Source organism: Chaetodon auriga, chromosome 1 (genome assembly GCF_051107435.1).
Source record: "Chaetodon auriga isolate fChaAug3 chromosome 1, fChaAug3.hap1, whole genome shotgun sequence".
NCBI classification, from domain to species: domain Eukaryota; kingdom Metazoa; phylum Chordata; class Actinopteri; order Chaetodontiformes; family Chaetodontidae; genus Chaetodon; species Chaetodon auriga.
In genome coordinates this window covers 24,649,712-24,782,029 of record NC_135074.1, presented here as the reverse complement: position 1 = coordinate 24,782,029, position 132,318 = coordinate 24,649,712, and the positions used below count along the sequence as shown (strand labels likewise).

The following is a 132,318-nucleotide window of genomic DNA, read 5'->3' as shown; positions in this document are numbered from 1 at the left end:
TTCATTAGGGTGTACAGTCCCATCGTCATTGTACTGCTTCAGTCTTGTAAAGCAGAACGCTCCGAGGGGCTGCTCAGAGTTTACAGCCACTTGACGTTTTGTTATCAACAGGACGGGCCAAAACAGCTGGACGGAGACATGTGAGGCCTGTCCAAAACGGAGGTCGTACACAGAGGAAATGTGAGTGCAGAGAGCATGATGGAAATGGAACTTGAGGGGTGTATCGTACTGTGTGTGTGTGTGTGTGTGTGTGTGTGTGTGTGTTTGAGAGAATAATTGAGACATTGCACATACTGTGACCTACTCATCACACAAACACTGACCCACATTTATCCTTTCGATCGGGCAACACAACTCAGATTCCCCCTCGTCGTCTCTCTTTGTGTCTCTCTCTGTGTCCCACACATACCAAACATTCACGAATGCCATCGAACTACTCATTAAATAATTATGTAGCGCATAAACGTGCATCAACATTTTGCCCAAACAAACTTTCGCACTGTTGATTCGTGGGATTGGTCACAACCATGACTCTTGGCAATAATCACAAGGCCTGTTTACTTGGGCGAAAAATGCTTATTTCACAACAAAAAAAAACACTCGTTTCACATCCTCCAGCTGTGATTTCTCTCTCTGAAATATGCCATTTACGTTCAAAAGCCAACTCACTGCTGTTGTGACTGTTTCTCGTGAGGAATTAGTTCAGTGGGCGGACTGTGGCTCTGATGCCACTGCTGGAAGTTTGGTTTCCACTTGACGCACCCATGCTGAAAATGTGCAAACTGTTGGTAGAAATTATGCCATGTAATGATTTCATTAGGCTCGACCGCCACCAGAAAGACAGGGGGAAAGGAAGAAAGAACAAGAGGGGTGGGGGTGGTGAGGGGGGACTCATGCATGGCTGAACAGTTAGCCAACCTCCACCCATCTGTCCTGCAGCAAGTTGCTGATATGTGGACTAATGAAAAACTTGCAGAATATACATGCAGCTGATTTTTTTTTTTTTTTTTTTTAATTGCAAATAGGTTGACATTTTGGGAAATACATTTTGTGGCTCTCCGGCAAAGAGTTAGTTGAGAAGATTAACACCAGAAACAGGAAACTGCTGGCTTGGCTCTGCCCAAAGGTAACAACGTCCACCTACCAGCACCTCTAATGCTCACTAATTAACACATTATTAATATACTGATAGTGCATTCACATGCCCCTCAGATGGTCCCATTTCCAGAGCTGGGAAGTAGTTCCTCTGATTTTGGTGCGTGTGTGAGCTTTTAGGTCTTAAGGTGGAAACAACATGGATGCTGCAAAGATGATGTGTTGTATTTAAACTTTTTTAAGTCATTTCTGTCGCTCTAGGTGGACAGCATCAGTTACAACCTAGTACCATAGTACAAATTACATGGGAGCAATCCACTGTGTGAATTAAATGCTCAGGAGGTACCTTTTAGAAAAATATTGTGGTTTTTGCTGAAACTGTCACTATATTCTGACATTAGCTCATGAGACCAATAATCTGTCAATAAATCAGGCTCCTCTGGCTCCTCCTAGTGTTCCTCATGGCATTTGCAAGATCCACCCTGCCTGAGTGACCCAACCCAAAGCACCCAAAGCACGAATATTTGACGACCTAGAAGGTAGGTATGACCTAGAAGTAGACTCAACAATCGAGTATGTTTCTCCAGAATTGCCTATTGCACCTTTTTAGTAAAAAGTTTTTAATTATCAGCCAAACATTTGCATTCATCTGCCATGTTTATATGTACACCGACTCTCTGAGTTATTGTTCTGACCTGAAGGGGCATTCAGTTCAGTACTTCCAGTCAGGAACTCGTTTTTCCAATTATTCTGACACCACATGAATGCACTTTAAGTCTTGTCATCACTGTGAGGTAGCCAGGCAACCGTGGGTGAAAAGTGGTGAATAGTTATTTTTACAGGTTTTATGAGAAGATGTTAATTAGGGATCTTAAAATGCTTTTTTTTTTTTTTTTTTTTTTTTTCGGCAAATCCAGATGGTTTTCCCAGTCTCTATGCTAAACTATGCTAAGCTAAACAGCAGCTGGCCTTAGCTTTATAATTACCGTACAAAGATGATGATTACCATCAGTCTTCTCATGTCGCAAAATCAAATAAAATGTTGAACTATTGCTTTAAAAAGATTCAAATCCTGTTCAAGGTCTCCTGCAACTGATTATAGATCCGCACCTTTGCCAGGACACAGGGTGGACCTGCTGGCTCATCAAATGCTGCTCTGAACAACCCACCCATCCCTCAACACAAATTTACAATTAACACACACACACACACACACACACACACCTCTCTTTGGAGCACTTATCTGGGGCAGGAGGTTCTGCCAGCGTCTTGTCCTCCTCTCATCCTCCTCCACAGCTCTGTTGTTTTCCTCACATTTTCACATGAACCCAGAGTTACCTGAGGTTTTATAACCAGACTCTACATAGATGTGTTCTTACCTTCCCAACAGATCGTTTTCTGCCGTCTGATAATAGTCAGTTTTATCTGTGCAAGTCCACATTTGGACGCACTTGAATTGTGGAGCACAGAAGCTAAAATGAATGCAAAAGAACAAAAAAATGTTTCTTTGCCTCCTTGAGGACATCAGGGTGGGATGGCCCTTTTCACCAATGCCTGGGTGCTAATAAGGGAGACATTTCTGTTTGTTTTGAATTGTTATGAAAGGGCCCGTTTGTTTGGCTATGCCTGCTGTAGTCAAGGAAACGCACATTCCCGGAGTGCTGTTCATGTTGATTGTTTTATTCTTCCCACTCTCGTCCTCTCGCTTCTGGCCACAGACACAATTAAGCAAGTGTGGACACTCTGACAAGTTTGAATCTTCTCTCTTTACATCCGTCCGTCTGTCTGTCTGTCTGTGTTCCCCCTTTGTATTTTCCCGTCTCTGTGCCTCTCGGTCTCTTGTTTGGACCGTCTCTCCCATCCTGGACCGCTTCACTCGCTCGTCCCTAGAGGCCATGAAACAGCTGTTTGGCAGAATGAGATAACCACAGAGCTCTTTTGAGAAGTTAGTCGCTGTGAAATCTTAAAGGGAACTTCAGCCAAGTTTAAAGCTCACAGCAAAGCCAAAAGGAAGATAGTATGACTGTTGGCAAGCACATTTGATATATAACCTTTAATGCCTCGTGTAAGAGATGGTAAACGCTGTCTCGTTCAGCTGCAGTTTAAGGAAATTTCCACTCAGTGCGTTCTAGTCGTGAGAGCATTTTCTGTCCTCCTCCCTGCGTGTTTACTCACAAAATAACATATAATCTTGCGTATATGTGATTGTGTGAATTTCTGTTACCCAGAATGCCCCTCAGAGGTCCCACATAGTACCAACAATAAAGCAATTTTATAATGAAATTGGTCGCAGTCAATATCCACTTTATGGTATACACTCTACATGTTAAATACAAACTATGTACACTAATCATCTGTTATTTGGGCCGTAATGTTGACGTGACGTGAGAGTTTTGGGGTCGTCTTTTTTTGTGGAGACAGATTTTAAAGGAACCTTCTGGACTTCTTTTACAACCCTGATTCTAAAAATGTTGGGATGCTGTGTGAAATGTGAATAAAAACACTGCCTATGTTTCTTGGTGCATAAATGCCACCAACTGTCAGTCAGTGGCATATTATGTAATTGTGCTCATTTGTATGCTAGCAGAGTACAAAAAAACCAATCATCAAGGTGTCCTCTCATCAAAAACATGGCCCCATAGAGCCACGAGTAGTCATGAACAACATAGGGAACCTTTAAAAAGGATCTCACAAAATTATACAGCAAAAAGAGGATTTAGTGTCTGTCAATCACAGCTGCGGTTAGCGTGCTGCTAACCACCGGCAGAGCGATGACGTCGTACACAAATACGATTTATTCCTCTTCAGCAGCCGTAAACGCAACACAACACATGGGCCTGCCGATCACTGTCTGCAGTCAGAGCTTAACAAGATATTTAACGCTGACCGGCAGTAAACACACAGTGGAGAGCCCTGCATAGTAGAGATGAGAGCCTGTAGCTGCAACACACATGCCCACACAGTTATCCTCTAATAGGGCCATAAATGTGCCTCCCATCATTGTCAAAGCACCACCAGATTCCCTGCCTTGCAGTGGTCAAACAATGTACCCCGTGTCTCTACAACCCCCGTATCCCATGCTATTAGCCACGAGCCTCCTACTGTCACTGCTTCCTCACTTCTGTTACATTTTTTAAATATGCTTCAACAGAGGGCACTAGCGTGAAGTTTCAAGCTCGTTTCACCTTTAACCACACTCTGCTGGTGTGGTTGGGTAAGGTCAGAGGTGTGCTTTGTTGCACCTGTAAGCACTCCTAACAGCAACGTCATAGAGCCCACCTGTACGTCACTGCAGCAAGATGAGAAGTTAAAGGACAGTCAGGGAAAGTTCTCTGATGAAAGTGTGTTTTGAGAAGAGATTTAAGTAAAGGTCACTGATTCTGATGAAGTGGTTTTGTCAGGAAGCTTTCCATAGCTGTGAATGCTCCGTCACCTCTCGTTTTCAGCGGCGCCTCAGATTAAAGACCTCCGCCCGAGGATCTCAGGCTACGAGCTTTTAAGGTTACGTTTGCAACAGACCGCAGTTCTGACCACACTCAACCACAGCCAGCAGTGACGCTTTCTGTGGCCAGAGGTGCCAGAGAGGACAGAGATCAGCGTGGTTGGATTTTCTTTAGAATTCACATTTTGACATGGAGTCATGCACACATCATACTGGATGCCAGTCAAATCAAATAGGGGAAGGAGAAGAAGAAATAGGGAATTTTAGGATGAGACAACACTCAAACAGCACATTGTTCAGTTTTGTCTCCAGTCAAAACATCTCTTTCCTCCCTCGGTGTCCGTCAGCATATGGCTCCTTTTGATGACTGAGATACTCTAAACAGTTCTTGCCTATGGGAAGGAGTTTTGCACCGTGACTATGGGTAAACCCCTTGACTTGGCAAGACATGTGATACTCTGCTGCACTGGAAAATGACTCACCTTTTTCTGAAAGATACGGCAAAACATTTATGACATCCAGCAGGAGTTGTGGTTTTCTGTTGCTGGTTTTTTAGTTTACATTTGAGGTAATTTGATGTCCTTACAAATGTAATTTTGTTTAATTTAAAGGCTAAAGATTATGTGAACTCGCCTCTTCTCTGAAGTCACTTTTCACTCCTAAGGCCAGTGCTTGTAATCAGATGAAAGGCTAATTTCATCAAAACATAGAGTCTTTCATTATACAAAGTTCTCTGGTATTTACCCTTCAGTCATAGGAATGCTGGTCATGAGTGCAGTTTATTTCAAATACACTCATGATCTGACAGCACAGATGAAGCAGGAATGATGAGAAGAAATATCTGCCGTTAAAAATATTTGCTCATTGTTTGGTAATTGGGTTCTTTCCCTCAACTCTGGCTCTACTTAAATTGCCTCTCCTGAGAGGTCTTCCATTTTCCTTCTCCTCTCTGACAGCCTTGGCTGGTGTGCACCTGTAACGTCCGTTGAGAGTCCTGTATGTAATGTTAGGTTATACAAATAAATGTGAAATGATGTGACTGGTGCAAACCTGGCTTTAGCTGTGTTTTTCTTTGTCCTGCATCATTCTTCCCAAGTGTGAAATATGTTCGGGTTGCTTCGTACCGGTCATGTTTTATTGGACAGCTGGGTGTTCCGACATAATTAGAAAACCTGGTTCCAACTAAATGAGGAATAATGTAGTTTGAGGGAAGAGAGCCCGGGTGTTAGTGGTGATTTTTGTGTTGCAGAATCAACAACCATGAACCAGCTAAGCCTGGAAATGTGATATTGACGTGTTTGAGTACGTCCTTGAATAAATTCTTCAGTATAAAGGCAGTGTTTAAGGTATGTGTGGTTGAATTCCTTAGATTGTAATGCAAAGACGCACTTCATGGGAACATTTGAATTCCACACAATCAAGAGGTTTGTTTGTGTGAACCCTCCCTACCACATTACACTGTACTGTAAGATAACAGCCAGCAGCCTGTTAGCTTAGCTTAGCACAATGACTTGAAATGGGGGTAAACAGCTAGTTTGGCTCTGTCCAAAGGTGACAAAATCCATCTACCGGCACTTGTAAAGCTCACTAATGAACACGTTACATCTTGCTTATTTAAACCATGCAAAAACTGAAGTTTAAAAACAACAATTCACCATTTTACCGCTGTATATGCTGGACTACTTCTTGGCTCTGTGCAGTGACTTCCTGGAATCTGTACTCGTTGCTTCCAGAAGTTCTGGTAAATGGAAAAGCTATTCTTCAAGGAGCATTTACAGAATGTAACTCCCTCTAAAACCACAAATTGTTGTTTAAACATCTCTGTTTGTGTACGGATTAGACAAAAGAGATACTTTGTGCCTTTAACTCAGCTTTAGAGATGCTGGTAGGTGAACTTTTGAACTTTAGAGACCCATGCTAGCTGTTTCTCCCGGCTTCCAGACTTTATGCTAAGTTAGGCTAACCCTGCTCTGACTCCAGCAACATTTAGCATCAAACTTGTCATCTCACTGTAGGAAAGAAAGCAAATAAGCATATTGGACGTTTTTTTTCCCGAAATGGTGAATTATTCTTTTAAATTACTGACTGTTCAAGCTGCCTGTCCCACATAAACAGAATCACACACAGACCATAGAAAGATCTGCTCTGAACTTTGATCTTGAATATGAACTTGAGCTCTGAACTTGATACCAAATGTGCTTCACAACAAAACACCACAGTAAATCTAGTCAAAAAGCATGTCTCAGTAATTATCATGAATTTTCATAGAATATCAGCAGCATGCTCTTGCAAGCCAACTGTGCGGCAGGCCAAAGGACGCTGTGACTCAGACAAGTACCCTATTTGCATGTGCTTGCTCCCATCCTGATCCAAGTTGAGTCACTGTAAGCATCCACCCATCCCTGAGAGAGCAACCACACACTGAGGAAAATGACAGTCTTGTCAGCTACAGAGAGACCCCAGATATCAGGAATCCCTGTGAATGTAATCCATCTTAAACCCGTGCAAGTCTTCACAAAGGACTTTTCAGGGCGGTGGTCCAGGGATTGTCTCATTCTCAGAGCAAAAGCTATTCATCCTTGAGTCTGTGGCGGTTATGTGTGACTGAGACACCGGCACATCTTGAGATAATATCTTGCCCCACAGCAATTCAATATGTGTGTGCGTTGAGGAGGTGCATGCTTTTTAGGGAGCAACAAGTGGTTCAGCGTGTGGTACAATTTCAGAAGAAAGATGAGCATCTGCTGCTCAGGAGACGCTGGATTAATCTCTCGAATGTTCCTTCCAGAGCTGCAGGGACAGCGCATGTTAATCTCATCGAGTTCACTGTGTGACTCAGATAACTCAAAACATCATCAGCACAATGATTGTTATTCAGCTGCAGGTTTCCTGTTATGCTTCCACTTCTGATTGTAGAACATATTATCTCTCTGTCAGCCCACCACTCTGTATTTCTGATGATATGACAGCTCGGAGGTCGGAGCTTAAACTCCTCCTGCCAAGCAGAGGTGGTCTGACCGCACAGCACAAGCTTGAACATGGAGTCTACCAGCATACCAGTAAGATCACTTCTGACCATAATAAGTAGCCAGCAGACCACAATCGTCCCATTATGCACTTTTGATGATGAAATGATCTCCATTTCTCTGGTCGGGACCCAATTATCTCCGCTGTGTAGCACAGGGTTTCTGTGTGTGTGTATGTGTGTGTGTCTGTGGGGGATGTTAATAATGGGTATTAGAATTTGGAACCTGTGAGTCACTTCCAGGCCAGGTTGCTTCAAACAGACTTTAGCGCTGATTGAAAAAACAAAGCCCTTTCATTCACTTGAATGCAGTCCGGTGGCGCGGTGGGGGTGCCAACACAGGCGGCCGAGACAAACACACGCAAAAAAAGTTGAACCTGATTCAACTTTTGCCACTAAGCAACATCATCCGGCAGGGCCCTGCTTTGGACAATTACGTACAGGCAAGTACACATTCCTGGTGGATGACTTTGTAGCGTGGATGGTGTATTTCTGTGGTCAACCTCACGGATGTAGCAACAATGTAGCAAAGGAAAATAAATGCTGATAACTTTCCAGAGGGGTAAAATCCTGTTTGTGAGTATTACAAAATTTTGTGCAGCGTCTTGGCTTCTTCAAACTCATGGATCTGTCTCCAAACTGGACTTCCTGGACTAAATTTTATTTTTCACAACAGTATCTTCAACATGTTCCCACTAAGACCAATGTCCCCTGCATTGTTTTTAATGGTCTGTCTGTTGTGAGTCCACAGCCTGACAAACATCTCTGTGTAGCCAAAGGCATAGCAATGCTGGAGCTAAATGCTAATGCCAGCATGCTAACATGCACGTCACAATACTAACTAACTACTAAATAACTGCTGATGTTTAACTTCTTAGTTTAGCGTGTTAGCATGCTAATATTTTCTGATTAGCACTAAACACGAAGCACAGTTCAGGCTGATGGGAATGCCATTACATTTATAGATTTTTAGTCATGATTCAAGTATTGGACAAAAATCAGGGGAGCACCAAAACTAAAAATAATTTTCATTTAAAGCTCAGTCTCACCCAGAACAACGCCTGTGCAGTGCAATGGTGGGATGAGCGCAAAATCTCACATTTCAAACATTAGTAGTAGGCCACTGCAGTAGAAGTTGTTTTAAAAGGTTGCTGTTTATAGTCCTCCTGAGGACATTGTTATTTCAATGATGTGTTTGTTGTAATCCTGTTTGAGAAGAAGCAGAAGTGCTTTGGTGCTTCCAGAGGTTGGGTGTCTCTGGAAGGATTGAGATGTTTGTCTCATGAATCAGAACGTGATAATGGCCATTCTCACAGTTATTAACTTAATTAACTCAGCTGGTGTTTGTCTGGCAGGAGGGAAACTTCACGGAGCTTAATGTTGAAATGTCACAGTTTAAGGGACGTAGACCAAATTTGAGACAAACATTAGGCTGAGGCCTTTTGCATGTGAACATCTGCTCCACGTGAGACATGTTCAACATGTCGGTGCATCGAAACTATCTGTATGACTCAGAGAACCCAAAACATTCATAGCACAATAACTGTTGTTGAGCAGGTTTCCTGTTATGTTCTCATGTATTACGTGTCGGAATATAATCTTTGTTTTCTGTCTCTAATTTTCTTTTCTGGCATATGCTATAGTGCATATACTGTAGTACAGCTGCGTAGAAATATAGTTAAAGCAGCATTTTGCACTTTTCATGTTTTAGCCAAAGGTGTTTATCCATCAGCAGTGCCAGAGGTCCACATTCTTCTGTCATTACTACTATAAAATCACTTTTTAGAGTTCTGCTGAGAATGAAAGTTCATGTTTGATGTTGGCTGACTCGGCTGGAGTTTTCAGCTGTATCCCACGATCTTCTTCAGCAAATGGAGTTGTGAGAGCAAACTGTTTTGGTGGGTCAGTAGATCGACCACTTTGAAATATCTCAACAACGTTTGGGTGAATTTAGATGAACTTTGGTACTGATATCCGTAGTCCCCAGACAATGAGTCCTAATGGTTTTGGTGACCCTCTGAGTTGTCCACTAGCGCTACCCGCAGGTCACTGGATTTAGAATTGACTTCCACGGCTCCCGTAGGATGAACCCCAATGAATTTGTTGGTCCTTTGGCTTTTCCTGTCGCACCACCATGTGTTTGAGATTCATGGGTTTGAATGAAATGTCTCAAATATTGGCTGGGTTGACCATTGTCATGGTAGATATTTTGACTTGTCAAGGCAGAGAAGCATAGATGTAATTCACAACATCACTGATGGCTGTGTTACGTTTAGGTGAACCAGTTCCAGTGTTCTGCTGTTGTGCATGCTGGCTCACAGACATGGGACACTTAAAAAAAAATGAAGCCACTGTTAATGTTAATATTTACACCTCTGGTTTTCCTGCATTGACAATTCAAAATGTTTTGTGAGATTTGGTTTGGACGGCTGGCTTTTCATCTCGCTCCATCGTTTGGTAAAAAGTTTCAAATTCCAAATTTATTATCTTAAATACCTAAGAAACTAAAGACCTTCCCATAGGCCTGAGCTTTACTTTAAACTAAGATAGTGATCAGCATGCTAGCATTGTCATTGTGAGCATGTTAGCATTTAGCTCAAAGCACCACTGTGACTGACAAAAGCCTCACAAGCAGTAAGCGTGGCTGCAGAAATATTTTTCACACAGTCTTTTGTTGCTCCTGTCCCAACTTGTTTGAAACATGTTGCCGTCAAATTCAGAATAAGCACATATTTACAAAAATCAATGAAGCTGATGAGGTCCAACATTCAATATATTGTCTTTCTGCTGTTTTCACCTCAGTGCACATCAAAAAGCAGCAGTCAAGCTGGACGATGCTTGCATGAGGTAACAGGCCGAGCTACAAACAAACACTTGTTCCTCTGCAGTTTGCCTCTGTGTCCACACCAGACAAACATTTCTCTGTAGCCATCATTTGACCTCTTTCTCTACCCAGACACCCTTGCTCCCACAAAACAACTGTTGCCATAGTAACCCCCTAACCAGGGCACAATCGCTGACCAGCAGGAAGTGTGGAGCATTTCGGGTTAATGAGAGCTTCCGCGTGGGAAGGGGTGTGTTCACAGCAGGAGGGAGACCACTGCGTCATTCTGACAAAGGGGTTTTCCATGTTTTTATGACAGTGGGAATATTGTTCCAGTGTTGTTCTGCTGGTACGTTCAGTACCACCGGGACATTTTTATGTCCAGGCTATTTTTTTTTTTCCTGTCTGGGCTATGTAAACTTTCTACGGCCTATTGTGTGTGATATCTGTACGCATACCAAAGTGTGTCTGAACAAGGTCTGAGAGTTTGCCTCTTTGACAGTTTTTATTTGATAAAGTAGGACAATCATACTTAATTGTGGGATAATCTCACTTGTTTGAACTAATTAACTCGATGACCTCGCTTCAGATTTTGCTTGTTTTTGCTCAGTTGACCTTTCTCCTCCTGCTTCATTTCAAGTTCTTGACACTTTCTGAGAATTTCTTGAGAATTTTCTTCTAAGTGTAGCTGCAGTGGACGCAGGATTTCTCCCACTGGCAAAAAAACTCACTTGAAAAAGCAGAATTAAGACAGATTTTCTGACTAAGATGGATGCAGATATTACAGTTTATCTCTCTGAAGGATACAGACGTAATCCAACAGTTCCTCCAAGGGTCCGTGCCTGAAATGTTTCTGATTGCAGTTTTCCACTGTAATCTATCAAGCTAAGGTTGAAGTGTTGTATTATTGAATACATACACTCTGGATCAGGGGAGGAAATGGCCTGCAGCCAGTTTGGCTCGACTTCAGGTCAGCGAGTAATTATGTTATGTTGCGTGCTGATCTTGGACCTGAGCTGCAGGCCAAAAAAACACACACACACACACACACACACACACACACACACACAGAGAGAGAGAGAGAGCCTGGCTTTGCTATGGTTGTGAGGACTTGGTGCAGTAAAATTTATTCCCTGTGGAAATGTGTAACTGTGACCTGTCAGACCCTTATCTTAAATGCAATTGCAAATGTGTTAAAGGTTACACATCCAGCAGACATTGAGCAACATTAGCATTCATTTGGAGTTGTATTTCTGGCCATATGGTGAATGTTAAGGCCTCAGGATGTATAGACCATTGTTATAAATCGAAATTTGAGCATGAAACAGTGACACCCCCCAACAACTTTCTGGGGTTCGAGGTGGGAGATAATTTCGGCAACCAGCCAATAGTGAAGATACAGTTGAACTTCTCTCTCAGGCTCTTTTTTCTTTCTTTACACAAAAATAAGAGCTGAGAGGAGCTGTGTCGGGTCATACTGTCACATAGACATTTGATCCAACCACAACAACAGGGATTAGTGCAGCTTTAATCAATCTTAACCAATTTTAATCTGAATACCAGATTAAAATTTTCATTCTGTGAGGAATGACCAAAATGTCCTCACAATCTTCAGCAGCCTGTCAAGAGAGAGTCCTTGCAAGTATAGGTATACACACTCACGCAAATACAGCCAGAAACACACACACACACACACACGTATTCACACAGTGGCCTTGCTTCTTGGTTTTGGCAGGTTGTCAACAATATTTCCATCTTTCTTTATTTTCCCTCTGTTCACAGCTGTTCACATCCATCAAGACTTCACTTATTAGCAGCAGGCAATTAAGGGGCCAGAATGGAGGTATTATACTGAATCCTGTTCAAACACAGATACACACACAAACAGACACTCTGACATCGAATGTGCGGTTTGTGTTCAGGCAGAGCAGTGCTGTCATCAGTCATGCTGTTCCAATACCTTTACCATGATCTGCCTGCAGCTGGATCATACTGAAACCTCTCGAGGCTCCTCCCTGTGCTGTCTGCCAAACTGTTGCGTAAAAAATATATCTCCACCTTGTGCTGTCAGACTCAACCTGAAACTGCAGCTCGCTGGGACCCGTTTCTTCGTAATATCAGGACACAGCCTTTGTCTCAGTTATTAAAGGACAGAACAAGTGCAGAGGGATCGGAGGGAATGACCTGTAGTTGATTACCAAGTGATGACACAGGGACTGGCCTGCATGCAATTTAGTATAGTCTGTGTGTGTGTGTGTGTGTGTGTGTGTGTGTGTGTGTGTGTACATGTGTACGTGTGTGTGTGTACGTGTGTGTGTGCTTTCTATGGGCTTTGCTTGTGAACCTTATTGTCTCTGTTTGACTGTTCCATAAACACTTGTTATGTCATTGTATTCAAAATGCAGTCATTCAATGTTTGACGGTGATGTATTACTTAGCAAAGTGTTGCACTAATGTGACGAGTAGTGTCAGGGTTTAAAAGGTAAAATTCAGCTATTAAATTACAGTTACTAACCGCAGTGGTGCAATATCATCGTTTTTGGCTTTATTTGCTGTCTTACTGGGAGTTTGATGGTGGGTGATATTCATTTTGTCTTTATGTGTGAACTGACTTGTTCTGTTAGCTTATTGTGAGGTCCAGAGGTGTGAGGAGATGGTTATTGTCTGCTGAAAGAGGAGAAATGGGACTCCTGGTAACTCCCAAGCTGTCTTATTTACATGCTGTGTGTCCTTGGCTGGCGAGGTAACTGATAAGCTTGCAGTACGGTGGCCCTGAGAGCTCAGTGCAGTACAGCTAATGAAAATACATGCTGACAAAACATAAATTAAGAAAGCATCTTCAATTTAATAACACATGCAAATACAGAAACACTGCATGTAGCACAGTGATGCACATGCCTGGATACGGCTGGGTCTTATTTGCTGTCCCACCAAAAAAAAAAACCCTCACATTTTTGTTCCTTTTCCAAAACCTCGAACAGAAAGCTGTCTTCGTTACTTCATGAGTCATAAACCACTGCAACAACAAGCGTGTCTCAGCCGCGCTCAGCACTTTCTGCAGTCCCTTTAGTGGCCTCTAAGAAAAAATCAGGGTCTGGCTGTGTCCAGTGCCCCTTGTTTTGTCCTGTTAAGATGTCTGTGAGTGGTAATTCCTCTTAAGACTCGTATTACCTCAAATGGTTTCATTTACATAACAAAGCCTGAAGAGGTGATCCAGAATCTCCCCCCAAAAAAACAAGATTAGAGAAAAGTCCAACAAATCAACTTCTTTTCTTCTTTATGATCCCTCAGAATTATCTGTCGACCCTCTGGACGGGGCCTGACCCACATTTTGGGAGTGACAGGGACTACCTGAGTGCATAAGTAGCTAAAACCACCTCCAACTTGAATATCTACAATGCAAACATGTAAACAATCTACTAATGTCACAGACAAGGAAATGTCAGTCACATGGGGCAACTTTCAAGAATGGGTGCTTTTTATTTTGATATTTGAAGTATATTTGGCTACTTTTACTTAGGTAAGATACCAACTGCAGGACTTGCAATTGAGTATTTTTACATTGCTGTATCAGGTACTTTAAGTTTTAGTGAAGGATCTCAGTACTTCCACCACTTAAACGTGCTGTTTTCTACTTTCACATCATCATACAAAGATGATACGACTTGTGGATGTGGAGGCTTTGACAGGCCGGTCATGTAAGGACTAATGTAACAAATTACTTCTTTGTAATTGGTGAAGTAATTACATTACTTTTTTCAATGTAATGAGTACTTGATTACATTTTTCAGGAACACACTGCTGCTTTTGTGTGTTTTGCATGTACACGTGTTACGAAATCAAATTCCCCTTGCGGGACAATGAAGCATGGAACTTATGCCAGGACATAAAGTACAAATGAGTGTGAAATAAATTAGTGCGAGTGTGAGCTTTGTATTTTATGGCTGCTTTTTGCTTATATTCGGTGGGGAAAGGTGACAAATCTGGAGGAACTATCATTAAGGGACATATAGCAACTGTACTGCATAGACGAGTTATACTTTCCCTCTTCCCCTCCATCACTCAGTCACTCTCTCATATCCACTGGCTGTGCTCTGAGAGACGCTGCCAGCATAGTTTGACCATAAACAGGCATGAAAGAGGCCTGAATTCTGAGCAACACACAAACATAACATGCAGTAGATGCGTGTGCGTGCACACAAAGGCACACGTCAGAAAAAAATGATTTCAGTTCAGAATAGTTGTAGCAAAAAAAAAAAAAAAAGTAAAACAACATTGCTACCCAGGCAGCTCAGACTCTGAGAAGCTTTAAAGCTAATTTATCTTCTGTTTAACATGGAAGTCATTATGCTAAGTGTAAATTCAGCTCACTGTCTGAGCAGTTTAAGCGCTGTGAAGCAACTGTCAGCTTGAAAAATAGCTTCTAATGACACATTGCACTATGCTGCTCAATTTAACGGCATTGCACCACAAACCACAGCACGCGGACCAACTTTGGCACATCCGTGCTGCCCTCTCTGTGCGCTGCCAAGATGGCTCCCTGCAGCAGCTGTGTGTCTCAATGCTCATAACTGAAGACATGTGTGTTAAGGTGGATGGGAACCACAGAGAATACACTGGAGACAGGCGAACAGGCTTTACTTACAGGGATAGATGAAAGTAAGATAGGATAAATATGTGGAGAGGTGATGGAGGAGGAAAGGAAGACATCTAGAGGGAAATTAATCAAAGTCAAGAAGTAGAAGTGAAGAGAATGAGAAGCAGAAGAGAGGAAAGGTTGATGTTAGAGCTGGTCGGAGAAAAAGCAAAATGTGGATAAAGGAGGATGGAGATTAGAATGAGAGAGGGGGGGAATGAGGAGGGGGCTCAGACGTCACCAGTGCTGCCCTCAGGAAGCACCACTAATCATTTTTAAGTGTGTCTCTGTGCGTATATGTGTTGAAGTTATTCGTGTGTGTGAACCATTAGGATGTACATACGTTACGATCGGAAGAGGAACAGGAAAGGAGGAGGCTTCAGTAAAACAGTCAAAGTATATTTTTGACAGGAAATTACATTTTTTGACATGCAGGGCGTGTGACATGAGATGCCCTCTGGTTGTGTGTGCACTTCTTGTGTGTGCGCACGTGCATGTGAGAGCGTGTGTGTGTGTGTGTGTGTGTGTGTGCACGCACTCGTGTTCATGTGTAAGACACGCTGTTAAGGGCTTGAGGGAGCAGGCGTGGTTGTTTCTGGGCTCTGGCCTGCACTGGTTTCATCACAGGAAACAGCTTTTGTTTCTCAGACATGCTGAAAATGACTCTAATCAATAACAGAAATGACTTTTGAAGACAAATCCAATTTTCTTCCCCAATCATCATCAATTTTCTCTAATGTCCAAGAGATTTTTTTTCTTTTTTAATTGATTGCAAACCTCTAGTCGTTGCCTTTCACTCAGTTTCACAAACATCACAGCAGACAGTTTCATCAATATACAGATGTAATCCTGCACATTCAGTTTTATAGAACTGCCAGCTTTATTGTTGCATTCAAGTCAAGATTTGTACACAACATTTTACTGATATTGCACAAAAAGATTACAGTTAATGAGTGAGTCGCTGTGCCTTAGCTTTCTGCTCTAGCTCCTACAGTGTCCTGCAGCACCCATGACATTTACAGTGATAACGCGAGCAAATTTACCTGTTAACATTTAGTAGTTTAGTCAAGTAAACTCCTAAATTTGCTAGTAGTTAAGACTAAAGCAGGCTTCTCATTTCTAGCATCAGACTTTGATTTTGTTTGCAGAAATAAAAACTGTCTGGTACATTTTATCAGCTGTAGCTAGATCCATGAATTGGAGCAGTCTACATTTTTTTTAATGTTTTTTTTTTTTCTGACTGACAGGAGAATCTTGTTTATGGCCGCTACATACATGACATGAGATTAAAGCTGCATGTCCGATAAAGCCGACATCCTCTTGTTTGAAATCAGACCTTTGTTTTGTTCCTGGCCCTGTTTGACTGCTAAACTTACACACGAGATTAGATTGTCAAACACATGTTTTCACCTACTGAAAGCCTCGTCTCTCAGTGATGAGGACTAACCCTTTAATGCTATCTCGGGTAATTTTGACTGGGTTTATTAAAGTGTAAATGTCCCCAAAACCTATATCAGCTAGATCAGGAGAGAGCTGCTGATGTTAGCCTTTATGCTCTAAAAGTATTGAGGACTAGCACAGTTAGAAAACATAACACAGTGGATGTGCTAGTCATGAACAAGGTTTTTTTTGTTTAACAGAACCTCTAACATCACCAACTTGTCTAGGTAGTTTTTTTTGGAGAAATCCATAGTTTGACATAACTGCATGTTCACTTTCATGCTAGTCGCTAACTTTGCTACTTGGTACCTGGTGTTTAGTGTACAGGGCATTTTACATCTTAACAACTTTAATTTTTAACAGCTGCTTTCTGCAATGGTGTTGACAGCAGTGAGAACCAAAACAGTAAAGTTTGGGCCCATAAAACCAAAACAATGAGCTGAAAAACATGCTGTTCTTGTTCGTCATTATGAGCAGCACCTTTCACGTTAAGTATTTGATCCATTGTTAATATGAAAGTAATAACTCCTTAAAGCATCTTGATTTTCTCACTTAACACTTTTTCCTCCATCTTTTTCCTCCAGCATGACAAAGAAATCAGGGTAATAGTGTCTCAGCTACATTAATATACAAGGGCCTTTTTGTTTCACTGCTGGTTTCACTGGACTTCTAACCATACTTCATACATAACAGGTTTTCTTGCAGTCGATATAAACACGTGTCGTTCCCCATTAGTTTCTCTTCAAGTGTAAACATCTGATCATGTGTTGGTTGTCGTTCAATGACACGGCCCACCCGCTCTCACGATGTGTTTGCTTTATGGGGACTGTACTTCAGTCATTGTGGGATGGCGTGTGGGCAGGGTGGGAACATCTGGATGTGAAATGAACACTAACTGTCATAAAGCCAGCCACAATCTGCCTGCCAGTAAAACTAGGATGGATATCCATTCGATCTACTAGCCCTGGGAATCTGGAAACCCAGAAACACACACACAAAGAAAGGCTGAGGGAAGAGAGAAACAAGGAAATGGAGGGTGTTCACTCTGCTTCACGAGTTTCCTTACTTTCACACATTTCGCAGATCTTATTCTAAGGAAACAAGTTCACTTTGAACAAAATGTTTCAGACATGTTTGTGCTGTTGCAGACCAAATTTGCTGCGCCTCATATAGCCCCCTCCACCGGTTATCAGTCACCACGTGCATGACAAACAGCATGAAGAATGTTGTCGTTGGTCTCCTGCTGTCTGCTTCTCACAGGGGAGCATATATACCCCATGAGGCAGTGCCCTCCACCCCTCTAATACCACAACACACTCCAATGGTCTCAAGCTTAGACATCACCTCACTGTGCCTAATCAAAGACAATGATGGCTCCATAAACAACTGAGGTTGTAGTTTAGTCACCAAACCATGACTCCAAGTCCTCAGCATTTAGTTCAAGATTGAAACCACCCCGAAAGGAAGTAATCTGTGCAAGAAATAGGATTAGAAAAAGAGCATAAAAGGGCTTTTGTTACATTACAATTAATAGTCGTGGCCTGTTCACAGTTTATGGAAATACTTGAACTTAACCGTGCACACAAATGGCCTTGAGCACAAGCCCTAACATGAGCATGAATCAAGACTAATGGAGAAGTCAACAAGGGCTTGTTAATTCCCTACCAGAACACGCCACAAGACTTTGCAGGAGATGGGTGGGTCACACACAGACACATCCAAATGCTCGAGGAGAATCTGACAGTGGTGTCAATTTCTGAGGAATGTCCCGCTTATGCTTCAAATCTGCAGCTGGGCACAGATGTGACTGTTTGTCTGACTCTGAGATACAGATTTCCTCATGCATATCTCATCAGGTATTTTTTTTTTTACAAGCTTTTAAGAATATGTACAACTGTACACCTTAAGGTAAAGTTTTCAAAGGACTCCTGTGACCTCTGCAGCAGGAATTTATTATAACCAACTGGTTTAATGGAAGATCTGAGTCTGTGTAGAGTTCAGTGCCTGTTCAGCGACTCTATCTTTTTCCTGAGTTACTGTACCACCAAATAGTATATGCGCAAACCAAGCATGCATGCACACACACACGTCTCTTTGTTCATGCACACAATCTATCTGGCAGTTAGTGAATTAATCAGCCGGAGTGTGTGTGGTAGTTAACTGTGCATCTGTTTCAGCACAAAGACCTTCAAAATGCCTCCACGAGCTCATTAAGGGAGTTCAGGCTTCACAGAGAACTGGGATTTCAGCCAACACAATATTGTTATGATCCTGCAACGCATTTATCATCTATAGATACTCCCCACCGCGTGAACCCGTCCTCCCATGTCAAAGCCACGTACGTTCTTTCATCCTCATCTTGTTTTATTTTCCCCACTTTTCTCTTTGCTCCAATTTGTTTTCAGCCTATAATGATATATGAGGAATGCCATGATGATTTATACAGATTTGTGTTTTTCTCCTCCTGTCCTCAGTGTTCCACAAACTTGTGGCCCTGTTGGGAGCCTCTTGCTCTTCATCACTCCGTAAGTAATGTACTTCTCTGTATGTATTGTAGCATAGACAACTCCCCTCATCGCTCAGGGTCAAATATGGGACAGTCAACCTTCAAAGTAAGTAAGGCCCAAGGCCAAGGAGAGACACCACAGAGATTTACTGTTATTTTGCCTAAGAAGAAACATTTCTTACAGTCAACAAAGTTGATGTAATAAGACACTGCTTTATAGGGGACTGGACTCGATACAGATGAGGATTCTTCTTTGTTATGAACTCAGTGAAAGCCATGTTAACAAAGTACTTTTGTGCATTAACTTGTGCAGGTAGCATGCTAACTGCTATAGCTACTTATTACTTATACTCATATTAATACACTGGGCCACTTAACCAAACTGACTTGCTTGTTTATTTGCACAATGTAGAATGGATTGAATGTAGACAATGCAACTTTATTGTGCATATTTTGAATGCACAAACTGGAGGTCATCAGTACATTTAACACTGAATCTTCAAACTGACCTAGCATTGTCACTGACCAAAGCCATGACTTCTAGCTGTGGAGCTCCCCTCACCAGAGAGGCTGCATTCAGACTGACTTGACCTTTCGTGAATACATGCAGCTCTCTGATTATTTAAATGGGGCCAGTCTGTTGAGGTAGCAGGGGTGCCAGTGCAGGAGGCTCTGGCAAAACCACACAGGGTCAAGCTGCAATAAGTTGAACCTGCCTCAACATTTGCTGCCACGCAACACAGCAAAGCGCTGCGGTGGCCTATCAAATACAGACGCAGATTCCTGGTAGATTACTTTGCAATGTGGACACAGTATTTTCTTTGCAGTTGTTGCAACAAAAGATAAAATAGTTGCCACTGTGATTATTTTCCAGACTTGTAAAATCCTGTCTGAGGGTTACAAATCTTTGTGCAGTCTTTGGTATTTAGTTAGTATAATCCTTTAGGCTTCCTGGAATTGTGTTCATTGTCTCACTAGTACCAACATGCCCCCACCAACGCAGCCCCCTCCACTGCTTTAATGCAGGGGTGTTTTCAGTCTGAATCCCTGCTAAATGCACAGTTGTCAGCTCATGAGTTCCATTTTAATTCCTGGTTAGAAGCTTATTTAAAGATCGCAGCAGCTTCCGGAAAAACTGTGATGTGACAACTCTGTTGCAAATAAGTGGCTGCTGAGCTGTTAACCGAGTACACGGTGTTGATTTTGTTCTGGGTTCAAACTAGTGATCGTAACAGTCAGAATCACAGCATTATCAACAGCTTATTGATGAATGTACTGGAGAAAAAAAGTGAGCAAGCAATATAGTCAGTGACTACAAATCTGATCTGAACTGAACAAAACGATTTAATCAACAAAGACAGTCAAAGTCTCCACCTCTCATATAAACCTTTTGACAAGCTACCTGTCAGCTGATTGGGCTGACATACATCATTAACTGACTGAATATTCTATGGGTGAGTAACATGCAACCGTGGGGCACACAAACACTAAAAACATTAAAGAAAATAAAGGTACAACAAACATGAACTCCAAAGACTAATTCAGGAAAGGAGCAAGAATAAATCTCACACACCATAACATCCCAGTATGCTTCATATATGCTTAACTTATTGTTTCAATCTTTAGTGGCCATTACATGATGAGTTACGAGGGCTGAGGTCTTGCTTAGGCTGTGAGGTTTCGATGTCCAAATGCTGCTGTAGGCTACACTGTTCATCAGATCATGAACTGGGAGCCAGAGAGGTAATGAGAGTCTTTCCAGATGTTGGTCTCTCCACAGTTGGTGGTCCTCCTCTTACACTGGCAGCAGCGTCCGTACTGTGCGAGCTTATCTACCAGGAGCTGACCAGCAGACCTGGCCACATTGAGACAGAGTAAAGCATGGAAGGATGAATCAGTGACTAGAAAATGATGAACAGTACGCCACAATCAGATGACTGTTGTAGCAGTTCTGACCATCACACGATAAAATATTTCCTTTTGTTTATGGCAATGCTCTGAAATTCAACCTTCAATCACCAAAATCAGGACATTTAATGAACGTTGAACCAATGTGTACAGCATTTTATAGCCTTTTTAATCAATGATGCAACAACTTTAATACCAGTAAGACTAAGTGCTTAATTTTGAGAGTGTGAATAGATGTAAATGCTCGGATGAATGCTGAAGGAGGCTCAAGGTGATCCTACATCCACACACCTCAGGAAGCGCCTCTCCTCTTCCTCTCGTTGGTGTTTGAGCTTCGCACTGCGACTCCACTCGTCCGCTAGTGACTTACTGATGTCCCTCCTCTTCTCAAAGCGATTAATGCAGCTCAGTATTAACCTGGACAGGAAACATACGCGAGAGAGACAACCTACCAGTTTCCACATCCTCAATGCCATCCATTGCTTTCATCTCTCCCTTCCTTTACTCACTCTCTTTTGTTGTGTTTGAGAATTTCTCTCTCCCTCTCCAGCTGTTCTTGACGGCTGTGCAGTTCTTTTTTCTTCCTCTGAGTGGCAGTACTGAAATTTACCTGGAAGAGCTGCCAGTATGCAGAATAACATCACATCAGCGTAGGCCAGTAAAAAAAAGAGACTTAGAGAGCAGAAAATATTTTTGGGCCTAAAAAACTTAAGTGGACAATAACTAAGTACATTTACCCAAGTACTGCTACTTCATACTTAAATATTTTACTTTTTAGTCCACTGCATTCATCTGACAGCTGTAGGTAGTAGAACCTTGCATGAGATTCAATGCACTTTTAAAGTTGAAGCTTCCCTGCTGCATATAAAATACAAGCTACACATCAAACTGCTGCTTTCATGTTAATGCATCAATTATATTAATCGAGCGATATAATATCTAATAATATAACATCAGTGGTTATTCTGCGTAATTCAGTACTTCAGCTTGTTATTATGCTGATAAGAGTTATGTATTTTTAACTGAAATGAAACGCGAGGCTCGTGGAAGCAGTAAGAAACAGCAGTGACCTTCTGTGCCCTCTCTCGGCTCGCTGCATTGCTGGTTGCCGTCTCACAGCGGTTGAACCCAGAGTTGTCAAGCTGGTGCTCTGGAGGCTCTGTGCACCTCTTGTCTCCCACCTGAAGGACAGAACAGTTTCCTTTCAGTTGTAAGGTTAACAAAGAGGAGAACATGATATAAAACAACCCCTTAAAAATCACTGCAGCAGAACCGAGATATGTTTTTTGTTATTACATGCATTGTTCTTAAGAAGTGTTAAGAAGTGGGCTGCAGAAGTCTGATCTATTTATGCTAAATCTTATTTTTTGTGTAGAGTACTGCAAGCTCCCAGAACCGCTCTGTTTAACTGGACTTCCTCAACCTTGAGCAACACAGCACATTCAGATGTCCATAACCAACCATAATTGAAGCTGAGATTCTTCAGAAATCAACAGCATCAGAGAGTGCTACAATTCTCAATTCACCTAAAATGTATTTTTAAATCCTCTTAACACAAGAACCATCACATTAACCAAAAATATATAGATAGAAATACATATATGACCTTGTGAATATTCATTTTGTAACGTCATTGTTTCATTTTTTCATTAATGTCGTTAAAGTAATCAATCCAAAAAAAGTTAGTTGTGTCTCTGTTTCAAATTTATTCAAAAATTGATTATTTATAACTATTGTGAACAAATTCTCTGAGAAGTAAAACCTGAAATTAATCACTATTAGCCTAAAGTAACCTGATGTAACTCACTCCTCTCTCTGCTGTCACTGGTGATCACTGCTTGTGCTGCTTTGATTGTGTTTGTGTCAAATCTGAAAGTCAACTCTGTGGAGTATTTCCTTGCCTGAGTGTCCAGCGCCCTCTTGTAATGCTTGGTTCTCTCATGTTTCTGCTGGAGCTGCTGTGCCTTCTGTAAAGCTATCCTAAAACACACACATACACACCAGATGACAAACGAGTTATCACAACAGATGACGATTTGAAATGCTGGAGCTGTACCGCTGTCGTACTCACTCCTGGACCAGCTGGACCTGGTCTAGATGCTCCATGAGAAGACGGTTCTGCTGGTCTTGTGCATCATGTTGCCGCCGGCTCTCTATCTGGCTCTGAAGCTCCTTCATGTAATGATGCTGCTGAATCCTCCTGACAGGAGTGAGGGGCCGAGCTGGGAAGATGAATGAAGTCTAAACGCAAGCAGCCAAGAGAAGACACCGAATTTTAACAACTCCATCTGACACTAAGAATGTGCAGTGCGTGGCACGAGTTTTAAAATGTGATTTAGTGTTTTGAAAGTAATAGACTTTAAGATTTTCAGTGCTCCAGGGTGGAGTGCCGTCACACGCATTAAGGATTGACAGGAAGTTCATGGCATAAATTTATCTCATCAGCTCAGCTCACTGTTTGCTGATAACTCTCCACTGTCCTATCAGAGCTGTTTTAAAGGTCCAATGTTTGGGATATAGTGACATCTAGCAGTGAGGTGTGCAGTGCTTTGTTACAATTTGCAATTGTAACAAACCGCTGCACACTTAAACATTGTACTTGTGTGCAGTAGTAAATAAGAGTGCAGAAAACAACCAATTACGTCTTTATTAAAACCACTCTGGTTTGTTTGGCTGCACTGCAAACAGATACAACAGCTGCTCTTCTGTTGTATTTCTGACACACTAGCTGCTCACACGTTAGCTACCAGGACTAAAATGTTATGGGTTACAACTTTAAACTCCAGGTCGTACTCACGGGGAACAGAGGACAGTAAGTCTTCTCTTTCCTGTCTGACATGTGCAGGTTGAATGTGGCAACCTGCTTTGCACGTTCACGTTGCTCGTCCAGCTTTGCCTGCCAGGTGAGCACACAACAACACGTCTTTCATCGTCATATTGACTGATAAAGAAAAGACATTCAGAGCATAACATGTCCTCCCAGGGGTGAAAAAATGAACTTATTTGAGAGGGCAGTTCCCTTAATCGATTCTTAGGCACATTATGATCTGTTTTAGAGGCTGTTTTATTGAACCATGATATAATGTTGGCAAAAACAACATGTGAGACACTTACAATCATTTTGTGTTATAACATCCCACATGGTCCACACTTCTTTCCCAGTCCTATAAAAAAGAGTAAAGCTGTTTGCTCTGCTCTCTGGCCCCAACCAGTCTGGAACCACCCTTCACTCCTCACTTTCTTTTCCATTTTTATTTGTTTTATCAGTTTTTATCGCAGCTTTTGCTTTGGTTTTGGTCATTATGGTTTGAGTGTTATCTTACATCTGCCTCTGGCTGTGTGGAGCAAATAGTTTAGATATCCTCAGTCTGTGTGTTGTTTTCTGATCCAATTTTTTTTTTCTTGACTAGAAACCCCCCAAATCCCCACAGCACTCAGCTCAGCTGAGATGAACATTTAGAAAGTGGTCAAAATGAAACAAAAAATAGGGAACGTCTGTTTATTCAAGCATTTACTTTTAAGATAATTATGTTGCACTATTAAACAGGCAATATGTAAGAATTTTAGTTTAAAATGAATTTGTTTGATGATGAATGAATTTTTCTGAATTTGTTTCAAGTTAACCAACATTATCCACAGAATGTGAAGGGGTAACAGTAGTAAGCACATGCATGCACACTTGACAAACCAGCACACACCTGCTCCTCATCCATGTACTGCTTGTCTCTCTGTTGTTCTTTAAGCAGTAAGAGTTTCTCCTGAGCTTTCTCCTCCGCCTGCTGCTGCTCCCTCAGGTAGACTGGAACGTTCCTTTGAGCCCGCTGCATGCACAGGTAGCACAGCTCCTGCAAAGGCCACAGGAAACATGCACTGTAATTAATTAGTGTAGTGACGATAGAAATTGTAGAGAATATACTATATTCAGAGAGGAATATCCCCACAGCCCTCAATACCTGTGACCCCTTTACGTTGTACTCTAAACACTTACCTTGAATTTTAGAGACCGCTATAAAAGACAGATTAGATCTACACTTACCCACCTTCAGTACACAGATACATGGCCACACTCACTCACCTGTCCAGCACGGGTGTGGCCAGAGCAGGTAATATTCACAGCATGTTCCTCCTGTTTGGGAGCAACCACTGGAGGTGAGATGGAGGTGGTGGGCCTGTAAGAGGAAACAGACTCTTTAATTCTGTATATTCTACCTACATCCATGTATACATATACAATACATAGGGGCCTTTTTAAACTATGCGCATGTGTTTGAGGAGTGAAGGAGACTAAATGTTTCTGAGGATGTTGTAACAAAGTATAATGTTAGAAGGGGAAGTAACACTCTGAGTAAGCAGTTGCATGTCTGCTGCAGATCTGTAGAATATTGGTCATGTCTATGAAAAAAAAAAGAAGCCAAAACATAATGAGGTCATCAGTGATGCTATCGGTTGCATTATGGGAAGCGAGGGATCCTGTGACAGAAGAGGAATCTGAGCCGGAAGCTGCCTCGGGGCAGTAACAATATAAGACCACCGCTGAGCTCTCAGCTCTCAGTGACTCCTCTACCTGCAGCTCTGTGCACTGCAAACTGAACCTCTCCATAGAGCATGTGTGCACTCGTGTGTCTGTGTGCTTGTGTGTGTGTGTGTGTGTGTGTGTGTGTGTGTGTGTGTGTGTGTGTGTGTGTGTGTAGTACTTGTCAGCGGCCTCCATCAGGGGTTTTGGATTCGGTTCTTCAGACAGGCTGACAGCTTTCATCTTGGCGGGCTGCAGCGTCTGATGGGATTTAGATTCTCTCTGTTGGGGAACTTGTGTAGAGACACACGACACTTTGAGTAGGTTCACTGTTCCGAAATATACCTGCACTTATCTCGTGCTTCATATGTGCCAGAGCTATCATTATTGATTCTGTCATTCTGCACACAATAATGAGTCTTTCTTTGCTGCATCTCAGCCTCAGTTACACCCTGTTTTTAATCGAGATGGCTTTCAGTAGCCAATTCCAAGTTGGTACGATGCCCAGACTCATTAAGCTATAACAAATCTTTTATCCAGCTGTTTATTATTAGCTCTTTATAGAGCTGTCAATTCCTGGTGTGTCATATCGCAAATCTAAAGTAAGAGCTTGAGTCATTCTGTAAAACGTTAGAATGAGAGCTCCACCTCGACCTGCTTGTGCAACCAGTTCATCTTCAAGTGCAGTGCCACTGTTGAACACTGGATGATAAATATGAAGCTACAGCAAGGAAACAGTCAACTTAGCTAAGCATACTGGAAGCAGGGGAAAACAGCTAGCCTGCATGTACAAAAACCTCCTCAAGTCTTGTCTTTACCATAAGAGCGCCATGCAACCGTTCAAGGCTCCAGGAAGTCATTCCTCAAGGAAGTCATTCCTCCAGAAAGTCATTCCAAGAAATCAAATGAGCCTTATTTCCCCAACTGCTGATGATAACTAATAAAGCAATTTGTACACAATGCCTATATGATGAATCACAACTAACATCTTTTCTTTATCCTTATTACAGCTTCTACAGCGACTGCAGCTCCAGCTCGTCCACACAGTGAGGAACAAATGTCTTTTTTCTCTTTGCAGCAAGTTGACAAGAATTTTGAAAGAATTTGGATTTGATTCAGTTCTTAATTTAAACTCATTAAAGTGCTATCAAATACCAAATTGTCAGCCTTGTGCAAAAAGCTCTTTCACCTTCTGCATTCCTCTGGTCTGGAGCTGGTGACAAGCTCCATAGGTCTTTGTCACCCACTCTGTTGTCTGGCTGAGGCGAGCAGACAGTTGGCAGGGTGATGGGCTTGGCGGTCTGTGGCCTCTGAAGCCTGGACAGTCCAGACATTAAAGAGACACTGCTCCCAGGTCTCTGGAGGGACAAAAGTGGCAAAGTGGGAATACTAAAATATATCCTGTGCATTCTGTAACATGCAAACACACATGCGCTCCTCTGTACTCACATTGTTAAAGGCTAACAGCAGCCTACCACTTCCATCCATGGCATTAATGAAATCTCTGTTGAACTTCATCCGCACCTTTGAGCGACATCAGATCACATTAGATTTAACAAAAAACTGTAGTCAGAGTCACAACAATGTGAGCCACGGCGCAAAAATACAGCATGAGCAGCTGAGCCACCTTGTTGTTCTTAAAGGACAAAACTCCAATTCCCTGTAAGGCGAGGAACACGTTTTTTTCGGAGGCCAAAGCTCTGAAGAGGAGCACAAGAGTTTCTCTGACGCAGCCCTCCACGACGTCTCGACTGAAAGGAGTCTCCTGTGACACAGCTGCGAAGTTCAGTTGCACCACTGGTAGGTTTGTTGCTGCAAGACACACACAAACACACACACACACACACACACATACACACACATTCATATCTTTATCGTTCTTTCATTAATGTGATTGATCCAAATAAGTACAGATCTCATTTCATGAGTGCAGCTTGTGTGTGGTTTGATCAGGTTTGATTGAGCAACTGTCATCAGATTCTGATTTAAATATTTTATACATCGTGATGGGTGCATGGGTGACAACACCTTTTTCTCAGACCGGTGAGAAGAGCACAGAGAAATAAATGAAATCTCTCCTATGAAATAACAAAAAGTGTTCAAACTGGCAGAAAATCGTGCATGTGGGACCTGAAAGCGTTCCTTTAATTAACGGAAGGTTTAACATTTTGGATTAATGCACCTGCCGAGATTTGACGATTGCCAAAACTCTTGTGTTGTGTGCTAAACGTGAAGCTAACTTAGCTTTAAATTCATGGAGTCTCTGCTCAAAGGGTCCTGACCAAGACCTAGTCTGCCACATAGGCCCCCATAAAATGACGATATGCCATTTTCACACTTTGGTTTTTGTATAGTATTAACAACCAAGATATAGTGTGTTAATTAATGAGCTGCAGAAGTGCTGACAGGAAAATGTTCTAGGTCTCTTCTTCAAAAATGTGCTCACCTGCAGCCAGCGGCCTGACCTGCTTTAAACCCAGAGACTGGACTAGTTTCCCTGCCAGGAGGAAGATGGGTCTTTGGATCATTGTGAACTTGTTTCCTATGTCCAGCTTCTGCTGAGAGAAGGTGAAGGTCCCCAGTCCTGCCAGGTGGACCCCCTATTACAATGGATCAGTCAGGCGGTCTCAGATAGATAGATAGATAGATAGATAGATAGATAGATAGATAGATAGATAGAGACTAACCTTCTGTAAGGTCAGCTGACGTTCAGTGTAGGCGGATACCTCAGCCCAGATACTGTTTATATCTGAAAAGCACATGACGTTTGCTCACAGGGTTGGAGAGGTCATGAATGACACACACTTTATTATCGGAGTATACACAGAAAACTAACTATCATCAGCTAAATGAACAGTTAAACACACTGTCACAAAATAAAGCTTTTCCGACCGTTTTCAGAGAGCTGGGAAAGAGTCGGTAAAGACCCTCCGTCCGCGTCTGACACCAGCCGCAGTATGTCGGTCATCTCTTAAAAAAAAAAAATCCTCGCAGGATGAAGTTTAGGAATCGTTTCTCTAAGTTGTTTTTTCCTGCTTGTCTGCAACTGCCAGGAATCGAGAGGACAAGTCGGCCCCCGCGCACCGATCCGGGTCTCCAGAGCGCGCCGGTGCGTCGGAATGACTCTGTCTCTACAACAAAGCAGGTTTTCAGTTCAAGTTTCATCTGGCTGTTGCCACCGTTTCACCGAAGAACACAGAGCTGCGGGCCATGGAGGCCACGGGAAATCATACTGTGCAGTGGGTGAAGTCAGCACTGAAGTATTAGACTTAATAATAATAATACATAAAAATACACGTGCTCCCCTACAAGTGCACCATTTCTGTTGTTGACAGTAAAATGGATTATTTATTAACCAATGTGAAGGTGGCAGTAGGGAAAGTACATGAACTCACCGAGGTCAGTATACCGTTCAGAGGTGTTTGTACTAGTTAATCCATTGATCGGAAATACAGCACATGCAAGGAAGGCAGCTTTACTGTCATTAAAGGGAAACTCCACTGATTTTGCACGCAAAGGTCATGTTATAAGGGGAAGTACCATACAGTCTGAGTAAGCAGTTTCATGTGTGCTGCTAGTCAAATGTATGGAGAAAAAAAAAAAAGCTCAAAACATAATGAGGTCATCAGTGATGCTATGGAAGGTATTATGGGAAGCAGGGATCCAGTGTTTGTTGGAGCATGACTCATACTTCGCACTAAGCGTGAGGACATCTGACCTTCTCTGGAAGGTGAGGAATAAGGGTTTGAGGAGGAGCATCATCAGAGGAGTCACTTGGCCTTCAGCTGTAAATCAGTGTCTGTGTTGCTGTCAAGGATGCATGTGGAAATGTTCTGTAGTTCAGGCCAATTTTGAGGTCCATATTTCCAGTTTATGCTTCTTCTGTTCTACTCCACCTGATTTCAGAGGTTAATATTTACTTTTGTATACAGAGAAAGCAGTGATGGAAGCTGAGTACTGTGCTTGAGTACATCGAGGTACTTGTACATTACTTCAGTCTTTTCACTTTCTCCTCCTAAATATTGCACTTTTCACTCCAACGTAATTATTTGACAGCTGCAAGTTATTTTACACATTTCAATTTTATAAAAGATGTTTTTGTTATAAATCAAATTACCCAACAATATGTTCAAGTCAAGTGGAAAGGATTAGTTGATTAACGGACAAAATTGGCATTTGTGTGGATCATAATTTTTCAGTTTACTTTTTATAGCCTGATTTATTTATTTATTTATTTATTCATTTTTAAAATCCTGCTGTTGTATTAATGCGTGAGTAATAATAATACCATGATATAATATATTATAGTATAACAGTCATGGGGGACTTTTTTTTTTTTTTTTTTTTTTACATTGAATACATGAAATACATTTTGCTGGTTATACAGTAACAATGCTTTTACTTGTAACAGAGTATTTTTACAGTGTGGTGTGAGTACTTTTATTTGAGTAAAGGAACTGAATTCTTCCTCCACTACTGTCAGAAAGCATCAATAACCATTCATTCATCTTCTATACCCGACTATCCCAGCTGTCAACGGGCGAGAGGCGGGGTACACCCTGAACCTGTCGCCAGTCGATTGCAGGGCAACATATACACACTCACACTCACACCTAAGGACAATTTAGAGTCACCAATCAACCTAATGAGGGAGGAAGCCGAAGTGCCCGGAGAGACGCAGACGGGAAGACCGGGGATCGAACCGGTGAGTGCGCACTACCTGCTGTGCCACCGTGCCGCCCCGCATCAATAACCATCTCCATCTCATATCTCCACCTCAACTTCATTTGAAGCAGAAGGCTTTGAAGTAGCCTTTAAAAAAAACCTCAATGCTGGGAAATAAAATTAAAAAAAAAAAAAGAACATCATGTGAAAACAAGAAAAATCCCAGAAAATCTTGAAGGATGTCCTGCAATTTCCAGCAACCGCCAAACATCCCCCTCTCTACCATATATGGAGTATTAAGACAGCAAATATCATGATTAAGAGCGGGAAAATTCACTTGTTTGTTAATAAGGGCAACACAAATATCACTCATATCATTACTTATTTTTGGGGTAAATCACCTCGGTATGAATGTTTGATAAACACATGGCTCCAGGAAACTATGTCAGCTATAAATATAAGCGAGGAAAAACTGTATAGTTAACCCAGAGAGTGATTTCAGGTGTGCTTGTTTTTTCTCTTTCAGTTTCAGTTTGTAAATGGTGCAAATTTAACCTCTGTCATTCTGAACTGCACCAGCTGCTTATATAAGGCAGTCAGAGGAAGTCACAGTGACTCTGCTGGATCCCTGAGGAGGAGATGTTATCAGGATGACGGTGAACATATTTCAGGCTCTTCTGCTTCTCCTCCTGACATTACAGACAAGTAAGAAAATTGCCACTTCATTACAGTATATCACAATTAGTCAGGTTGAATAATGTAAATTTTTGGTTGTCACAGGAGAATCTGGACTCTACATGATGCTTATTAAACATTCAGAGTGAGGATAATCATCACCTAACCCAGCTTCATTATGTGATGTCACATTTGTCATTAATAAATATTCAGAAAGTAATTATCACAGTGCTCAACAGTAAGTGCATTTTTGAGGTATGTTTTATGTGTCTTTAACTTCAACTGCACTACCTGTCGGAGAGAAATATTGGACTTTTGCTCCACTGTACTTGTTTTACAGGTGTAGTCAGTTACTTTTTAGATCAAGATAATCTGATACACAGCGGATAAAATAAAACACACTGTTAAAGATTAATCTCATTCATTCTTAACCTTCCTACTCGGGGGCCCCTGGTCACATTTCCATGAGTTGTTTGCATTCCTTCCAAACAGACGTTGCCTAATCTTCCCAGATTGTTAATAAATTACCCACACCCACATTATCACATATTTGACCCCCCAAAAAAAGAAGAAAAAAACAGATTTATGTAGCTGTTTTTTCTAACCCTCATTGATCATCTCATGACCCCCCTGAGTTTTCCTGTGACCCCTTTGTAGATGTCATGAATTACATACCTTCTATAAAGTAGTTAAAACTGGCTCAACCTGGACCTGCTCCTTCAGTTTCAGCCTTCTGACACATTGTTGTATCAGTATCAACAGGTGAGTAACCACTGACATGGGCCAGCTGTCTGCATACTTTAACATTTTGCTGTTCATATTCTTGTATTTTGATAGGAGTTGAGCCTATAATAGAGTAATAAAACATTGATTTATTGATGGTACTTTTCTCTGACTCTGAAAAGCACTGATTTCAGCTCCCTGAAAAAGGTCTTAGATGACATTTAAAAGTCTTGAATATTTTCTCTTGCCAGCTGCAGACAGTAACATTAGATACACATTTTTTAATGTGCACAGTGGACAGACGACTAACCACAGATGATAAGACGCTCATCATCTCATAATGGTCAAATGTCTATTATATCAATAAATTATTTTACTTACTAAATAACTGAAGGCCTTATTGTGCCTACTTGTTTGAACATGACATAGATATTACATTATTTATTATTAAAAGGGCCTTAAGAAGACTTCAATGTGACACTGAGGAGACCCTGTTAAAGTAAAGGATCTAAACACTTTATCTACCAAGTCAGTTCTTATGACACTAATGTAATAACACACCTAAAAATGACTGAAAATAGTGTCCATGTTAGGTGAAACAAGGCTCTGTAATGAAAGACCAGGCATTAAAACACCTTTAGGAACATTTCTTGTGGTCTTTGAATCCCTCTTCATCAGCTGAAGTCTACAGTGACTGGCTGTTCTCGTGACTTTAGGCTCAAGCTAAAAAAAAAAAAAGGTGGTCATCAAAGAGGTCATCAACAAACTCTTGTAATATGGCAGTTCAAACTAATCCACACAATATCAGCGATCCTGCATTGTGAAATAGCCGTGTGGTTATGAGACATGTCAAATAGCACGAACAAAGTGGTTATTAGTCCGAGTACTTCCGGTGCAAGTTGATCCAAGCCATTTACACGGAAATCACAAGACCATTAGACACCAATAAAATGAGATGTGGTCATAGTGTGTCATAATACTTACATCCTCCAAGCTCACGGCATTACATCACAAAGAGTAACTCTACTACCTAATGTATGTACTATGGTACTCTGTTACCACAGAGTTAGATGAGAAGAGTGACGCCACCTTCATGTTTATATGAAGCTGCAGCCAGGACACCATTAGCTCAGTTTAGCACGTTAGAAAGGGGGAAACGGCTAGCCTGGCTCTGCCCAAAGGTAATAAAATTCACCTGCTCGTTCAACACATTACCGTGTATCTCAGGTTTCCGAGGGTTGCCTGACAACTTTCACAATGATAAGATTTCAGGAAGTTCCTGTCCTTGGCCAAGAATTCATCTGCTTCTAGTCTTTAAGCTAAGCTAAGCTAAGCTAACTAACTGCTGACTGTAGTTTCTTCTTTACTGGTAAGCACATAAATCACAGATGTCTAACTATTGATTTAAAGGACATCTTATACATTCAGAATTGAAGCAGTTTTCTGGTTGGTTGACAGCAGTAAATTTTCCATTAATAGATATTTCGATTAGAGGACTAACCAGCCACATTTCAGCTACCTTCAGAGTATAAGATTGTCTTGATGTTATAGCTTTACTCAGCAATATGAACTGAAATGTGTGACACATTTCCAGGTCTGTGTCTTCGGAGACCCAGAGAGATATATGTCAAGGCAGGTGAGCTGGTGGCGCTGCAGTGCCCTCATTACAGAGGGTATAATCACCGTGATGCCAAGCTGATCTGGACCAGTCACACCTCCCTGGAGATGGACCTGAGCAACACCACGTCACCTGTGGAGCAGAGTCAGATGGGCATGTTGCGTCAAGGGAGAAGCCTTGTGATTCTCAGTGTTACTGTGAACCATCAGGGAAATTACTCATGCTCTCTGGGGTAAAGTGCAAACATTGATAAACAGCATTCCTGTATTCCAAGGGAGTGAAACAGAAAACAGAGAGGCTTTCGTTTCTGAGTCTGAAACTGAACAGTACTATCAAACTGTCATAAATAGTTAGGCATGTAGTGCCTAACTATAATTATGAGGTTTTACATGTCCTTTAGTATCTTAATGAATACAAAGTTTAGACAGCATCCGAGCTTAAAGCGCTTTTTGTCTTGTGATTCTTCATTTAAGGATAAACAAAACTGAAAGTCGACAGACATGCTAACAGCTCTTACGGTACTGCTACATAGCAGTTCTTTGAGTGAAATGCAAACATGCTAACAATAGCACCGCTTAGCTGTGGATGTTTAGCAGGTAATGGTTACCAAGCTTATCATCTTAGTTTAGCTTGTTAGCGTGCTAACATTTTCAGCTGAAGTTGAATTACTTTTGCAGGGGTTTGGTCAAAAACCAAATTATCTGACAAAGTCATTCGGATTCATCTTCTGGGAACCATGAATGTCTGTATAGAATTGGTGGACCATGTTACATTGCTATCCCTACAGCAAGTGTAGTTAAACAGAGCTCTTATCCAGAGCCTTTTCTCTCCATCCAGATACGTTTGGAGCAATTTGGTTCTTTGCAGCACGAAACCTAATCAGCAATAAATCAAATGCCATTGGGGTCTGTTGTGATGTGGTGACGGCAGACATCTGCAGGTCTTGCCAAACAACCTGGATGGAGAAATAGCATAGTAGGAGGCAAAACAGATCCTCAAAGCCGTCTCCACTTTCACATTCAGAGCCTCTACAAAATGTTTAAATGTTAAAACTTGATACCATCTTCTTCTTTGATGGTGTGACAGGAATGCCAGCAGACAGTTCAGGTTCAGGCTGACGGTGTACAAGACACAGACCAGAGAGTATGAAGAGAGGAGCACATACTCTGCGATATGTTATGCACAAGAGTCCTACACGCTGAACTGCCCTGATGTAGATACACCTGCTGCAAATACCTATATTACCAGCAACGGCATTACATGGCACAAGGTATAGTAACATTACAGATTTATGAGTGTGAATGAGATTTGATTGTGAAATAAGAAGCTGCAGGATGCATCTTACATCATTTGTTTTTACATTATTTCTGTTTGACAAAGTGTGCTGTAATTTTTAAATCTTTAAAAAGTTTGAGTTTGAGTATTTTCCCTACATTTAAAACTGGTTTTCATTCACTTCGTGCTTAGAAATTCTCCTTCATTTCCCATCTTATAGGAGGGTGAGCCACTACCAAAAGATGATTACTTCTCAAGTGTGAAGGAGAATGACCAGGGTGTCTACACCTGTACCAGATCTTACCTGTATGACGGTCAAATATATAACAAGACCTTCATAGTGAAGCTTGATGTCCGACAAAAGAGTAAGAAACACTTTTTGGATATGTTAATCTTCATCGAAGTTCAAATTTTAAATATAATATATATATATATATATATATATATATAAAGATGTAAAGAATTTTCTTCTTTTTATGCACAGAAAAAGTAGTGACATCTGCAGCGATCATTTCACCGCACATGAATGATGTGTTCCACGTAGATTTGGGTGAGCTTCAGTCTTGCAGCGTGGACACACACAAGCATTTACTGCCTCTCTAAATCACCAATTTTAACTCTTGCCTAAACTCTGCTTCCTCCAGGCTCTACGGTGGTGATTGACTGTAAAGCTGTTCTGTCCTCAGACTTTGATGAGGTGTTCTGGTTAAGTGGAGACTCATTTGTGGAGAGAAACAGCAGCTTACCAGTTTTCTACAATTATACACAGTAAACACTTGACACAGATACACCAGCTCTCACAACACAGTGTGAGAGATGCTGCAAATATTAACACACGGCCACATTAACACTCTACACACACATAAAACGACTTGTCTTGCTTCATACCACTCCATTATTCCCTTTCCTTTCCTTTCCAGTGAATATGATAGTGACGAGATAAAGATGACAGCCTCTTTAGTCTTCAAAAAGGTGTCAGAAGAGGATCTCTCAAAAAAATACACCTGTAAACTGGACAGCGACAACGTACCCTCAAGCTCTGTCACCATCACCTTGGCCCAAAAAGGTACACGACATGGATGGATGGACAAAGCTTTGGCTTTGCTACATGGTATTGTATATGGCCGTTTCCAGCAGTGTTTTGTTCATTTTACTATCATAAAGCTCAAACTGGGAAGTTTCATCTGGCGTCTGCTACTTTAAATAAATTACAGTCTTTAGAGTTATTCATCCTTTATGTCCCAACACCTTCTTTTTTCTCCCTCTCCATGGCTCTTGGCATTGTGGCCATCCTGGTGGTGATTGCTTTAACAGTAGCTGTTTATGTGAAGCTGAAAATGGACATCACCCTTCTCCTCCGAGACACTCTTACATGTTATTGTGGCACCTCAGGTGGGATTCATGGTTTTGGTGATTTGCTTCAAATAAATAGTGTTTGTGATCAGGTGCATCTTTCATGGTAAAAGCGTTCAGTCACTTTATCTGCACCTGTATCATCATGTGACTGCAGTGCTGTTGTTTGTTATTGTTTGCTTAGATGGAAAGAGCTACGATGCCTTTTTGATGTGCTACAAGAGCGACACAGACGCAGGACTAAAGAGAGAGGACAGAAAATGGCTGGAGAGTGTTTTGGAAGAGAGACATGGGTACAGTCTCTGTCTTTATGATCGTGACGTCCTGCCAGAGAAAGGTACAAATTTAAGATTAGCTTTAGAAAATCTACCTAAAAATCACTGTGAAGTAACATATCATCTGAACTCTGGTTGCAGCTGTAGCAGAGGCGGTGTTAGACTGTATAGAGCAGAGCCGGACTGTGCTTTTGGTTCCCACCTCTCCGGATCCTGGTCCAGGATCTGGCCTGCTGAACGACTTCCATGCAGCCCTGGTGGAGCGGCAGACTCGCTTGATTTTCATCAAAACTGAGACAACAGAAGCCTCCAGATCAGGGTCATTACCAGAGGCCTTACAGCTTCTTGGCAAGGCTGCAGACTGTGTCACCTGGAAAGGCACACGCTCCATGCTGCGCTCCTCCTCCTTCCGGAAGCAGCTACGCTATCTCCTCCGTGCTCCACGGCAGGCACCAAAAATAAGTCTTTTACCTCAGACAGCTACATAGATGATACCTGTTCAAATATTTAGCAAGAATGAATATTTCAGTGTTTTTAGTGTATGACTTGAGTACTATATATATTTTAAGTCAAGTCACACTGCAAGATAGCCAACAGCTTTCATACTATTTATATCAGAGATTCATTGTTTTAGTCATTTGTATTTTGCTACATATTAGTAATATTTTAAAGCTTTTCACAGTTTTCACAATTTACCTAAAATATCTTTTGAAAATCATCTTACTCACTGACAATACCATTGTCAATTTCAGGCTGCTGTCCATTCCCTCATAACTCATTTCTCCTACTGCTCCATTTATCATAAAATTTTCTGTTTCTTTTGTATCATTGCTTTTAAACCTACAGCATTAAATGTTTGTAACAACATGGAATTAATATGTGTAATATTAATTGTCTCGCCTTATAGTCTCTTCTAGTATATTGATTTTACATTTTGTGTGCTTGTACTCATACACCCAAAGTATTATCAAGAGTTGGTGAGACCATCAACAACTTCATACCACAACTGAGCCAATGTACCAGTGACAATTTGTTGCTCTGTGTTTGCTGGATAAGTCGGTCATTGTTTGCTCATTAACTGTAGTTAGCGGATGAGGGCAGTCCATATGGCAGCTTGTTGTGTTTTCCTGCCACCTAGTGGACAGTGCAGCTACAAAGATGTCAATTGAAATGTAAAAACATAATGCTGTACTTCCCTGAAATTAGCCTTTTACTTTCAAAGTCTAGTCAATAATACACCAAAATAAAATATAAAAAATAAAACTGTTCTCGCTCACAGGCTGTCTTGATGAGTACTAGGTTAAACAGTTCATTAAAAGTTAGTGAAAGTTGAGCATATTCAGTCCCCCTCCTCTTGATTTAGTTGTTTTGATCACACAGAATTGTGATGGTGAAATGTACTCTACTGCTGTGGTGATAAAGAGGAAATGTTCAAAGCAGGGTCACTGTCATAAACTAAGACTGAAACTAGAATGAAAATAAACAGTGAAAAAAAAAGGTAATTCTCTGAAAGGAACTAAAAACGATAGCTTTTAAGGAAACCTGAAATGAAACTGAAATTATACCGCTTTGTTATGAAAACAAATTAAAATAAAAATGAATGCAAATCAGTTTTAGTTTTTTAGCAATAAAGTATCAAGACTCATCTGTTGTCGTTTTGCAACAGATTGAAGATTGCACACTGAATTTAAAGTTGTTCCTTCATGCTGCTGCACATATATTACATGCAAATATTAGAATTAGTAAATGTGTTTTGTATGTTTATCCAGCCACTTTTGACACATCAATTCTAACAAAAATAAAGTAAAACTTCTGCCAAACTAATACAAAATAAGTAAAAACTAAAACTAAGCCATAAAACTTGCAAACTTGCAAAGGATTCTTGAGGCAGCCAACACTTCTCCTTTGTCATAAATACAGCAGAAGATCAGCTGGTGTGTCTGTTTTCAGTCAATAATAATTAAACCTGCATCTGATTCCATGATGCACATAATGCCAGTAGTTTTCCACACAACAGCAGAGCACAGGTGAAAGAGTTTGTTACCTGTGGAGTTGGAGGTGTTCAGCCCGTCGCCTGCAGTTCTTCATCTCACAGCTCGCTGTGACTTTAATCCCTTCCAAAAAGTGGAAATGAATCTGCTGACGAGCACATGCAGAAAATGCAGAAGGAAATGTTTGTGTTGCGGTAGCAGCAACTCAATACAGCCCACATGACTGTCTGAGAGCCAACAGCAAACAGTGACAGAGACACCTAGAATTAAAAACAGACAGATTTCTTTTGTGTATGTGAAGGCAACTTTGAAACCAGCCTGGAAGTGGCAGACTCTGCCATTTTCAATAAAAACCGCCATCCTATGCAAAGAAGTAAAGAATAAATGCACTGAATGGTTCTGGTGGAAAAATGCAGATCAAAACAGGCTTTGAGTTCATAAAAATATTACTTTCAATCTGCAATACCCGATTTGACCAATTGGGGGCAGCAGATAAAAGATGACTTCTTGTCTTTTAAGCTGTGGCAAACTGCTTATTTACACATGAACATTACACTTTTTGAATTATGTTTGTGGCCGCTTAGTGAATGTAAATCCAATATTGACTCTCTTTCAGCTCTGTTTTTGGTGTCTACCAACTCCTGGGGGAAGTATCTGGCTCTTTAACTGCTGTGCTCTTTCTTCACCAGCCTGTCTGCTGTTTGCTGCAGAGCAGGTAGTGTACAGTTTGCTGCAGTAAACAACAATGAGAGTGAACCAGAACAGGAAAATTGCAGGCTGGACAGCTAAACAAAGCGTTAAAACTCACTATAAAGCTCCATAAAGCTGCAGAGTCAGGTGACAGTTTGCTGTATGTTTCATCACTGCAGGCAGCAACATTTCTTTTTGTCGCTTCATAAAAATCTGCTTTAATGCTGCTGGTGGGGTGTTTTTGTGGCTGCCGGTGTTCTAAACAGTAAATCTGTAGATATTGCAGATAATGATTTTGCACACAAAGGACTTGAAGTACCAGTAAGTCTGGGAAAACAGCTGCATGACTGCTTCAAATCTGCACAATCTTAGTCAAGACTTTGAAAAACAAAGTCAACTAGTTTTGGCTTGTCACCCCTTAAAATGGCACTGTCTACTTGCAGCCCCTTGTTACTGGTTATTTGTTAACCTGATATGTTTACCAGTTGCTACCAGCTCAGCCAAAGACCATTTTTCCTTGTTTCATTTCAGTAACTTTTATAACTCTGAAGATTTAACGAGCATCCAGCAATTCATGAGGAAAAAAAGAAAAGTTTGAAATCATAAACATTTTTTTGTGTGGCAGATGTTTTTGTGTGTGTGTGTGTGTGTTTCTAATTAATCATCTCACGTTCGTTCAGATTTCTCTTGAAGGTGGGAGTACTTTCATGAGGAGAAGCAGAGGAGTTTCATCACTAAACGAGTCTCTTGTGACGTGGCTGTGAAGCTCAGCGGTACATCAGTGGGTGTGTTGCTGCAGGATATGTATGCTGTGTACAGTAAATACAGTAATGTAGCCAAGTACTTAGTTCTGTTCTTACGAACAATTTTGTGGTACTTGCACTTTGCTCCACTACGTTCTACATTCTAGTACCATATTTACTACGTGCTTTTCAGACCAGTGTTTGAAATGTAAAATCAGTTTATAGAATATGCATTTTATGGATTTAACCGCCCAACTCGCTGTTAAAATTAACTCCACCTTGAAGCATTAACTTTACACATCAATGAATAAGTACCAACATTCCAATAATATACTGAATATAAACATAACACTAAATGGTGCCACGCTGCATAAACAGATACGTTAACTACTACTGTTCTTTAAGATTTCATATTCAGGACTTTTACTCAGAATGGAGTTCTTTTTTTCATTTTCGTGTTGCTACTTTTGCGTAAGTAAAAATACCATTTCTTGTTCCACCACTGCATGAATGCATACAAAAAACTGATACTCTTCAATTACCCTTCAACTAATTGTGTGCAAAGACTTTCTAAAGCCAACGTCTTTATGATGCACCCTGCTGCATCACTCGAATCCAAACCTTTATTTTCTGTTTTATTCGTGCAGTTAGCTATCTTCTCCTCCTTCTCCTCTGCTTTTATTCCAGTCTTCCTGCCCTCTTTGACCCTGCTCACCCTTGTTGGGCTCATCTGTAGCACAGTGATCTGTTTTAATCCCAGAGACTAGAGCAGAATGATGGGTCACTGGATCGTTGTGAACTTGTTTCTGATAACCATCTCCTGAGAGAAGGTGAAAGTCCCCAGTCCTGCAGCTCTTACCCCTGCCTCAAGGAATAAATTAGTCAATGTCAAATTGTTTCCTGTGGTTTGCTGACACTTTTCTTGTACACCTGCGCAGAGCGAGCAGATATGCGGGTTTCCCTGACCGTTTCCAAAGCGCAGTGCTGCGTTCATCTGTCACGAAACTACAAAACACGGGGGTTTTGTCGGTTAAGGTTTCACTTTTTGTCATTTATCATACAGGGGAAAGATCAATATAACGAAACCTATCCGAAAACCTTGAAAGGAAATCATCAGGATAGAAATAGGTATATAATAACCGTAGAAATGATAATAATCCATATCGAAATATTGTCTTGGTGAGGGATTCGGGGGGGTGTTTACATTGCAGTGACAGCATGACGCTCTTCCTTAGGTTTCATGTTTCAACGCCGTGTGTGGTTTGACAAGTTTGGGGAAATGTTCAAGGGTAAATTCGCAGAACTGCATCTGGGGATTATTTAGGCCGTTTCTGACGTCGCTGCTCCTGAATGTTTGGTGCGCGGTGCTGCAGTGTGTCATGATGATGAAACTACCTCTGGTCCCTCTTTTTTTCCTCCTTTCGTCGTTATCAGGTAAGATTATCTTCTTAGGGTTGTAGAGGGCGAGGATTCTGGGTTATATTTGATTAGATTCCGTCATCACAGTAAAGGTGCATAAGACGATGCAATGCAGATAGAGGAAGAAGGAAATCATGCGTGCGACGTGGACATACAGAAACAAAAATTACAATGAAATGCACAATCAAATATAAATCATATGTAACATAGATGATTGCATTACCAGATGGTGAACGTGATACTAGAAAAGGTAGCCTCTCATCTTTTACTTGAATAAACGGAACACCACTTACTTATCAGTATTTTATCTCAAAGTTTTACTCTAGTAAAAGCAGCCTACATAGCCTAATTAGCATCAAAATATACTTACAGTTCCAAAAGTACTGATCATGCAGAATGAGCCATTTCAGAATAGTGTATACTATAACATTGCACTCTAATTATTGACACATCAGTGTCTCCTTTATAACAGCACAGAGAGTCGTTTCTATGCTACATTATGACATGCACATGTGATCATCATAGCTATGCCACACGATGCAAACATTATGTCTAATATTTTAAATCAGCTCATCTCAGTCTACTTCTGTGCCCTGACCAGTGCTGGCTTCCACAAACTCCATTTTCCTTCACACTGAAATCACAAGACTGACAGGCACCAAGAAATTAGGATGTGGTTAAGAACCCATGTGCTCTCAAAACTTTCGCATCTACCATGCTCATGCTGTTTCATAAAGGCCCAGCAAAGAGGTACAATGTTACAGTTTTTTACCAAATGTACTAAATCCAGGTGTTACAGCCAGCCATACAAGCCCTTTCAGTCCAAAGCAAAAAACTGCATTTTTGTCCTACTTATAGATGCCAAATGGTCCACAGGTATTAAATATTAGAGTTCTTTACAGTACAGTTATCCTACTCATCAGTGTAATCTGTGGGAGTTAGTTAGTGAAACTAACAGGAACCAGTGCAAACACAAAGATAAACTCAAAGTAATTTTTACTCCAGTTTTACTCAAACCTCCAGTTTTAATCAAACCTTTCTGAGTTCACAGGGTCAACGCCTAGAACATCAGCTTAAGTCACATAACCTGTTAATGAAACATAGGTGGCTATTTATTGAACTCTTTGCTTCCTCTTCCCCCTTTACACAGAATGGTACACAAACAAAATTGATGGATCTCCAAAACAACATGCAAACAGGAGTTTACAACCAAGTGTCTAACTCATCTTGCTCATAAGGACCAGGGCTATTGATATGTTGACTGACAGCACAATGGACCAGTCAGTTTGTGTGCAAGCCTCACTCCCAAACAGTTCCTCTTCCACTGGTTTTAACCAGCCATATTTCTGTGTAATGCAATGCAATAGTGATATTTTTGACATTTGGTTTTAGCTGCCCAGAAACCACTTCATGCTATAGCTTTACACAGTAAAACAAACTCAAATGTGCAACACTCATTCACAGGTGTATCCCCCCAGAGACCCGGAGAGGTAAATGTCAAGGCAGGTGAGATAGTGGCGCTGCGGTGCCCTCATTACAGAGGGTATGATCACAGTGATGCCAAACTGATCTGGACCAGACACACCACCCAGGGTTTGATCAACATATCATCGGTGGAGCAGAGCCAGATGGGCGTGCTGCTTCTTGAGAGATGTCTTGTGATTCTCAATGCTTCTGTAAACCATCAGGGGAATTACTCATGCTCTCTGGGGTAAAATCCAGTCAGTCCTGTAATGATCCTGACTTTATTTTGTATCCTCGTATCTTAAAGTTATGTTTCACTAGGATTTATTATAATGTGTTTATGTTGTATAGGCTTTCATATTTCTGACACAGTACAAAAGTGGTGTGAGTATCTTATGCAGGTACTTTTTTTAATCTTTCAATCATCCAGACAGGCTCCTAATTCCAGATTAGTTTTGCTATTTGATGCTTTGGAGATGTCTGCAGAAGACATCTTCTCTCACTGTGTGGCATTGTGCCACTGCTATTTGTGACACTCTGCAGGACACATTCAAGTACATGGATGTGAGAGGTGAATTTGTGGATGTACAGTGAATACGTAAAGTTCTTTTTTTTCCTCTCAGCCGAGCTGTGATGCTTTGTGAGATTACACTACTGAATGGCTTTTTTCATGTCAGGCAATAAGCTTGATGCCATGTCGGGGGATGCCTCCTTCAAAGTCATTTTAAGACCAATTACATCATGACAGGTTGACAAAGTGGTCTCTTCAAATGCAGCTTCTTTCGCTTGAATTTGGAGAATATGGGAGTTATCTTGAGTAATTCCTTCCATGAATTCTGGAAATAATTGTTGTCGTGTTTCTCTACAGGTGTTTCCAAATGATACTCAGACTATCTGGATGTAGAAATGAACCACAAGAGGAAAATTTGTATTTTGGAGACTGATCCTTAAAGCCTTCATATTAACCTTTTCTCTACTGACATGACAGGAATGCCAGCGAACAGTTCAGGCTGACGGTGTACACGACACAGCGGGACACATACCCTCAGACATGTCACGTGCAACTGTCATGCACAATGAATTGCCCTGATGTAAATACACCTGCTGTAAATACCTATATTACCAGCAACGGCATTATATGGCACAAGGTATTTAAAACACTACAGATTTCCAGAGGAGTGGTCAGCTGACTGCATGTTTTGGTTTACATATCTCTATATATTTTTCTTTTTTTATTTCTCTGAAAGCATACTGTAGTTTTGAAGGCATTCCCTACATTTTCATTTGCTTTTCATGCATAGAAATTCTCCTTCATTTCCCATCTTATAGGAGGGTGAGTCATTGCCAAAAGATGATTACTTCTCAAGTGTGAAGGAGAATGACCAGGGTGTCTACACCTGTACCAGATCTTACCTGTATGACGGTCAAATATATAACAAGACCTTCATAGTGAAGCTTGATGTCCGACAAAAGAGTAAGAAACACTTTTTTGGATATGTTAATCTTCACCGAAGATCGGGGTTTAAAGAATTTTCTTCTTTTTGTTGCACAGCAGCACCGGAGAAATCTGCAGCGATCATTTCACCGCACATGAATGATGTGTTTCCCGTAGATTTGGGTGAGCTTCAGTCTTGCAGCGTGGACACACACAAGCATTTACTGCCTCTCTAAATCACCAATTTTAACTCTTGCCTAAACTCTGCTTCCTCCAGGCTCTACGGTGGTGATTGACTGTAAAGCTGTTCTGTCCTCAGACTTTGATGAGGTGTTCTGGTTAAGTGGAGACTCATTTGTGGAGAGAAACAGCAGCTTACCAGTTTTCTACAATTATACACAGTAAACACTTGACACAGATACACCAGCTCTCACAACACAGTGTGAGAGATGCTGCAAATATTAACACACGGCCACATTAACACTGTACACACACATAAAATGACTTGTCTTGCTTCATACCACTCCATTATTCCCTTTCCTTTCCTTTCCAGTGAAAATGATAGTGATGAGATAAAGATGACAGCGTCTTTAGTCTTCAAAAAGGTGTCAGAAGATGATCTATCAAAAAAATACACCTGTAAACTGGACAGCGACAACGTACCCTCAAGCTCTGTCACCATCACCTTGGCCCAGAAGCGTATGTATGGATGGATCGATGTGTGTGTGTGTTCAGTCCTTTAAAGGTGCAGTCAGAGATTCTAACCCAATACACTCAAATTCAGCAAACATCTCCTCATGGCTAGCTGTCCGTTCTGTGTGCGCACTGACAAAAATTCCAGTGTTTGCTTTCTCTAAACTGACTGGTCAATTAATTGGCATCATGTCAGCGCTACAATTGATCCAGCTTTCAGAGATACAGTGACTGTTGTCTTTCAGTTTACTGCTGTTAACAAGTGTTTACTTTTTAACGCATTTATTCTCTTCATTATTCCCCTACAGCTTGCCGGTCTTATGTCTCCCTGGCTCTTGGCATTGTCTGCGTTGTGGTGGTGATGGTTTTCACAGTAGTTATCTATGTGAAGTTCAAAATTAGCATAACTCTTTTCCTGCGAGACACTCTCGGCTGCCATAGCCGCACCTCAGGTATTTCTTTTATTTTAAGAAACAGCTTATGTTTAAGAGGTTTTTTTTTTTTTTTTTTTTTGGACTGCACTGTGATGGCAGTGACAAAGCTACTGTTGTTTGCTTAGATGGAAAGAGCTACGATGCCTTTTTGATGTGTTACAAGAGCGACACAGACGCAGGACTAGATGAAGAGGACAGAAAAAGGCTGAAGAGTGTTTTGGAGGAGAGATTTGGTTACAGTCTCTGTCTTTATGATCGTGACGTCCTGCCAGGGAAAGGTATGTGTTTAAAAAAAGACTTTGAAGAAAATGTCCATGAAAAATCTTTATGAAAAATGTATAATCTGAGCTCTGGTTGGTTGCAGCTGTAGCAGAGGCGGTGTTAGACTGTATAGAGCAGAGCCGGACTGTGCTTTTGGTTCCCACCTCTCCGGATCCTGATCCAGGATCTGGCCTGCTGAGTGTCATCCATGCAGCCCTGGTGGAGCGGCAGACTCGCTTGGTTTTCATCAAAACTGAGACAACAGAAGCCTCCAGATCAGGGTCATTACCAGAGGCCTTACAGCTTCTTAGCGAGGCTGCAGACTGTGTCACCTGGAAAGGCACACGCTCCATGCAGCGCTCCTCCTCCTTCTGGAAGCAGCTTCGCTATCACCTCCCTGCTCCCCAACATGCACCAAAAACAAGTCTTTTACATACAGTCTAGGATGTTACTTCATGGTAGAAAGTTAAGTCTGTATTGTATCTCTTTCAGTGTATGACTTAATAAATGAATAACACATTACAGACACTGACTGACATGCTGAAGATTGCCATCAGGAGCCGTTACTGAACTTCATTTTCATTCATTTTTAACATTGAACTTTACTGTCTTCTCTTTTCTATATAGCATCTTCTTTTCTTGAATTGTCCCAGATAGATCAGTTATTTTTTCTGGTGGAAAACTCCTCTCGTTTGACAGCTGACACAAGAAACTTTTTCATGTCTCCTCCAAAGGTGTGACAAAATGTAAGAAAATAATGTGAAATTCCTTCTCGTTATTACCTGAGCCTGCACACTGTTAGTACTGGCATATCGAGAACGGTCTGATTTGTGAATTCTCGTTACATCTGAAGTGTTGCTTTTCATAGCAGCTCATTAATTAAAATTCCTGTCTCATATTTAAATGGTGTAACTGTTTTTTTTTTTGTCTTTGTTATTATACATTTAATGCCACTGTGTACATGTAGGACTTCTGTGGGAGACTATTAACCTGAATATGTTTTTGAACATGCAAGCTCTGTTCTCTTACTCACCAAAACTGCTATTTTCACTGTCATTCATCATTAATTTCCTGATGACAGCATTTATTGTACCATGAAATGTGCTACTGTGATGCCCTCAGGCAAAATATTTTGGAACTGTCCTTCAAAATAAATTGTATTTTACATCAGAACCCACTGAAAATTAGTCCAGTCCAGTTATCAGCTGCAGCTAGCTACCTAAGCTAATGTTAGCCCCATGAGTCCATTGAAAATGCAACGAGAATGCTGCCAAGCTTGACAGGTTACAGATGCTCCACTCTGAATGAATGAACATGGTTTGGGGAGAGGTTTAACAAATAGTCAATTCAAATAAAATAATGTGTAGTCATAACAGTCCAAAAAACGTAGCAGCGATAAGAAAAATTTGCTTAGTAAAACTTCAGCACGTTCAGTCCCACATACTTCATTCAGCAGTAGGAAACAGCAGAGAAGAAGATGGTGGTGTACAGATGTGACCCAGTAAAATTAAGGTCTTAACCACCACGTTCTGGTAAACCTGACAGTTGCAGCTTACAGCTGTTCACATCAGCATCATGCTTTCGGTCTCTGTGTTTGGGTCTCCCTTCAGTGTTGTCCCCTGAATTTCACTATGATAAAAAGCATCCCTTAAAAATGTGCCTAACCTATATGTCTGTTGTTCTTTAAGGTTCTATATTATCTACTTTTTCTGTGTTGTCTCAGTATTTTTTTTAATGCTTAAAATCATGAAAGAGGTTTTTGGAGGTTTCTTTTCACAACTCAGTAACGTATTACATCACATCACACAACTGTACTAAAAGATGCTCTTCTGCAGCTCACATAGGAAGTGACTAACAGCTAATGAAAACACGGTTCTACAGCAGGTTCCACTGAAATCATGTTCAAACCGACCAAACAGGAAACCATAAGATACCACCTACTACACCGTCTATGTCCTCTGAAAATGTTGCACCTCATGTTACTGCCTGAGAGGCGAGGAGCAAACATTAACTGTGATGAGAAAATACCAAGAACTCCAGATGTGGTTGTACTTGAGGAAACATAACAGAAAAAGCACTAAAATGTAAAGAAGACGGAATTCATCAGTACCATGCCTGAAGTAAGCAAGCAGTGTTTACAGATTTAGAGACGCAGGATGCAGATGGGATACGCTGTGGTCATTTTTATCTTTCCCATTGTCTTGGAGGGATGCTGTGTGGGATACCATCAAAGAACAAAGATAAAAACAGGTATTTCTTCTAAGCACAAATTCTATTTCAATTTTAATATGTGTATATGTGTTTAAAAGAAAACATGCATCTAATTATTAATGACTCCCAGACCTTTTTACATTGCAATTAACGTGGATCAACTGTCTCCAGCAGCTCAGCAGAATATTACACACCAGTACTACAGAGCCGTGGTCGGAGAAGTCTTCACGATGCCATGCTTACAATATGTGAACCAGCACATGGAGGTGGGGTGGTCCAGGACTGGAGAAGGCAGCAAAGGAAATGAGCACCTATCCGTTGACTGTGGGAGGGAGTTCCTCGCTGAAGCGAAGCATTCTGGAAAGTACACGTGCCTCACATGGTAAATAATGTTGACTTTTGACTTTCTTTTGCATACAAGAAACTCCACAGGGCAAAGTCTGAAGTCATCAGATTTATCTCTCAAGTCTGACTCCAGTTAAACTTAAGTCCTCACAGTGGCAAACACTCCAGTTAGTAAGTTTTCCATTGCTACATGGGAAACAGCAGTTGGGTGATATTGGCAATACACCAATTACAGACTGAACTTGAAATCCAATGATCAAATTTTCCCTTACAATAACTTCTTAACCCAAAAAACTTTTATTTAATCAACTAATAACAATTAACAAATCATCTGTAAATTTGTATGTATAAAGTTGCAATTAATGTTTAATAGTATATAGGTCTTAAAGACATTAACGGCCACTTTAAAAAAAAGTTTTTGGTATACAAAAAAATGGCAAATTCAGAAGTTTTTTTGTTGTGTTTAAGCCACATGTGACTGAATTTCTATTAAGCGTTCAGGTCTCTGCTGTCCAGTGGCAGCAAGGCATCCTTCCATCTACAGGTGGTGGAGAAAAGCAGTCTGAAATGCTTCGAGACTGAAGAGAGCAGTAAATATCTGCTTGTGGGCGCAGGTGGAGAGGTCTCCTGCCCAGGCCTCAACTGCAGCAACAACACAGAAGTCATCTGGTACAAGGTGAGATACACACACGTGAACAGGGTTATCCATTTCACAATGGAAACATATAAATCACAGCAAAACTTGAACAGGTGTTCTTTCTTCCAGGATAATAAAGCTGTGTCTGAGCAGCATCGAGCCTCCTGTGTGAAGAATGGCCAGTTACATCTCTGCCAAGTCAGCGAGCATGATACCGGTGTATTCTTCTGTGATAGACAAATAATTGAGCAAGGAGTCAAATGGAGCTTCAGGAGGGCAGTTAACATCACAGTCATACGTAAGTGTTGTGTGTGTGTCTGTGTGTGTACGTACTGGGACAGATAAAGTACACGATAATGCATAGCTGAGAGTCCTGATATACGAAAATAATGCAAAGTGGTTTGTGGTGTTTTCTCCACCAATTCTGTTATTTTACATGTTACACATTGTAGTGTATTATCACACTAACACACCAAAAATGATGCTGCATTCACAATATCCATTTTTAAGAATGCTAGTGGCCTGGCAATTTGAGGGGGGAAGCCACCCTACTTGTTAGCAAAATGACCAAAATGCACCCCCCCCCCTGTTAACCTGAGTATGTTAGTGTGCCTGATTCATTGATTCTTCATCTTACAGAGGTTTGTGAAAGTTAAAAATCTATGGCCTCGACCATGTGCTGTCTATCGATGAATCCATGATGCTGTCCGAGGTGCTTAAGTAGCAGATGGATTTGTAATTGCGCTTTTTATCTCAGTCCTGCCCTTCTGTTGGTAATCAGTTGGATCTATAATATATCTATAATATTCTCTAAACTGTATACTATAAATACTCAGTTCTTTACTATATTGTAGCCTAAATGCTCAAAGTGACAAGTAGTAGCGCGTAGTCAGGGAAGAGCGAGAGGATCGGAGAGAAACACTGCTGCCTGTAGTATTCTTGTAATATTCCTTTAATATTACAATGATCATTCAGTAGCATCTGTGCTGCAGATAACAGACTCCAACACCAAGCCACCTCCATAACAAAAGGGGAGACATGACTACAGATATAGTTTTTACTGTAGGTTAGGGGTTGGGGCAATCCCCCACACTGAAATATCTCAACATCTACAACTTTAAATCTGGCATACTAATGTTATGTAATTGCATTGTGAGGAAGGGGAGATGGCAAAATCAGCAGCCCTTCTCCAGAATGTCTCTTCCCTCCTTTAACAGATGCCAGATGAGGGATGAGAGGGGACCGTGAGGACAACATTTGTGTTTTTGGGCTAAACGTCTTTACAACTATTCAGTGGATCAAAATTCTTACGACATGCTCTCTCATTAGCAATTGCTAAATAGCGAATGTTAGCATGCTAGAGTAACATGCTCAAATAAGATGAGGCCTTTCCATGCACGTTCTCATCTGCGCTCGTGGTCTCGATAAAAATCATCAATCTTTGCCCAAGTACTGCTCCAACTGGTAAACTTAATACCTGCTAAACATCAGCATGTTAGCATTGTCATGGTAGGCACATTAGCAAGCTGATACTAGTTCCAGAATACAAGAATAAGATAATAAAATTACTTCACTTCAGTATCATGTCTGCCTGCAAACCCGAAAGCCTCCAGGCTTCCTCCACAGCAGGTGTTATGTGTGGTTACTGCAATGATTTCTTTTATGTGCAGGAATGAAAGTTTAAGATAATTATGGAGATAATACCTTCAAGTGAGATATTTCATGAATGGAAGTACTACTCAATAAGCCGAACCGCTGTTATCTAAAACTTGGGACATTCTGTTTTCACAGAGCACTCATAGATTCTCCTTTAGCAAAACACGTCACAGGATATCAGAAGATCAGTTCTTCATTCGTGGCCTGCACACAGTGCTGCATTCTTATCTCCCTCTACAGAGGCACCATCTATAGCCACTTTTAAAAAATAAAATGCTGCTTTTCTGAACAAAAGTAATACTTGTAAATCAGGTAAACCGCTAGAAAACCTGTCTTAGTACAGACCGAGAATGAGTCACCTGTACAGTAACACCTGTATCATAACACCTTACTTCGTTTTCAGCTTTCACTTTTGATCATCGTCACTGAAGTTTCCTGATGAAACCTCATTGAAATTGTTACATTCTTCTAGGTTGTTCTGGTATTTTTACTGTATTTTATATGTAACAGCATATCTAGCTATATCTATCTAGATCTGATTTACACAGATTTTTTTTTTTGTCAGACAGGATATAATACAGAACTGTGTGACTTTATTTCTCATGCCTGAACAGCTCATTACACACCAAGTTACCCTCCCAGGATTATCTATCCTGACGGCAACATGACAGAGGAAGTGGAGCTCGGTAAGTGTGTCCCAATGTGCTGTGATACAATCCTACAGCTATCAGTGTTAATATACCATTTAGATGTTTTTTAACTGCTTTTCCAGAGCCAGCACTCTATATTCAGTCTAAGTGATGTTAGTGTTTATGAGTCGTGGTTCTTCTGTAGTTGAAAAGAAGATCACCAGGAGAAAGTTCAGTGGGTCGGTCACTCTACGGGCTGCTTGAGCAGCCTTATACAAAAATAAGACTGAGAGAGACGTTGTTGACCCACTTTGATGTGCGAAAGCCTACATCCTCCCACAGGCAGGTTGTGGTGGGCTGTTCTGAGTAAAGTAGCCCAATGCTATTTTTCAGTCATGACAACAACATGTCATCTTCTAGTTTGGTCTGGCTCTGATGATGTGCTCAACATGTAGCTGGGGCTCACGCTTACATAAGTAAGACATTGAATGTTGTTCTCACTTTCATTCAGACATGAAGGGTGAGATTATAATGGCCATGTTTTTGTACTTGTTCTAGGTCAGTCTCACACTCTGGAGTGTAAGATATATTTTCCTTTCGAGATAAACTTCTCACCAGAGGTGCAGTGGTACGTGCATTACAGTGGCAACATGGCAAATATGACTGCACTACACATGGAGATTCCGCAGTGAGTTATGTCAACATTTGCTTTTTTTACCAGAAAGTATCTCTTTCATTATGCATTGGCAGTGTTTGTTTGCTTGGATTTTGTAAACATGATGGCATTGGCATGCACAATAAGTTTTCAATACGATGCAAGGGAGCTTAATTTCTGTCCCCAATTCAGACAGGAGAGAGTGACCCTTAAAGAGTTCAAGGTCACACAAAGAGCCATCATAAAGGAGGTGACGCCACATCACTTGAACAACACATATACCTGCATCGCCAGCAATACTGTTGGAAACACCACCGTCACTATCAAGCTCAAGAAGAAACATAAAGGTGTTGTCTCTTCTTTCACCTTCACATCTTATACTCTTACATAATTATTTGTTACATAATTGTTACATTGCAGTCCAAACTGTAGCATTATCAACATTTAATGATAATGATGTATTAAATATAATAACAGCTGTATGTACAGTATATGTAACACATTTTACACCACAGCAGCACAAGCAGCAGGTGGGGCGGTGAAAGCCTCTGCTGACACTGTAGGCAAACAGCCATGACCCAGTGACTGAGGCAGCTGCATGTGCCACAGCGCAGGCAGAACTCAGCTATGAACCTCAATGCTGCCAGAACCTTTATCTAAACCCTTGTGGCCGGAAAGAGGGCAGCATGTGCCCCATTTTCACATCTTTGCTCAGAAAGCCCACTGGAGTCAAAGATTATGTAACCAATCCAGGTTGGTGACACTGTTCATGAGGGAACTTAAAGCTTTAGCTGTCAAAACACCCATGTTCACACAGGTTTATCAATGGTGAGTTTGAAGCATTAAGTTAAGTTTTGTGCTGGGAATATTTAAAGCTGCATTAACTAATATTCTTATATTAACAATCAATCAAATGGCTCAATGTGACAGTTATGAACCCAGAGATCTCTCAAGCCCACAGCTCTCTTCAGCTATTCAGAGTCTGATAGTGTCTCTCAGCTAATTTTTTCGTTTTGTTTAGTTTTGTATTTTCGGCTCATGATTTCGTGTTACTGATTCAGTCTCACCAGTTCAGCCACAGCTGACAGCTATTTTTATCAAAACGATCAGATAAACCAACGGCACACCACCTACAGTCATCAAATGACGAAACAGAACTACAAGAAGTGTGAAGATTTGACTCACATTCATCATGGGAACACAAACACAACTCTAGATTAATGCTGATTTTGCCCCTTTCTGTTTTAAGCACCTGTTTGGTGATGTCAGTTTTTAAAATGTAAAAAAAAACAATAGCTTGTTTTCACCACCTCCAAGTCAATTATTGCTGCTTTAAAGACATAATGTAATCTAATGAGTGTGTTTTGGGTTTCAGTGAAATGGCCATCGCTGGTTGGGTACCCCGTTGGGTCTTTGCTGCTGGTAGCTGGCCTGGGAATCGTTTTGCATGTGAAATGGCTGGAACTGCAGCTGATCTACAGATCCCACTTCCAACATGGAAAACACAATGGAGGTCAGAATGCAGACACACACACACACACACACACACACACACACACACACACAATATAGAGTGGGAAACCAAAGGCAAACTTAGCCTGCATGCACACTCTGGCATCCGGACCACAACAGCTGCTCTGCTTCACAGGAAGTGGCTTCACTTCTAGATAAAGCTCTACCGCAGCATGAAGATTAGATTTCTTCTCACTTTTCATTTCATATTTAACTCTACAAAGGATTACATCAGCAAATGAATTGAGACGTTATGATAATTGCTTGAATCCTGTGCATGTGCTTGAAGGATGTATGTATAGTGCACTATGATACTGCAATGTGGTGCCAAACTTATTACTAACTTCTTCTTCAAAGTGTTACCACAGCTGTAAAAAAAAAAAAAAAAAAGAACCCTGATTAAATTCCTAATGTTTTGGTGTCACGATGATCTCTCTCGTCCACCACCATTCAGACGAGAAGGAGTTTGATGTGCTTCTGTCATATGTGTGGAGCCCTCCATCAGCAGACGTGGAGGGAGTTTTGACGCTTTCCTCCCCATCAGGACCTGACACAGATGAGGGTAGGCCAACATGTGCAGTGTATGATGTCTATAACTGGATTTCATTTCAATGTAACTTCACAGGTAAAATACATTAACATTTGCTTTTAGTGGCAGCACGTTTATCCAGCATGGCCCCGCTGAACTCTGAGGAACATAAAGCCACCCAGAGACCGCTAGAAGTGCTGCTGTCCCAAGTGTTAGAGGACCAGTGGGGTTATCGCCTCTGTCTGCTGGAGAGGGACGTGCTTCCTGGAGGAGGTGAGATGACAAGCTGTGTGTGTGTGTGTGTGTGTGTATGGTCAATGCAAACGTTCCTGATGCTTTCCATCTTGTATTGCAGCCTATACAAATGATGTGGTGCTTGCAATACAGAGAAGCCGAATGCTTATCTGCCTCCTGTCAGCTGACTACCTCTCCAACAGCAATGCTGTGTTTGTGCTGGAATCAGGAGTCCAGGTAGGTCTGCATTTCAAGAGAGAGTGGACGACCAATGCTGCATTCATATCAGTGGTAACATAATTATGAGTTTCTGACTTCCTCAGAAAATTCAAATTTCTGTGAAAGCTCTGATACCTTTCTGAAGTAAATACTTTTTAATACCCTCCAAGGCCATTCTTTAGCCCATTAACTAGGCTACAAATTGCATACACTTTGTCACCTTAACTTTTCTAATTCTTGTTCTACTTTCCAGCCAGTGACTGTTTTCTGTTTATATTTAGTAAAATATGACTTAACAATAGGGTTGATTAATGATTTGCTACATTGCTTGGTCCATATATTTAGGCTTTGCTGCAAAACTCCACCCTCAGAGTCCTGCTGATATGGACCGGCAGAGCATCAGCATCCCTCATCCAGCCAGACCCTCCACTGCCCACACTGGTCAAGAGGGCCATGAAGGTGCTACCCAGTCTGGATTGGACCCCAGGAAAATCTGCCAGAGCCACAGACAAATTCTGGAGATCTCTTAGGAAGTCCATGCCCAATCAGACAGTGAAGCTGGTTTCACTCATGCAGGGACAATAATGAGACTAAGTTACCAGTAATATTTTTCCTAACATGATGTACAGCATATTTATTTCACAATGCAGCTTATATTACTACATTTGTTACTGTAACTGTTTGTGTGAAGGAAATTTCCATGATGGCGGGGATACCAAATCATCGTGTATCCTTTCCAAATGTAGGGAAAAAGTGACTCATCCTTTGCGCCATGCTCTGGGTCCCAGTAGTTGTATATAAAATTATCTTTAATTTCCATCTCTACCAAAAATAGTTTCAGTTTAACAGTGCAGATTAATCAATTACCTATTGACTCTACAATTTATAGCATTAAAAAGAATGAACGTAGGGTAAAGGACTCGTACGAACACACCGATTAACAAAATGTACAAAGATGGATGTTATTAATTAAACTTAACAATTTTCATTTGTTTGGCCGCGTCTGTATCAGCTTAACTCATTTTGTGAGGTTTCGGCATGTGTTGTACAGCAGACATGTCAGCAATGAATATTTCACACATTAGGTATAATACTGTTTTTTTTTTTTTATTTTCACTATGGCTGGCTTTTAAATATGTATTCAAGAGAACTGTGTTTGATAAATCAGGTTGTGGCAGTGGATATTAATGTCATCTGTTAAGGGGAAGCCCCTTCACAACAGTTAGGTCACCCACAGAGGAATTCAAAATGTACATTTTTGATCAAAGGGATCTTCCAAAAGTCATTCAAGTACCACAAGGGCAAGATTTCTGACGCGTGGGCTGTCTGATGAGAAAGTGGCGAAGAAAAAAGTTTGCAAATGTGCCTAATCATTGCTGAGCCATTTTTTAATCACACAGAACTCATTTAACTCGACCATCACCCTGCTATACTTGTCATGGCTGTATGATTCTGGTCTTCACACATTTGTCAACTAAAAACACATGATCAGTCCTTCCCTTTGCCAGATTCAGTGACAGAATACAGACAGACAGAAATACAATATTGAGTAAGCAAAAAAACAGAAATACTGGCACAAAGCTCAAACAAACATAAAACAATCAAACAAGACCGCCTATGGGGTGGCACAGCTGGTGAAACAAAGGGTTGTACATTGACGCTGGGAAACTAACGAAGCAATCCATCTATGCCCCCCCCCTCCTCCCACACCCAACCCACACACGCATGATAACACTCACACTCACACTCCCACTTGTGGATTGAAAAATAACACATTATCACACTTCTATGTACATTTTTACACAAATATTAGACAAGAAACACCAAGAGCTTGCTCACGATCAGACTTTACCAGCTTCAGATAGAAACAAGCATGTCAAAAAAGGGGAATGAGGGCTCTGAGATGCCACATTTTCTCATTAGCCAGCAGAAAACAACTGTAGCAAGTTTTACAGTTTAAACAATATTCTGTCTAATTTGTTAGTCCCATATCCCCACTCTTCACCACTCAACGCGGGGACGTGACACCCTGGTATGTCTCCTCTTAGTTAACATTAGCCGGTAGTGGTTAGAAACATAAACATGAGAGTATCATAAAAGGCTTAAAGTATTCTTCATCTCATGTCCAGAAAACTGAGAAGTTGTTAAATACAAGGCTACAGTGAAGAATTGTTTGAGCCTTCATAGATATCTCAGAGAAGCTTTAAACTATACAAAATTATCCATTAGTGACAAAAATTGTGGTAGTCATTTAGAGTTTGTCTGCTTGGGCCTTCATCTTCCTCTCCCAAAGTTTTTGATGATCGGAGAAACCCTGCTTGCCCTTGTTGAAGGAATTGGGTCCCGCTGATGTTGGTGTCTCCCTGAAAAGATAGCGAAATTAGCCGCTTCACACTCAAACAGAAACATAGATGATAAGGTCAGCTAACTATATAAATGTGAAATGTAGCTGTTAAATTAAAAAGATTCAAAATCCGAATGCTTTAATAACAACAGAAGCTGAGGAAGCAATTATAGTACATAAAGTATGTGTTTGTATATACCTGCCAATGTTCTTCATCCTCATCTTTGCTTCTGGAGGCATCTCCTCAGGTTCACTCTGCATGACAAGAGAAGATTAAGGCTAGCCTCTGCATATTTGCAGTTTATGATTTCATACAGCCTTGACATTACTGTGTGTGTGCTTGCTTACATCATCGTCTTCATTAAAAACAGAGGCCAGCCCAGTCTTTTTTGGAGGGGCTGATGGTACAGGCTCTTTGGGTTTCTAGAACAGGTTGGGCACGCAAGATTTAGAGAAACATAATAAAAGAAGACAGCATCATATGTCTTCATGAAATGCAAAAGAAAAGCTGCAAATCCACACATCAGATAAGTTTAGGTTAACATCTGCAAGAAATTAATATCCATTGCTAAACACTCACTGTTGCTCCAAGTTTGATAGATATGGGGTTCGACTTCTTCCCCATCTGACTGCTCATGCTAAAGCCTATCTTGGAGACTTTGCGGGGTGCTGGAGGGTCCACTGAGGACTCATCCTCATCTTCAGGTGTGAGGTGCTGGGATGTGCGTTTGACTGCTGTCCCTTCTCCTCCCACAGTGCTACAAGAGACAGGCTTAGTTTTCACTCTGCCTTCCTCCTCCTGCGGCCCTGCTTGAGGCAAGACAACTCACCAAGGTGAACAACAGTTTCCTGTGAACTGGGGAATAATAAAAGCTATATAACGCTACATCACCTTTACCTGTGTGGCTAACATTAGGTTTCAAGCCATCAACTAACCAAAAGTAATATTAACTTAGGTTAAACTCTGCCATTTAACTTACTCCTTTAAAAGTCCACCTGAGGACTGTGTGTGCTGTCCTCCTACCTACAATATCGGGGTTTACGTTAACTGTACGCAGGTCTGACAGCAGCTAATAACAGCGTTGTAGCTCATTCATACAGCGTTAACCTGCGCCAGATAGCTTAGGTTAGCTACTTGCACACTAGCTATGCTAACGCCAGGTTAGTAAGTTAATAGGAGAACTGTCTACTGCAAGCAAGCCTTTGCTTTATTGTCATGCTAACAATGACAGTAAGTTAAGTCCAGCAGTCACAGCCAGCCCCATTTCCACACCGTTAGCTATCTTAACAAGGAAACGTTAATTCAGTTCACTGTTACTTCGTATTAGCATTTGCGAGCCAATGATGCATAGCTAACATTTAGTTAGCTAAGTGGAGTTTTACGAAAGTGCCCTGCGTCTAACATTAGTTGGGGCCAGTTTTAATGGATAGGCAGCAAATAAAACTTAATCTTTAATACTGGTTATTTCTCAACCATATTTTAGCCGTTAAACCAGCACAAATATCACCTCCGTCGTCGGTGCAGTCACTTCTGCTATGCTTGTAATCCGCCATGATTTCTCTTCTCAAACTGGCCACCGCTGCTTCTTCTTCTTCTTCTGGTATTTGCGGCAGAATAGACGCAGCAATGGAGTATTGCTGCCCTCCACAAGCCATTAGCGCTCCATGAACTGAGATAATTTCACATGACATGAAGCGACCGGTGCGATGAAGAAAATTAATTCGTTTCTGTTGTTCGGCTATGGTGAAAAAACAAAATCTGCCTCTCTTTCTCTCCTCCAATTCTTTGGCGGGGGCATTTGAGCACTGTCAGTAATATTATACCATTATATTAGGGGAAAAAAATAACATGCCATAAGTTGTTAATATAAAACATTAGTGAACCTGTCAAGTCTTTGATTTTATCACACCAACGGGGTTAATGGTAGGATTTAATCTGCAGTCCACATTCTGAAACAGAAGGTGGCGGTAATGCGCCTAATAGGGTCGTTGCCAACTGTCCCTTTGGCACAAAAGAGAAGCAGAAGAAGGCGAAGGAAAAGGAAGAGGAGGGAAAGGAAGAGGAGGAAAAGGAAGAGGAGGAAAAATATGGCAGTAAGCTAATTTGGTAAACAGAAAGCTATAGCTGGTAAGAATGAAGACGTAACGCTACCAGTTGCAGGATAGCTATGTTGTAGACAGCTGCCCATTGTGTCAGGTAGTCAACTGAAATTTGTATTAACGTTAAAAATGGACGTTAATGTCGGAGTCTAGCTGTTGTAGCCGTGGAGTTGCTATGTTTATGCTAACCGCCTGTTTGTGGTGTGCTGTGGTAGCTAACAGTTAACGTTTGTCGTCTGATTGTTTGTTTGTTTTGTCGTCTTAACATATGTTCCGTAAAATGGGTCCATAGTTTACCTCACAGTTTGCTTTTAGTAATAAATGTTTTTTTGCTAGAAAGTACCATCGCACCACTGCATGTACATCTCTGCTGTCTCTTTCGAGTAACTGTTATGTGTCCTGTTTCCCCCAGGCCCTTAAAAGCTTGGTGTTAAACAATGTACCAGTCAAGATGGGGCAGACCCTGTGCATGTGCTCCCGTGGCTCCATCACCATTGATAACAAAAAGTATTACTTTGTTCAGAAACTAGACGAAGGGTAAGTTTTTAAACTCCACTCAACTCCACCTTTAAGATTAATTGTGCCGATGTTTTATATTTGTTTGTCATCCATCCATCTAATATATAATAAACTGGTTGAGCCAGGCGCAATCTCAGTTTTTTAATTTTTATATTTTTATAACGCCCTTCAATTGTCATACTCCTCAAATTTTTTCCCAGGGCTGGACACACTTTTATTGTATAAAAAAGGTTCCCCACACCTCAGCTAGGGTATGGTACTGTGTTGAGAGATGTTGGTATTGGCCCTTTTATGATTATTGATTTGTTGACAATAACAACAATAAATATGGAATATCGCCATTCCAGTTTGGACTCATGCTCCTCTTAATCTCAACTCTCTCTGTGTGCTCTCTTCAGTGGGTTCAGTTATGTTGATCTGGTAGAGGGAGTGAAGGACGGGCGCTTCTATGCCCTGAAGAGGATCCTGTGCCATGACCGCGAAGGTCGTCAGGAGGCTCAGACAGAGGTGGAGATGCATCAGGTTGTGAGTCACCCAAATGTCTTGAGCCTGGTTGCACACGCTTTTGTTGATCGTGGAGGCAAGACTGAGGCCTGGTTACTTCTGCCTTATATTAGAGTAAGTTGATGCAACAGTAGTTGTGTCCAGACTAACTCTGAGGGATATGATCTGATATCTTGGTGTGTTTGTGTGAACAGAAAGGCAGCCTGTGGTCTGTTCTGGAGAAGCTAAGAGACAAGGGGAGCTTAATGCCTGAAAAACAGATTTTACAAATCTTGCGTGGCATCTGCTCTGGACTCAAGGCCATTCACGAAAAAGGCTATGCACACAGGTAATCTGCCTCCACAGACACACAGAACAAACATTTGCATAGGACACATTGGACTAGCGTAAGGACTCTTTTGCTGTCTTTGAGGGCAACAACAGCGTCTGTCTGGATTCCTTTTTGATCACACCCTTATTCTCATTTTTCCATCGTTTCATCAAAACCATTTTTGCCTCTCACTCCTGTCATGAAATGAATATCCATTTTCCTTCTGCACCTTTTCAAAGTAAAAGTCACTGGTTGGCAAGAAGCACTTATATTTCTCATGACTCTAATGTTAAATACGACATTTATATTGATATGATAAGTAGTGTTTTCGTCATTTGGTAAGTGCTTTTATTTTACCACTAAAATCTTTTTTTAGTTTCTCCGATTATAATGTCAGGTGAAAATAATTCTCAAGTGAAAATGTGAAAATATTCTGGCTCTACGTGCTGGTATTCCGACTACCTCTCTGATGTCTGCCCTCTCTCTCACGCTTCACTTGATATTTTCACATCTAGCTTGACAAATTAAGTTTAGTTAGTTTTATTTTGTTGCTGTCAAGTTTGGATGAAGTGTGTTTTACGATGATAAAATTACTGTTTCTGTGGCTTTAAAACGACTTTCTGTAAATGGAGTCTGGTGGAGCCACTCCACTCTGTTGAAGTGATAAAAAGGCTTTTTGTGGTTAAACAAAAAGGGTCTCACTGTTTAACCAAGTCTATTCTGCAGGGATCCTTTCAATAATGTTGTCAGACACTCTGAATAACAATCAGAGCCTGTCAGTTGGAAAAACAAGCACTTGTAGCAGATGTACACTGTGTAAACACTCAGACAGAATACATTATAGTCCATTTCGTGGCTGCCGGCTATTCAAAAACTGTTGTCCCCAGTAGTCACTTAGACATAAGAAATAATGGGTAAATAGGGTCCATAATTATAGATAATATTTGACTGGATTTTCATCTATTTGTCCAGGACATTGAAATCTTCTGGGACATGTGGACTGGCACCAAAGTTTTCTGAAAATGAGCTCACTTGGTTTAGCTGTTATTGTACATTTTTATACACTCTGAATGCTAATTTGGGGAGGTCTGTTTAAATGAGAATGAAGGATGTGCAGGTTTCCAGAAGCAGTGGAAGCAGGTGCAGCAACACCAAGCCAGCACAAGCATCTTTACAGGCTGGCATAGGTCTTGTCTCATAAAAGTGTCCACAACAGAAGTACTTGGTGATTTTAATAGACTCTTTACTAGAACTTAGCCTCTCTAATAATGACAAACATAATCATGAAAATATAAGAAATAAAAATGTGAAAGACCCTAATTACAGAGTACTCAGAGCTGTTGCTGTGTCATTATTATTCTGGCACTAAGACCAAATTGCTGAATTGCATTCAGTTTTTCATTTTATGGTTTGGGGTTAAAAAAAAAGTACCTAGTATGGCTGCATATACCTTATTAGAGTTTATATCAGAATGAAGATATTCTGCATAATGTGGTTGATCATTTAGTTTGTAAAATGCATTCACTGTATGTTGTCAACAGCATTTAACTTAATAGAGAAATCCAAAACACTGTAATATTAGCCCAGTCGCACTATTTGCCAGATGTTTTAACTCTCATTTTATCATTTATTCACTTTGCCAAATGGCAACGTTTGTGTGTTTCTTTTTATATTAACACAATTAGATTGCAGAAATCTGAACTCTGTGTCTGCTGTCATTTCACAGAGACCTCAAGCCCACAAATGTGCTTCTGGATGAGGACGACAGGCCGGTACTGATGGACCTGGGCTCTATGAACCGTGCCAGGATTGAGGTAAGGGCGCAGGGTATCTGAAGAGTTAGTAAAAAAAATTCCCACTGTGTGCAGTAGAGAGTGCAGTGCTTTCCTTTATTTTGTCAGGTGATCACCAAATACTGCAGCATAGCATTTAGCAGCAACTCATCAAGTCCTTGTGCAGATAATGTTATGAGTATGAATTCTCCCTATACTGGATGTTATTTTTTTTTTTTACAAGAAGGTCCAGATTTCCACCTCTAGAGGCCAGAGCAACATATTTAAAGCCAACGATGAACCACATATTCAGAACATCATGTTTCACATCCTTCAAATGAACAGCTACTGGATATTGTCTAAAAGTTCTAAGAATACAGCTTTTAACTTCTTGGATGTTTTATTCATGTAAAATGCAATAGAGCATGTAACAAACAGAAGCTCGAATGATGATGCCGGTAGTTATTCTTAAAGCCAAATTAATTCCACTGTTTTCTACACTGTCATTAATTTGCGTTTTTGCTGGCTGGAATAAGTTTCTCATGTTTCTTCAATGCTTCCAACCATGTTTGTTGCTCTTGTTGAGTTTTTGTCTTGGCCCAAAGAGCTTGTACAGCTTTGTCACAATCTTCTGCATGGTGCTGCGTCATATCTTTATCGTTCGAACACTCCAACACTGATTGCACCCCTTGTAACACTCATGTTGGACATTTGCCGTTCTGCTGTTTTGCTTCTTCCCTCGTCACAATGGGTATAAATGCAACAGCAAAAGTTGGTCAATTGTTGCTATAGAATAAGAGTTCACATCACATTTCAAGAGTGATAGGCATCATGCCACCTGGCCTTCACCTCTACATATCCAGCAAGTGTGTAGTTTTTTGTTTTCAGCTGTCTGTGTTGTTAAAGGCTATTCTGCATTAACTGAAGGATCCTGACCCTGTGAGGATGATAATTAAACTGAGTTCATTTCAGGTTCGAGGAACCAGAGAAGCCATGACCATACAGGACTGGGCAGCCCAGCGGTGCACAATCTCCTACAGGGCTCCTGAGCTCTTCAATGTGGAGAGTCACTGCATTATAGATGAGCGCACTGATATCTGGGTAAAGCCTTGTGTTCTTCATCCCCTTAGACTTGTGTATTTTGTACATGTTGTTCTCCGAAGTCTCTGACGTGCTCGATCCTTCACTTACTGCTGCATTTCTGTCTTCCCATACTCCTCCAGTCACTTGGCTGTGTGCTTTACTGCATGATGATGTTGGAGGGGCCGTACGACATGGTGTTTCAGAAGGGGGACAGTGTTGCCCTGGCTGTCCAGAATCCAGTGGCCATCCCAGAGTCGTGCAGGTCAGTCTTTACCCCGAGATTTCACACAGGTGCGTTTCAGTGGCAGCGCGTATGCAATGCGTTTTTGTTCCATCTTCCACACAGGTGCAAACCCCACTGGGTGTGTTTCAGAAGCAGAGTGCATTGCCAGTCATATTTTGTTAACTTGCTCAGATTTAGCTAATTTAGTCATTTTTCCTTGATGTTTATGCTATTTATGGTAAAGTGAGAGACTCCTGCTGTCCTGAATTCATGCTGAACCATGACTCCTAAACTGGGATATGAACTGAACCGTGACTTCTGTGTTCTGTTACACTCCTATTTAATTCCTCCTTTAATGAACAAAATTGCAATATGAAAACATGAGTTGTGTACATTTTGTAGTGCGTGAACTCAGGTTATTCCTTCCTGTTGTTCTGTTTTGTGCAAAATGATTAATGTTAAAACGATCTTATGATTGGTGTTAAAAATGCAAAATGTTAAAAGTCCATTATTAAGGGTTATCTAAATATAGTTTAAACCTAAGTCGTTCTAATTGTCTGCTTGTGTTGTGCCCAGTTACTCGCAGGGCCTGCAGATCCTGCTGAGTTCCATAATGGTGTCAAATCCCCAGGAGAGACCAAACATCAGCTGGGTTCTTGACCAGGTACAGGACCTGCAGAGTCGCAGCCCCAACACCCAAACCAACATGGTGTGATCTTGCACGGTGCACTGGATGTGGGAGACCTTTGCACACATTAATGAACATCCCTTATTTTGAGCTTGAAAATATTTCTTTTATTTATTAACTTTAGTGTAAAAGTCCAGGTACAGACTTTCACTCAGCTCGGGGAGCTTGGCAACATTACCAGCTTTTATTTTCAATGATCTGGTCCTAATAGACAAATCATGTGAAGAATCTGAAAGGCCTTAAGTGTAATCTGACCCTGCGATACGATGCTTTTGCAAGAGTCAAATGTTGCCTTTACTAATTAAAATCTTAAAGGGATAGTTAGACATGTTAGAAAATATGTTTATTTGCTTTCTCAGTGTTACATGAGAAGATAGATACCGCTCTCATGTCTGTGCGTTCAGTATGAAGCTGTAGCCAGCGGCCTGTTAGCATAGCTTAGCATAAAGACCTGGAAGAAGGGGAAACAGCTAGCTTTACTCTGTTGGGAAGTAACAAAATCCTTATCGTGTTATATCTTGTTTGTGTAATCTGTACAAAACCAAAATTAAACAAACAAGATATACTGTATATGTTAATTAGTGAGCTTTAGAAGTGCTGGCAGATGGAGTTTAATTACCTTTTAACAGAGCCAGGCTAATTGTTTACTGCTGCCGGCTGCTAGCCATAGACTTAGTATTTCAGTGTATTTCTTATTTATTCTTAAAAAACGGTACAAATACTTTGTCTTAAAATTGTGGTTTGCATTGTTAATGAAAAAAAGGGAAAATATAAAAGTTTTGCCAAACTTTCCGGTAGATGAAAGCTACCTGAGTGTAACGCTGGGTTCAGAGAGGTGGAAGCGCCATGAAGCCCTGCCCGCTTCCTTTCGTAGTCCACGTTAACCAGCTGGGTCGTTCGGACAGGTCGGGCTGTGACATGGAGCTCTGCAGCCGGCTCGTGATCTGCAGCAGTAGTTTTGGAGTCCGGTCTTTTTTCTCCGCACACCAAGAGTGTAACCAGCAAGAAAAGGCACTTATAATCTATTATAAACAATATAAATGATATATGATCTGATTCTGATATAAAATATGCATCCCCTGCTTGCCAGCCCTTCTGATTTTCTAGCCAGTCTCCCCACTATTCCACTGGAGTTTCAATTGCAGAGCCTGCCCATCCACGATATTTATCAGAAATAGCATCACTGCTGTTTGTGATTGTGTTTAAATTCCTTACTTCCATATTTTTGTCTGCTGTGTCTGAACAGTGAGCAACAGGCCAGCAAACACACATACACACAAGCAGACAGAGACAGAGAGCTGAGGGTGAGGCGGCTATAGGCTAATTTAGACCAATCAAATGTCAAGTTCATCCTCATTTAAAGAAAGGAGCAGAATCATTTGTTGACCGGCGCAGAGAAATGCGCTTGTGGTGTGAACAGCCAGGCTACTGTTTGCATGAGAACTGGCGCATGGTGGCGCTTTCTGAACCCGGCATGATACATATCAGATTACATTCCCTACCACGAAGGAATATGTTCCAATTCCCTTTATTTTTCATCTCGATTCCTGAGTTTCGTGTGTGTGACATCTTGCGATGGCACGTGTAATATTGTAACCGCTTTTCCTCAAACCTTCACTCAAACTGTTCGTCTCCACTGGGGAGAAGTGAAGAGGCACAGTGCTCCTCACCTGCAATGCTGCATTTGAACACACAGAGGTGCTCCACCATCACAATCTCCTGCCCCGCATACTGACGTGGTGACTGATCATGTTTCTGCTTGTGCAGTTGATAATGTGTGAATGGGCTCTTGGTAAAACACAGCAAAGAGTATCTGCTTACAGAAGGGGTCAAGTGTTACTGTTACAAGCCTAAACAATAAGAAATGAACTTTCAATCAGTTTAAGGAATGACTCGGAGATATTTTTATTAACTGTAAGTCAAAGGCGTCGTCATATCTGCCATTGCTGTTTAACCTTTCTTTTTTACTTCACTTTTCTCTATTGTGTTTTCAAACAGTATTTTCTATTTCCGCTACGCTTGTGCTGAATTCTGGGTTTCCTGTCATGTGTGACTGTGGTCGCACACTTTCGTTCTCTCAGGGTTCACCCACATCTCTAAGGGTCTTACAATCTCGGACCTAAACGGTACCTTTAAAACTATTATTACATACAATAATGCTTTGGGCATTTAAGTAAAGATGAAAGCTTTGTTGACTCTAATGTGGTGATACTGACCCTGAAACTAAAGAATTTCCTTGATAGTTAATACAGTTAATTGTTGGAACGGTAATTGACGAACTATTTAAATATATTCTCTTTTTAATGCTTTAAGTTTGTGAAATGACTGCAAATGTTTGTCTGGTTGTTAATGGAGAACTAATAATGGTATGGCACTGCTGGTAAAGCAAGGAATTTTCAAAGTGTACTCGTAAAGTTCACAGATATTAAGAAGTATGAATGTGTTATTTGATTTCTGTTAAAATTCTGCTTCATCTCTTATTCATTGCACAGTAAAGGATAAATAAATATTAAATATGTAGCACTCTGTACACAGTTTTTAATATTATTGTGAAATAAAACATCATCCTACATTAAGAAGTAGTCGGCCGAGAAAAGTATGTGAATCAATACTGAAATACCACTACCTCTACTGCTTGGTTAGCATAACATACACACAATGGCCAAAGTATTTGGACACACCTTGTAATTTGTCATTTCAGCTAAATAAAGTCAGCCATGAAATGTCCATTAACCCACATTTCTTCTATCAGTGATGGAGAAAATATTCAGATCCTTTTCTTAGGTAAAGGTAGTAATACTGCAGCGTTAAAATATCTGTTGTAAGTAAAAGTCCTGTGTTGACAATGTCACTTAAGTGAAAGTATGTAAGTAATATCAGCTCATGATTGTTTATACATTTGGTGTGCGTACAATCAAGAACTACACTGTAAGCTAAGAGATACCACATGATGATGCCCATATCATGGAGGATTCGGCCACCTTGTGTTGTACCTGTAAGAAGTACATTTTCTGTGGAACGTGCAGTAGAATTATAAAGTAGCATTAAAACGCAAGCACTCAAAGTACAAGTACCTCAATTTTGTATTTAAGTACAATCCACCGCAGCCTGCCAGAATTTCCCCCGACAGCTGTGAGTGCTGTTCCACATTATGAAGTGGAGACATGTAGAAGCGATAACAATGGGACTGTCGAGTGCCGTGGTGTATGTTGGTCCTGGAAGCAACATTCGGGAGCTCCATGGCGGGTTTCCATGGCTGAGCAGTGGCACTCGAGCCTAAGTTCAGCGTACACAGCGGCAGTCGTCGGTTGGAGTGGTGTCGCCATCGGGTCGTGGAGCAGTGGAAAGGTGTTGTGGTGGTGCTGAATCACACTTCACTTTCTGGCAGTCTCATGGGTGAATCTTGCTTTGGTGGATGCCAGGACCTCTCTGACGTCATTGTTCCAGGTGTAAAGGTTGGTGGGAGATTTTTTTATGGTTTGGGCTCGGCCCCTTACTTTCAATTAGGGGAAATCTTAATTCTACAGTGTACCGTGATAAGTTAAACAACAGTTTGGGGAAGGCTCTCTCTCCTGTTATAACATGGCAATTCCTCTAAAGACCGGTCCATAAAGAAATTGTTTTCCCAGTTCGGTATCGTAGCCCTGGCCTTAACTCCACTTTGAGATGACTTGAAATGCCGACTGCGAGCCAGATCCTATCACCCAACGTCAGTGCCCGACCTCACCGACGCTCTAGTGTCTGGAAGGGAGCAAATCCTTGCAGCCTGATTCCAGCATCTTTTGTAAAACTCTCCTAGAAGGATGAAGGCTCTTGTATCCAAATATAATCTTCAAAACTTGTATGTGTGAAATGTTTAGGTGTCCACATACTTTTGGCCATGTACAGTAGCAAATTCCTTTAAAACATGTTACATTTCCTGTAATTAGAAATGCTGTTGTTTTTAAATTCACCTTTGCACAGTCTAAATGAATCGTCTCCCACGACAGACCAGCACAACGTTAGTGCGACAGCAGTGAGCACTTTCTGTGTGTGTGTGTGTGTGTGTGTGTGTTTGTGTGCAGTTGTGCACACATGCTTGGAAACAAATATCAAACTGCTCATGTAGCGGGATTTACAACCTTTACGTCCCCTCAGATCAGTGAGATGTCACACTTCACTGTTGTCCCAATTACTTTCCAAGGTAATTCCAACCTTACCGGGCACAAACACACAACACACACACTCGAATGACCAGTCATAAAGGATACACAACATACCAGATATTTACAGTGCATATGCCCTTTTATACACGAGCACCCTAAGGATGCATTACACTTGAATTAATGATATCCCAGCTGATTTCCTCCTCAGGCCCACCTACAAACCCCAGACTCCCCTGGGACTCCGTTCAGGACGGAGCTGTGTTTATGGGTTGAATGTGTGCCCACACACACACACACACACACACACACACACACACACACACATTGTCACATTCTGCCCCCACCTTTTATATTCACCATCATCTGCCTGTGACAGCCTGAAATGATGTCATACAACACAAGCTCAAGGTCAACTCGATGTTTGCCTACATTTTAGTACCAATTTCATGTGCTTTTGCTTATCATTCAGTTAGGGGGATGCACTGGCAGTTTGGAGTGTGTGTGTGTGTGTGTGTGTGTGTGTGTGTGTGTGTGTGTGTGTGTGTCTGTCTGTCTGTCTGTCTGTCTGTCTGTCTGTCTGTCTATGTGTCTGTGTGTGTGTGTGTGTGTGTGTGTGTGTGTGTGTGTGTGTGTGTTCATTTGTAACCCAGCCCCAGTCTTCAAACTCAAACACACTTTAGCTCTCACACCATAAACCATCTGCAGGCTTTATTGATTTGGCAATGAATCAATTAGTGAATTATTTAATTAGCAAAGCATTATGGGTCAGCGCAGAGCTGCTCCCACCCTGCAGTGTTCCTAGGTCTCTTTAAATCATTTTACACATGTGTTTGGACCCCATGTGTGTGTGAGCGTGTAGCTTTATCTGTGCAAAATGACCATACAAAAGTTTTCTAAACGGAGTGAATTCAGATATGGTTCCAGTGGGACATTGTAAAGTCGCCCGCTAAAGTTTCTGTTGTTACTTGCCAGACGAGGGGGTCCTATTTCTTTAAAGCTTTATGTGTACAGACCCAGAACTTTTGCTGTCATTCAAGTCCAAATTAGTCTTGGCTGCAGCTGAAAGAGGGAGAAATATGGACATTACGTCTACCCTGCTGAGTGGATGAGTTATGACTTGTGTTCGTGATCGAGGCGTCCTTTCAGTCCAGGAGCTTTCTTCGTGCTCATTAATTCATGGGAGTGTTTGGGTTAAAATGCATAATGAGTTCATTAAGGGGGATTGGCGTAATCAGGAAAGGTATTGCCTTAATTACTGGCTCAAGGCCAGACCAATCCGTTCTCTGTGAGATCGGCAACCCACCCTGTCCACAGAGCCCACTAATTTAATTAAGTGTACAAAATGCTACACACTAACGTCGCCCTTGGGGGCAATTATGGCACGAGAGATTGAAAGATCTCCACCGGGGGTATTTTACTTACTGGCAGGAGATTGCCTGTGTCAGTTAGCTGATTGCATTGATTATATTGATTTGTAACAGCTTTTCGGGTAATTTCATCTGCAAAGGTGAGAGCAACACGTTGGCCCAGGGACTTTTTTATTTATTCTTTCTTTATTTAGACCCTGGACTCTTTTGCCAAGTGATTAGATGAAATGGAGCTCCACAATAAGTCTTTTAAAGTGGGAGTTGGGGAGGGAGGATCGATAGTTTTTATTTGCCGTATAAGGTCAGTACAGGTTGGATGTTATGAATTCCTTTAAAGGCATCACAACTCTTTCACCTAAAGTGAAAGTGCTGGATGGTTGTGCTGAAGCAGCAAGAAGTGGCTCAAACCGGCAGCTAGAACGAGATCTTCAGCTCAGAAGTCAGACAGGCTGGACAGGTCTCGTCTACCTGAGTCATGTCAACCAGCACAAAGAGACGATTTCCTTCATTTCTGCAGTTTTTCAAGCCCTCTCCTAATATAACTATTCAAATATTGACATTTAATATGGGTGGGTTATGACTGGTGAGCAGATCTTTAAGCTCCTGGTTCTTAGTAGTCCTCATAACTCAAAGCTCTGCTAATTTGTATTCTGGGTTATCTAATCAGGGTCTGATTGTTGTAGTACGAAATGTAGTAAAGTATATTAGAATTTGCACAACATTACATAATAACTTGACACATAAAATAAACACTGTAGCCAAGATTCAAATAAATTCCACGTGGCCATCATTCAGGCCCAGTGAGTCGAGGAGGGAACATGAACCTCTATCAGTCCAGCTTCTTCTCTCCTGATACTAATTCCATAACTCATAATGGGTCAAGGGGGAAGTTTGATAGCAGGGAATCATAGCATATTTATGTACATATATTCTCATAGATAAATATTGATCATAAGCTGTGATGCAGTGATAACATGAAGTAAAACCACCGCTCACTTAGGCTTTAGAGGGTCATGACAGCATACTCAAAAATAATAATGAAAACAAAAATTTCGTTCAGGAAGGCCTCTTCATGCCTTTAGATTAGTATTTAATACAGTAAACAAGAAAATCATTTCTGTCTATAATGTTGTTTAATTCACACTCTGCAGTTTAAGAAAACACAAGCAAATAAATCAAAAGCAGCTTTACTGACCAGTACGCAGACGAGGAATTGGACTCTGGTTTCTAGTGTCCTGAAGTGTATTTATGAGGAACAGTGTGTACTCAGTATACACAAAACATCTTTTACAGCACATAAGCAGCATTTGGGGAAAGATTGCTGCAAATAAATAAATCCGAAGCAAACTAAGGATGGTGACTGTGCAGCATTTCTCCAGTTACTTTAGTATTTGGGGCACAGATCCAGATGCCACTTGAGTTTTATTTATTTGCAGCATTTTTTCCCCCCTAAATGTAATGCATTCTCAATTTTGTCTGGATGTTTTCTTCATTTGCTTCAATTTTTTCTGAATTTGCAACGAGTGGAGGTCTCGCCACCACTGTGGGAATGCCACTGAGATGGCTGCTTTTCTGCCAATTAAAGAGAGAAATGCCACCCAACAGATTGGTTTTAATTGCAGTCCTGTGACCTTTGCTCAGCACAAGGCAAAAGGCAAAAGGAGGCTAATAGTTTGATGAGCAGTTCATCAGAGCTTATTAAGAGGATGGGATGACAAGATAATCCAGAGGTGGTACGGCCATTAACCGTGGCCAGAGAAGAGCAAATTAGCTGATTAAACAACTTCCCGCCCGGCCAATGCCAAGCAGGCAGAAGGGAGGGGCTTCATGTTGATTGATGGATGACGAGGCGTGGAGGAAGTGTTTCTGTCGCTTGCCAGTGGAGTTGTCACTGAATGAGTGAAGTGTCTTCATCAATTTGGAGCCATTACCATGTCAAAAGGAGAGGATGGTGCTTGAAGGAGGGGGACAGAATGGGGGAGGAGAGAAGCAGAGAGGCCATCTGCATACTACAAGCTTATTCATTTTCTCACACACACACACACACACACTCCTCGCTCCTCCAGCCCCTCCCCCCACAGGCAGGCCAGTTTACCGTAAGGCTCTTTAATTTTGCTGAAATAGGGCTGTGACAGCTGTGTCATGCTGATGAGAAGGTGCTGAGAAGAGTGGCAGCCTGTCAAATCTCATCTCTCTCAGCTCTGATACTCCTGAACCACCTCCTCCTCCACCACCACCTCCTCCTCTTGTTCTGGCTTCACCTCCTTGTGTCTCAGCACTCCTCCTTCTGAGATGTCAAGCCTTTTCCTTAAATAAACGCAGCAGTCCCAGTCTGTCCTACTGGTATGTGTGTGCGTGTCAGGGAGGGGCATTGATTGACGTCGGAAAAGGACAAAAGTAATAACTGGGAGCTGTTTTTTATTTCACCTGCATTGATTGTTATAGGTCTCTTTATCATCTGACCCGGCTCAATTATGCCAATTGGATAGCGCAGTGACACTGTGAGGTTGCAGGGACAGTAAAATGAAACACAGAAAGTGAGAGGGGGATTAAAGCACGTGCACGTGTGTGTGTGTGTGTGTTTGAGAAAGGTGGAGTAAAGATGAAGTAGACGAGAGTAGAAATAGCTCAGTGGTGGAATATGCGTCACTTAGGATGTATTACTCTGCAGAGAGGAGGACAACGATTTAAATGTTAGTGATGTCATTTCCACCTGTCAGTCATGTCGGGGTGCGATAAATGTGGAGCCATTACATAAATGAGATGTTGACGTGAACCTCTGTATGCATGCATGCACGCAGACACACACACCGGGATCTCTTTAGCTGCATGGAAGTAGAATATAAATCCAACACATGACCTGAATCCATCGTGTTTGCTGTTACTAGAAATGCTTTGTTGAACGTTCTTTTTGTCAAATTAATTGGGACTTCCTACAAAACTACACAACTTGGCATTTTGAGTGGAGTCTCAAAGTCTTTTAACATTTTATCATACCCGATGAGTAGGTTTACTCACATTTAGTTGATACCTCTCATGCCACTCTAACTGCTGTTGTTTGATCTATAGCTGATGGAGATTAAACATAATACCTGGTGCCGGCACTCTTAAAAGTCTTTTTCTTTACATGTGACACTCTGCAAGATGTCTCATGTGAGGGTTTTCTGAGGAAAAGCGACGGCTGCTGCTGTGGTTGTATTGCATTGTAGTATATTGAAGAAATGATCTGTTTTTCTTCCAAGGCTGTGTTTATTGGCTTCTGATCATTTAAGTTCTTCAAACATTTACAGCAATTCAACATTTTCAGTATAAGGAGAAACTTGGACAACATGAAATATTAATAAGTAATTACAGGGGTAGAAAAATTGGCAGATAAAAATCAAAAATGAAAGAAAACATAAAAATTGAAAATGTACGTCTCAGAAGCACGACCCAAATTAAAAAAAAAAAAAAAATCAGCCTATTTTGAGGTGACAGCAGCATAAACCCTTGTCCACAGCTACGCGGTCATGATGTGTAGGGAAGACAATGACAAACTGCAAAACATCTCCTCTTATTATCTCTTCAATTCCTCAGTTCATTCTCAAGATTTAGGTTTTTGATTATCTTTCCATTTACAGTAAATACATGTTTGTCCTGTAACAGACAAAAAATAACTAGTTTGCATTTCCTTAAATATGATCTTTAGGGTATATACAGTATGAAATAAACACAATATTGTTCTGTTAATGTTTTAATTTCCACATGCCTGGAGCTTCTGACAATCCTGCGTAATATGAGTATGCGTTACATTCAATACATTTGTCAGGAATGTTAAAATAGTGTCATTTAACAAGTGTAAGTTAAGTCCTGAACAGCCATTTAGCAGTTTTCATTTGATATTAATAGTCTGGGTTTGGGCCAGAAGAGATGTCCGTCTTCCATGCAGACAGATAAGAAAGAAAGTTTTCCTTATAGCCTGCTCGAGAACATGGCCGTGGCAAACACACTCATGATCTGCCTTTTTTAGACTGGACTCCTCCCTGTGTCATTGTTGAACATCAGTGATGTGTGAAAGAACTGTGCCTGATGAAGTCATCATTTGACACCACATTTTTGTGTAAATAAACGAAACACTTTGTGTTAATGAAACAGTAGCTGTGCTCCAAATCTTACCAAACTCAAAATAGGCTCAGAAACGTGACACCCCCATTAGTTTAAAAAATCTAAACACGTTCAACTGGATGTCTTCTAATTTGTGCATATTTCTGTACACACTCAAATCCAGATACCTGTACCTACATGCGGACATGCAAATTCACGTGTAACGTTCACAAACAGTGGATGGAGCCGCTGTGACCGCGCCTCAGCCCGGAACTGTATTAATGATGCCAGCCGCTTTGATGCTGTCAGCCAGACAGATTACCCTGCTCTTAACCCTCTTTTGAACCCAGCGTGCCACACAAAAGCCAGCTGTGAGCCTTCATACCAGCGCAAACACATTAATGCCACTTTATTCGCTGTCATTACTTCACAAGTGAAGGGAGGACGCATTTGCTTTGAGTCAGCATTAAGATCATATGTCACTCACGCTGAAAACAGGCTGGATTAGAGAAGGTCAACAGCTCAGTGAAGGCATACATAGTTGAAAGGAGGAAAGCATCATCATATGTTGATCAGCTCAACAGCCCTGGGAAAGCAAATACAGTTAAAACAACAAAAATCCAAATCGATCAGTGTGTGGAGAGTGTTACCCATAATGTTCCTGTTATTTCTTTGATTTTAAATTTAATTTACAGTGAATTTCTATGGACGGATGGCTTAGATTTATGGTTTATTATTTATGTAGACATGTACTGTGAAGCATCATAATCTTGACATACACATGTAAGCAAGGGTAGAGCCTACAGCCATGCTCAGAGCTCTGTCAGGCTACAATGCTAACGTCGGTATGCTAACATGCTGACAATGATCATGAGCTGGTCTTGAGAAGGTATCATGTTTAATGTAATCATCGTCATGATTCGCTCAGTAAGGGTCTTCAAAGTTGCTGCAGTTCATCCTCTGGGGAACATAAATGTGTGCACAAATTTCATGCCGCTCCATCCAACAGTTGTTGAGATATTTTTCTAAAAAAACAAGGATGTCAACCACATGGTGGCGCCAGAGGAAAAGTCAGGGGATCACTAAAGTCTGCAGGCTTCATCCTCTGGGGACCACGAATGTCTGTGACAAACAATATAAAGGCAGTTCATCCAATGTTAGACACTCGTAATATTCAGACTAATCTGTGATCTAAGAGGAAGCTACGAAAATGGCAGACACAGCAGTAATAATAATAATAATTAGTAATTTTATTGAATTTGAATCAGTAAATTATGAGCTAAACAGTGTAAGAACATTTTCAAGAATTGACTTAAGTATTAACTCCCATTAGAACAGCAAACTGTTTCATGTGTCTCTTTGCAGTTTGCAGAGCGGAGGTGGGAGATGCAGGCAGCATGGGGGGAGGCCGGGTTGGAAGGTCAGTGTCTCTCCTGCCAGAGGAGGGGAGGCAGTCTGTGTAGGTGGAGGGGGGATTTAATTAGAGCGAGTGCCTGCATCCCCCTCTGGTCTCCTGCTCCGTATTACTACTTGCTGCCAAGGGTTAACTGGCCTGATAAATGGGATCAGTCACACTCGTGCTCACACACACACACACACACACACACACACACACACACACACACACACACACACACACACATACCTGTGTTGTAGAGAGGGAGTGACTAAGGCCTGTCTAATACTAACCAAACGGATGAAGATACAGATCTTGACAAGCATGTAGCCTACACACTGTTCTGATATGCAGAACTCTGACACGCTAACGGAAACATCAAGTTTTGCTGAAGAAGTATTCGCGAGCCGCCCTAAACTATAGCTTATAAAAGTGGTCACAGACAACTTTTCAACCACCTCAAAGCCTTTCCAAGAGGGGCTGCTTTTGCAAAGACAACCAAATCGCTTTCCCTTCTCCTCAGAGTCCATTTCAGTTTTGGGAATCAGAGAGCAGAAAGAAAGAAGCGTGTTCACTGAATCGTACCTGTTGCCAGACAGACTTGCACAGTGAAAGTGAGGCTTATAGGGAACTGCTGTAAACACACACGGTGTCATTATTCTAAAGCCATTAGCATTTACTTCATAATGATGACTTAAAGCAAAAAACTTGTGTATTGCCAGCTTAAGTGTTGGATTGATCAGAAGCGTCTGGCAGCGTCACACTGAAAGGGGCTTATGAATTTGAAACCATCATCACATCAGATTTAAGATGATGCACCTGGCTCCGTGTCCAGCTGCCAGCTCTCATAAACGCTCTCACTTCCTCTTATTCTTCCACATATTGAGTATTACTGGAAGGTTGGTAGTTGGCACCCGTCTGTTTATCTATCCAGTTTTTAGCCACGCTGGCATCATGGTTCAAGGCAGCGTTGGTTGGTTTCTCCAACTCCACACTGAAATACATCAACAGCTGTTGGAAATACTGCTGTTAAATTTGACAAAGTCATTCGTAGCCCACAGAGGATGAACTGTAATGACTTTGGTGAACCCTTGACTCATCTAACGCCACCATCAGATCATAATTATCATCGTCCAATAATTAGTTTTATGACCAAACACCTGACAAGCTAATGATATTCCCACCATCCTCAGCTGTACTTTATTACAGTTTAGTGCTAATTTGCAAATGTTAGCATGCTAGCATTGCTGTTGACTTGTATATGCGATTTTTCTCTAATATAACAGAGTCAGATGGCAATGTTCACATATGAATTCTTGAATGCATCTTATTTAAATGACTTCAGCTGAGAGTGCTGCATGTCTTTTCATGTATGCTTTTCCCAATGGAAAAACATATCTTAGGTGTCTTCAGGTTTGTTGACATACATAAAGCCACTTCCTGCAAGTGTATCTCTACGTGAACACACCTCAGTGAAGGAAAGTATGTTGGGTGATCTGCCACCAGTGCTTGTTTTTTCATAAATCTGTAGCCTTAATCAAAGCGGAGGCCGTGTCCATTAATAACGCAGCGTGCTTGGCCTGATGACAGAACACAATGCACCTAATGGAACAATTTATTTCCATAATGCTGCATTGTCAGGGCAGGCGCACAGCCTCGGGGAGGGGGGACAGAGGAGAGCGCAGCAGAGGGAGCCGGTGCAAGAAAACAGAGAGGACAATGAAGGGCATTAAAGTCAAATTCTGTCAGTTTTGAAAACATTAGTGGGTCCAACCACAGTAATACTTAAAGAGGAATTAATGAATGACAGAATGAAGATGAACTAGGATCTTATGTGTTTCATGTTCATATTTCTACCCTCTTACTCTGAAATCTCACCGTAAAATTTTAAAAGGCAGCTGTACAACAATTAACCCAACCAGCTGGGGACTCTAACTGGCAATCCAACCTTTCGTGACATTTTAACTTCGGACAGATTTCTAGACAACAAACACTGACGGGCTTTCATACTACAGGAGACTTTACTCAGACAGGGTAAACCACCTGTTGACCGCGTGGTTCACTCATACAGATTCGTCCTAAATTTTCTCTGTATAAGATGATTAATACCCCATCGAACACGGCTGCTCTGAAACCTTTAGCATGAGCAAAGCATGAAGCGTCACACACTTCCTTCTCTGACAAATAAAAATTGGGTCATCCTCCGACCGATGAATGAGTTGAAGCACATGAGTACAGCAAACAGCTCGTGTTGAAGTGGCCTCTAGAGGAGCTTTGTCATCATGATTAAGAGACAACCAAGCTGACTTACAGGAGGAACCAGGAAACAATTAGCAGTCTACAGTCAGACGTTTTGTTGGACCATCCATCCACCCTGACCTCCACCTTCTGCTGACCTTGTTGCTCTATTAGAACAACACCTGACCTCCTCCTTTGCCTCTGATGGACACGACTTCATAACTTGAGCACAAACAAATCTTGTTTTTGGCCTGAAACGGCTGATTTAACTACGACTAGCTCTTGGCTGTGATAAAGTGGATGTGCTAATGAGTGACTGAAGTTTTGTGGAGGCCCAGTGTGAGACAGAGCAGGAGACAAATCACTTAGTGACCACTTCATTATCTCTGCTCCTCAAAATCTCTGACAGAACAGTCAATTACAGAATTGCTTATTCCCCAGTTAGCTCACACTGAACAAGTCCAAGTTTGGCACTTCTGGAACATTTCCTGAAACTCAACACGTCAGTGCACCAAGAGCAAACAGAATATCACAAACAGCGCTAATCTCATAAGCATATTTGAACAAAACCAAATGTCAATAAACATGAGATTTAGCTATGTAAATATGGGAGGTGGAGATTTTTTTTCACCCAGAATTGTTTTGAGATGTGTAAATTTATATAGCACTCTAGACAAAAGTGCTTTACAACACAAAGACAGCCAAAGACAATAAGAACCGCAAGAGAAAAACAAACATATATAATAACATACATACATACAATAACATATAATATCAAAGACGGAAGTTAGTTAGAATCCTGAAATGAATATTAAAACAGCCGTGAAAGAAAAAAATGAAGAAAAACCAGGAGACATGGTCCAGCTCATAGAGGATGGAATATCTGTAATTTAGCAAAATCTTCTTAAGACATAACAGCGTTTACACTGATAAGTTTGGACTAATTGTCCCACTTATTTTTTCCTTAGATTATACAGATATGTGAACCCAGTATGTTCGTTACAATACCATTACACTTTTCTATGCATCTTAAAGAAAACTGAAACTCTATATACAAATACACTTTATTGGAAACTTTGCATACAACTATATAAGAAAACTTTCACTGTACTACACAAAACATTTTGCACAAAACTTTGCAAATCTCCTCTGGTTTCATCTGACTGTTGGTGGCAGAACATGGCAGAAATAGTTAAAAGAGCTTGAGAGAAACGCTCAAACTTCCTTTCTCACCTCCAGACACTGGTCAACCATCCAATGAGCACTACTGTTGGAGTATACTGGAGCTTTAAGACCAAGGAAAAAATAGACCTTAGATTGACCCCTGGAGGGCAAAGCTCCTTCTACTTCTTTTTGCTACTACAGCAAAAACTTTTGCAAAGGAGGTAAAAGTGAAATCAGCAGGAAAATCTGATGCTAACCCATTTTTAAAGGAAACTTACTGTTAGGTCAACAAATGGGAAATTCAAACTGTGCCACTACAAGAGGTTTAACTGGAATAAAAATGTGCAGTATTTTCAGGTACTCACCATTTTGACATAATTTAGATGCTTTATCAGATTCACCAGATTTCTCTGATCTTTGTAAAACCACTGGCTGGATTTTGTTTATTCACGGTAACACTGACATCCAGTTTCTCTGCACCAATCCAGAATAAGCACAGATAAGGTATTTGTGACAGGCTGACTGAAAATGATTTAGGCTGCCTTAAAGATTGAGCACATGTAGTTTATCAGGAGGAGGGGCAGCTTATTCAAACCAATTAGCACACTGACAGAGAGGTATGAGTTCCCTGACCTCTTTACCCTTGTAGCCATAAATAGAACAAATAAGGAACCGGGAGTGAAGAAAAGACAAGCGAATGAAGCAGAGACGCTTGTATTTAAACCACTCTCATTGTTCTATCAAAGTCAGTGGTACAGTTGTGCTAAGACAACATTTGCGACAGAAGTGCTTTGAAGGAGACCTTACAGGACTGCACACATTCAGTTTGAATGGAGTTCTGTCTGTTGGTACTGAGGGTATTTTGACCGTTGTGTCACTCCATCAGAGCTCTGTTGCCGAAGTAGCCGGACCGGCCACACTTTGTCACACCTCTGACGACGTTTTGATCAATTGAGAGCCATTAAAATACACCACAATGCTGTGATTTACCTCTGCCATAACTTCATAGATTGACGAATCTTAACAGGGCTCCATTAGTCTATTGACAAAGTCAAGTGACTGATCAATTCATTTAAATTTTTGGAATATTGACTGCATCCTTACAGAAATTACCTGATGGGAGGTGGCACTACTAGCATTACCACAAAGAGTTTCATTTGCTTAAAAGATTAGCCTGATTGAATTCGTTTTCTAATCTGCATGGCCCGTCACGCACCGCTCACACAGTAACAACTCCATTAAGTAACAGACAAATGTAAGATTTAATTTGGCAGAATGAAACTTCATTTCAACCTTTGTGTGTGTGTGTTTGTGTGTGTAGGTGTAGGTGTAGGTGTGTGTGTGTATATCATTAACTCTAAAAGCAATATGTGGGTCATGGTAACAACTGATCTTATCTGCAGTGTTTGTTTGTGCTCAAACTGAAATTTAAACGGCTTAGAGTCTACAGCCGCCTCAGGGCTCTGTGTGACTGTGCTAAATGCTAAAATCAGCATGCTAACATGCTCGCAACGCACGCCTCCCAAAACAGGTCCTCAACGCAGAACTGAATGCTGGCCAACAAGCACCAGGATGTCAGAAAAAGCGTTTCAAGAACAACATCAGGATCAACCTCAAATTTCAGATAATCAGCTCCAACTGTGAAGACTTCAGTCAATACAAAACCGCACGCACAAACAGTTCACATGAAGGAAACACGTTCCATTAAGACAACCTCCGACAGGCTGCCAAAGTCAAGCAGCAGCAAAGACCAGAGAGTCCCCACCTAAAAGGCTCTCTGACGTCCCTCTTCCAGCTCCTCACATCAGAGCCCACACTGCAAGAAAGTTTGTGGTTCCAGAGTTCCTCTTCAGCTATTTGACGAACCACAACAAAGACCCCCCAGGAGGACAGCACGTACATATTAATCTTTAGAATATACTGACAGATGTAGGAGGCTACATTTTCTCTATTTAAATCTGCAACTTGCATGGAAACAATATGTGGATGTACAGATAACCTGCTCCCTCACTCTCTACTGGATGCCACGTCCCATGTCAGTCTGGGCCACAGTGGTGGACAGACTGACTGCCATCCTCAGAGTTTTGCATGGCTGAAAGATTTTCTCTGCAATATCACCTGTTTAATAGCTGCAGTATTATTCAGTCAAGTGCTGATTGAACTCAATGCGAAATACTGAAGATGTAGAAAGGGCTTGCTGCACATCAAAAACTGTGGGCCAGCTTAAAACTTCTTCATTCTTTTTATTTAAAAAACACACCTGCCTGTGCCTTGCTTTCACTATCCTTCATTGTTTGCCAGTCCTCCTCCCCTCAGTAACCTTTGGTTAGTGTTAACAGGTAGATTGGGCAACAAGAAGACATTACCTGCGTGCTAATGGCAGTGGATGATTTCCTCACAGCGGAAGGCGCAGCAGAAGACATGCTATCATGAGCAAAAAGCCTCATCACTAAAGTAGCAATTAGATGCAGATTTAAATGTCATTTTAGATAGCAAAGTATGGCTCACAAAGGACTGAAATACACTGTATTTATAACGCTCTTTACGGATGGAACTGAGTTGACCTGCAGAAATGGAGAAACAGAGAAACAGAGAGAGCAAACAGCCAACTGGCGGAGATCTTCAAAGCACTTGATGGCTCTGAATATCCTCATAAGTGGCCAGATAATGCATGGTGGAGAGGGGCAGTGAGATAGCAGGGTGAAAGTAATGATGTGTTGTTGTGCCTGATAAGGTGTATTTATCTCCTATCTTCCCATGTCTATGCACAATGGGCCCCTTGTATGGGTGATAGTAAAACACAGGGCTGTTAGATGGAAGGGCCCATTAAATGATCATAAAACTCACACTGGACTGGATTATGTTGAAAGGAAGCTTTTGTTTCCAGGCTGGAAAAAATAAACTGGCGAGCCGGGAAAAAGATTGGAGAGTCGCAAGGTTGGAATTCCCCAATTTCTATGTAAAGCAGACTCTGAACCTGTGCTGTCTTATTTGTTCTGCGTCTGTTGTGGTTTGTCAAATGTGTCACTGACTGATTAAATAACATTGTGTGAAAGATGCAAGGCAGCTTCTCAGATCAGGAAGTCTGTGATTAGATTAACACAAGAGTTAATTCCAGAACAATGCATGTATTTAGATATCTGTGCAGAATTTGATCAAGGGTGGCACTGACAAAGTGAAAGCCAGGTAACGTCAGTATCACAACTACCACACATGCAATGCCTATATTGTACTCCACTTACTACACTGTGGATGTTTATTTGAAGCTTCTTGCAGACAGGTCAGTTTTTAAATGATCCCAGTCCATCTTAAAAGCAGAGGATTTATCCATACATCTGTGAGTTCAAGTGCACAATGAAAATTTTAACACTACTTAATTTTCTTTTTGTTATATCTCCCAAACTACTGAAAAACCATTCAAGGCTAAAGTACACAAGCAGTCTCATCCCTCCTCTGAGTCTCAATACTTCAGCAGCATCTGCTGGACTTCACAGTTTGAATAAACGTCTCACTGCTTCGGCATTGCTTTGGTTGAACATATTTTCACTGCTGATCTAGTAGCTCTTCGTTGGAAATAAGCAATCAATTTTACAAAAAGAAAATTCAAGTAATGACATGAATTCCAGGCTCAACTAACAACTGCATGGAGAGCAACCTATGCACCTGATGACAGAGGGAAAGGAGTGGGAACGGGCCAAAGCAGCAAAAACAGACAAAAGGAGAGTCACATGCAGCAAGCTAGATGTCATATGGCAAAGCTCAATATTGGTTAATAAATGATGGGGACAGGATAAAGAGCCAGGAAGTAGAAGAAAAACCCTAATAAATTACCTTTATCTTCTTAATGAGACAACATTAATTTTGGTCTCAAGGTCTGGCAGAAAGCGAACTGATTTATCGTCCGCCTTTAACGTTGTGGGAATTAGTCTAATTACCAGGGGTATAGAGAGCTGATTTTCACTTCACAGAAAGCCCATTGTGCACCCGAATCATTTATCACAGCAGCGCTCCGGACGTCGGACTCCTGGTCTGGTGGGAAAACTGGTGCTGGTCGACAGTGTCACAACAAGCCTGAAGGAAGGAATGTGCACACGCGAACAAACAAACATGCACCATCATTGTCTATTTGTAGACTTAATCACTGGCATGTCCTTATGTACAAGGCAAATCCTGACTCGCTTCCTTGATACACATCCAAATTTATACACCTGAACAATGCTGGAAGTTACTGACTCTGCTCTGAGACGTATTTGCAGGACCTGCTCTTGCTATCTCTCCACAGTGTCCATCTCGAAATGGCCAAAGGGCTTTTAGGTATGCTGCTCCTGTGGTTTGATGATGTGCTTCTGGGGGAGCTGGTAATCAGGTGTTTTCCCAAAACAGATTGAAGGAGTTGGAGAAAGACAGGTCAGGCTGCAGATGCTTTGACTGTGCTATTTGCCCCCATCTGATCCAGGACATGATGACCTGGGTCTGGGTCTTTGTATATGCTGTATTGTGTGTTACTGTTAAGTGTTTGATGTGCTGTTTTCAGGACACTGTCACTGTTGTAGAGGAGATTTTTAATCTCAGTGAGGCTTTTCCTGTTGAATCGGGTTTAATCAGCACATTTGGAAAGTTATCTCACAGTGTATCAGTGACCATGATTCAAAGAATCTCTATCTTTTATGATCTGTTGTCATATCACCCATGTCTTCAGACTGACAATGGAAGCTCTATTTGCTTTATTTTCAGCTCCTGAACTTTCCCATCTATCAACAGTGTGAAGGGGTTATCAGTAGGTTAAATAAATCAGCAAAGATCAGTGAACCAGTGGGAGTTTGTGCTGACTAGGCCAGCACACAGAGAGCACCTGGATTAGTTTTAGGACAGGACAAGCGGTCTCAGAGCTGTGGTAATGATTGAAAAATATGCCTGTAATTGCTGATAAGCTCTTTAATGTTTCAGTAAACTCCTGTTGGCCGCTACGTTTACTGACACATAACTCATTGATAAACTCTGCCTTTGTAGTGCAACGTCAAGGGCGGCCTCTTTGAACCAATTGTCCTTTCACAGTGTGAAGGGTGTGCGCTGCATCTTGAGAGTTCTGCATAGAGTTCAAGAGGGCATGTGCATGTGAGGACATGAAGAAGGGATGGGAGACAATAAGAGTTCAGGTTAGTCAGGTCTGATTCAATGCTAAGAGGTCTTCCACTGAGATCAATGCAATCAGATAATTCATCTGATGATCTACACCTTTGCTGTTGCTGTTTTTGTTCAGCAACACAGTAAATTGTACTCAGCTCATTGTGATGCACTGTGACCCCGACCTCTGAAAGGTTTTTCCCCAGTGGATCAATATAGGATCACATTGCTATCTCTGCTATTTTGCAGGAGTGTTGCAGCCGTGCTGAAGGACGACCAAAGACCTGCAAATTCTAAGCTAAACGCTAACATCGACATACTAACATGATCACAATGACAATGCAAACATGGTGATGTTTTTCCGGTGTAATGTTTACCAATCCAGATCTCAGATCAGTTAGACCAGCAAACTCACTGGGAATGTTACTGCAACTGTGCTGCACGGGAAGATGAAAAAGATTTCTTGATGGGTACTGCAAGGTGGGGTGCAACTAAGTGGGCAACTGTCCTGAGGCTCCAAAAACCCTGGATTAATTGCATGTCAGTGAAGTTGCTTAATATGATTGGTTGAACTTTTGTTTTGGGATTAACATTACTGAAGTTTAGTATCATCTATGACACATTGTGTATTATAGGCCTAACTGTATGACAGTGGCTTGACGACCAATTTCAGCATCTTCATTATTTTACTTTGTTTTGTGTCAGCAACTTGCATTTCCCCCAAATAATGTTGTGTTTAGTCACATTTCCTCTTTAGGGGCTAAAAGAGGCCCCAAACTGAGGAATCTTTATTCATTTACTGACTTCCCTTCTCGCTAACTTGCTTTACCAGTTTTAATTAGGCCTATTTAAAGTTGAGCACAATCCTAAAATGCAATCATAAAATTTCAGTTTTGTTGGTTGTCAGACCACAATAACCTTTTGGGGAATTTACAGCATTTGTAGGAATTTCACACACACACACACACACACACAGAGAGAGAGAGAGAGAGAGTACCATTTGATCTCTTAAAAGAGACCGACAGTGCGCAGAGCGCTGCTCAGGCGAAGGCGCCTGACACTGGAAACAGGCGCGCACTTTCAGCCACCGATGCAATTTAATTTGTGCGCCTCTGTCAACAGGCCCGGGTGACGGATTTACCTGTGGCCTGGCTATTTAAATTACTTTCAAATCATAAAAGCAAGGAAACGAGACTTTGCGAGGGGAAGGGGTTGAGAGAAACAGGCAGAAAGCAACAGTGATTTCCCTGAAGCAAATTACCTCTATATCAGCGCCGGAGACAGGCGGTAATCTGCGTGATAGAGAGCCGAGGGTGAGAGACGTACACAAACACTGGTGAAGGAGAGAGAGAGAGAGGGGTGGGCGGCCCTGCAGCGCTGCTCCAATTTCCTGGAGGTCAACTACACGCGCGCGCGCACACGCACCAGCCAATTACATATCATGAGTGGGGGTCTCGAAATGATTCTGTTTTACTCATATCTGCAGAATGGATTTCAGTTTCCTGAGATTCACGATTTAGAGTTTTTTGGACGACGTGTGGAGCTGCAGGCTGGATTACGCTGTAAACGTGACAGCTAAACCAAAGACATCCGCACTGGCATGTCGTTACTGACGGTGTTCAGCTGCTCGTGAAGAACCGATGAAGCCAATTAAAAAGAGATGAAAAACGTCAAACACCAGCTCTTTTTACACCTGGATTAGATGTTCATTTGTAGAAGGAGGATTGAATCACCATAGTCTGATACGGCGGCAACTAACAATGATTTTCATGATCGATTCATTTGATTATTTTCTCGATTAAATATTTTGGTGAAAACACCCATCCTAAATTCGCAGAGCTCAAGATGACATCTTGAAATATTCCTTTTACTGTCTGTACTATAAAAAAAACAAAGAAAATCAGAAAATTCTTCGATTTCAGATGCTGGAAGATGTGAATGTTTGCTTTTTTGGGGTACAAAAAATCTCAAATGATCAGTTGATTATCAAAATTGTTGCCAATTATTTTGATGTTGATCAAGCTGTCCATCAGTTGTTTCAGGTATGTTGTTTAATGCACCTGGCAGGCCAACAAATAAAGAGCCCCGAATAAAAGATTCAGTATTTCCCCTCCAGAATTCGGAGAAGCGTTTAGACATTTGTGCTGCGTGTACAGAAAGTAAAGAAACCTTTTACCTATAAATGAACAACATTTGAAAAATTTTCTGTAATTAAATATCATACAGGCTTTAACTTGGAGGCGTTGATGATTGGCGTGTGGATCTGGCTATAGGCTGTAACTGAGTTAATTAAAAAAAAAAGTTTCTATGAAATCAATGACTGAAAGGTTGCATTTTCCATAAAATCCACTATCGTCTTTTACATAAAGTTTAATCCTCAACCTTGAGCATGCAGTGTTGGCGCTGCTTTGTTTGCGTCAACGTATTGATCCTTAGCACAAAATTGCTTGTGAGAATTAAAGCCTCAGATACGAAGAATTATTTTGATTTACATTTGAGCAAACTGGTTGTGTCTGCAGCACAATTAGACGCGTTTTTTTAGACTTTCTAACAGCCTGTTATTAATTTTATTTTTGACAATGACAAAACAAGGAGAGACCACTTTCATTGTGCTGAACTGACAGACATGTTCAAAAGAATAAGTCAGGCTCCTCTTCAGCCGGTGCGTGTCCGCTTAATCAGGTCTTAAAATTACATTAGTTCACCTAAAGCAGAATGCCAATTAACTTGTAGCCTCTTCTGCCAAGTCATTACACATTTATACGGTTTGTGTGCAGTTCTTGGTCGTAAACTTTAATGGCATTGGTATGGCCTTAGTATGAGGATGAAGCAATCCATTAATATTAATGATTTAAACACTGGAGTGGACATTGTGTTGTTTTTTTGATCACTGAATCGGAGGTATCCAATCACCTTAAGACTGTTGAAAAACAGCCAATATTTGGTGCGAAGGTGTGGAGGATGTTTGCAGCGCTGGTAATTAGTTTGGACAATCACAGCGGTGTATATAATTCTTTGTTTATGGTGAGGTATCTGCAATCTGTGGTGAGTATGAGGAGCTGGCAGTAAGATAGATACTGAAAATACAATTGCCTAATCTTCTAATGTACCTCCGCGCTTTGATGCAGTTGAAGGTGTTTGCAGGCGGGACAAGGGTTGGACATTACCTCACTCTGAACGCTTTCTGGGGGGAGAAACGAGCGAGTAATTAGCTGATTAGAGGCCCGTCACAGCAGCTCAGCCTCCAGCCAATCCCGGCGCACACCGGCCTTGCAGGGGTGGGGAAGGACGGCTGATGGAGTGAGACACACACCTCTGTTTGTCAAGTTAGTGTTAACCACCGGGGCGGGCGTGATGTTGCAGAGTGACAAGTGCGGGTACAGTACAAGGAAATAGATGGAGGGGTGCACATGCAAGCGTCAGTAATGTAGAGTCCGTCAAAAAAGTTTTTCGAAGGAGATAGACCGTAAAGATAGAGGCTGATAATGTGTTAATGCTTATTTTTGAGTAGCATACAACTTGAGCTCACCCGTTCAGCCTGAGCGTTTCTGAGAAGACACGGAGATCGTATGAGTTTGTGACTGGAAGAGGCTCCGCTGTTTGCGCGCTGACGCACGGCACAGGTGCGCACTTGCCAAGCTTGACGCGTTTGTGTTTGTAAGACTCTGCAGTCCTTTCGAGTTGAGCCGTCATGGAAAAATCGAGAAACTTCAGAATTGACGCCCTGCTCGCGGATGAGACCAACCGGGGGAGCCGGGACCTCTCCCCGGGTCTGAGCAGTGACAGTCCCGCGGGCAGCCCGGTCTCCTGCCGCCGTGCGGACACCCCGTCCCCGCGGGCCGCACATCTTCAGACCGGAATAATTCCCAAACCGGGTATCCTAAATCTCCCGCATCCTGGACTCGCTTCAATCCCCGGCATGTATCCTGCACCCATGTACCCGTTGTCGGCGTTGGGTGGCCAGCACCCCGCGTTCGCGTACACCGGGTTCACACAGCTAACGCACACATACCCAGAGCACCTGAAGGCGGCTGCCATGGCGGGATCTCTGCCCCTGGAGCACTGGATCCGCGCTGGGATCATGATGCCACGACTGCCAGATTACAGCTGTGAGTAAAATCACACAAGATGAATTAAAAGGTCAGAAAAATCCAAACTTTAAAACTCATTAGCCAAACAAACTTACGGGACTGACAAGTGCAAAATTGTTGTTCTCAGATTCGTCAGACTCAAGTCTGTCAATTATGAACCGTTTTCCGTTATCAGTCTTTACAGGAATGGAGAGGATTTAATGAGGCCGTTTGAGTTCTGAAGTACCGCTGAGGAGTCATAAAGTCATTGAACACAAACATTGATAAGTTAAGTTAAGTTTCGACTTAACTCGACTTGTGTCCGGTTTTTGATCATTTACGATTATGATTATGATTATGATTAATAGTAGTAGTACATGCTATTATCAGAAGGAACGCAATAGACCTATATTCATCATTATATGTTTGTAGTTCCGTCTATGTTTTTGCTTATTTATTGATTTCATTTCATTATAATCAAAGTTATAACATTGATTTACTATTTAAATTGCACGAGATCAGCAGTTCTGCCACAGATGATTTGTCCTTCTATGCTTCAGAGTTTTTAAACAATATATATATATAATTTCGATTAGCTATGATCAGAGGCAGAAACAGGCAGTTTTCTTTATTTTAGCTGAAGGAGCTTAAATTAATTACATAGCGAGTATAATTAGAACTTACATCCTATTTTTGAAAGCAAGTTTCCCATGCTTTGTGTGATATTTTATTCAAGGTAATGCCAGAGATCTTCACATATTTTGCGCTAATAACAGCCACGCATACCCCGTTCAGTACTCCGGTCTCGTTTTACTGCTTATCTCTGTGTCATATTTTAATTTTGGCCCATTTATTCCTCTATAAACGCCAACCCGATGGAAATTGTCTTTGTGTGATGAAGGAACTATAAACAAACACCTAAAACGTTCTGTAGTTCATCAATAAAATCCCAAAAGCCTTCATTGAATTTTCATTAAGTTAATGGCATGCCTGTGTTTTTATGGCCTCTGCGCCCGCTTCTGCCATGTCCCCCCGTCAACAATAAACTGGAGTAAAGCTATTATAGTTAATGATGGCCAGAGAGTGCCGGCATATGTGTGCCTATTCCCAGCCACAAAATTACATTGAACTTCCTATGTCCTTGGTATTATATAAATAAGACTACAGAGGCAGTTAATGGCCAAAGACTTGATATTTCAAAATAAGATTCAGCTGAATTATCAAAACAAAACTATTCAGATATTGTGTATTAAATATAAAAAAAACACCAAGAACAAAGTAAATCATGAGGCTCTGTAAGCTGATATCAAATAAGAAACAAGCTGTCAGAAGTGGAAACTGCAAAAATGACACATTCACTATATGAAGCCTAAGACTGATGTCTTTGCTCTTCCTCCTCTAGCGGGCCCTCAGTCTGGTCTGCTGGGGAAGTGCCGGAGGCCCCGCACTGCCTTCACCAGTCAGCAGCTGCTGGAACTGGAGAACCAGTTTAAACTCAACAAGTACCTGTCCAGACCCAAACGCTTCGAAGTGGCCACCTCACTCATGCTGACTGAAACACAGGTAAGAGACCAGTCCACTTCAGGAGCCAAAAGGCTCCTTTCAAGGCAAAAATCATTCACAGAATCAAGAGTGAGAGGAGATCACATCGTAACACATGTAAGACATATTGTTGCTCATCCAAACTGCAGCTACAGGCCAGCCACAGCACACTCATCCAATAAAATAACCGGGTTGTAAAGGTCTTATACTTCAGTAAATATCAGCAGGCACATGGATGACTCTGGCAGGTAATGGACTTTTAATTTATTTAGTTTCATTGTTTGTCTTTTATTTAACCAGGAAAGCCTGACTAAAATCAAATCTCTCCTCTTTAGCAGTGTCCAGGAGGAGACATGCAGCGACAAATAAGACAAATTAAGCCACAAAATCAGAATAAAACATAAATGAGATGATAAGGTCATGAATTATAATTCTGATACAATCACATGAAAGGTTTCATCCTAAAAAAGGCCTTTAAAACAAACATGTAACCACTGCCAGAAAAGTTACATTGAAATCATTCTGGGAAACTTGTATCTGTTTCAAAACTGATTAACTGCTCAGCAAATTGAGACTGACATGCGAAAAGTCACCTCATGCACACATTTAATTAAGAGGAGTCGATGGACGATTTGAAGTACAGGGCATACAAGCCCTGCAGGGGTACACATTACTGCATCTCTCCACTTCATTACTGTGGTGATATTCAGCCATCTGTGACTGCCTCAAGAGTCCGTGTGTAAGATTTAAATGATGTTTTGTGTTTCTAGTTTAAATGTATATATTTCTTCAAAATTCTCTTAATATTGATTAATTATAAGTACAGTTTATTTGACCATGAACAGTGATGAATTTCACGTTCTTTAAGGCCCAAACCACAAGCCAGATAATTCATATTTTTTCATTTGTGCCTTGTTTAAAGGTTGCTTTTATTGTTGGATGTCCCAAACAGACATAGGAGGAAGAACAAAGACATTTTAATGAATTGCAAATAATTTTTGAGTTGTGTTGGAGGTTTTGTGCTTTTCCTTGAATCAGATTTGCTCTTTAGTGTGATGGGAAATGAAAGTGAATATTAAGGTCTACAGATTTTTTTAAATTCAGCATTATTAAAGGCAAGTCAGGTTTATTTATAAACTCAGAGGATTTTAGAAACCTCAGGGAGAGCAACACGGGAGGAAATATTTTTCAAAATCAAAACATAAACAGGCAGTTTTTAGAGTGACTTCTCTTCTACAGCTGCAAATGATATGTGTCATAACAAAAAAATATGAATTTAAATCTGCTCAGACAAACTCTGGATTATATTTCCTGAACGTGACCATCATTTGAACACATTTTATTTGCCCTGTCAATGCTCTGAAGGTCAAGATCTGGTTCCAAAATCGGAGGATGAAGTGGAAACGCAGCCGGAAGGCGAAGGAGCAGGCCACCGCCTCGGCCCAGTCTGAGGCACAGCGACTGCGCAGCGGAGGAAAAACGGCCACCGACAAGTCTGACGAGAGCAGACGAGCTGTGAATCCGGACAACAGAGGGATGGATCTCGATTTGGAGGATGGAGAAGAGGAGGAAGAGGAGGAGGAGGAGGATGAAGAGGAGGAAGAAGAGGAGGAAGGCCAGCACGGTTTTCCTGTTGGGATGCCACGATCCACGGACTTCTTGCAGCGGAGCACCGACGTGGGCTACAATCCCCACAGCCCCTTCTCTGATGACGAGCTGGAGGGGGTGCAAGTAGGAGGAGGTGACAGGAAGATCGGGGCAGGACTGTGAAAAGACGCCCAGAGACATTGCAGAGACATTCCACTGGGACGTGTCTGTTTGTGGTCACTAGAGAAGACAGTTTCCAAACCTACACATCTCCGTCTGCTCTGTTAAAGTGTTTCAATCAGGACATTTGTTGGGATCGCTAATTATTCACACAGCCACCAAACACACAGGATTATAACACAAATATTCTGTATAAACTATCTGTGAATAAAATCATCTCTCAGTACTGTACATTTTGTAGCATGTCAAAAAAAAAAGGTGCTCATTTCCTCCCTAAATTATCTGTTTTCAAGGGTATCTGCCAATCACCTTCTGGTCACCTTGTCTTTGCTCCGTCCACAGACTGCCAGAGCTCCACCCAGTGAACACACACAACTACATGAAGGATGTGAAGTTAGACAAGTGAACTGTGGTGCGTTCAGACAGCGTGAGAATGTACAGTATTTGCAGCCTCCACTGCATCACTGTATTGTGTATTCTATTTACTTTTGTGCATTCATTGTGTATAAATAATGTTTTTTTTGTTCTTGATGATGTTTATTAATTTGTTCTTGTCACTTACATGTAAATGAACTTAATTTATTTGAACGATTGCAAAGATAAATCACAGGTGTATTTATCTGAAACTTGTTTGTGGTGTAACTGTGAAATTAAAAAAAAAAAAAGATTCAGCAAAAAGACATTAAAAAAGAGCTGAAAAATTAATGAATTTTTGGTCAATGCTCGATAAATATATCCCATCAAACGTTAACAAATGCATAAGAGCAGTCACAAAGGACAGCCAGTGATGAGACATTAGATAAATGTCAACTGTCCTCAAGGTCAAACTGACTGTCTGATGGAGCTAAACGGAAAGCCATGAGATCACCAACGAGATTACAGTTCAGTTCAGTTCCTGAGGGGGACCATGAAGGTCTGTAATGTTACGACAGTCCATCCAGTAGCTGCAAATTCAGTCAGAACCACAAACTAGCTGGTGGTGCTAGAGGGGAACTGAGGGGATCACCGAAGTCAGTAGGATTCATCTTCTGGGGAAATTTCCTTCCAATCCATCCAATAGCTGTTGAGATATTTTAGTCTGGACCAAAAAGTGGTGGTCTGAGTGACACTAAAGTGAGATAGAAAAACCTCAGAGGTCCATGTTTTCATTAACAATCCAATATTCAGTTCAACTTTACTGATATTACACTAATACAGCAGCTTTAACACTGGTCTCTCAGTCACGGTGCAACATATATGACAACCAATAAACACAATAATGCAACATTACAGTGTGAGACTCCAGTAAACAGCCGTAGAATTGTTTTGCATAGTGAGGTACTGTGGTAGTATGTATGAGGTGGCTTTTAGTATACCAGCTGGGAGCCAGTAAGGTGCAGTAAACCCAAGGTGACAGAGTGCAGTGCAGTATTAAGTACTACGTCAGTGGCTAGTAAGTAACTAATAGGTGGTATGTGCAGTAGCAACATAATGGAGATAAAAAAAAAACTTTTTGTTTTCACATCTCCTTCAGCTCCTTCCTGTTCGTCCACAGCCACCGCACAAAGTACAGCCAAAGTACTTCTCAGCTCACAGTCCTAATTTATTACAAAAGCTCTCAGATATTAATTACTCGGCAGGGTTTACTGATAGCCAAATAATTAAGTTAATGAAGAGGAAGTAAAGCAATCAAAAGCCTGATGGTGATGTCACACAGGCCCATTTTAATTTCCAAGAGGAACAGCATGATGAGTGTGTGGAAGTGCGGCGGGGCGTTTTTATTAGGCGGCCGTGTAAGGGTTGTGATTAAAGAGCAGACGAGGAGGACATGCAGTATGGTGTCATTTAGCCCCTTCTCAGACCACAGTCACATGTTTATATAGTGATTTAATGAATTCTTAACTGGCTGGACAGATAGTGGCTGTGCGCTGATTGGAAGTGCTGCTTTGAAACACTGATGGGAGTTTTAGTGGAGACATCGTTTTGGTTACAGGGAAAAGGCTGAATCATGTATTCTGCTCAAAACCTCAAACAGGAAACTGGCAAGACTCGCAAGGTTATCATGTATAAAATGTATATTTTTCAGACATGTTTTTCCAAAAAAATATCAGCAATCATCTATGAGGAAGAAATGAATTGAGTCTCTGATGCAGAAGCAGGCCTAATGCCCAGATTTTCATTCAGGATGTGTTTCACAGTAAGAAAGCAGATTAAAAGCATCATATTTCACAGGTTTATTGTGATTTAGGTTTCTCTGATGGGTCGCGTATGGTCCTGGTTGTCCCTCTGACGTTAATGGCCACCAAACCAAGACTAACAAGCCAATGTACTTTTTAAAAACTGTATGTGGATGAAAGTAGTTTGATGTGCTATCATTCGAATTTAACATGCAGTGAAGTTTATATGCAAAATCATCCACTTATATTCATGATAACATGTGTAGCACGAACGTTTCTGTATTATTTGAGTTTCTGTCTTGTTTTCTCATGTTTAATCAACAGTACACAGTTCACAAGCAGGTTAATACAAAGACATGTCAACTCAGTTTTATTTGTTTGGCCCAAAATCACACATTTGCACACAAAGTATTTACTTTATTGCATGCTTTATTTTAACAGCAAATGCTACCAAATACGCCATAGTGTTTATTTAGATAAGGTCACAAATTTTGATAGCTGTGATTTTTGGTGTTAGCTATCAAAGTGTATGACCCGTCAGATTCTGTGAGGAATCAGTATGAAAAAGACCAAATGTTGTCAGGTGAGGTGTTGGCGCTACACACCTACATTCCTTGTTTTTGTGCTATCACACACAATTTCTGCTCAACAATGAAATTATGTGGAGTACTTCCAGTAGCAATACAGCTGAAATTCCCATTCACCCTCCATTACAGGCTAAAAAAGGAAGTAACCTGCAGGTAGGGCAACAGAGAAACGAAGATCCACACAATAACAAGTGCTCTGGAGTCAGTTTTTTGTATTTTAAGAGCTAAACATGCAGTCATTCATATGACAGCACAGCTTTCACCAATCTGTTCAAGGCCTGCCACTCACTGGTAATTCATCTGAAGCTGCAGACCCATGCAGCAGCATCAAATAACCTGTTCAATTCACCAAATTAACACAGCACGTTTATCTTGAAAGGAGTTTTCACTGAACTTTTCTCCACTTGATTTAATGGGGGAGAACAGAATACATAACAAGCCGGCAGGCCGAGCCTCTATCAAACTGCAGCTTTTAATTTGGCTGATGAAAAATCATGCGAATCAATAGGAGCTCATTTAGTTGTGTGACTTGTCAGCTGCATGACAAATGCCATTTGGCCCGCTTTATGACAAAGGCCCCTCTGACACAGTACAAAAATCACAGCTAATTGATAAGGCAGTGGAGCAATATATGGAGGTCATTGATTCCGTTTCTCTTCTAATTTAATCTGAATACACCAGTCATGTTGATTAAAAATTCCCTGCGTAAATTACAGTTACTGCTGATAATGCTGTCAGTTTTCTCCCCAGCCAGCCCGACCAAAGTGCTGACGGCCTTCCCACCTCTGTCTTTTTTGAACCAATAATGCATAGTGAGCCTGTGTCTTTCTATAAAACTGTTTCACTGTCTATTGAATCACTCAAGTCCCCCCTGAGATGGCAGCTCGGCCCTCAAACACAGCGCAGTTACCAGAAACTCCCATTTTCATAGTTAGACAAATAAATCGGCCTCTTTTTGCTTTGTTGGACCATAAATCAGAGACCCCTTAAATATTTACACCCTGTAGTTTAATCAATCAGCAGAATGTCGGGCTCATTACGTAAATATGAACAGATTGTGCGATCTTTTAACGTAATCACACGTATTGGTGCAGGTTTCCCGGGGCCCTGTCCTGTCACTTAACTAATGGGCGAGTCGGGGAGTGAGTGACGGGCCCCAATAAATTCACATCTGTCCGACTTAAAACGCTGTTCTAAAGCACGAAAAAGGCGCCGTTTTTTGGCCAATAAAGTTTATTGAAAAGGCGTGGCCGAGCAGGGAACGTGTTCACGAGCGCCATTTATTGGAGCAGGAGACGTACGTTACAGGTGTTTTACCAATCAGGTGGACGTCGCGGCGTTCGCGGCCCTTCGTGGAGTCGATGTAACCTTCAGTTCTGCTGATCAGCAAAAAGATGCAACTTGGATCAAGTAAAAGAAAACGCTGTAGTTTTATTGTAGGTTCAATCAGGCGGATCTGAAAATAAAATGAACGCACAAAAATCATGAGCTGGATCGAAAAGCGACGTGTGTTAAAATTAAAAGGAAAATATGAATCAGGGGCTTTTTGGTAGTGATAAATAAGAGCACCTCAGAGCAGATTTTCAGGCAGTCGTTTAATAATAAAACATGCACTGAAGTAAAAGACTGAGTCTCAGTATCAGAAATAGAAGCTGGGCACTGACTCAAAAGGTCAGACACAGCTCTGCACACAAACTGTTGAAGTTTTCCAAGTTAAAACGCAGATGATGTGTGAAGAAGTGGATTTAAATTATAAAACTGGAGTCACCAGAAACACTCCGGGGTGAGGAGACACATGTTCCAACCTGGCCCGTGTCTGCCCTCTTGTGGCAAAATAAAAGACTTCATTTTAAGCAGATTGAATACGCAGAAAGAAAATGACGGACACATTTGATTATTGTGCAAGTTATACCGCAGTAAGGGTAACAAACCGAAGATTTGTCCATATATATCCTCAAACAGGCCATTTACACAATTTTTAGCTGTTTTATGAAGCTCTCCTAAGTATAAATGACCAACAACATAATTTGTTTATTGATAGAAAAAAATGTAGATGCAAAAAGATAAGTCCAGTTCCAGTTTTAGACATCTACAGTTGGGTTTTAACTAATAATATTCATATAGTAATATTGTTGTCCATAATTTTTGTTTTATCAAAAGATAATTGACATATTTGAAATGTGCTCAGTTATAGACGTGAAATCAAAACTGTTTGGGTTAAGGTTAGAACTACACTGATGACAAATTCATTTTCACAAATTTTCACTTTTTGACTCAACACTTTTTAACTAGCCATAGTTTAATTGCGCATATCTGTTGTTTATATTCTAATAAAACGGCTTGTCTGCTCCGCATCCGTCTTCTTCTTCTTCTTCTTCTTCTTCTTCTTCTTCTGCTTCTGCTTCTGCTTCTGCTTCTTTAACCGTTATTGTTATTATTGTCGTTGCATGATCTTACTAGACGATCTACATCTTTTAGCAGGTACTTTCTGATATTTGCGCTCTTTTTTCCGGGTGAATATGCACATTTTCTGCGCCGTGTGGCTCTTCGAGGTGCGCTTGTGTGCCTGGGGCGGGCCGATCCAGCAGGGCGGGTCTTTCTAGTTTTGAAGCACATGATGTCTCAATGAAAAGCTTGTACATTTTGTGTCAAGCTGCACAACCTTTCCCTGCAGTGTCAGCTAGTCAAACGGAGGGAAGACTGAGCAGAAACCCGCTCGACATCCAGGCAGACCGCAGACTGACACTGTGACTGTGAACATGGCCTCCTCAGAGCTCGGTAAAACTTTTTCAGATTGAATTAATTCGCTGTCGTCACTATAAAAGTTTTGCTGTGCCATACGCAGGATGCTAGTTCCGGCTAACATTAGCCAACGTGGTCGGCGGTGTGTCGCTAAAGCAGACCTTTATGCCTCTTTTCTCTGCACTAAAAATGAGCGAATCAGTTTGTGAAGTCCTCTCTTGATCTGTCCCTGCAGCACTTTTGAGTGTGTCGGACAAAACTGGACTGGTGGACTTCGCCAAAAGGCTGGTGGGTGTGGGGCTGTCCCTGGTCGCCTCAGGTGGCACAGCCAAAGCCCTGCGTGGTGCCGGGCTGGCTGTGAGGTGAGTGCTGAAGTGGGCCTTAAAATCTCAATTCATTCAGTACACTTTTGTGTTTGCCCCCCATAACTCTGTAAATGCAGTAGCCGCCTGCGGCTGGTCTTCTCTAACCCGTCAGTCTCTGCTGTGTGACAGGGACGTGTCTGAGCTGACTGGACACCCGGAGATGCTGGGAGGCAGAGTGAAGACCCTGCATCCCGCCGTCCATGGAGGCATCCTGGCCAGGAAAACCCCCACTGACACTGCAGACATGGAGAAGTTGGGCTACAGCCTTGTCAGGTGAGAGAAGCACCGAACACTGCTGGAAAATACTGAAACATTCATACACTGAAATCTTTATGCTAAAATAGGCTCAGCTGCATAGTAACATAATGGTGGATATTTCTGCTCATTTACAGTAGAGATAGAAATAATCACTGCAGCGAGCGTGCAGGAGTTGTCCCATTATGAAGCACATGTAGTTGATTTGGCAGCTGGTTAATTGGAAAACTGCTGTCCCTGCTGTGTGCTCGTCTTGTGACCCTCATTTGTTCAGGACAATGTGACTAGATCAGAGGTTTCACAGTGTCGTCCATATCTGATAAAGAAGGGCCTTAGTTCACTTTTGGCAGAAACGTCAATTTGTTTGCGTGTCCTCAACTCTTCGTTGAAGGGGAGCGTTTTTCTCTTTGTGAGGCAGAGGTAGAGAGCGAATGGGTCATCTGATTAGGATGGGAGAATAAGTTTGAAGCCTTCACTGTAGGTGACAATATAAGAAAATAATAAACTACATAAACAGCAATGTCAAAATGCGTTGTAATGATGGAGTACTGAAAGTGAGAACTAGTCCTGAAATAATTGATTAATTTTTAGCTAAGCAGCAGGAATTAACTATCAACAGCTCTGATGGCCAGTTTAATCACTGAAGTTATTTCTAAATGGAAAAAATGCCAAACATATGCTGGTTTTAGCTTTTCAGATGTGAGTATTTGCTCTTTCTTTTTAATATCTTTGGGTTTTGGGCTGTTGGTTGAGCAAAAGAAACACGAGAAGATGTCAGGTGTGATTGGTATTTTCATTCCATATTTGGAATCATTTAGAAAATATTCTTAATTGATAAATAATCAACAGGTTGTTTTTTTTGTTTTTGTTTTTGTTTTTTTTAATGAAACCGTAGCAGCCAGATTGTGGGACAGAAAATCCTGCAATTTATTCCACCTAAAAGGCTCAAAGGAGATGAAACTGTTAAATTCGAGTCATTGCAGACAGAGAGAAGCTTTGTTTTTTTACCCAGCCTTCAGGAATGATCCGTGAAAGGATTTAACTGCCTAAATTTGAACACATGAGGATCGGTGTGCTCGATGCATCACGTGTTTACGTGATCCTTGCAATAGCCCAAATGATGGCTGAATGTCAGGCCTGAAAGTTCACAGTACTTTTTGTACACTGGTATCACATGATACAAATTAGAAAGGACATCCTAAATGGTGGTCTTGTAGTCTATTATATATGTGTTGTTTTTACCTCATGAAGAGTCTGACATCTATTCTGTTGTTGCTCTTTTTAAGAGTGGTGGTGTGCAACCTCTACCCGTTTGTGAAGACTGTCTCCAACCCGAGTGTTACAGTGGAAGATGCTGTGGAGCAGATTGATATCGGTGAGTTGTGCAGATGAGATTGTGTTCATGTAGTTTCAGGATATTAAAGATGGAGTTGGAAACGGTGGATAAACCAGAGTAAGACAGGTTTTTGAATATCTGACATGCCTCTCTCCAAAGCCACTCCGTCAGCTCAGTGGGTGTGGCCTGGAGGACAACACGTCAACGCCATCGCTAACCGTGTCCAACTGCTTCATGTCTCCTTCACATCCCAACATGATCACAATGAACATAAACGACAAACATGGCTATTGTCAGTATTCAAAGCTCTCAAGCCACCATGTCTGAAAACATTCCCTACATTTTCTGTCTTTCTTCCAGGTGGGGTCACTCTGTTGAGAGCCGCAGCCAAGAATCACGCTCGGGTCACCATAGTGTGCGATCCTGCTGACTATTCGCTGGTTTCAAAGGAGATGGAGAGTTCAGGAGACAAAGATACAACTCTGGAAACACGCAAGACTCTGGCTCTCAAAGTAACATGACACTTTTTTTTATTTTTCCCACCGTTTTAACGTGTATGAATGGAATTTGTGACTTTTGTGACTATTACAGAAAAACATTAGAGTGCTAATAGTACTGCACACTTTCTGGAGCACATTCATGCACATGAATGACCAGTTTCCCTCAGACCTATTGCCTAACTCTCAGATATGTGGAGGTCTTGAACAGATTAGTTCCTGATTTGCTCTTTCTGAAACCTGAATTGAAGATTTCAGATTTGGAAGTATTCAAACTGTGTGCTGTCGGCCCTCCTTGATTTTCTAATTACATCTACCTCAAACAGCTGTTTATCCCACCGCGTCACCGTTCAGACCTGTTCCAGTCTAATCTCAACTCTGAGCAAAGACTCAGTTTGGAATAAGATGTTATTTGTGCCTTTTTTAATAAGTGAGCAGGCCTGAGTCTTTAAGTGGTGGTTGCATAATAGTAACCACATGCTAATAAATTCTTAGGAAACATAAACTAAGACCTGGAGGTTTCTGAAGCAGTGGTTTAGTGCATATAATGAATGCGTTGATCATATCACTGCTTGGGTCATTCTCCTTTATGTCCATAAAAGTGTGTTTTTCTCAGGACTGTTTCAACCCTGCTGCTGTCCTCCCTTGCTCTCTTTCTGTTCTGTTTGTCTTGCACTAACCTTCCCCTGCAAGCAAAGTCCAGTGTGGCCTTTTTATCACAAGCGCAGACATGTCTGATAAGGTCACAGTTTAACATTTGACAACCTGTGAACCTTCATCTTGCTGAACTGATTGTGGAGTTAAATGGATCCATCAAAGCTCTTGGATGATGCCTCTTCACGTAATGCAGATGAAGTCATCATAACGTGATCTCGACCTTTTATTTGGTTCGTAATTGTCGATTGATAAGTTGTTGCATCGTTTGCAGTTGATACAGTTGCAGTTTCATTGTGCTTGTACAGTGACATCTTGTAAATGCTTTGAGGTCCAGAACTCTGGCTTTGGTACTCATTAGATGATGATGATGATGTTGTTTTTATGTATTTTCTCTCACCTGAGTGTGTTCTGTGTTCTTCAGGCCTTCACACACACAGCACAGTACGACGAGGCCATATCGGACTACTTTCGTGGACAGTACAGCCGTGGCGTTTCCCAGCTGCCCCTGCGGTACGGCATGAACCCTCACCAAGCACCCGCCCAGCTCTACACCCTGCGCCCAGCCCTCCCCCTCAAAGGTAGAGCCATCACAAAACCGTCTCAAGTACGAGTACGAATAGTTTTGACATTTTGGGAAACACGCTTTTTAGCTTACTGGCGGAGAGTTAGGTCAGGTAACAGGATCTGCCTGCCAGCACTTCCAAAGGGCTAAACGTCATCTAGAGTTTGGAAGCATAAAAATCACAATTATCCACTTTACAGAGGTTATGTGGTGGGTTATTTCTTTTGCCAGGCACAGTAATCCTCTTGCCTTGTAACTATCCAGAGCCAAGAAATAGTCCTCCACATTACCGCCTGTAAAACAGCAATTTGCCCTTTTTACACTTTTGAATGAACTAAAGAAACTATTTCATTTGTTTATTAGGGAGCTTTAGACGTGCTTGGTAGGTGGGTTTTGTTTGGGAAATCAAGAACCACACAAGCTGTTTTCCCATTTCCAGTCTTTATTTGACAGACAAATATAAGAGTAGTATTGATTTTCTCATCTAACTTTCTGCTTGAAAGCAAATAAGTGGATTTTAACAGTGATTGCACCCGAAGATGTACGAGGTCAACAAAGTTTAGATGGGAGATAAAAGAGCACGGCTGTAGTGCCTTGTTGATGTCCCTGTCACCTGAAATGACCACATTAGAGAACAGCAGAAGAAGGAAATAAAGCCCTGTGTGAGATAGAAGGTGCTTCTTTTGACAGGAGGAGCTGGAGATAAGAGAAAAACTACAAATGGTTTTTCTCTGAATGTCCTTAATTTTGATTCTTTACTCTGTTGCTGCTTCTTCTCAGTGGTCAACGGTTCCCCCGGCTTTATCAACCTGTGTGACGCTCTGAACGCCTGGCAGCTGGTCAGGGAGTTGAAGAGCGCCCTCGGTATGGCTGCTGCCACCTCCTTCAAACACGTCAGCCCTGCTGGTAAGACAGAAAAAGGCGTGCAGGTACTCTTAACAAGTGCTTTTAGTCTGAAAATGACTCATTTGGCCTTTCTTTTGAAGGAGCTGCAGTAGGAGTTCCTCTGACTGAGGAGGAAGCCAAAGTGTGCATGGTGCACGACATGCTGAAGGATCTCACCCCGCTGGCCACAGCCTACGCCAGAGCGAGAGGTCAGAAACAATGAATTGTATATTAGAACACCTGTAGCATGTATTTTTGTGAATTGCGTTGACTCCCGCTCCACCCGCAGGTTCAGACAGGATGTCTTCTTTTGGAGACTTCATTGCTGTGTCAGATGTGTGTGACGTGGCCACCGCCAAGATTATATCAAGAGAGGTAAAACTGTGTGCCAGAGAACAATTACTGATGAAAAATGTGCTTTGTCTTGTTTTTGCTGCAATGTTTTGCTGAACTATGACTCAATTTAAATGCTCTCAGGTGTCAGATGGGATCATTGCTCCTGGTTATGATGAAGAGGCGCTGAAGATCCTCTCCAAAAAGAAGAACGGCAACTACTGTGTGCTCCAGGTGAGAGGTTCCTATCAGTCATACTCCTTGTATTCCAGTAAGGATGATTACATCAGACTTGTGCTCAGTTTTCAGATTCTCATTAACAATGTGCGACTTTGTCCCAGATGGATCCAGACTATGAGCCTGATGAGGCTGAGGTGAGAGTGCTCTTTGGTCTCTACCTCAAACAAAAGAGGAACGGCGGGCTGATCGATAAGGAATTCTTCAGCAACGTCGTTTCCAAGGGCTCTGTGAGTATTCACTTTCATGTCCTGCTTTGTCACTCAAAATAATTATCTCATTATTAGCACAAACCTATTTAGAGTATTCACATTTGATTGTTTCTGTGTCCACAAGCTGTCCGAGGAAGCTGTGCGTGACCTCACTGTGGCCACCATCGCGGTCAAGTACACTCAGTCCAACTCCGTCTGCTACGCTAAAGATGGACAGGTAAGAGCAGGCAGGTAGAAGGAGAAAGGAGTCGGGATGAGCCATGAGTTTCTCTCTGACGTTTTCTCTATTCTGTGTTTGACAGGTTATTGGCATTGGCGCAGGTCAGCAGTCTCGCATCCACTGCACACGGCTGGCAGGTGACAAGGCTGATAACTGGTGGCTGAGACACCACCCTCGTGTCCTCAGCATGAAGTTTCGCAGCGGTGTGAAGCGAGCGGAGATGGCCAACGCGGTCGACCAGTACGTGAGCAACACCATTGGAGAGGTAAGGGGCTAACAATGGGCAGCAGGCACTTTTAAGAGGAAACAGCAGTTGTGCTGTAGGTGCAGGTGGGGGTGCGCAAATTTCGCTGATTTTGAGCTGCAGGTGATTGTTGTTGCACTGTGTGATGAAGCGCTCTATCAGTCGATGAGTATTTGCTGTTTTCCATTCATGGTCGCTGATCGCACAGATTTAAATGTGCATAGACAGATACAGGAAGTAATGGGAAGTGCCTGTGCTGTTGGCTATCGGTGGAAGTAATGTGAAATCGTGGATCATAGCTGTCGTCACAGAACTTGAGATGATTACTGAACTGTAGTGTTGGATTGTTTTTTGCCTTAATGTTGGTGTGCTATTCTCTGTGTGGCACAATGTACAAAGGCTCATGATTGTTGATGGTGAATAATGCTTTAAACACATCTAATTATGCTTTGTTAACAATAACATTGCACAAACTAAAACTTCTGCAAATAGAATCAGAAAGGTTCTCTTTTGATAAGCAGCATCTACGGTCCTTTTGCAGAGGGAGTGTTACACCAGGCGTGATGGGACATTCTGAGCACAGGAAAGATTTTTTTTGCAAGCACTGAAATTGTGTCATTTAGAGGAATTATCATGCAAAGGATGTCATTTGAGCAACATTTATTCTGTCTCTTTGCCACAGTGCCACATAGCCACAGTGCGCTAACACCACATCATCTTTGTTTATTATATAAAGTGATTCAGGCAGTACTAAGTGGATAGTCAGGTAGTGTAATGTCATTCATGCCAGTGGCTGGTCATTCTTATCAGGTTAGCTACTGCTCCAAAAAACTACAGTAAGCTGGCTTGTACTACAGTCCACAGAGTCCCCTGTCTGCTCTGTGATGTCTGATGTTCAGTGTAATGTCTTATCACAAAATGTGCCAAATGAATAAAAAGCCCCGCGTTGTGCGTCGACAGGGCCCAGACTTGGCCGTTTGGAAGTCCATGTATGAAGAGGTGCCCGAGCTTCTGTCAGAGGCTGAAAAGAAGACCTGGATCAGCTCCCTGCAGGCCGTGGCCGTGAGCTCTGACGCCTTCTTCCCCTTCAGAGATAACATAGATCGTGCCAAACGGGTAAATGTAACACACCTTTCAAAAGCATTCGGTCATACTGCACGCATGTTAAGAAACTGCATGGGAATGGCCTTCACACGCCGGCTGAAACCCTTTCGCACACAGAAATGTCACTATTGCTTTGGAACTCTTAACTCTACAAACTGATGTTCTGATGAGCTTTACTAACGTCTCTGCCCTCTGTGTGTGTGTGTGTGTTTGTGTGTGTGTGCAGAGTGGCGTTGCGTACATCGCAGCTCCAGCAGGCTCTGCTGCTGACGAGGTTGTGATTAATGCCTGTAACGAGCAGGACATCACCCTGGTGCACACCAACCTGCGGCTCTTCCACCACTGAGCACCTCATCACTTTCCCACGTGTTCTTTAAACTCCACTCACTGTTTAGCATTATGAGGAAGTCAAACTCTTTTACTGATTACTGATACTCAAAACATTCCTACCATCGTAACACTGAAGCGTAGACGACACAGATGCACTGTTTTGTAACACATTAACTGCATTCCTGACTTGCGATCCTAACATCAGAGCGAGATACAGTAGCTTTTGATGCTTATTGTAGGTCAGCACCATTTCAGAGTGAAATAAACAGTTAATGACAGTTTGTGAGTATTTGGTCTGTTTTTTTAGCCACGTTAGCAGCGTGGATCTCAGAGGATGAAGCTATGTTTAGTGCTGTTTAGCAAATGTTAGCTTGCTTACATGCTGAACTAAGATGAACATTATACTTGCTAAGCATCAGTATGTTAGCGTTGTCATTGTGAGCATGTTAGCATACTGATATTAAGATGTAGCTCAAAGCATTTCTGTGCCTAAGCTCGGCCTCATGGAGACGCTAGAATGACGAGTAACACTCTTGTTAATGGCTTTAATGATACAATTTAAACTGTAGCTTACTAAAATCAAGGGAATTGATTTTGTAATCTCCTCTCCTTTAATTCCATCCACTACATACCTTTATCTCATCTATTTAGTCTTTGTGGGGCATTTTGTGCCTTTTTGAGAGTGGACATTAGAGAGCCCCTCCACCACCAGAGCACCTCATCAATTAAGTCCTCTGCAATCACTTTTGTATGTAATGCAAGACTAGAGCACAATCTTAATCTTATTTACAAACAAGGAATAAACATCACATTGTGGCTAGGTTTCAGGATCTCTCCAGCTTTATTAAAATAAGGGATTTCTTTTTGTCAAAGGTAGAAACAACTTTGGCACGGACAACAAAGTACAAAAATAGAACAGTTCAAATTCTCACATCCCAGTTCACACATTCACACGCTGAGATTAAAGGGATAAATTAGTAAAAAGACATTAGAGTTCAGAATGTGTCAATCACACAGTGCGACCCCTCAGGAACAAGAAGGGCTACAGAAAAGAAAAGCACATTTTCATGGACAAACATTTGTTAATGACTACATTGACATTCTCAAACACAGTGCTTGCTTTCTGACAGTTTCTGCCCTTTGATTAGGAAATGTTTCTGGATATTTAAATGGACAACAAATGCCGGTTTGACAAAAGTGTAGAAATCTGACAAGTCTAACTTCCACTGAAGCTCGCACAACTATGTGGAGGGAATGTTACACAAAAAAATAAAAAATGTTAATGACTTTTTCCAGTAGAGCGAGAATTTAGAGACTTGATAGTCGACAGTGAAAAGACTGGCTTTAGAGGAGGATCACTTTGATCAGGCAGCAGGCCACCTTATGCTTAAACTCCTTTAACTAAACACGTCAGAAAGTGATAAGGCAGTTAGTTCAGTCACAGACAGCATGGCTTCTACAGGGTGGGGCAGTGCAGCGATTGGACGGTGAGGGAGCGAAGCAGGCGTCAGGTGACCGATTGTTTACTCCCGGGGGTTTTGAGGAACGTGTGCGTCTGCCAGCAGGTCGGGTCGGAGGCACTCAATGGGGCAATGAATGTTCTGCAGGAAGATTTGAAGAGGTGAGATCACACCAAAGTACAAACAAGTCTGTGTTTCACTCCTCAAGTGATATGCATGCAACGCTTATTCATTGATATATTCAAATTTTCTTTGAAAGCTTAATCTTGGGACCAGAAAGTGCTGAGAAACCATGTGCCGCAAGACAATATTCTAAATTATTTTACATTGTTTCTGCTCACCAGTTTGCGTAGCGTGTTGTCTCCGTATCGAACAGGCTGCAGCAGACTGGCGTCGACATCAGCTCCCGGTCTGCGGCAGTTCTCGCATCGCCAGCCCTGATGAAACAGATATAAGTGTACAGTTAAATGCTTCATGTAACTCGGAATGACCACGAGGTAACGTGTCACACTGAACATCAGACCCAAAGTCAGGGAGGGTGATGTGTCGTACCTGCTGTCCTCCAAAGCATGTGCAGGTGCAGATAGCTCCCAGGTACTCCTTCTGCCACTGGTTTCCCACCTGGTAGGTTTTGCCATCATCGTAGCACACTGAATCATCTGTGTGGACAAATACACACATTAATTCACAAGCAACTCCTTTACGTCTTTTTTTGAAACAATCGGAGAATATTTCTTTGGGTCTTAGGAGGCCTTACGTGGTTCACACTTGAATTCTCCTTTGCCATTTCCCAAGCAAGTGCAGCTCATCAAGTGACCATTTTCTGCACGGCGGTCCCACTTCTCTCCAATGCGGTAGTTGTTGCCACTGTCATGGCACCACTCTAATGATGGACAAAACAAAAGAGAAGGCAAGTTAAATATATTGAAATTCCAAATATGTCTTACATAGCCCAGGAAAAATATCCCAAAACTTACTTGAGGAATCGCATCTGAAGTGGCCGCTGCCCAGGCCCAGACACTTGCACCACAGCTTGAAGCCTGTCTCGGACATCCGCTCCCATTCGCCACCAACATCATGGTAGGTTGCAGTGAAGGCATCATAACACGAGTCCTTGGTGGAGGGCGCTCCCTCTGGGACTGAAGGAAGATGGGTGGGGAGAAAAATGTATGTAAGCAGACGAGTTAGCTGAAGATCAATAAGCCAGAGTAACTCCTGTCTTCTTTTGAATCAACTTTTTTTTCAGCTGATACTTTTGGAAATATAAATATTAATAAAAAAAATGTTTTAATGGTATATCCATGCTTCTAAAGGTGTCCCTTACTGGGGTTTCATTACATGAAAACAGATGCAGCTAAGAAAATAATGGCTTATTATTAACTTATTTGAGTTGGATTAGGTTAAGTTAATTGGCAGGCACTGACAAAACTCAGTACTATTTTTGCTACTTGCTAACATGCAATAAGAACAGTCAACAGTAATGCTTGCTGCTCTGTGTAGTACATTTTGAATTTTAATTAATGGCCGAGTTTCAATTGATCGTCGGGGCATAGCCAGTACAACTGGAATTAGCCTTGTCTCTAATATTTAAAGACCTGATTTTCTCTGCCACTGAGGTAAATAAAGGCCATGTCCGCTATTTGAGAATTTACAGTATCTGTTGAACCATAAGGTCTGGTTTGAGACACCCATGCAGTCAAAAGCTGCTTCTTTTCACCTGTCAGCAGGGAGTTCAAAAAAGAGGTACCCAACAAATGGGGAGGTTCTGAGCCGCCCCAGATACTATTCTTCTGCACACAGGGGACTAAAGTTAGCTATCAGGATTTGCTTTACACTAAATTTTGACTAAATCCAGTCTCGTTCAGACACAGTAGTTGCTGTAGGATGCTTACTTGTGTTTCCAGCAGTGACGACCTGCTCCAGAATCTTGTGTTTGAGCGCCCCCAACAGAGCCTCCACGATCACATTATAGTTGGCTCCGGGGGTGAGTCCTATCAGGGTGGCAGTGGTGGCTGTGCCTGGTAGGCTGACCTGAGGAGAAAGAAAAGGTTTGTCCACGTGACACTAGAGGTTTCATATGACTGATGAATATAGACTGGGCTGGAAGCCATGGCCCTCATCTCATACCTGGAACATCTTCTCATTTACGTGTGTGAGAGGATAGCAGGACACCAGGTAGGCGTTGCTCTGCCTGTATGGCTTCCAGGAGATGGAGGTCTGAGTCTGGGCCTCCTGTGGCACTCCGGTGTCATTATCATACGTGGAGCCGACGGGCACGTTCAGCTTCAGGATGGGCAGTCTGCGGCCCTCTACATCAGGAAGGGGCAAAAAGACCAGGGGCTCACGAACTTGCCCATAGGGTGACTGTGGGCTGCCACTGTTCCCATTATATCTGTTGTCTCCATTGTTGTTGTTGTACTCAGTGTACTCCACATGCTGGCTCTGACCACTTTGCCCATCCTGGCCACTGTTGCCCACTACCTGGACTCGGTTGTCCAAGTCAGTTTCAGGCACATCCAGCCTGTCACCAACACCCCCAGTGCGGGGGGGGAGAGGCAGGGGAAGCAAGGAGTCCGGTTCTGGGCGGGAGAGACGGGGTTAGGGAAGCAAGCAGGTTAGACGAGGGGAAAGGTAAAGCAGAGCTGCAGTAACATATCTCAGCCAACAGGGGGCAGATAAGCAGCATTGCTGGGGTACTACTTCATAGCAATGTGTGTCTCAATACAGTATTACAAACACACGATATTTTGAATGACATTTCTGGAGGCATTCAAAATAAAAGGGAGTATTATTGTTATTGAGCCTAACGCTGATTCACTGCACAGTTTATATCAAGGCCTCTGAGCTGTAACAGCAAAACATTTGGTTCAGCTGAGCAGATTAAAGCTGCCATTCAAAACGTGACGTTTAAGAGGACCCATAACTCATCTGAATTTTGCATCATTTTTAATTATCGCCTGTACCATCACATTTATCACTGTACAGAGCAGAAGTTTCAAAATACTCACGGGTCCTGATTTTGCCCACCAGAGGTGTGCTCCTCTGTGTGTTCTGGATGGCAATGATCTTGATGATGTAATCAGTGGCTGGTCTCAGGCCTGAGGAGAGGGATGATTAGTAGTATTCATTATTTTGGTGACAGATACAAGACAAATACAAAATGAACCAGCTGACAAGTGCATACCAGATATGGTGGCATAGTTTTGGCCAGCATGGGGTCGTGGGGTGAGCTCTCGTGGTGCTCCTCCCGACTCCTCGTAGGTGATGTAGTATCCTGTGATGTGTGTGGCAGGTGGCTGCCAGGTGAAGGAGATGGCGTTGGGGGTAATAGATGTGAAGCGGAGGTTGGTAGGAGACTGGACCACTGGTTCAGCTATGAGGAAAAGTGTCATGTTAAGTCATATGATTGCACAGCTCCATCTGGAGCCACAGAAAGATGTATACAACATGTCACCGATGCAGTAAAACTCCCAAAGCCTGTACACATGCTTTGATGTGTAAAATCAGTGAAGTTCCCCTTTAAGAGCAACGGAGTTCTACATTGTGTGTCCATATTTTGAAAGTGTGCATCCACTGTGTATGTGCATTTTAAAGTGCTGTGCAACTCATTCTTCCTCTTTGTCTCTTTACATTGCTTGTATTGACATTGTACTGTACATTCTTATGTAATGATAGAGATAAGACACCATCAAGTAGATTTAAATCAACGTTTCTGCATATGGAAAAAAGAAGCAAACACAAGTTCACATTTTGAAGCCTGAAACACGATCACAATGGGGACACAGATTTGCAAAGTACCTGTTTGAATCATGAGGGTAAATGGGGCGCTCTTTGTGTTGCCATTCAGAGTATACAGGCTAACAGAGTACGTGGTGCCTGGCTGCAGACCTTAGAAAAACAAAGACAAAAAAACACATTGTGAAGACTGAAACATGAAAATCACACTTGTGTAAACCGTTTCCACCCTTGTAAAGGTCTGTTTAGCAGGACGGTGTGGTGTACCTGTGAGGGTGTAGGTGCTTGTTTGTCCTGGGATGTTCCTGCTGACGGTGGGGTGCGGGCCACCGATGGGCGTGGCGTCGATGAGATAACCAGTGATGGGTTCCACCTTGGAGCGCCAGGTCAGTGTGAAAGAGGTGTCCTTCACATCAGAGATACGCACACGGCGAGGAGGACTTACGTCTGCATCGAGGAGGAACGAAGACAGACGTGAGCAGTGGATAATAAGTGCTGATGACTGGAAATATGTCTGTTTATGGTGAAACCAGTTACCCTGCTGTGTGGTTGTCTCTCCCTCCAGCGGCCTGCTGGTGACAGAGTTCTTCAGAGCGTAGACATGTATCTGATATGTGGTTGCCACCTACAGCACGCAGACATACAGTTGATATTTACTCACTGGCTGACTCTGAATCCATGGAAATACTGAGACAAGAACTCTGTTTACCATGAGCCCTGGTACGACGACACGTGTGGTGTCCGGAGCAACGTTCATCTCTTTGGTGGGGCCGTTGATGTTCTTGGGGCTGACAACCACACGGTAGCCCGTCAGGCGTGCATTAGGGGCTCGCCATGACACAGTGAAGGAGGAGGGGCCGACATCTGAGATCAACAGGTTGGTCGGTGGAGGGATTACTGAGAAGGCAAAGACACATTCAGAACTGGAATCGGGGAATATATAAATTAAGTCATGATTGTGTTCATGTTTTCTTTGTATTTCCACCTGTGGCCTGGGTTCCCACCAGCGGTGTGCTGGGTGTGCGGCCATGGAGGGCGATGACTTTAACCATGTACTCCGTCCCCGGGCGAAGGCCTCTCAGCACCACACTGTCCTGGTCACCTCTGGGTGCCGGACGCAGCTCTCTTTCGCCCTCCTCTGAGCTGGAGTACAGGATGCGGTATGATGTCACAGTACCGTCTGGACTGTCCCATGTGATGCGCATGGAGGTAGAGTCGATGTCAGAGAAGGTCAAGTCTTTGGGACGGTCCATAGCTGCAGGACAGGAGGACACATTTCAGCTCTGAGCTGTTATTTTCAATGAAAGAACGTGTGTTTCTAAGGACATAAATACATCTTAAAGCAACACTTAAGATTTATTTTGTCTCAGTTGTTGTGAGTTACTCTGATAGCAATACTGAAGCATTAACATTGGCCTGGGTGGCAGGACTCTTGGTCTTCAAACTAACCAGTGATAGCATTCTCCACCCTGGGGGAAGAGGGTTGTCCATCATTGCCCAGAGCATAGACACTCACAACATACTCAACAGTGGGCATGAGACCTGTGAAGGTCAGTTCTGTCTGATCTGTAACAGAGGAGCAGAAAAAAAGCCAATGAGAAAAGGACACAATGTCGGAATAATATGAAATGATATATATAAGATAAACATGGCAGCTTGGTTCTGACCAGCTTATTTTTGGCTTACCAGGGGCCACCACCTCGGAGTAGGATGGTCCCACACCATTCTTGGGAACACTGGTGATTCTGTAGCCTCTGATTGGTCCCTGAGCAGGCGTCCAGCGTACCGTGATGGCGTTGTCACTCACATCAGTCAGCTTCATGTCAGTGGGGGGCTCGGTATCTAAAGGAGAGATGGACACATAATTAGCTTTAGATTTAGTTTAACCCCTTAACAGTTAGGTTTTAAAATGAAATATTTTTCATGTTGTTGTACCGGTCTTGTGCGTGATGTAGACCGGGGTGTTGGAGGCAGGGCTGTCCCCTCTTCCGGTAACAGCGTAGACCGTGATGGTGTAGTCAGTGCCAGGATTCAGACCAGTGATGGTGGCAGTGGTCTGAGTGCCTGGGATTGTGAACTCTTGAGGAGACTCGCCACCTAGACAGAGAGGGGAGAAGGGCCAAGTGTTAAACTCAGAACATGGTTTCGTTTTAGTGGAAATTATGAATTAAAACACGTGTACGGACTTGTTCCTCCATAGGTGATCCTGTAGTTCTTCACTGTGACGGAGGGGGCATCCCAGCGAATGGTGATGCTGGTGGGGGTGGACGATGTTACCTCCAAGTCTGTTGGAGCATCGGAGACTAGAGAGGAAAGAGGTGCATTAAAACACTGCTATAAAAGCGATGAGAAAATTCAGGATTCAGCTGAGGAATGTCCGCAAGAGGAGAAAAGGAGCAGTGACAGTGGAAACCAGTATAGAAACTCACTGGTGGCCTGAGTGCCAGTCAGAGGCTGACTCTCCTGACTGTTGCTGACAGCATACACATGTATCAGATACTCTGTCTCTGGCGTCAGTCCAGTCAAAGTGAAGTGATTCCTGGTCGGGGGCAGCCGCTCATCCATGGCCCGCCCACCGCTCGTCTTCTGATAGCGGATACGGTATCCGGTGATGGCAGAAGTCGGAGCCAGCCAGTGAACGGTGAAGGAGTTGGTGCGAATTTCAGAGAAGTCCAAGCCAGTGGGGGAGTCCAGAGCTGGAGGGAAAGATTTTGGAGATTGAACCATGGCACCACTTCACAGTGATTTTGTTTTTCATGATACCAACCCACAAAACATGCATACACATGTAACTTTAGCTAACAATTAGCACCATGAATGTCTGCTATAAGATTTTAAGTCAATAGTACAGTATGTAGTATAATATATAGTATACGGGCCAAGTTTTAATTAAGTCAAAGAATTTAACTTCAAAGAAGTAAGCAGTTTCAGGCTATATTGCTGTGCACATGTGAAGATAAATATAGTCTCACAGGAACCTTGGCCCTTCCTTAAATCACCCACTTTGGAAACCACTGTCATACTCACTTGTCCTCTGAGTCCCTGTGGCTGGCTCACTTTCTCGTTCGCCGTACACACACACAACACTGATGCGGTACTCTGTGTTGGGCAGCAGGTCTGTATGGAAATTACAGTTAGAATACAAAGAAAAACAATTAATTTAGGACTTTAAAGGGAGCTAACTGCCAGGCACTTTTAAAGAGGCACGATCTTCACGTGGTCTTACTCTGCAGCAGGAAGGTGTTGGTGGCTCCGCCAACATTAACCTCCTTGATGTCATCATCTGTGGCCACAGGGTGGTAACGGATGACAAACCGAGAGATGTCGCTTGGTGTGGCAACATGTGGGACCGTCCATGTCACCCTAATGTGGTCAGGACCCACCCCTCCAAACTGCAGGTTGGTGGGAGCTGGAATGGCTGGAGGAATGAGAGGTTAAAAGCTATAGCGAACACTGGAAAAGCGAAGAGGCTAACTAATAAAAAGTAGATTTACAATGACATAAAGAAAAAAATCATTGTCATGAAGTTTCTGAAATTTACTGTAGCTTTTGAGTTTATAATGTGCATTAATAAAAGTGTCGTTTATGTGCTTTCATCAATTCTCTAAGATCAAAACCCAAACCCTCCCCAATGATGGAGTGAAAGAATTAAATCACCAGCTTGTGTTTGCTTTGTGTGTGTGGTCGGCTCGCTTTCCCCCTCTTCTGTAACAGTGAAGATACTGATGTCATAGTCCACGCCCGGCTCCAAGCCATGAATCGTGTAATAACCAGCCGATGCTTCCACCATATCTTGAAAAATTGGCAAGCTCTCGCCTGATGCTACTACCGTTATCCGGTAAGCAGTAATGGTAGTATAGTTCAGAGGGATCCAGCGCAGGCCAATGGTGGTGTCAGTAATGTCGACAAAGTCAATGTGACTTGGTGTGGGGATTTCTGAAAGGGTTAGGTCAGTTGCAAAGCGCAAGCAGAATTAGAGAGATAGACTGAAAACCCATTGGTTATATCAAAAACAATCATTTCATTCCCAGTAAAGCAATCAGAAATCCAGCGTAACAGTAGGCATGCTGGATAAAGAAAATTCCAAATTAAGTCAATACACAGTCAGAACTTACTTTATAATTAAAGCAGTGATTAATACTTCTGTTCTAGGCATGCTCAAAAAATAAATAAATAAATAAAAATTCACCATCCCAGTTAATAAACTTGATCTAACATGCGTGGTAGGTTAGACAATGACCAGTTAGTAGTACCATAATTCAAGATGCGTTACACAATATGTTTTTATTTTTACAGAGAGATTGCTCTAACTCACCAAGAATTAGCCCCCAACTTTAGCAGCTCCATGCAGCTTTTTAGCCTGTTTTAGCTCCTTGTTTTGGTTTTATAGCTCATTTTACATTTGAGTTAGACCGCACTGCTCTCATAACTAACCTTGTTTCCAGCTGCATCCTACCTGATAGGTAAAGTTAGCAGCTATTTGGTGAAGTTGAACATCTAGCAAATACTAAGATATTTGTGGTGGAGACCAAAACGAAGCTTAAGTGACTGTGAGTGTCGAACTTGTTTTATGAGGTGGCCATCCAGTGGGACGATAATGTTGTGTCTGTGAGGTCATTTTAAAGTTATCCTGCATTCCATCTTTTCTTTTCTTTTGAAACTGCATCAATTTCAAAGAGAAAGTGTTCATATGGAAAATATTCCAGCATGAAGACGAATGTCAGGGTGGGAATGCTGAAAATATTATTGTAAAGACTGGAGGAGAAATATTGTAGTTGGCTCTTGTTTGACTTGCTTTTAATGGCAAATCTTACTTGTGTTCAGATTTGCATTTGATGCCTGTTAACACGTGTGAATGCTTTGCTGGCGGCTCCTACCTGGTGTGACAATAGTGGACACAGGCACACTTTCCAAATGACCCTTGGTAGTGAATACACTGATGTTGTACTCTGCCCCAGGGTTGAGGCTCTCCAGCAGGCACGCGGTTTGATCGGCTCGGACAAACTCTTCCAGGGAGTTTCCTCGCTGGCCGTTGGTCGGCGTGCTTGTCACTCTGTAGCCTGTGATGCCTGCAGAGGGAGGGGGAACGTGACAAATACGGAGGAGATGGAACATAATGTCAAGAGGTTTTTGTAATTTATGAGTCACTGTGAGAAATGAAAAGGAAATACCGGGAAGAGAAATTTGTCCTGGTGAAAAAAAATACCATTTGAGGGCCAAGGTCTAGACTTGGCGTGATCTAGCGTGCGTGGGGAGCACAGTCAATATTTACCTGGTGTTTTGGAGGCGACCCAGTGGACAGTGAGATCTCCTGTGTCCGGGCTGGACTCCACTCTGAGGTCAGTGGGAGGAGACAGGGCTACAAGGAGAAGAAAGCAGACCATGACACAAGCATGAGAAACGTGATTGGATGCAGAAGCTAGCTTCTTACACAAACTTTTGCCAAATGGTTGCAACAGTGCTGTGTGAGCCCACAGTGACATTAAATCAATCTGCCATACGACTTCTTTAATATGGCCATCTTTTTCTCAGTCTAAGTGAATTAGATACGCACAAGTTACAACATTGCGGGTAATGGGGCTTCCACGGTTGCGTCCATTGAAGATGGGCTGTACGCTGTAGGTGTACTGAGTTCCAGGAATCAGACCGGGGATATAAATACGTCCAGAATCAGAAGTCTCCTCCCTGGGAGACTCGCCTTCCTGGCTGGGAAGGACAGACAGCTGGGGAGGCAGACATGCAGAGATCAGACACCTGGAAAATACGCCTAAAATACACCACAGCAAAGACATTAAATCTGCATGAACTGATTTCTTTAGCCGCCTGGGGGCAATGCAACAAGCTGTAAACACATCATATTATCACCTTATAAAAAATGCTAAGCTATTTCTTATTTACATATCTAGCAGAGAAATATCAGCATTGATTTATAGTCAGGTGTCAGGCCACCATATCGGTTTAAATCCAGTGTTTGCTCTCCTTTTAGCTCTGTTTTGCTAAAATGAGGGAAATATCTGGCTTTTTAGTTGCTAAATGTTCACAAGCTAAATGCTAACTGTGTCCCTCTGCCGTTTGGTGGCGAGCAGGTACAGATGGTTTCCCAGAGTTGATGAGAGTGATGAGACATCGCGGGTCACGAAACCAAAACAATGAGCTAAAAGATGCTAAAAAGCTCCATGAGGGCTGACAGGAGGTGCAGAGTCAGGTGATAATTCTGTTTGGGTTTGTCACTATGAGTAACCCCTGGCAAGATGATGCAGGTGTCTACCTTGTAGCTGAACCTGCGGACAGGTAACCAGGTGATGATGATAGAGGTGTCAGTGACTTCAGTGCTGAAAGGAGGAGCATTTCCCATCTGAGGATCTAGGGGAGGACAGAATGGAGAAATGTTAAATTCACTGAAATAATTTACTCAACTCTGATTCTGTTCTGTTTCACTTAATACTGACTGGTGGTAAAAACTGTAGTGACGCCTTCGCTGAGCTCATTGTCCAGCTCAGAGTGGAGGGTGGCTTTGTACTGGGTGTCGGGACGTAAGTTCCTCAAAGGGTACTGGGTGACCCTGCCCGGGATCCTCTTCTCAATGGGGCTGGAGCCCCCGGTGCTCAGGAAAAGACGGTAGCCAGAGATGACAGCGCGAGGAGCCTCCCAGATGACCAATGCACTGTCATGGCCGATGTCAGTGAAATGCACATCGGTGGGTGAGTCGGGTTCTGGAGGGGTTAGAAAGTATAACACATGTAAGGCAGATAATCTCGCATGCTTTATGTTTTGTTGTAATCCCTCTGTGTCTAACTTGGGCTCCTTCGTCCATGGTGATACTCACTGGTAGACTTTTCTCCCACAAGCGGCTCACTCTCCACTCCAGCATTGATGGCGTAGATGTAGAAGCGATACAGTGTGCCCGGCTGCAAGTGAGTCAAATCAGCATATGCGTTGGGTGACATGGGCAGCGGCAGGGGTCTTAAATCAGCGCCGTTAGCACCAACAGGGGAGAAGGTGACCCTGTAACCTGTCACCTCGCTTGGTGGACCAGTCCAGGTGATGCTGATCTTTACATCTGAGACCTCATAGAACTGCAGGTCTGTGGGTGCCGGGACCTCCTCTGTGGACAGGAAGTGGTTGATTGATTGATTGACAAGAAGTATAGTCAGACCAGTCAAAAATTCTGATATATAAAAAATATATCCTTTTTTTGATCACTAGTAACACTACAGAACAATATTTTTACAGTGCAACATGCATTTAACATGTTGTTACATGCATGTTGTACAATCACAACGTGATTTGGGGAGAAGCACTGAGTGTTAACATAACTTTGTTTAAAAACACTCCACAGGGCACCTTTAACTTAGCTGTGTAAGTACTGTACATAGCTGAATTAGAAATGCCAAGTGCAGCAAAATAATATATATAATATGTGTTGTGGCAGCTTTGCAAAAAATCTGCAACTTAAAAAAATGTAACAGCTTTAACAGTTTCCAGGCTGAGATATTTACAGATCTGAATAATAATGGCTCAGATAAAACCATTGTCTACAGCATCTGGTTTTGTTTCTCCAGCATAATAAAACAGTGCATTCTTCCGTGCCAGGCAAAGGGGGGAAAGAGCGAGAAATGAGAAATGTAAATGCAATTTAAGAAACACTGAGGATTTATGTGTGTTTGTGTGTGTGTGTATGTGTGTTGCTATGTGGGTGTGGGCTGTACATGCATGCACGCCTTCGTAAGTGTTTTAACAATGTCTGAACAGGTGTCTCTGCTTCTGAGCCTGTGAATTAAAGAGAGTTCATTCAGGGGCCACGATACACTAACATGAAGACATATTATGAATATATATATCATACACACACACACATACATAGCTATAGCTATGAAAGCATATTTTGACAAAGCAGTGTTTTGACAAGCTCAGTCTTTCCCAAACACTGGAGAGCCCTTCCTAAAGCCCACTGGCCCTATAAGGAGTCTTCAGCTGCGAGTATAAAGTGCTCAGCTTTCACTGACTGCCAAAAGACAAAGAATGATCCAAAAAGAATAATTCACCATCTAAAGAACAGAATAACATACTGTACATCTTTAAATAAAACAAAAAGTCTGCCATTAGTTTAAGTTATGAAGCGTTGAGTTACATAATTTACGAAGCAGTTTTCATTAGCATCAGTTTAAAAATGTGTACCTGGTAGAGGAGATCCAGCTGTGTTGACCTGAACAAAGACAGGCTCACTCTCCTGGTCCTCCTCCACAGCGTAGATGCTGATGTTGTAAAGAAGACCGGGGAGAAGGTCAACCAGGTTCACTGAGGTCTCAGACTCCGGCAGGATCAGCTCAGTGCTGCTGCCTTCCACTGACGGCGTGTACACCACACGGTAACCTGACAGGCACAAGCACAAAATTACACACAGGCAGAATACAATGGATCTCTATTTCAAGCTACTAATTCAAATCACATATAAACACACATACAGAGACAAGTTTCTTACCAGTAATGGGAGCCTGAGGCCTGGACCAGCTGATCCGGATGGAGGTTTCTCCCACCTCATCGACTGCATGCTGAGCAGGGGTGTCAGGAGCTGAGGGAAGGAAAAGAATGGGAGTCATTGATGGAGCATTTTGCGTCAAAATGTGCAAAATTTGCCGAATCCTGATATTATACTGAGGAGGAGGATTCTCCCACCTGTGGTCTGGGAGGTAGTCAGAATGAGGTTTGGCTGTCCCTGATCTGGAAGTTCGTAGACATTGACGTTGTACCTGCGCCCTGGCAGGAGGTCACTGATGGTGACAGAGTTGGCTGTGAGAGGAACATCTGGAGAAGCAGATTAAGGGTCAGTTAATACACACACCAGTATATTTGCTCCATGTGTAGTATGAGTTTGCTGTGCGCTCATACATGGGTAGCTGTCTTGCAAGTGAATGAAAAGGGCTGCTCGACAGCAATATTGGATTTTTATTTGAGTTTTGCACCAATGTGATTAAGTACCTTAACTCATCAGCTATTTACTTGGTTGGATGTAATTCAAGTGTTTGTCAAGAGTGTTTAATTTCAATTTCAGTGATGATCAAAGGATCTCACCCAGGACTTTCGGCTTGGCCCCTTCCTCACTGAGCTCGTACTCCACCCTGAAGCCAGAGATGGTGGAAGAGGCTGATGTCCAGGACACGACGAAGCTGTTTGAGGTGATTTCTGTCACCGACTCCGAAGTGTCCACCACAGGAGCAGGCTGGTCCGTCTCTCCCTCTGATGTTTCCACTTGAGATACAAAGAAATTTTTCTGTGAGTATTTCTTCAGATTTGTGAGATTGAGAGAATGTCACTGCTAAAATCTACTCACAAGAACCATGGGTCGTGGTGAAATCGAAGCGTGTGACCTCACGGCGTCCATAGCGCAGGATGCTGATCAGCTGACCCTCGTAGGTGACACCTGGACGCAGCCCACTGATGGTGTAGGAGTTGAGGTGGCCGGGGACGTTGACCTCCCTCCAGGGGGCACGGCCATTTTTCTACCAGACGGAGCAAAGAGAAATTTAATGAAATTTAAGTCAAGTTTTAAGAGCATAAAGTATAAACTGAACTGCATCTTCATTTGCTGATGAAAATTAAGCTTTTTCCAAGCTCAGGTGATCTTTGAACCTCAGCTTTTAAGCCAACATGGACTAAAAATGCACAGAAAAAATGGAAATTTGAACATATAAAATTACATGAGAGCTAGGGAAACTCCACCTGCTGACGAATACCATGTTACATGATCAAAGGCATCAGAACAGCTACTAAATGGACCTTGTGATCAGATTGTTGCGATGCTTAAATCTTGAAAGTAAAGATTTTTGACAGCACAGATATGATAAAATTGATTGAAAATCTAATGTGAAAATGACAAGATTTACTGGAATCCTTAATTAATTCACAAAATCAGGACTTCATATGGTAGCTTGTTTATTTTGGACTGGACAGAGACTCATTTGCTGCCACATCCTGATTTGGGAGTGTTTAGACTGGCTTAGCACTCTGCTGGAAAGCTGCAAGCCCTCTCAGCAGGAGGACCAGATGAGAGCTTTGAGTGACTTTGCAGTCCAAAATATACAAACCCCTTCAGCGGAAATCTTTTTGACTACAGCATTTTAACCAGCTTGCCAGTCTTTGAGGTCTTCAAAGAGAAAAAGACGTGTGAGAAAAAAATCACAGGGAAGGGGATATTTTCCTTGGACTCTGCTAAAAACTGTGTGTTTGTGTGTGTAGACTGTAAAGGCGAGTTCATGTACCCTCTCATCACCTTGTTTGTCCACGCTCAAACTCCAACATTACCGAAAGCACTTGACCTCATTCAGACTGTTTGCTCACCAGTCAGCAAATTCAAAAACACCCCTTTGAGAAGAAAATGAGGGCTCACTCGCATTTACGAAAGCAGTGTCTGCATTATGAACCAAAAGACTCACAATTCTCCATTTGAGGATGTACTGGGTGATGTGGACAGATGAAGGGGGGTTCCACTGAATGGGGTGGGAGTCTGGCTGTTTCCCTGCCTCTGTGATGATCACCTGGACGGGTCTGTGGCCGTCTGAGGAGTTAGAGGAAGGATTGAGGGGAGGACATCAGGAGAGAGCAGGACAAGGCTGCTATTAGCAATGAGAAAGAGACTCACACGTTGTCAAAGAAATATAATACAACAGTGTTACCGGTAGAGAGTGTGGGTGAGTGTTAGCTACTTTATGGTGAGGCTCTGTCAGGCAGGTTCATCTCTCTGGGACAAAACCAAACCACCAGACGATGCTAAACCAGCTCAAACACCCACTGACATCTTACAGTGTGACATAACACCAAAGCACTATATTCATCACAGTTTGTCTAGCCTCTGAACCCCCAAGAACACACACTTCAAAGCGCCTGCTGTGCACTCAGCCCACTTTGCTCTGCCACTGATCATAGTGAGAGTGAAATGTTGCAACTGTAACTTTTTTAGGTCAATGTTTGATTCAAAACACACAATGTGCTGCAGTACAAAGTACCACATTAAGCAACCCAATCCAGAGGGAGGTATTGTAGGCAGGAAGTGTGCATACGGCAAACCCCTCCCTCTCCTCTGCAGGTCAGTATAACACCAGGCGGGGGAGGAAAAACCTCTCCAAATACAAAGACCAAAGGGAAGACGGGGGTGACGTGATTGGCCGACACCTCTCCATTTGTGGGACTTCAAAGTCGGGAAAGACTCCAAACCCCCGCTTCCCTCCACTAACCTGGCAAGCGAACTTTTCATTTCAGTGACGTGTGATGGGAGGTTAGGTGTAGGTGAGTGGAGGGAGGTCAGTAACAGAGGGGAGTTGAATGAGTACAGCAAACACAAATTAAGCACTAACAGCTGTCTGACTCAGTGGAAACCTGCAGGAGTTTTGCAGGATTTAGGATTTAAATCTCCTGCCCCCATTCCAGCCTCAGACCAGCCATTGTTATCACAGCTATATCAAATGCTTGATTTATTACAAGCGGATCCTCCACAAATGAGGAAATAACGCTGTTAAAGCAGTTTGCCTTTATTTGTTTCCATTTTAGCAAATTTGTACCATGAAAAGTCAATTCTGAATAAGTTGTTTGCACTCACTAACTTCCTGTTATCATTGGATTACTTCAATTCTGACAATTATGAAGAAAAAGGAAGAGATGAAGTTAGAGGGAGCCTCTTTTTCTATGATATCTATGTGGATTTATGAATGTTGATCCATTAGGGACATCAGAGGTATACCAGTGAAAGCTGAAGTCATGCTTGGAAGGATTAGGTTTCCTACCTTGGTAGGTCTGCTGAGGTTCACATCTCATCTCCCCGATCCCGTTGCCATAGCAATAGCAGCGATAGTGGATGCCATGGATGGCTTTGTCCCATGTCTCTCCAATCTGGTAGAACGCCCTGGTTTGTGGCTCCTGACACTGATCTTTTGTTGAAAACAGAAGAAAACAAATGACAGGATTGGATGGGACAGAGAAGGATGGGGTAGCAATTCTCAGATGAAAAGTGTGTTAGCATTTCAATTCCCCAACAGCTGAGCTAACGATGCATTAACATACCAATAGCGTCACACTTCCAGCGTCCACGTCCCTGTCCATAGCAGGTGCAGTTCATCATGTAGCCCTCGTTGTGGCGCTTGGAGAATTCCTGGTTTACTTCATAGTACAGCCCATCAACAATGCATTGATCTGGACATGTAATAGAAGGAGCAAAGTCAACAACAACAGAAAACCTTCAGGCTTTGTTGTCACATTACACTACAAGACCACTGTGACTACTTCAAGACATTATCTAAAAGGCTTCAAGTTTTCTTTTTTGCTCTCTGACCTCGCAGTTGTGAGTAAGCAACACAGCTCCACTCCCCACGGCCGTTGCCCAGACATGTGCACTCCATCATGTGACCCATGACATCATGGCGTTTGTCCCATTTGTCGCCTATACGGTGCATCACGCCATCGTTGGTGGTACACACCTCTTCATGGGCTGCAGAAAGGAAGAAGGAAAAATTGAAAACAAAGACTTTGCTCTGTGCGCTTGCAGTGTGCTCTCCTTAGTCCAGTTAGCTCACTGTCACAGCTTTGCATGTACTCAAATGCTGTCATGTTAAAGCGCCTGGGGCATTGCACAAAGTTCTGGACCCTGTGCATTAGAGGCATTCTCTCTGGGTCCCTCCCTGCATCCACGGCTTCAGGGCCCTCTAAACGCCTTTTCACCCGCAGTCCTCTGCCCCTGAACAGCCCTGATGGAGTCACTACTCTCCCATGACCATAAACCCTCTCCTCTTTAAACACCAGTTATTTAGTCTCCAATTGAGTACAAGTGACCCATGTAACCAAACAGTCATTAAAATCCGACAACACTATGAGAAAAAGACCAAAGCATTTAGTGTAATTACATCCCATATGAGCAGTATATCTATGGCATGCTAGTTTAGTATTATGTTTAACATTTCTGATGATAAATTGAGTGAAAGCCACACATCAAGTGCAACTTTCATCTTTCACTTTCTCATGGAGTGTTAGATGAGAAGATTGATAGTCACAACTGATTGATTCACTACTCCCTACATAACATACAGTAATTCATCATAGTGAGCAGTAAATTGAGATATGAGACACTTATAAATCATTTTGTGTCATCACTCAGATGTAGAGTCACACAACTCGAATTTGAACCTCTATAAAACATGAAACATTGCATTGTAGGATTGATAGCAGGAAGTCGTGAACACTCCTGATTTGAAATGCATGGTGTGGAACAAGCAAGGCAACACACACACACACACACACACACACACACAAGCACACACACACACACACACACACAAGCACACTGACCAGCCATGGGGCAGAATCCAAAGCGCTGGTCTGTGTCGTAGTCGTGGGTGGTACCACACCACCTCATGCCATCGCGGCGTCCGTCAGAGGTGCAGTCGGTGTAGTTGCGCCCACTGTAGAGGAAGGGGAAGTGGCACAGGGCGCCATTGGAGTTTCCACCTCTTGTTGCCACAATAGCTGGAATAGAGAGCGAAACACAAGAGTTACAACACATCTCTGATCTGGAAATTAAATTTCATTACAGGTTTTACAAACTTTTTAAAGGTTAAATATTGTGAGGGAATCTTAAATGAATTGATAGTGGATGGCACTGACTGGCAAAAGCTGTTATTCAATAAAAGGTCAGCTCAGAAAATTCACAACGTAAACATCCATCTTCCTGAATCTCACCATTCTTCTCAGTACAGAAAGAGTACTGCTGTTCTCTCTCATAGTCTGAGCCAGTAGAGCACCAGAGCTGCCCATCTGTGCGTCCATCTGAGGTGCAGGAGTAGTAGGTCTTTCCCATGAAGACGAACGGGAACGCGCACGGCTGGCCGTTAGAGTTGCCGCCATACACCTGGTTCTTGGCTTCTGCACACAGGAGATGGAAGAGCCAGAAAATTACAATTACAGCAAAGGCAAAGTGTGTCTAATATTGATGATTATGCGAGTGTTGTGACATGAATCAGGGCTTTCAAATGTATTTTGCATCAAGGAAACCCAATTAAAAACATAACAGAGAGACACAAGAAAGCATTTTGTCTTGAAGAATATCCTCTATCAGGTTTTTCATTTGAAAAAACTGGATGATTTAATCAAGAGTACAAATCACCATAATTATTTGTTTATTCACTGGGACCCCCGCTTTTCCTCCCTCCCTCCTGTACTCACCCCACTCCTGACAGCTGACCCCATTGCCCAGACAGGTACAGAGCATCTGCTTGTTGCCCTGGCTTCTGAACCAGCGCTGCCCGTCGTAGTAGGTGGCTCCAGAGTCTGTGCGGCATGTCCCCTCAACGGGGGCCTCGAGCTCCCGGTGAGAGTGGGTGGGGGTCACCACAACAGCGCCTGTGGCTGTAAACCACCAAACAGAATGAAAGAATAATGAATGTCTGTGGCTGTGAGAGGATCAGAGTGAAGCTTTAGCCATTTTTAGCAAATCTGAACTTCAGCAAGAGTTTAGGTTTTGAGTCTCACTTCTGCCTGCGTTGTGCCTCTCACACTTCCACTCTCCACGGCCATTTCCTAAGCACTGACACTGCAGGATGTGCCCGCTTGCGTCCTTCTTGTTCCACGTGTCTCCGATACGGTAGGACCTCCTGGTGTCCTGGTCGTTGCAACGATCTGGTTGGAGAACAACAGTGGTCAACAGCCATCGCTCCAGCGTTTAAAAGTGTGTGTTCATGTGTGCGTGGTTATATTCTTCTTACTCCTTGAGGTGCATGTGATGCGTCCATTTCCCTCTCCCAGACAGGTGCAGTCCAGCATCATCCAGCCTTGGTACGGTTTCTCCCAGGTCTCTCCCACGACGTACGACGATGCGGCGTTGTTGTCGTAGCATCGCTCAGCTGCACAGAAAACACAGGAGAGCCTTCAGTCATTGTGTCAGTTTGTCACATGATACTGTGAAATCACAGCATCTCAATTCCCCCAGACCTATCCAGGAGAGATGAAGCAAGAGAAAATCAATAGCTGTGGCGTAAGATGGGCAAAGTGGAGAGGCATGCTCTCTCATATACTTACCTTATTTGTCTGGACTGTTGTCAAATATTTACAATGCTATCAAATGCAGTCATGCTTCTGAGAAACGGCCGTGTCTGTGAGTATGTGTGTGTGATAGCAGCTGAATACACACGCGTGCATGTTTCAGCTGCAATATTTCACATTTATCTGCATTCCAGGCTTCATATGGAAAAGTGGTGCCATCCTGGTTAGTTATGTGGTGAAAGAACTCACCCACAGGTTTGCAGGTCCACTCTCCCTTGCCATTCCCGAGACACACACACTCCAGCATGTAGTCGGCTGTGTCGTGAGGCCTCTGCCAAGTGTCCCCGATTTTATATGACCTCCCACCTTCATGGCAACGATCTGTGAATGACAAATGTAGAAGTTCCACTCAAGAAGTGCCCATCCTTCATTCAAAGGTTATATTCAATCAAAGGAAGATATTGGAACCATCCTGAGGTAATGCTATGTGTTTCCAATGCATGAGGGAAGCAGGAGACACAAGTGCCACTTTAATTTGAATTGTAAATCACTAATGTTGCTTTAATTTAGAACTATTTTACCATGCTTAGTGCTGATTTTTCAACTGCAGAAAGTTTAGTCGTCTGGTTACTCACTTGCAATGGTACAGCTGATCTTGGCCCGACCAGACCCAATGCAGGTGCAGTCCCACATCATGCCGTCCTTCGGTCTCTCGTAGGTTTCACCGACGCGGTATGTCCGGTCATTGTACTTATCATAACAGGACTCCTCCACTGAGAGAGAAACAGAGGAAACACTGGAAGGTTAAGACGTTGTTATTGTGGAGCTGTGGTGCATGTTTCGCTTGCTGCGTAAAGACGCACAGATTTTTTTTTTTTTTTTTTTTTTAAATAACTCAGGTCTGGTGTTTTTTAAGCATAGTGTGATTGACTATTTTATTTTGGCACTGACACAAAAGTTGCCAATCAAGTGGTGGTGAGGGAATTATCCCAAACCACAGTCAGTTTTCACTCGTTTCTGGATGTGAAAAGTGAGCGCAAATGTCGTGCTAAGACATTTCTCCGGTTGGTCTCTCACTGACCTTCAGGCTTAGTTTTACATTTGATGCCTGCTGCTCCATTGCAGGTGCACACCAGTGTACTACCACGGTAGGGTTTCTCCCACTGATCATTCGGTCTGAATGATCGACCGTTTTCCTCACAGCCGACTAGAAATCATATAAGAATATTGTTACATAAAGATTATTAAACATTTGGACCGTACAATGTCCATTAAAGTTCTGGCTGATTGGGGTCATATCACAAGAAAAACTAATCTAAATTAATGCAAAATTAAATAATTAGCTGTGAAAAAATCGTGTAAACTCAGTAGCATTTATTGGCACAACACGCACTAGAAATTATTTTCTAATGCAGGAAAAAGTTATTACATTTTTTACACATTAAACTTCAGAATACTTTAATGGGAGGCTTTGTACCAACCTGGTGTAAGAGCCGCTGCGTCGTGGAGTTCAGGATACACCTGATACTGGCCACTTTGTCTTTTGCTCTTCTTTGGCAAGCCGTGGACCGCGCTGCTTACGCACAGCGCAACCAGTAACCCCGTCAGTGGGCTACCGGTCATTTTGTGAAAAAAATGGGATGTCGAGGATAAGTAGAAAAAGGCTAGTAAACCAAGCAAAGTTTTAAAAAGGAAGAGAGTGCAAGAGGTTTAGCTTGGAGAAATAATTTCTGTCCCTTATTATCTGCTCCCCGCTGCCGCCTCGCAGCTGGTGCACCAGACTGAGGAGAGGGGTGCGTACTGGTTTTATACCGGGACGCACCGCTGCAGCCTGCTGAAGGGGAGGGCTTTAACTGGATGACTTGGATGAGTGTGAGCAACACTGACACTCGACACTTAGCTTTCAAAGAACTTTAAAGAAGCCACAAGACGAGAAAAACCATGAAGTTATAAAGATGAATGAGCGTCTGAAGTCTGTTCGTTTCAGAGACGAGGATACCGGATACCTGCTGTGATGGAGAGATGACATGCAGGGGGTCAGAGAAAAAACATCATAATGACGATAAACTGTAATATTAATAAACCAACACAAAGGACGCTACAGAAACCTCAGTTGAGGTTTGGGAATGTTTGAGATTAATTCTCAAGCTGATTAACATTGCATTGTGCACATATCCAAAGCAATAACTAAATGCACCTTATGAGTATTTAAATCACTGTAGAAAACTTAACTCTCTCAGTGTGTCATGTTTATGGAATGTATCCAGACCAAAGGGATTAAAACACATTATATACACACGTGTAGATAAGACATATCAATCTCAATTCAAAAACATGGTTCAACAGCCACAAAATGCATCAAAATCATAAATATTTGCCATCGTGCTCTGATTTAAAGCTTCCCAAATCACAAAATGTCCCTCCAGCAATGGGATTGGGAATTGTGCAACTACTGGGAATAATAAATAGCAGGTTATTTCAGATCATTTGGAGGCTGATGGTGCAGTATGTGTACTTTGCTGAATCCCTGATGAGTAAAAGCTTCCAGTGTCTGAGCACAGCAGCTTGTTGATGAATGAGGAAGAGCGTACAGTAACTCCAGACTGTCTTCTGCTGCTGTCCAGACAAGAGTTCACCATTATGAATTTTTGTCCATGTTGAGAAATCAAACACAATCCTCATTTTCTTCAGAGCGCTTGCTGAGTCACTGCTTACCGGCAGTTTTTCCATAAATTCTTCTCTTAAAATCAGTTACATTTTTTTGAAACCACACTGACCATTAAATCTCTTAAAGATGTTGTGCAAAAATGTGTTAACTGAATCTGAGCCTAATGCAATCAGTGACACATAACACCTCAGCCAGTCCCACCTCAGCCCTCTTCACCTCCCACCACATTTACAGGACACACTCAAACACACTTTCTCTTTCCATGTCACGTGATCTGCATGCACCAGTGGGTTTTTTCAGCATCTGTCTGGCTTAGTCAAGTGAGTATGTGTTACAGTGAAAAAAAATACAATGTGCTCTCTCTTATGTCCATAATTCACAGTCAGTCTGCACGACCTCTCCAGGAAAAAACACAATAAAAGAAAAAAAAAAAAAGACACAACTCCACTCATAAAATAACTCAAAACAAAGGTCAATACAAGTTAGATTATGAGAAACTGTATAACTTAAGTGTAAAGGTAAATATTTCAGGTTCTGAAGAAAGAGTGTAATTGTATTTTAAAGAATATACACAATAAATATTCCTTGATTATCAAATGCATATACAGTGTTTTGCAATGAAATCTTGTCTCACTCCACCAAATTAACTGCATGAATTCAGATGTTCCCAAGTTTCCTCCGACACTCTTGTGAAATGACTTCAGTTTAGATTTTAAACAGTCATCACACATCACATTTTAAGGTGAACATTTTGTTCCTGTGCTCACAGGTGAAGCTTTATAACTCTTAAGATTAGCAAAGTATTCATGAATGATGCTGTTTGTGTGGCTGCACCTTTGCTTTTAATGGATAATTCCAGGTGTATTGCACAATATTTTATACACTTTTCCCTGTCATGAAGCCCAACATATTGTATTTTGTATTTTTTGAGTAAGATTTTTTTGTAATCTGTGGTTCACTTGTTATGTATGCAATAAAAGTCTGTGGGGTTAATTTCTGGCAAGAATTATTTCAAATCAATTTCCAAAAGGTTGAAAAAAATCTAAAACCAACCACAGTATCCTGCCTTGGTCATGTTATCGTGCAAGAGCTGCTGCTTCCACTAAACTCACTCATGGTTTTGGTCTGGAGAGCTGCTTCTGTGTGTGTGAGGCAGCCGTGTAACGATTCCTGTCACAGAACTTATGAACTGAGGGCTGAAGAAAGAAACAGATGGTTTTGGGGAAGCAGAGGAATAAAACAGCGAAAACACTGTCCTTGTTTTTAAAGTGAGTGCAACTGAGTCACAAATCTCTCCTGTGTGGAAAACTCCGTCACATACTTTCCACTAGTGAAACAGCGCCAAACTGTGGAGGATCAAGACACGGGACAGTTTCAAGCTGCAGGAGTTTCACAGTCACTGATGTTATACAACACATTCGTCCTGAAATGTGCACTTTTGCAGTATAGGGGAGGAACTGGTGTAAAAGAACGTCTAAATATTTGTGAACAAAAGAGACATTCAGTTCGTACGCGAGTGGTGTATTTGGGGCATGACTTAATTTCCTGGGCTGTTAGCTCTCACTATCATATTTATGAGCTGTCTCCGTCAAAGCCTCTGGAAGGCAGCCTGGCTTTTATCAAAGTGTCTCGTCTCGTCTCTTCGTCTCTTCTCTCTCTGTCTCTGTTTTCCATACATAACATCTATATTTCAAGCTGAGACTCACCTCCACATCACAGTGATTTTTTTGTTTACCTTAAGTGTGAGTGATTTGTGTGGTGGAGGGAAAACCTGATCTGATAATCCTTTGAGGCACTACAGCTGATATTACTGCAGAGCGTTTCTATGATCTAGTGTTTTAGATCTGGTTTTTCTTTTGTGCAGTTGGTCATGCTTTTCCTTTAATATCAAAAGAACACAGAAACTTCCTTGAGTTAGAAAGTTGTAAACAACACGGTATCTGTATTAACTGTCAAAGCTGCATTGCATTAGCATGAGAATGAAGTTGCAACCTTGACCTTAAACAGTTTCTGCAACTTGACTTTCACACTGTGCTGTTGTTGAAATCCTTAAAAAAACCACCATGCTATGCATTCAGTGGTGGGTTGCAATATAAAGCATATACTTTTAAAAGACAAAGTTTGTGAGGAAATGCACTTATTCACTTTCTTGCTGGCTTACCACTATGACATCTGTGCGGTAAATATGAAGCTACACCCAGCAGCTGGTTAGTCTAGCCTAGCATAAAACTGGAAACAAAATCCAGATCCCACCACTTCCAAACCTCACTAATTAAAAGAGCACGCCACTAATTTAGCATTGCATTCCTAGAGCACTGCTGGACTCATGATGTTTAAGTAGTTTAAAAAAAAAAAAAAAAAAAACAGAAATCAATAAAGTCGAAGCCGATATATATTTTTTTTATTCCATCCATTCTTTTGTTGTCAAAACCTGGTGCCTACACTACCCACAATGCAACGTGACTGCTGAAAACCAAAATACTTTCATTTTCAATCTTGTAGTCTTCAGTCCCAACTGATGCTGACATCCCATGAGGTCCTTCATCAGATTTTGCACAGCTCCCCCTCGAGCCACAAAAGGCTATATGCAGCTTTTTTACATATGCAGTAGCGAGTACTCACTAAGACTGGTGAACAGACTTTAGCACTTTTGTTTCCTTTGTTTGATCTGTACAAAAACGTGTAAATCGTAAAGAGGACACGTTGCTTCATTACAGAGGTTACACGAAATTATTTCTTGCTAAGATAACCAGCTACTGGTGGAGAGTGTTATCAACTTTCTCATCTAACTCCTGGCAAGCAAGCAAATAAGCCTTTTTCCCTGCTGTCAAACTCTTCCTTTAGGGAAGCAGAGTAAGAAATTACAAATACACTGGTATGGCCTTCAGAGTTTCTCATTATCATGAGGAAATCTGTGTGGTTCATGTGCTGCCAGTATTTAGGCAGCGAGTCGTGTGTTTATTTTGTGCTTCAGTGACTAGAAGGGATGAAACTGGTAAAAACAGCGGTTTCGTGTGGAGTCTCCAACGATTTCCAAATCTAAATTAGCTTTTATGATGAGTGCCAAGTTTTAACACATGTGGGGCCTCGGGACTGCTTGTTTTTAATGTTTGGGTCTCCACCCCGGGCTTCACCAAACTGTGGACGGGCAGTTTGGAGAGCGAGAGCCAGATGGCCACAGCTGGATGGAATAAATGGGGGGAGGAGTGAAGGATTTGGAGGAGGGTGAAGAGATAGAGAGGTGGAAAGGGGTTGGAGGGTAAGGTGGCTGGTTTATGTACTATCAGGGTGGAGATGAGCAGCAGTGGGATGATGACTGACTGTCTGTCTGTCTGTCACACCCATGTCTGCTGTTCCTCCTGTTTGCCTTCGGCTCCCGGCCTGGAGAAGGACAAGTGGAGGTTTTTTTCAAATTTGTGAATTTTCAGTTAAAATATGAACAGAATGCACCACACATTCAAAGGCCTGAAACCGTTTCATAGAAAACACGCAGTCACGCAGAAGCTCATTCTCCAAACAGCTACGGGGTGAATAGAAAACGGTTGAGCAACGTAATTCGTGCTTGTCAGCATTCTCACCGATCCTCGTCAGCTCAGGTCTGAATCAGTCTGGATTCTCTGCACAGGATGTGAAGAGCATCTGCTGGTCTGCTGACAACAAATGCCGAAGGTCAGCGGGCGCAGGCGGTCTGTGCGGAGACGAACACTCTGACGAAGCATTTCCCAAGATTCCACAACACAGTGCTACAATGAAGAGTTACCCTGGAAACCAGATTGGGTGGGACGGTTTGGAGAGTGACAGCCAGGGTTTGACTTGACGAGTGAAGGGTACTAACGGCGATGCTTCATCGACTGAATTATATGTTGAGTCACACTAGACACTCGCACACCCTTGAGATGAGGTAACGTCAGTGTCAGGAGTCCAGAGGAGGAACAAAGGGACCAGACAAAATATGACAAAATAATTCTTGGATCGTCTTGCCAAAAAACAAGTCACAAATCAAGTGACAACTCTTCACAAATGTGAAGATGCAAGTTAAATTACACTTCATTTGTACTTCGAAAGTGGATTTTAACATAGTTGAGACCAAGTTCTGTCACTGCACCGACCCAGTATCTCAAAATGTGCAGAGCCTGTTTGTCACTGGGATGCATATTTTGTACTGTTCTGAAATTTTATTGTTAAAAATTGAGAACTTGAATGTTTTTTGCTTTCAAGTCTCAAGTCAAGTCTTCATTTTGTGACTAAAACCTGCAATAACTGCATTTTTTGACCACGTGGGGAACACGGAAACAAGCCACGAACACATCACAATAATTTTTTTTGTCTAGTTTTACTCAGACTGATAAGAGAGAATGTGCTTTTTAAGATTTTCTTTTAGTGGTTTTGAGTATTGAGCTGTACGACCAAATTCTTGAAGTGTGTTTTGTATCACACACAGCTTTCCCTTCTTTCCTTTTATTCTATGCACCAATGAAATGACTTTTTTACATTACATGATGAGGTTAATATCGCACACTTGTTAGCAACACTCCAATGCTCACTGTTCTTTTAGCTCTGTTGTGGTCTCCACCAACTCATGAGGGAAATCTCTGGTTCTTTAGATGCTAAATGCTGCACTCTGTCTCTCAATCGTTGATGGGCAGGAAGTTCATTTTAAAGGCTTTTGTGCTGGAAACAGCTGCCTGCCTGGATGTTACTTATCTTAACTTTAAGAGACACATTGTTCATCATTGTCTATCCTTTTTCTTGAGGGTCCATTCTGATCCAAGAACAGCACTCCCACTGCAAAGCTTTATGAATGCTGACCCACGCCCTCCACCTCTGTAGACAGCTGTGCGTCCTCAGTTTATTCACAGTTTACACTTGCACCAGTCAAACCTGACATTAGCTGTGCTGCCATTCCCAGGACAGCAGTCTTCCGTGACTCCCTCAATCAGGGTCACGGAAACCTCGCCTGTGTCTTCACACCATGACTCCAGGTGTAAACAAGCACGACCTTAACAGAGTAACACGTGTGTTTCCATTTCTGCAGTGTGTTTGTGAGGAAGAAGGAGGGAGAGAGGAAAGGAAATGTGGTCCTGGTAGAAGTGTACACGGTGTGCTACAAGTGTGCTTCTTTAACCTGTGCCCTCACACACAGTCCATAGTTTGGCCACGATGAATTCACTCAATATGAAAATAAGGACCTGTGCTTTTGCTGTTGCACCTTGTTTACCCGCCGAAATGAAAAAACAGCCACTTTGCTAGCGTTGCAAAATGAGCCTCGCAGACGTGCACAGAATTTGGGACCCATGTGAAAATGTCTTTCCCTTTTCCTGTTGTCACACCAACTAAGACTGATCGTCTTATAAAACAGAGGCCACGATTCATCACATTAATGAATTCCCGATTAGGCCGCCGGTGGGAAGGTGATGATATTCACACAGACAGGGCACAATTCCAAAGGACTTACTGTAAGCTCCAAAGGCAGCGAGGTAGACAGTCATTCTGCGCTGACCCTTGGTCAGTCGTGTTACTCACGCTGTTGGTGTGTGCTTGCGACGTGCATTTGTGCTCGGCCCCCCTTTGCAACAACCTGCCTGCGTCGTCATCTCTTGCTGTGGAGGGTGTCCTCAAACGCTCCTGGAAGAAGGAGACAAAGAGGAGCTTTGAGTGGGCAGGACTTTCACTGGCCTTCGGCGGAGGTGACACATACCAGTATAGATTCAAACATGGCAGCCAACAGTCAGACAAAATATATACAGGAAAACACAAAGATGCCGTTGTTGTTGATGAGTAAATACATTCATTCCCTTGTGCAGTAAAAGCTGTTTGTTTGAGCCAACTTGGATCCTTGTCCTCTCTGTTTTACATGTACTGTTTTCCCCTTGTATTTAAAGCATTCAGCCATAATGAGCAAGCATTATGTTCATTATGTTTTATTTCACTATGTGTTTTATGACACAATAGGTTGTTGTGTCTGGATTACAATAGGCCGACATGCACAAGGCAAACATCAGGTCAGAGCAGGGTATATACCAGCTCTCCTGCCTGCCTCCTAAGACGTCCTGATGACATGAAGTCGACTTTCACCGTACCGACCCCTCAGGGAGGCACAGTGAAGGTTTATGAGACACTCGCAAGTGAAAAATGTAAGCCAGAGTCTCGCTCTCTCACTCCCTCTCTCTCTCTGCTGTCTGTTTTTCTCATTGTCTGCACTTTCCCACTCTCTCTGCCAGTGTGTACTTTTAAGGCCTAAAGACAAAACTAATTCCCAGCCAAAGTAGTGATCCTTTGTCGAAACTCATCGGTGCTGTGCTCCATCAGCACACACATACACAAACCTTTGCCTTTCACCGACTATCACCCCCAAATATTTTCTGCGACTGAGCCCTGATGATGCAGACACACTTTCCAAACCAGTTAGGGGAAATGTCATTAACTGTGTACCTTGCTGTAAGCATCACCATTACTCACCCGTTCCCGTCTAGACGACATGGACATGCCAGCTCACCTGGGGCAGTGCAGAGGAGGAGAAGGAGGAGGAGTAAGGCCCACCTG

The 132,318-nt window shown here is 42.1% G+C and overlaps 9 protein-coding genes across 17 annotated transcripts; 6 read left to right on the top strand and 3 right to left on the bottom strand.

Annotated features, from left to right (window-relative positions):
- Positions 1-20,225: 20,225 nt before the first annotated feature.
- On the bottom strand, positions 20,226-38,105 carry LOC143321016 (coiled-coil domain-containing protein 81-like). Of its 2 annotated transcripts, none has more exons than XM_076731116.1 (16): positions 38,018-38,105; positions 28,077-28,138; positions 27,836-27,989; positions 27,017-27,201; positions 26,839-26,913; positions 26,579-26,747; positions 25,571-25,682; positions 24,952-25,045; positions 24,575-24,721; positions 23,674-23,772; positions 22,948-23,117; positions 22,778-22,856; positions 21,947-22,057; positions 21,386-21,495; positions 21,168-21,293; positions 20,226-20,823 (listed from the first exon to the last, which is right to left on the bottom strand). In XM_076731116.1, the coding sequence occupies exons 3-16, from the start codon at positions 27,915-27,917 to the stop codon at positions 20,685-20,687; spliced, it is 1,698 nt and encodes a 565-aa protein (XP_076587231.1). In that variant the 5' UTR covers positions 27,918-27,989; positions 28,077-28,138; positions 38,018-38,105; the 3' UTR covers positions 20,226-20,684. The 2 variants fall into 2 exon arrangements, with proteins under 2 accessions (XP_076587231.1, XP_076587239.1); XM_076731124.1 differs by lacking the exon at positions 38,018-38,105 and adding an exon at positions 28,282-29,591.
- Positions 30,446-36,616, top strand: LOC143321033 (interleukin-18 receptor 1-like). The gene is made up of 10 exons (XM_076731136.1): positions 30,446-30,759; positions 33,047-33,302; positions 34,157-34,340; positions 34,566-34,710; positions 34,830-34,895; positions 34,990-35,113; positions 35,266-35,411; positions 35,660-35,737; positions 35,883-36,035; positions 36,115-36,616. The coding sequence occupies exons 1-10, from the start codon at positions 30,705-30,707 to the stop codon at positions 36,459-36,461; spliced, it is 1,554 nt and encodes a 517-aa protein (XP_076587251.1). The 5' UTR covers positions 30,446-30,704; the 3' UTR covers positions 36,462-36,616.
- A 2,574-nt stretch (positions 38,106-40,679) lies between the features above and the next one.
- Positions 40,680-46,263, top strand: LOC143320992 (interleukin-18 receptor 1-like). Of its 4 annotated transcripts, none has more exons than XM_076731104.1 (10): positions 40,680-40,831; positions 42,281-42,527; positions 43,269-43,428; positions 43,610-43,754; positions 43,833-43,898; positions 43,993-44,116; positions 44,269-44,414; positions 44,717-44,860; positions 44,968-45,120; positions 45,207-46,263. In XM_076731104.1, exons 1-10 carry the CDS (start codon positions 40,777-40,779, stop codon positions 45,545-45,547), a joined length of 1,581 nt encoding a protein of 526 aa, XP_076587219.1. In that variant the 5' UTR covers positions 40,680-40,776; the 3' UTR covers positions 45,548-46,263. The 4 variants fall into 4 exon arrangements, with proteins under 4 accessions (XP_076587219.1, XP_076587203.1, XP_076587195.1 ...); XM_076731088.1 differs by lacking the exon at positions 40,680-40,831 and adding an exon at positions 41,420-41,566 and having other exon boundaries at positions 43,836-43,898; XM_076731080.1 differs by lacking the exon at positions 40,680-40,831 and adding an exon at positions 41,420-41,566.
- A 996-nt stretch (positions 46,264-47,259) lies between these two features.
- LOC143320977 (interleukin-18 receptor accessory protein-like) lies at positions 47,260-54,504 on the top strand. Its single transcript, XM_076731054.1, has 12 exons — positions 47,260-47,353; positions 47,486-47,696; positions 48,176-48,335; positions 48,426-48,594; positions 50,567-50,638; positions 51,140-51,269; positions 51,429-51,583; positions 52,612-52,749; positions 53,203-53,310; positions 53,401-53,550; positions 53,633-53,748; positions 54,076-54,504. The coding sequence occupies exons 1-12, from the start codon at positions 47,260-47,262 to the stop codon at positions 54,313-54,315; spliced, it is 1,743 nt and encodes a 580-aa protein (XP_076587169.1). The 3' UTR covers positions 54,316-54,504.
- A 596-nt stretch (positions 54,505-55,100) lies between these two features.
- pcnp (PEST proteolytic signal containing nuclear protein) lies at positions 55,101-57,745 on the bottom strand. Its single transcript, XM_076731067.1, has 5 exons — positions 57,583-57,745; positions 56,655-56,881; positions 56,423-56,497; positions 56,274-56,329; positions 55,101-56,093 (listed from the first exon to the last, which is right to left on the bottom strand). The coding sequence occupies exons 1-5, from the start codon at positions 57,728-57,730 to the stop codon at positions 55,982-55,984; spliced, it is 618 nt and encodes a 205-aa protein (XP_076587182.1). The 5' UTR covers positions 57,731-57,745; the 3' UTR covers positions 55,101-55,981.
- A 353-nt stretch (positions 57,746-58,098) lies between these two features.
- Positions 58,099-65,803, top strand: stk16 (serine/threonine kinase 16). Of its 3 annotated transcripts, none has more exons than XM_076731032.1 (8): positions 58,099-58,202; positions 58,587-58,711; positions 59,092-59,311; positions 59,392-59,525; positions 61,234-61,321; positions 62,252-62,380; positions 62,503-62,624; positions 63,162-65,803. In XM_076731032.1, the coding sequence occupies exons 2-8, from the start codon at positions 58,626-58,628 to the stop codon at positions 63,298-63,300; spliced, it is 918 nt and encodes a 305-aa protein (XP_076587147.1). In that variant the 5' UTR covers positions 58,099-58,202; positions 58,587-58,625; the 3' UTR covers positions 63,301-65,803. The 3 variants fall into 3 exon arrangements, with proteins under 3 accessions (XP_076587147.1, XP_076587139.1, XP_076587156.1); XM_076731024.1 differs by having other exon boundaries at positions 58,117-58,168; XM_076731041.1 differs by having other exon boundaries at positions 58,117-58,271.
- A 20,678-nt stretch (positions 65,804-86,481) lies between these two features.
- On the top strand, positions 86,482-90,172 carry mnx2b (motor neuron and pancreas homeobox 2b). Its single transcript, XM_076739285.1, has 3 exons — positions 86,482-86,899; positions 88,263-88,423; positions 89,768-90,172. The coding sequence occupies exons 1-3, from the start codon at positions 86,482-86,484 to the stop codon at positions 90,170-90,172; spliced, it is 984 nt and encodes a 327-aa protein (XP_076595400.1).
- Positions 90,173-95,539: 5,367 nt separating this feature from the next.
- Positions 95,540-103,169, top strand: atic (5-aminoimidazole-4-carboxamide ribonucleotide formyltransferase/IMP cyclohydrolase). Its single transcript, XM_076738177.1, has 15 exons — positions 95,540-95,690; positions 95,890-96,016; positions 96,149-96,292; positions 97,561-97,649; positions 97,971-98,122; positions 99,186-99,342; positions 100,107-100,232; positions 100,313-100,420; positions 100,501-100,586; positions 100,689-100,778; positions 100,886-101,011; positions 101,118-101,210; positions 101,296-101,478; positions 102,418-102,573; positions 102,788-103,169. The coding sequence occupies exons 1-15, from the start codon at positions 95,672-95,674 to the stop codon at positions 102,905-102,907; spliced, it is 1,776 nt and encodes a 591-aa protein (XP_076594292.1). The 5' UTR covers positions 95,540-95,671; the 3' UTR covers positions 102,908-103,169.
- Positions 103,170-103,709: 540 nt separating this feature from the next.
- fn1b (fibronectin 1b) lies at positions 103,710-124,890 on the bottom strand. Of its 3 annotated transcripts, XM_076730995.1 has the most exons (46): positions 124,589-124,809; positions 124,189-124,314; positions 123,743-123,880; positions 123,357-123,488; positions 122,831-122,968; positions 122,598-122,744; positions 122,292-122,474; positions 121,809-121,991; positions 121,419-121,595; positions 120,409-120,564; positions 120,141-120,269; positions 119,864-120,007; positions 118,520-118,641; positions 117,418-117,586; positions 117,159-117,335; positions 116,763-116,891; positions 116,569-116,658; positions 116,265-116,459; positions 114,913-115,191; positions 114,536-114,799; positions 114,355-114,449; positions 113,641-113,809; positions 113,359-113,445; positions 112,964-113,155; positions 111,744-112,022; positions 111,313-111,504; positions 111,114-111,203; positions 110,516-110,782; positions 110,273-110,389; positions 110,022-110,183; positions 109,773-109,928; positions 109,536-109,652; positions 109,072-109,341; positions 108,796-108,983; positions 108,624-108,711; positions 108,354-108,533; positions 108,150-108,239; positions 107,536-107,724; positions 107,360-107,449; positions 106,479-106,930; positions 106,244-106,382; positions 105,329-105,490; positions 105,109-105,234; positions 104,904-105,010; positions 104,693-104,788; positions 103,710-104,492 (listed from the first exon to the last, which is right to left on the bottom strand). In XM_076730995.1, the coding sequence occupies exons 1-46, from the start codon at positions 124,728-124,730 to the stop codon at positions 104,415-104,417; spliced, it is 7,398 nt and encodes a 2,465-aa protein (XP_076587110.1). In that variant the 5' UTR covers positions 124,731-124,809; the 3' UTR covers positions 103,710-104,414. The 3 variants fall into 3 exon arrangements, with proteins under 3 accessions (XP_076587110.1, XP_076587126.1, XP_076587118.1); XM_076731011.1 differs by lacking the exon at positions 111,744-112,022 and having other exon boundaries at positions 124,589-124,890; XM_076731003.1 differs by lacking the exon at positions 124,189-124,314.
- Between the last annotated feature and the right edge of the window lie 7,428 nt (positions 124,891-132,318).

Coding starts and splice junctions, on each gene's coding strand:
- atic (XM_076738177.1), top strand. Junction 97,650..97,970: donor TGTGGAGCAGATTGATATCG/GTGAGTTGTGCA, acceptor TCTTTCTTCCAG/GTGGGGTCACTCTGTTGAGA. Junction 100,587..100,688: donor CCAAGATTATATCAAGAGAG/GTAAAACTGTGT, acceptor AAATGCTCTCAG/GTGTCAGATGGGATCATTGC.
- LOC143321033 (XM_076731136.1), top strand. CDS start 30,705: ATGACGGTGAACATATTTCAGGCTCTTCTGCTTCTCCTCCTGACATTA. Junction 34,896..34,989: donor TGTGTTCCACGTAGATTTGG/GTGAGCTTCAGT, acceptor TGCTTCCTCCAG/GCTCTACGGTGGTGATTGAC. Junction 35,412..35,659: donor CATCACCTTGGCCCAAAAAG/GTACACGACATG, acceptor TTGCTTTAACAG/TAGCTGTTTATGTGAAGCTG.
- LOC143320977 (XM_076731054.1), top strand. CDS start 47,260: ATGCAGATGGGATACGCTGTGGTCATTTTTATCTTTCCCATTGTCTTG. Junction 47,354..47,485: donor AAGAACAAAGATAAAAACAG/GTATTTCTTCTA, acceptor AACTGTCTCCAG/CAGCTCAGCAGAATATTACA. Junction 50,639..51,139: donor GACAGAGGAAGTGGAGCTCG/GTAAGTGTGTCC, acceptor TACTTGTTCTAG/GTCAGTCTCACACTCTGGAG.
- LOC143321016 (XM_076731124.1), bottom strand. CDS start 28,357: ATGACCGACATACTGCGGCTGGTGTCAGACGCGGACGGAGGGTCTTTA. Junction 25,046..25,570: donor CTGATGGAGGCCGCTGACAA/GTACTACACACA, acceptor TTCCTCTTACAG/GCCCACCACCTCCATCTCAC. Junction 21,496..21,946: donor GCCGAGAGAGGGCACAGAAG/GTCACTGCTGTT, acceptor GCATACTGGCAG/CTCTTCCAGGTAAATTTCAG.
- fn1b (XM_076730995.1), bottom strand. CDS start 124,730: ATGACCGGTAGCCCACTGACGGGGTTACTGGTTGCGCTGTGCGTAAGC. Junction 123,489..123,742: donor GATCAGCTGTACCATTGCAA/GTGAGTAACCAG, acceptor TGTCATTCACAG/ATCGTTGCCATGAAGGTGGG. Junction 107,450..107,535: donor AAACTATGCCACCATATCTG/GTATGCACTTGT, acceptor CCCTCTCCTCAG/GCCTGAGACCAGCCACTGAT.
- pcnp (XM_076731067.1), bottom strand. CDS start 57,730: ATGGCTTGTGGAGGGCAGCAATACTCCATTGCTGCGTCTATTCTGCCG. Junction 56,882..57,582: donor TGACTGCACCGACGACGGAG/GTGATATTTGTG, acceptor TGCCTCAAGCAG/GGCCGCAGGAGGAGGAAGGC. Junction 56,498..56,654: donor CTATCAAACTTGGAGCAACA/GTGAGTGTTTAG, acceptor AACCTGTTCTAG/AAACCCAAAGAGCCTGTACC.
- LOC143320992 (XM_076731080.1), top strand. CDS start 41,488: ATGTGGTTAAGAACCCATGTGCTCTCAAAACTTTCGCATCTACCATGC. Junction 43,429..43,609: donor ACGGCATTATATGGCACAAG/GTATTTAAAACA, acceptor CCCATCTTATAG/GAGGGTGAGTCATTGCCAAA. Junction 44,415..44,716: donor CATCACCTTGGCCCAGAAGC/GTATGTATGGAT, acceptor ATTCCCCTACAG/CTTGCCGGTCTTATGTCTCC.
- stk16 (XM_076731024.1), top strand. Junction 59,526..61,233: donor GAAAAAGGCTATGCACACAG/GTAATCTGCCTC, acceptor GTCATTTCACAG/AGACCTCAAGCCCACAAATG. Junction 62,625..63,161: donor GCCATCCCAGAGTCGTGCAG/GTCAGTCTTTAC, acceptor TGTTGTGCCCAG/TTACTCGCAGGGCCTGCAGA.
- mnx2b (XM_076739285.1), top strand. CDS start 86,482: ATGGAAAAATCGAGAAACTTCAGAATTGACGCCCTGCTCGCGGATGAG. Junction 86,900..88,262: donor ACGACTGCCAGATTACAGCT/GTGAGTAAAATC, acceptor TTCCTCCTCTAG/CGGGCCCTCAGTCTGGTCTG. Junction 88,424..89,767: donor TCATGCTGACTGAAACACAG/GTAAGAGACCAG, acceptor AATGCTCTGAAG/GTCAAGATCTGGTTCCAAAA.